The 143,021-nt window shown below is 45.0% G+C and overlaps 6 protein-coding genes and 2 non-coding genes across 15 annotated transcripts in view; 6 read left to right on the top strand and 2 right to left on the bottom strand.

Annotated features, from left to right (window-relative positions):
* The window catches only part of LOC124015183 (NEDD8-conjugating enzyme Ubc12), an 11,043-nt gene extending 10,932 nt beyond the window's left edge, over positions 1-111 (bottom strand). Inside the window, exon 1 of the mRNA XM_046330190.1 lies at positions 1-111. This exon is cut by the window's left edge and continues 287 nt beyond it. The gene's annotated coding sequence lies outside the window, so the exon portion shown is untranslated.
* An 8,911-nt stretch (positions 112-9,022) lies between these two features.
* On the top strand, positions 9,023-32,868 carry LOC124015182 (F-box/LRR-repeat protein 19-like). The gene is made up of 11 exons (XM_046330189.1): positions 9,023-9,723; positions 16,929-17,114; positions 23,934-24,077; positions 24,292-24,378; positions 26,346-26,528; positions 27,127-27,159; positions 27,491-28,713; positions 28,943-29,106; positions 29,263-29,424; positions 29,698-29,919; positions 30,252-32,868. Exons 2-11 carry the CDS (start codon positions 16,944-16,946, stop codon positions 30,407-30,409), a joined length of 2,547 nt encoding a protein of 848 aa, XP_046186145.1. The 5' UTR covers positions 9,023-9,723; positions 16,929-16,943; the 3' UTR covers positions 30,410-32,868.
* A 5,205-nt stretch (positions 32,869-38,073) lies between these two features.
* LOC124015330 (importin subunit beta-1) lies at positions 38,074-57,493 on the top strand. Of its 2 annotated transcripts, none has more exons than XM_046330506.1 (22): positions 38,074-38,419; positions 39,491-39,549; positions 42,673-42,855; positions 43,037-43,237; positions 43,471-43,623; positions 43,901-43,969; positions 44,082-44,171; positions 44,485-44,595; positions 44,996-45,097; positions 46,601-46,825; positions 49,730-49,921; positions 50,421-50,551; positions 51,057-51,204; positions 51,425-51,496; positions 51,899-52,043; positions 52,937-53,019; positions 53,358-53,465; positions 53,772-53,915; positions 54,286-54,391; positions 54,789-54,903; positions 55,411-55,572; positions 55,973-57,493. In XM_046330506.1, coding segments are annotated over exons 1-22 (2,640 nt in total). In that variant the 5' UTR covers positions 38,074-38,379; the 3' UTR covers positions 55,974-57,493. The 2 variants fall into 2 exon arrangements, with proteins under 2 accessions (XP_046186462.1, XP_046186464.1); XM_046330508.1 differs by having other exon boundaries at positions 43,901-43,960.
* LOC124016595 lies at positions 53,103-53,246 on the top strand. The gene has a single exon (XR_006835405.1). It is a non-coding gene; the product is annotated as a small nucleolar RNA SNORA79 (small nucleolar RNA).
* Positions 53,973-54,116, top strand: LOC124016596. The gene has a single exon (XR_006835406.1). It is a non-coding gene; the product is annotated as a small nucleolar RNA SNORA79 (small nucleolar RNA).
* A 1,834-nt stretch (positions 57,494-59,327) lies between the features above and the next one.
* LOC124015759 (suppressor of cytokine signaling 7-like) lies at positions 59,328-73,979 on the top strand. Of its 3 annotated transcripts, XM_046331212.1 has the most exons (9): positions 59,329-61,190; positions 64,220-64,284; positions 64,483-64,587; positions 67,807-67,952; positions 70,735-70,903; positions 71,924-72,052; positions 72,362-72,497; positions 72,830-72,982; positions 73,122-73,979. In XM_046331212.1, exons 1-8 carry the CDS (start codon positions 59,623-59,625, stop codon positions 72,957-72,959), a joined length of 2,448 nt encoding a protein of 815 aa, XP_046187168.1. In that variant the 5' UTR covers positions 59,329-59,622; the 3' UTR covers positions 72,960-72,982; positions 73,122-73,979. The 3 variants fall into 3 exon arrangements, with proteins under 3 accessions (XP_046187169.1, XP_046187168.1, XP_046187170.1); XM_046331213.1 differs by lacking the exon at positions 64,483-64,587 and having other exon boundaries at positions 59,328-61,190; positions 64,220-64,290; XM_046331214.1 differs by lacking the exon at positions 64,483-64,587 and having other exon boundaries at positions 59,331-61,190.
* Positions 73,980-76,417: 2,438 nt separating this feature from the next.
* LOC124015346 (sterile alpha motif domain-containing protein 14-like) lies at positions 76,418-105,180 on the top strand. Its single transcript, XM_046330527.1, has 11 exons — positions 76,418-76,857; positions 82,588-82,640; positions 88,643-88,800; positions 90,590-90,923; positions 91,214-91,313; positions 91,434-91,502; positions 91,649-91,805; positions 91,917-91,933; positions 95,173-95,260; positions 97,708-97,863; positions 103,348-105,180. Exons 2-11 carry the CDS (start codon positions 82,601-82,603, stop codon positions 103,510-103,512), a joined length of 1,284 nt encoding a protein of 427 aa, XP_046186483.1. The 5' UTR covers positions 76,418-76,857; positions 82,588-82,600; the 3' UTR covers positions 103,513-105,180.
* A 2,744-nt stretch (positions 105,181-107,924) lies between these two features.
* Positions 107,925-139,111, bottom strand: LOC124015148 (MAGUK p55 subfamily member 3-like). Of its 5 annotated transcripts, XM_046330127.1 has the most exons (20): positions 138,982-139,111; positions 130,713-130,770; positions 130,359-130,477; positions 126,195-126,272; positions 125,560-125,640; positions 123,222-123,359; positions 122,590-122,671; positions 121,287-121,372; positions 121,019-121,093; positions 118,470-118,666; positions 117,500-117,564; positions 116,022-116,042; positions 113,846-113,887; positions 112,506-112,571; positions 111,321-111,482; positions 110,436-110,516; positions 110,203-110,296; positions 109,981-110,089; positions 109,519-109,647; positions 107,925-108,674 (listed from the first exon to the last, which is right to left on the bottom strand). In XM_046330127.1, the coding sequence occupies exons 2-20, from the start codon at positions 130,747-130,749 to the stop codon at positions 108,495-108,497; spliced, it is 1,842 nt and encodes a 613-aa protein (XP_046186083.1). In that variant the 5' UTR covers positions 130,750-130,770; positions 138,982-139,111; the 3' UTR covers positions 107,925-108,494. The 5 variants fall into 5 exon arrangements, with proteins under 5 accessions (XP_046186083.1, XP_046186086.1, XP_046186085.1 ...); XM_046330130.1 differs by lacking the exon at positions 113,846-113,887; XM_046330129.1 differs by lacking the exon at positions 113,846-113,887 and having other exon boundaries at positions 112,506-112,577.
* Between the last annotated feature and the right edge of the window lie 3,910 nt (positions 139,112-143,021).

A 143,021-nucleotide genomic window follows, 5' to 3' on the forward strand; every position in this document is an offset into this window, starting at 1 on the left:
GCTGCGTGAGACAGTAACGTTACGATGCCAAGGTAGCGAATGAAGGAAGGGGGGAGTTCTGAAAGAACGGTGGAGGTACACAAACTGTACCAGTTTGTTTCTGTTGATATGAAATCATAGGATATTGCCAAGTTGGGCTACTCATATTCATAAGCTTTATTTAACTTACACTCATATTGGAGGGTTAGAGACTGCATATGTTCATATTTTCTGGTTGCGGAACAGCACCCTGAAGTATTCATGGACAAAACAAAACAGAAACGATTTGATTCAGATGTACAATGTTAAATCAGTGTTGTACATAGCTTACACAAAATAATAATGCACATATGTATTTGCAGCACCACACCAGACAGTATTTTGTCTCTCAGGCAAGAACAATATGCTTGGAAAATGATTGAAAAAAATATTTCTCACATTTAATTATGACAAGCTCACTATGAGTCATAAATGAATGGTGGAAAAGTTTTCCCACAGGGGAAACAATGGCTGTGTTTCGTGTAGGCTTACCCTGGAGTGACATTTTGATAACTGTAATTCACTTTAGGACAAGGAGACTTATCAATGTATTTACCTGCCAAAAAATGAAATGCTAATTAGCTGATATTGTGACTATCATAAAGAACTACAAATGCCATGATGATCTGGACGAGGTTGCCAATTCAACGCAAAGGTAAGAATCTCTGGATTAACTATCTAATGCTAAATTTAGCAATGAATAAATTGGCTACATTTCTTTAAATTGACAGCTCTGTGAACTGTCTTGTGCAAGGTTTAAGTTGACACAATACCTGTTACCAAAGGTGTCAGCTAGCGATGACATGCAGGGATTTGTAGTCTTGCATGATGTCTACTTTGATATTAATGAGCATTTTTTAATCTGAGTAATAGAGACAAATATTGTTGTCACCTTGTCCAAACAGAGATTTACATGCTAATCAAAATGTCATGCCAGGGTAAGCCTACACGAAACACAGCCCTTATTAAGTGTTTATAAAATTCCCTGTGGAAAATCAATTGGAGGTTTTATGGGTATTATGACACCTCTATAACTGATGTGTGTGTGTGTTCCTTCAATTAGATACAGCAAGGTCTGCGGTCATCTGCCTTTGGCCTAATGGGCTCCCGAGTGGCGCAGCGGTCTAAGGTACTGCATCTCAGTGTTTGAGGCATCACTAGAGACACTGGTTTGATTCCAGGCTGTATTACAACTGGCCGTGATTGGGAGTCCCATATGGCGGCACAGAATTGGCTCAGCGTCGTCCGTGTTAGGGTTTGGTTAAATAAAGGTTAAATAAATAAATAAATAAATAAATAAATAAATAAATAATAAAGAGGAGGAACCCAGACTTCATCAAAGAAATTGGAAACACAGACATTGTCATCCTGCCAGAAACATGGTATAGAGGAGACAGACTCATTGGTTGCCCTCTAGGTTACAGAGAGCTGGTAGTCCCATCCACCGAACTACCAGATGTGAAACAGAGAAGAGACTCAGGGGGTATGCTAATTGGTTATAGAGCAGACCTAACCCACTCTTAAAGTAGTCAAAACAGGAACATTTTACATCTGGCTAGAAATGTAATAAGGAAATGATCTCAACAGAGAAATGTGTCGTGTGTGAATTTAAGTATCTCTAATTTTCTCTTTCTTTCTCTCTCTCAGAGGATCTGAGCCCTAGGACCATGCCTCAGGACTATCTGACATGATGACTCCTTGCTGTCCCCAGTCCACCTGGCCATGCTGCTGCTCCAATTTCAACTGTTCTGCCTGTGATTATTATTATTTGACCATGCTGGTCATTTATGAACATTTGAACATCTTGGCCATGTTCTGTTATAATCTCCACCCGGCACAGCCAGAAGAGGACTGGCCACCCCACATAGCCTGGTTCCTCTCTATGTTTCTTCCAAGGTTTTGGCCTTTCTAGGGAGTTTTTCCTAGCCACCGTGCTTCTACACCTGCATTGCTTGCTGTTTGGGGTTTTAGGCTGGGTTTCTGTACAGCACTTTGAGATATCAGCTGATGTACGAAGGGCTATATAAATAAATTTGATTTGATTTGAAATGTCCTCATGTGTGCTACCTATATCCCACCAATAGAATCCCCATACTTTAATGATGACAGCTTCTCCATCCTAGATGGGGAGAACAACCATTTCCAGGCCAAGGGACATGTACTAGTCTGTGGCAAACCTAAATGCCAGAACTGGACAAGAACCTGACACTATCAGCACACAGGGAGACAAACACCTACCTGGAGAGAACAGTATTCCCTCCCAAATATGCCCCCCTAGACACAACTATGACAAAACAACCAAGAAAATGTGTCACAACTCCTGCAGCTTGGTCGCACGCTGGGTCTGTACATAGTCAATGTTAGGCTTCGAGGAGATTCCTATGGTAGGTACACCTACAGCACATCCATTGGCAGCAGTGCTGTAGTTGGGTGCTATAAAAAAGATAATCAACAACATCAACCACCGGAGCCACTGCCTGTTCACCCCGTTATCATCCAGAAGGCGAGGTCAGTACAGGTGCATCAAAGCTGGGACCGAGAGATAGAAGCTATTTTTCAATCTCAAGGCCATCAGACTGCTAAACAGCCATCACTAGCACTTCAGAGGCGGCTGCCTACAGACATAGATTAGGAATCACTGGCCACTTTTAGAAATGTATCTCTAGCCACTTTAATAATGTCTCCGTCTCTAGCATTACTCATCTCATCTGCATAAACTGCAATCCACACTATTCTACAGTATCTTAGTCACTTTTCAATTGTGTTTACATATTGCATCAGCCATTTCATATGTATGTACTGTATTGCATTCTATACTAAACCACTGACTGTTAAACAGCCATCTCCAGCACAGATTAGGAAGCACTGGCCACTTTAAGGAAATTGATCTCTAGCCACTTTAATATTGTCTCCGTATCTTGCATTACTCATCTCATATGTATAAACTGTACTCTATACTATTCTATGGTATCTTAGTCAATTTAATTGTGTGTAAATATTGCATCACCCATCTCGTATGTATATACTCTATTTTATACTATGCCACTGTGCTTAGTCCAATGCCACTCTGACATATACAGTTGAAGTCGGAAGTTTACATACACTTAGGTTGGAGTCATTAAAACTCGCTTTTCAAACACTCCACAAATGTCTTGTTAACAAACTATAGTTTTGGCAATCGGTTAGGACATCTACTTTGTGCATGTGTAGCCGATGTGAAATGGCTAGCTAGTTAGCGGTGGTGCGCGCTAGTGGCGTTTCAATCGGTGATGGTCACTTGCTCTGAGACCTTGAAGTAGTGGTTCCCCTTGCTCTGCAAGGGTCGCGTCTTTTGTGGAGCGATGGGTAACGATGCTTCGAGGGTGACTGTTGACGTGTGCAGAGCGTCCCTGGTTCGCGCCCAGGTCGGGGCGAGGGGACAGACGTAAAGTCTATACTGTTACACATGACACAAGTCATTTTTCCAACAATTGTTTACAGACAGATTATTTCACTTATAATTCACTATATCACAATTCCAGTGGGTCAGAGGTTTACATACACTAAGTTGACTATGCCTTTTTGTGTCATGGCTTTAGAAGATTCTGATAGATTGGAGGTGTACCTGTGGATGTATTTCAAGGTCTACCTTCAAACGCAGTGCCTGTTTGCTTGACATCATGGGAAAATCAAAAGAAATCAGCCAAGACCTCAGAAAAAAATTGTAGACCTCCACAAGTCCTCCACAAGTCTGGTTCATCCTTGGATGAAACGCCTGAAGGTACCACGTTCATCTGTACATCTGTACAACAATAGTACACAAGGAGAAACACCATGTGACCACGCAGACGTCATACCGCTCAGGAAGGAGACACGTTCTGTTTCCTAGAGATTAATGTACTTTGGTGCGAAAAGTTCAAATCAATCCCAGAACAACAGCAAAGGACCTTGTGAAGATGCTGGAGGAAACAGGTACAAAAGTATCTATCCACAGTAAAACAAGTCCTATATCGACATAACCTGATAGGCCACTCAGTAAGGCTGCTCCAAAACCACCATAGAAAAGTCAGACTACGGTTTGCAACTGCACACGGGGACAAAGATCGTATTTTTGGGAGAAATGTCCTCTGGTCTGATGAAAGAAAAATAGAACTGTTCGGCCATAATGACCATCGTTATGTTTGGAGGAAAAAGGGGGAGGCTTGCAAGCCGAAGAACACCATCACAACCGTGAAGCACAGGGTGGCAGCATCATGTTGTGGGGGTGCTTTGCTGCAGGAGGGACTGGTGCACTTCACAAAATAAATGACATCATGAGGAAGTAAAATCATGTGGATATATTGAAGCAACATCTCAAGATATCAGTCAGGAAGTTAAAGCTTGGTCGCAAATGGGTCTTCCAAATGGACAATGACCCCAATCATACTTCCAAAGTTGTGGCAAAATGGCTTAAGGACAACAAAGTCAAGGTATTGGAGTGGCCATCACAAAGCTCTGACCTCAATCCCATAGAAAATATGTGGGCAGAACTGAAAAATTGTGTGTGATTAACGAGGCCTACAAACCTGACTCAGTTACACCAGCTCTGACAGGAGGAATGGGCCAAAATTCACCCAAATTATTGTGGGAAGCTTGTGGAAGGCTACCCAAAACATTTGACCCAATTTAAACTATTTAAAGGCAATGCTACCAAATACTAATTGAGTGTATGTAAACTTCTGACCTAGTGGGAATGTGATGAAATAAAAAAAGCTGAAATAAATAATTCTCTCTACTATTATTCTGACATTTCACATTCTTAAAATAAAGTGGTGATCCTAACTGACCCAAGACAGGGAATTTTTACTAGGATTAATTGTAAGGAATTGTGAAAAACTGAGTTTAAATGTATTTGGCTAAGGTGTATGTAACCTTCCGACTTCAACTGTATGTATATATATTCTTAATCCATTCCTTACTTAGATTTATGTGTATGTTGTGAAACTGTTAGATATTACTTGTTAGATTTTACTGCCCTGTCGGAGCTAGAAGCACAAGTATTTCGCTGCCCCCCCAATAACATCTGCAAAACACGTATGTGACCAATAAATGTGATTTAACATTTCAAATGTCCTTCAGTGTAACTGTCCGGGTTAAAGATTGAATAACAAAAGTGTTTTTAAAATGTAGAAATTCATCCTAAAAATGTAAATTAACACCCATGGCATAATTGTGTTAGTGTTTGCAACAATATATAGGATAATGGGCAACATACTGTATCTAAAAAATATTTTAAAACTTGAATAACTTTTGTCTGGCTTTTGCTTTTTCATCAATGTCATTCAGTATATGGCAATGTAAACATATTTCCCATGCTAATAAAGCCCCTTGAATAGAGAGAGAGAGAGAGTCATATCAAAAGTCTTACTTCAGACAGCATTTTCAAGTTTAGGGACCTCATTCAGAAACACATTCTGTGTTGTCCCATACCTAATGTTGTCTCCAGGCTCAATTGCTACCGCATATAGACAGGTTGACAGAGAGCCGGGAGGTGGATGACATTATCCCATACCTATATATTGTCCCAAGGACATCATACCTATTTGTTCATATTTGTCCAAGGAACATTTTTATTTAAATGTTATTTCAACTTTATTTAACCAGGTAGGCCAGTTGAGAACAAGATCTCATTTACAACTGCGACCTGGCCAAGATAAAGCAAAGCAGTGCAACAAAAACAACAACACAGAGTTACACATGGGATAAACAAACGTACAGTCAATAACACAATAAAAACATATATGTACAGTATGTACAAAGTAGGAAGGTAAAGCAATAAATAGGACATAGATGTGAAATAATTACAATTTAGCATTAACACGAGTGATAGATGTGCAAATGATGATGTGCAAGTAGAGATACTGGGGTGCAAAAGAGCAAAGAGGATAAGTAACATTATGGGGATGAGGTAGATGGTTGTACCATTTACAGATTGGCTGTGTACAGGTACAGTGATCGGTAAGCTTCTCTGACAGCTGATACTTAAAGTTAGAGAGGGAGATATAAGACTCCAGCTTCAGCAATTTTTGCAATTCGTTCCAGTCATTGGCAGCAGAGAACTGTAAGGAAAGGTGGCCAAAGCAGGTGTTGGCTTTGGGGATGACCAGTGAGATATACCTGCGAGACCGCATTCTACGGGTGAGTGTTGTTATCGTGACCAGTGAGCTGAGATAAGGCGGAGCTTTACCTAGCAAAGACTTACAGATGACCTGGAGCCAGTGGGGCTGGCGACAAATATGTAGCAAGGGCCAGCCGACGAGAGCATACAGGTCGCAGTGGTGGGTGGTATATGGGGCTTTGGTGACAAACGGATGGCACTGTGATAGACTGCATCCAGTTTTCTGAGTAGAGTGTTGGAGGCTGTTTTGTAAATGACATCGCCAAAGTCGAGGATCGGTAGGATAGTCAGTTTTACGAGGGTATGTTTGGCAGCGAGTGTGAAGGAGGCTTTGTTGCGAAACAGAAAGCCGATTCTAGATGACATTTTTTTAATACCTTGAGTGTGGCTGAGGTGCAACCCGTGACCAGCTCGGAAACCAGATATCACAGCGGAGAAGGTACGGTGGAATTCGAAATGGTCAGTGATCTGTTTATTAACTTGGCTTTCAAATACTTTAGAAAGGCAGGGCAGGATAGATATAGGTCTGTAACAGCTTGGGTCTAGAGTGTCACCCCCTTGGAAGAGGGGGATGACCAGGGCAGTTTTCCAATCTTTAGGGATCTCGGTTGATACGAATGAGAGGTTGAACAGACTGGTAATAGGGGTTGCAACAATGGCGGTGGATAATTTTTAGAAAGAAAGGGTCCAGATTGTGTAGCCCAGCTAATTTGTATGGGTTCAGGTTTTGCAGCTGGGGAGGCTTGGGCAAGTCGCTGCGGGGGGTGTGGAGCTGTTGGCCGGGGTTGTGGTAGCCTTGGAGGAAAGCATGGCCAGCCATGGAGAAATACTTTTTGAAATTCTCGATTATCATGGATGTATCAGTGGGGACAGTGTTTCCTAGCCTCAGTGGGCAGCTGGGAGGAGGTGCTCTTATTCTCCATGGATTTTACAGTGTCCCAACACTTTTTGGAGTTAGAGCTACAGGATGCAAATTTCTATTTGAAAAAGCTAGCCTTAGCTTTCCAGACCGACTGCATGTATTGACTTCCCTGAAAAGTTGCATATCGCAGGGACTATTCGATGCTAGTGAAATCCGCCACATGATGTTTTTGTGCTGGTCGAGGTCAGTCAGGTCTAGAGTAAACCAAGGGTTATATCTGTTCTTAATTCTACATTTTTTAAAAGGGGCATGCTTATTTAAGATGGTGAGGAAATTACTTTTAAAGAATGACCAGGCATCCTCTACCGACAGGATGAGGTCAATATCCTTCCAGGATACCCGGGCCAGGTCGAATGGAAAGGCCTGCTCGCAGATGTGTTTTAGGGAGCGTTTGACAGTGATGAGGGGTGGTCGTTTGACCACGGACCCATAGCGGATGCAGGCAATGAATGAGGCAGTGATCTCAGAGGTGTATTTGGATGGCAAGTTGGTCAGGATAATATCTATGAGGGTGCCCATGTTTATGGATTTAGGGTTGTACCTGGTGGGTTCCTTGATAATTGGTGTGAGATTGAGGGCATCTAGCTTAGATTGTAGGACTGCCGGGGTGTTAAGCATATCCCAGTTTAGGTCACCTAACAGAACAAACTCTGAAGATAGATGAGGGGCAATCAATTCACATATGGTGTCCAATTTTTTTTTTTAAATTAGAAGCTTGAACTGTTTGGGCATAGACCTGGAAAGTATGACAGAACTTTGCAGGCTATATCTGCAGGAGATAACAACTCCTCCCCCTTTGGTAGTTCTATCTTGATGGAAAATGTTGTAGTTTCCTCCCCCTTTGGTAGTTCTATCTTGATGGAAAATGTTGTAGTTGGGGATGGAAATCTCAGAATTTTTGGTGGCCTTCCTAAGCCAGGATTCAGACATGGCAACGGCATCAGGGTTGGCCGGAGTGTGCTAAAGTAGTGAGTAAAACACCTTAGGGAGGAGGCTTCTGATGTTAACATGCATGAAACCAAGGCATTCACAGTTACAGAAATCAACAAATGAGAGTGCCTGGGGACATGCAGGGCCTGGGTTAACCTCCACATCACCCGAGGAACAGAGGAGGAGTAGGATGAGGGTACGGCTAAAGGCAATCAAAACTGTGTATGGCATTGAAGCTCGTTTGGAGGTTTGTTAGCACAGTGTCCAAAGAATGGCCAGATGTATAAAGACTGGTGTCGTCTGCATAGAGGTGGATCAGAGAATCACCAGCAACAAGAGCGACATCATTGATATATACAGAGAAAAGAGTCTGCCTGAGAACTGAACCCTGTGGTACCCCATAGAGACTGCCAGAGGTCCGGACAACAGGCCCTCCGATTTGACACACTGAACTCTATCTGAGAACCAGATGAGGCAGTCATTTGAGACGCCAAGGCTATTGAGTCTGCCGATAAGAATGCGGTGATCACCTGGTATAACATCAACCTGGTATAGGGTAACCAAGGGTTTCCCAAACTTTGTCAAGGGGCCCCCTCTGAGTGCACATTTTGTTTTTTTGCCGTAGCACTAGATTAGTTGGTTATTTTAATAGCTGTGTAGTGCTTGGGCAGGACTGAGTTTGGGAAACCCTGGGGTAATCTACCCTTCTGTCTCTTCACCTTTTTTTTATGTACAGTTTCATCACATACTTTTTGTTTGTGGATATTTTAGACACAAAAACAAAATGCCTACTGCTGTCCACAATCCTCCATAGAATAAATACAGATGTTTACTGACTATTTGAATCTCCAATAAGGCTTCCTTTACAGCCTTTTAGTGGTACAATTAGAACTTGGTTGGTTCTACACTCTTTATACTCCAAACCCCACAATTCCACGGGCTTCGCTCCTGACGTCTTGAAAGGGAGGCGCGGCAATATTTTTCCTCCCCATATTTTATTTACTATATTTATTTATTAATTATTTTTTTCTAGACAAAAATGGAGAACGATTGCCACATATCTTACCAATAGCATACGGACGATTAAACGTGTATTCGGATTAAAGTAGCAAGGTTGCTGACGAGCTAATAAAAAAAACACAAAACAAGAATCACACAATAGAAAACGAGAACAATAGCCACGCTCATCCGTCTATTCAGATTTTCTCTTTCAATTTGACTGGAATTTATAGGGAAACCCGCAGCAGACATTTAAGCTGCGAAATAAGATATTTTTTAAACAAAACATCTTCTCTCGAAATCACGTGCCATTTTGCATGTTTTGAAGACCTCAAGAACACGTTGGAAGACGTTTGAGAGACCAAGAAACAGGGATAGGGGTCAAAGAATGGAGTGAATGGCACAAAAAAAGCTATGTGTTGCGTCTTGAAATGTATTGTTACATACCCATTCGGCAACCCTTTACATCTCTGCCTAATCTAGAGTAGACCGGTAAGAAGGAAAAATCGAATTATCTTTCTGGCTCCATTATTACTGTAACAACATGGAACGCATATGAACGTGCCATACGGGACCCAGAATCGGCAAGAAAGGCTACAGGAGAAAGAAACAAGGAAGCGATCCCCTAACAGCTAATATCAAAGCTAGCTAGCTAACTGTTGGCTAATAATATTATTTCTAATGCGCGACCAAGGAGTATGCGACTCGATACAAAGAGGTTAGTAATTGTAACAGTTTACCACTAAACGCACATATTCAAAGTGATCAGGTATCTACTACAGTATTTTTGCAAGATACTGAGCAATATGAAAGAGGAAGAGCATTGCAGGGAAGCGAATGGAGGAGAGATGACGGAGGACTGTGTGTAATCAATTGATCATTTTATTCATTGATATAACAATGCATTTTTTTCAATGTTACTCGTGTACAGCATGTTCACTACACACCGTGCAGTGAACTAACTACGTACAGTAGCCAGTAAAGCAGCCACACTGGTTAGCTAGCTAACGTTAGCTGCTAAGTTATTGGCTGCGCATCTTCCTTGTAGCTAGCTAACGTTAGCTAGTCATCCAATTCAATCTTGCGCTACAGGCCATAATGTGGGCAGCCATGTATCCTTACAGAATGGACAAGTCCCTCCCAACAAACAACATTGCTATGAAAAATTACAAGCATGTTTTATCAATACGTGATGTGTGTGCAAAGTAAATGCTTGTTGTGGTTGTTAGGAAGCAGGCTAACAAGCTTGCTAGCAACACCAAGACTTGGTTGAATTATTTCTTGCCATCTCATTAATCAAACCCCAGTATTTACTTAATTATTTCATATAAAACAGGTCGCTGGATGTAAGTTTACTGCACTATAACACATCCATTTAATGACTTGGCTTAATTGGCAAAGGTTCCTCTGCTCTGGGGAGGCACACATTGAAATGACTGTTTTGATTTCACGAGTGCCTGGCTGGTACTGACATCTATCTCAGATCAGTTTCTGCAATATCACGCCTCTGTCCTTCCTTACCCTCTTTCCTTCCTTAGCCCCTCTCTTTGTGTGAGATTGAGAGAGACCGATACACTTGGTCCATGTTTGGCTCTAATTTATAACATCCTATATTATCCTCATCTCTGCTTTTCACCCCCCAAGCCAGCTAGCTGTCAGTGCATTACTCTGTCTCATTCCACACACATCTGTTTATCTACATTAGTTCATGCAAAGTATAGCCTACAAATTAGGCTTGGGCTGATATTTGATTATATCGTGGTATTTGACATTGATGATATATCGGGAAGTGCAAGACTATATATACTCTATTTGATCTTTACAAATCAAAACTGTGCAGTTTTATCAGTTAGGCTGTATCAATATGTAAAAAATAAATTCTAAATGAATTAAGAGATCATTTAATGAGAATGCGACTAATATTGTAAATAAGCACACAAACAGAGCAAAGAATTTTGGATATCACAATATTTAGAGTAGCATATTGTTGAAGAGGTCTTCTCAAATATGGCCCAACCCTACTCAAATATGGCCCAACCCTACTATACATCTGACATGATATCAAATATAGTCTTATTTGTCACATGCTTCGTAAACAACAGGTGTAGACTAACAGTGGCATTGCAGAGACATAGAAAGTATAGAAATAATAGATAAATAATGAGACTCAATAACTAATGATAACTTGGCTGTAAACATGTGGTACCAGTAACAAGTTGATGTGCAGGGGTACAAGGTAATTGAGGTGTATATATATGTTCTTATGACTAGAGATAGTGACTTGGCAACAGGATAGATAGTAAACAGTAGCAGATGCATATGTGATTAACTATTTAGCAGTCTTATGGCTTGGGGTAGAAGCTGTTCAGGGTTATGTTGGTTCCAGACTTGGTGCAGTGGTACCGCTTGCTGTGCCATAGCAGAGAGAACAGTCAAATACTTGGGTGGCTGGAGTCTTTGAGAATTTGTAGGGCCTTCCTCTGACACTGCCTGGTATAGAGGTCCTGGATGGCAGGGAGCTTGGCCCCAGTCATGTAATGGGCTGGATGCACCACTCTGTAGCGCCTTGCAGTCGGGTGCCAAGCAGTTGCCATACCAAGCGGTGATGCAGCCAGTCAAGATGCTCTCAATGGTGCAGTTGTATAACTGTTTCAGGATCTTAGCCCCCACGCCAAATCTTTTCAGCCTCCTGAGGGGGATGAGGCGTTGTCGTTCCCTCTTTGCGACTGTTGGTGTGTGTCGACCATGATAGATTCTTAGTGATGTGGAAACCGAAAAACTTGAAGCTTTCAACCTGTTCCACTACAGCCCTGTTGACATGAATGTAGATGAGCTCGGCCCTCCGTTTCCTGTAGTCCACAATCAGCTCCTTTATCTTGCTGAACTTGAGGGAGAGGTTGTTGTCCAGGCATCACACTGCCAGGTCTCAGACCTCCCTATAAGCTTTCTCATTATTGTCGGTGATCAGGCCTACCATCGTTGTGTCGTCAGCAAACTTAATGATGGTGCTGAAGTCGTGTGTGTGTGTGTGGCCACACAGTCATGGGTAAACAGGGAGTACAGAAGGGGACGAAGCATGCACCTCTGAGGGGCCCCCGTGGTGAGGGTCAGCTTGGCGGATATGTTGTTGCCTACCCTCACCACCTGAGGGTGGCCCATCAAGAATTCCAGGATCCAGTTGCAGAGGGAGGTGTTTAGTCCCAGGGTCCTTAGCTTAATAATGAGTTTGGTGGGCACTATGGTGTTGAATGCTGAGCTGCAGTCAATGAACAGCATTCTCACATATGTGTTCCTCTTGTCCAGGTGGGAGAGGGCAGTGTGCGTTGCTATAGAGATTGTGTCATCTGTGGATCTGGGGAGGCCTGCGAATTGAAATGGGTCCAGGGTGTCTGGGATGATGATGTTGATGTGAGGCATGACGAGCCTGTCAAAGCATTTTATTGCTACAGATGTGAGTACTATGGGGGATAGTCATTTAGAGAGGTTACCTTGGTGTTCTTGGCCACATGGACTATGGTAGTCTGCTTGAAACATGTAGTATATTTACAGACTGGGTCAGGGAGAGGTTGAACATTTCAGTAAAGACACTTGCCAGCTGGGCCTCGAATGTTAACCTGTTTTAAATGTCTTATGTTTTAAATGTCGTCCCCCTACTGTCACTGTGGGGACGATGTCGTCGATGGACTTATTCATGAAGCCGGTGACTGATGTGGTAAACTCCTCAATGACATCGGATGAATCCAGGAACATACTCCAGTCTGTGCTTGCGAAGGTCATGCTGGATGGGAGCAATGACTTGCACCCATTGAATGGCTGGTCTTTCAAATCCAGACACTGCATACCGCAATGCCCCCTGTCGGTAAAATCATTTTTTAAAATATCCACCGAAGTACAAAAAAATACTTTTGCATTATTTCTGAAAATAATCAGTTATCGATGTTTTGTACCTGTAACAGGCAAAATATGCCTAACCCTCATGTGATTGTGCAGTAGATAGGCCTGTACAGTTCTGTTTCTTAGAGGTTTTTAAATAAGCACTATGCCTTAAAGTACCATCCAGAGATTGTGGCACCAACATTAAACTTGGCCTCTTTTTTTAAAGGTTCTAAAAATAGGAGTAATGGTAGCCTAATGCAGTTCATGCACTGGCTGAAGGTCCACAGATACAGTTTGTGCCATTAGTGAGCACTTAATTTGAAACGCAGTTACTCAAAATCTCTGAGATTGTAAAAAAATGTCCACGATCGAATGATGAATCATGGGACCATTAGACATTTCAAAGCCTATTCTCTCAGGCTAAAATATCTGTTTAGTTGCCAGCGCAATGCAATTTGAATCTCCCAAAACCCCTCAACATCCTCAGTCACTCATGATGCAATAAGGATCTTCCTGACCAGTCTCTCGTTCTAGGCAGGAACCACATTATTGTTTTAACAGACGAGACAACCCAGGGCCTCAGTGCCTTAGCCACGGGCTCTTTGATCCTGGCTGTTTTGAGGAAATTTAAGATCACCTGTGTTAGTTGCTAGAGAGAAGGTGCGGTGTGAGATTGGTTGGTACAAGAAATAAGTTCCCAAGGCTTTGTGTTCCAAGTTATGCAACTTGCTTGGGGCCTGTCACATGGGCTTAGGCTAAGAGTAAACCAATCCTATTTTTATTAGAGGCCATGGAATGCGGAGATTCCATACGCTCCCAACAGTATTTGCCCTGTTGTATTTTATAACATGGGGGTAAGGAGCATGGAGCATATGCTATAGTTATAGCCTGTCAGCACTTATGGTGTATGTATGAGGAGTAGTCTAGAGAGTAGACTGGCCTCCTGTTGCTCACTAGTGTTTGCACTGTCAGTCTTTCTCTCTGTCTCTTAAATGTCTATGAATGCACTGGCATGCGTGTTCAGTATGTTCACTGAATAAGCTCTTGTCCCTTCTCTTTTTCCTTCTCTTTATCTATCCTCACTTTGGAGAACACCCCAGTTTGTGTATGTTCATGAACTGTTTGTCCTCCCTCCCATATGACATGAGGTGATGTTCAGATTGTGGTGCTTATCTGTATTTGCAGTGTATTTTTGTGCTAACCTGTCTAATTTTCTTCAATTACTGCAGAATGGATGTCCGAATGTTAACTTGTTTTCAAGTTGACTGTAGTGTATGGAAAGTTTGTGTTGACCTCTCTCCTCAGTTAACTGCAGAGGCGATGTCAGACAGTATGTGCATATGGTATAAGCTGTAGCTGTATATGTAGTGCATAGGACTATCTGTTATGTACAGTGCATTTGGAAAGTATTCAGACCCCTTCACGTTTTCTACATTTTGTTACATTAAAGCCTTATTCTAAAATGGATAAAGTCGTTTTCCCCTGTCAATCTACACACAATACCCTTAATGACAAAGCAAAAACAAGTTTTGGAAATCTTTGCTCATTTATTAAAAACTGAAATATTAAATTTTTCAGTACACTGTTGAAGCACTTTTGGCAGCGATTAAAGCCTGGAGTCTTCTTGGGTATGACTATACAAGATTGGCACACCTGTTTTTGAGGAGTTTCTCCCATTCCTCTCTGCAGATCCTCTCAAGCTCTGCCAGGTTGGATGGGGAGCGTCGCTGCACAGCTATTTTCAGGTCTCTTCAGAGATGTTGAATCGGGTTCAAGTCCGGGTTCTGGCTGGGCCACTCAAGGACATTCAGAAACTTGTCCCAAAGCCACTCCTGTGTATTCTTGGCTGTGCGCTTAGGGTCGTTGTCCTGTTGAAAGGTGAACCTTCGCCCCAGTCTCAAGGTCCTGAGCGCTCTGGAGCAGGTTTTCACCAAGGATCTCTCTGTACTTGGTTCTGTTCATCTTCCCCTCATTCCTGACTAGTCTCCCAGTCCCTGCCGCTGAGAAATATCCCCACAGCATAATGATACCACCACCATGCTTCACCATAGGGATGGTACCTGTTTTCCTCCAGAAATGACATTTGGCATTCAGATTTCAATCTTGGTTTCATCAGGCTAGAGAATATTGTTTCTCATGGTCCTAGAGTCCTTTAGGTACTCAAGGATGATCAAGGGAAACAGGATGCACCTGAGCTCAATTTCGAGTCTCATAGCAAAGGTCCTGAATATTTAAGTAAATAAAGTATTTCTGTTTTCTGTGACGATGTAACATTTTTTTAGAATGTTGTAACGTAATAAAATGGGGGTCTGAATATTTTCTGAATGCGCTGTGTACATTTGTGTTTACCTGTATCACTTTTTTTTCTCTCCAGAGGGGAGGTCTGGCTGTTGGCATCTAGTATATACAGTGGGCAAAAAAGTATTTAGTCAGCCAGCAATTGTGCAAGTTCTCCCACTTAAAAATATGAGAGAGGCCTGTCATTTTCATCATAGGTACACTTCAACTATGACAGACAAAATGAGAATTTTTTTCTCCTCCAGAAAATCACATTGTAGGATTTTTAAAATGAATTTATTATGCAAATTTATTTGCAAAGTATTTGGTCAATAACACAAGTTTCTCATTACTTTGTTATATACCCTTTGTTGGCAATGACAGAGGTCAAATGTTTTCTGTAAGTCTTCACAAGGTTTTCACACACTGTTGCTGGTATTTTGGCCCATTCCTCCATGTAGATCTCCTCTAGAGCAGTGATGTTTTGGTGCTGTTGCTGGGCAACACAGACTTTCAACTCCCTCCAAAGATTTTCTATGGGGTTGAGATCTGGAGGCTGGCTAGGCCACTCCAGGACCTTGAAATGCTTCTTACGAAGCCACTCCTTTGTTGCCCGGGCGGTGTGTTTGGGATCATTGTCATGCTGAAAGACCCAGCCACGTTTCATCTTCAATGCCCTTGCTGATGGAAGGAGGTTTTCACTCAATCTCACGATACATGGCCCCATTCATTATTTTCTTTACACGGATCGGTCGTCCTGGTCCCTTTGCAGAAAAACCCAAAGAAAAAAAGCCCCAAAGCATGATGTTTCCACCCCCATGTTTCACAGTAGGTATGGTGTTCTTTGGATGCAACTCAGCATTCTTTGTCCTCCAAACACGACGAGTTGAGTTTTTACCAAAAAGCTATATTTTGGTTTCATCTGACCATATGACATTCTCCCAATCTTCTTCTGGGTCATCCAAATGCTCTCTAGCAAACTTCAGACGGGCCTGGACATGTACTGTCTTAAGCAGGGGGACACGTCTGGCACTGCAGGATTTGAGTCCCTGGCGGCGTAGTGTGTTACTGATGGTAGGCTTTGGTCCCAGCTCTCTGCAGGTCATTCACTAGGTCCCCCCGTGTGGTTCTGGCATTTTTGCTCACCATTCTTGTGATCATTTTGACCCCACGGGGTGGGATCTTGCGTGGAGCCCTAGATCGAGGGAGATTATCAGTGGTCTTGTATGTTTTCCATTTCCTAATAATTGCTCCCACAGTTGATTTCTTCAAACCAAGCTGCTTACCTATTGCAGATTCAGTCTTCCCAGCCTAGTGCAGGTCTACAATTTTGTTTCTGGTGTCCTTTGACAGCTCTTTGGTCTTGGCCATAGTAGAGTTTGGAGTGTGACTGTTTGAGGTTGTGGAAAGGTGTCTTTTATACTGATAACAAGTTCAAACAGGTGCCATTAATACAGGTAACGAGTGGAGGACAGAGGAGCCTCTTAAAGAAGTTGTTACAGGTCTGTGAGAGCCAGAAATCTTGCTTGTTTGTAGGTGACCAAATACTTATTTTCCACCATAATTTGCAAATAAAATTCATTAAAAATTATACAATGTTAATTTATGGATTTTTTTTTCTCTCATTTTGTCTGTCATAGTTGAAGTGTACCTATGATGAAAATTACAGGCCTCTCTCATATTTTTAAGTGGGAGAACTTGCACAATTTGTGGCTGACTAAATACTTTTTTTGCCCCACTGTATTTGTATTGACCTGTTTCTCTCCTCAGTTGACTGCAGAGGGGATGTCAGGCAGTAAGGCTCTGGGAGGGGCACGGCGGCGGCGGACGCGGTGCCGGCGCTGTCAGGCCTGCATGCGGACCGAGTGCGGCGAGTGCCACTTCTGCAAGGACATGAAAAAATTTGGCGGGCCTGGAAGGATGAAGCAGTCCTGTCTGCTCCGACAGTGCACAGCGGTAAGTTAGAACACACACTAGTGATGGGGGTAGGACTCGATATAGTTACATATTAGGATATTATCTTTGAGGTTGTAGGGTTTTTACAATATTATTTTTGAGCTAGTTGGTTGTACCTGCACCAAAATTCCAGTACTTGTCCTTCATAGCTTGTTCTTTTTTAAATAGACAGCCAATTTGTTTTCAGCACATTTTTATTTCCATGACTGATCAAAACTTCCCATGGCTCTCTCGTCCCTCTGCCGTAGACATATGGTGAACAATATGTTTTAACATCGAATCGCAATAAAATCACAGTATCGAATTGCAAAACATATAGAATTGTGAATTAGAATTATAGAACATATCGTATGGTGAGGTCCCTTGCAATTCCCAGCCCTATTATTATACTCTCACTAGGAAAAGTGCCACTGCTCAATTGCATCCATTTGTAAATGTAGACTACCGTTTAAAAGTTTGGGGTCAGTTAGAAATGTCCTAGTTTTTGAAAGAAAACCATTTTTTTTTTTGTCCATTAAAATAACATCAAATTGATCAGAAATACAGTGTAGACATTGTTAATGTTGTAAATGACTATTTACGGCTGATAAAAATGGAGGAAAAAAAGTTATGTAATATTTTAATGGAATATCTACATAGGCATACAGAGGCCCATTATCAGCAACCATCACTTCTGTGTTCCAATGGCACGTTGTTAGCTAATCCAAGTTTTATCATTTTAAAAGACTAATTGATCATTAGAAAACCCTTTTGCAATTATGTTAGCACAGCTGAAAATTGTTGTGCTGATTTGAAGAAGCAACAAAACTGGCCTTATTTAGACGAGTTCAGTATCCGGAGCATCAGCATTTGTGGTTTTGATTACAGGCGCAAAATGGCCAGAAACAATTAACTTTCTTCTGAAACTCTTCAGTCTATTCTTGTTCTGAGAAATGAAGGTTATTCCATGTGGGAAATTGCCAAGAAACTGAAGATCTCGTACAACGCTGTGTACTACTCCCTTCACAGAACAGTGCAAATGGGCTCTAACCAGACAAGAGGACAAGTACATTATAGTCTAGTTTGAGAAACAGATGCCTCAGAAGTCCTCAACTGGCAGCTTCATTAAATAGTACCTGCGAAACACCAGTCTCAACAGTGAAGAGGCGACTCCAGGATACTGGCCTTCTTGGCAGAGTTGCAAAGGAAAAGCCATATCTCAGACTGGCCAATGAAAGGGTTAAGATCGGCAAAAGAACACAAACTGGGCAGAGGAAAATTGGGGGAAAAAGTGGTATGGACAGAGTTTGAGGTGTTCTGATCATAAAGAAGAACATTCGTGAGACGCAGACTAAATGAAAAGATGCTGGAGGCAATGTGATGGTCTGGGGGTGGTGGTAAAGTGGGATATTTGTAAAGGTTAAAAGGGATCTTGAAGAGGGAAGGCTACCACTCCACCTGGAACACGATGCCATACCCTGTGGACGGCGCTTAATTGGAGCCAATTTCCTCCTACCACAGGACAATGACTCAAAGCACAGCTCCAAACTATGCAAGAACTATTTGGGGAAGAAGCAGTCAGCTGGTATTCTGTTTATAATGGAGTAGCCAGCACAGTCACCGGATCTCAACCCTATTGAGCTGTTGTGGGAGCAGCTTGACTGTATGGTACGTAAGAAGTGCCCATTTTGCCAATCCATCTTGTGGGAGGTGCTTCAGTAAGCATGGGGTGAAATTTCTTCAGATTACCTCAAAAAAATTGACAACGAGAATGCCAAAGGTCTGCAAGGTCGTAACTGCTGCCAATGGACGAAAGGAAAGTTTGAAGGACACAATTATTTCAAAGTCTACTATTTCCTATTCATTTTGCAACTCATTTAATGTATGTTTTCATGGAAAACAAGGAACTTCTAAGTGACTCCAATCTTTTGAATGGTAGTGTATGAATTGTTCCAACTGATTGCATTTTCTAGATAGGCTGTAACATCTGACACTAATTTGTGGAACATGCACAGTACATACATAAGGAGAGTAGTCAGACCCCTTTTTCCACTTTTTGTTACGTTACTAAATTGGATGAAATAAATAAAAAATCGTTAATCTACACACAATACCTCATAATGACAAAACAAAAACAGGTCTTTAGAAATATTAATTAAAAACCAGATACCTTACTTACATGTTCAGACTCTATGCCATGAGACTTGAAATTGAACTTTGGTGTATTGTTTCAATTGATCATCCTTGATGTTTCGACAACATAATTGGAGTCCACCTGTCATAAATTAAATTGATTGGACATGATTTGGAAAGGTCACACAGTTGACAGTGCATGTCAGAGCAAAAACCAAGTCATGAGGTCGAAAGAATGGTCCATAAAGCTCAGAGATAGGATTGTGTCGAGGAACAGGTCTGGGAAGGGTACCAAAACATTTCTGGAGCATTGAAGGTCCCCAAGAACACAGTGGCCTCCATCATTCTTAAGTGGAAGAAGTTTGGAATCCCCAAGACTCTTAGAGCTGGCGGACCGGCCAAACTGAGTAATCGGGGGAGAAGGGCCATGGTCAGGTAGGTGACCAAGAACCCGACGGTTACTCTGACAGAGCTCCAGAGTTCCTATGTGGAGATGGGAGAACCTTCCAGAAGGACAACCATCTATGCAGCACTCCAGCAATCAGGCATTTATGGTAGAGTGGCCAGACTGAAGCCACTCCTCAGTAAAAGGCACATGAAAGCCCGCTTGGAGTTTGCTAAAAGGCCCCTAATGACTCTGACCATGAGAAACAAGATAAGACTCTTTGGCCTGAATGTCAAGCGTCACGTCTGGAGGAGACCTGGCACCATCCCTATGGTGAAGCATGGTGGTGGCAGCATCATGCTGTGGGGATGTTTTTCAGCAGGGACTGGGAGACTAGTCAGGATCGAGGGAAAGATGAACGGAGCAAAGTACAGAGAGATCCTTGATGAATGAGCTCCTGAGCGCTCTGGAGCAGGTTGACTGGGACGACGGTTCACCTTCCAACAGGACAATGACCATAAGCACACAGCCAAGACCACGCATTGTAATGATATTTGATTGGCATCTGTTATATAGAGCACATTACATAGCCTTATTAACCTCTGTAACACATTTGTAATTGATCCATGCAAGACTGAATTTAAGGTTGTTTTTCATGTTACACAAACCCTCCACCCTGCCAAACAATAAATATGTGAAGGGAGTCTCCACATACACTGGTAACATGTTTTGACCTGCATTTTTTCCCAAATGTGAAAGGACGAGCTTTTGGCATATCCCTCACACTCATTGAGATCCCATCTAAACAGAAACCGCTGTTTACACTGGAATATAAACTAATTTTGTTTATGATACACAAATGATTGACATATCCCATTGACGACTACAGTTACAGTGCCTTCAGAAAATATTCATACCCCTTGATTTACATAAATATGCACATCCATTTGACACTCCAAATTGAGCTCCGGTGCATCCAATTTCCTTTGATCATCCTTGATGTCACTACAACTTGATTGGACTCCACCTGTGGCCAATTAAATTGTTTGGACATGATTTAGGAAAACACCTGTCCTATATAAGTTCCCACAGTTTACAGGGCATGTCGGAGCAGAAACTACCATGAAATCTATCTGTAGATCTCAGAGAATTGTAATGAGGCATACAGTGGCAAGAAAACGTTTGTGAACCCTTGGATTTAATAACTGGTTGACCCTCCTTTTCGCAGCAATAACCTCAACCAAACATTTTCAGTAGTTGCGGTTGACAGTAGACCTGCACAAAGGTCCGGAAGAATTTTGGACCATTCCTCTTTACAGAACTGTTTCAGTTCAGCAATATTCTTGGATGTCTGGTGTGAACGAGGATTATTCTTAACCTCATTGAGCATTCAGCACTGTGCTCTTGCAGTCATCTTTGCAGGATGGGGAGAGTAGCAACGGTTCTGAACTTTCTCCATTTATAGACAATTTGTCCTACTTTGGACAGATGAAAATCAAGTCTTTTAGAGATACTTTTGTAACCCGTTTCAGCTTTATTCAAGTCAACAATTCTTCATCTTAGGTGTTCTGAGACCTCTTTTTGTTCGATGCATGGTTCATATCAGGCAATGCTTCTTGTGAATAGCAAACTCAGACTGGGTGGTTTTTATAGGGCTAGGCAGCTCTAACCAACATCTCTAATCTCGTCTCATTGATTGGACTCCAATTAGCTTTTGGAGAAGTCATTTGCCTAGGGGTTCAAATACATACATATTTTTTTTTTTACCTACACTGTGAATGTTTAAATGATGTATTCAATATAGACAAGAAAAATACAGTAATTTGTGTGTTATTAGTTTAAGCACACTGTCTATCGTTGTGACTTAAATGAAGATGGGGCGGCAGATAGCCTAGTGTTTAGAGCGTTGGGCCAGTAACCAAAAGGTTGCTAGATCAAATCCCAGAGCTGACAAGGGAAAAATCTGTCGTTCTGCCCCTGAACAAGGCAGTTAACAAGGCAGAACAAATTAGATGACCAATTTATGCGGAAATCCGTGTAATTACAAAGGGTTCACATACTTTTTCTTGCCACTGCGTATCTGGGGAAGGATATAAAACAATTTGTGTGTTGAATGTTTCCAAGCCCACATTGGTCTCAAAAATATGGAACTTCCCGGACTTTGCCTAGAGGTGGCTATCCAACCAAACTGAGCAACCAGGCAAGAAGGACCTTGGTCAGGGAGGTGACCGAAGAACCCAATGACCACTCTGACAGAACTAGAAAGTTCCTTGGCTGAGATGGGAGAACCTGCCAGAAGGAAAGCAGTCTTAGATGTGCTTTTGTATGTATGCCAGTGGGTATGCTGTATATATTTTTTTATTGGTTCAATGGAACCCAAGAATTCCTGGAAAACAGTGGCAATTGTTACTGAGTGTACAATCCTGGCTAAGTAAAAAATGAGTTTCTACAGCTCTTCACCAATCTGGGCTTTATGGGAGAGTGGCCAAATGGAAGCCACTCCTGAGAAATAGGAAGATGACGGCACACCTGGAATTTGCAAAAAGGCTCAGATCATGAGGCAAAAGATTCTGTTGTCTGATGAGACAAATATTTTACTCTTAGCGCTTTGCATTCAGGCCTATGTCGGGAGAAAACCAGGCACTGCTCATCACCTGTCTAAAGCCTTCCCTACCGTGAAGCATGGTGGTGGCAGCCTCATGGTATGTGGATGCTTTTCAGCGGCAGGGACTGGTAAGGGTGGGGAACAATAAGTGGAGCCATATACAGTAAAATAAACACAGCCAAATAAGCACTTGCTTCAGAGTACAAATTACCTTAACTGGGGCGAAGATAAACGTTCCAACAGGACAATAACCCCAAGCATACAACCAGGGCAACACTGGAATGGCTCGAGAACAAGAATGTGAAAGTCCTTGAGTGGACCAGCCAAAGCCCAGACTTGAGTCCCATTTGAAAGACTTGAAGATTGCTGTTTACCGCCAATATGTATCTAATTTCAAAGAGCTTGAGAAAATCTGAAAGGAAGAATGTGCAAAGGTCACAGACATACCCAAGACGACTCAAAGCTGTAATCGACGCCATATGTGCTCGGGTGTCAATACTTATGTAAATTAGATTTATGTAGAAGATGTTCTATAAATTAGCATCATTTTACTGAAAACATGTGTTCACTTTTTCATTATGTTGTATTGTGTGTAGATGGGTGAGCGAGAGATCACTAATCAGTTTTGAATTCAGGCTGTAACACAACAAATTGTGGAAGTCAAGGGGAATGAATACTTTCTGACTGCACTGTATGACATACAACATGTTAACTGTTCGCTGCTGCTTACGTTCTGCAAATCGGCCCCTCTGGTTTAGAAAAGCTGTTTCAGTATGCGATTGTCATCAAAATAGAGTAGACACCCCCTGCATGAAAATGGATAAGCTTGTTAGTACGCCTTCAGTGATTTAGGGTGTGATTTAAAAAAATAATAGATTGGTTTGCGAATGCCTCAAATGGCATAGATGACTGGTAGTTTTGATGTGGGAAATGTGATGCGTTTCCTTGGTAACTAAGCACATTGTTACTTGGGTGTTTGTTTTTTTGGAGGGTAGGAATTTGCTTTGATCAGTTAGTCTCCTGGCTATCTGTCTAGAAAACATATCTTGTGGGGAAGGAAAGAAATTAGGTTGGATGTCTACGGAGATACTAATCCACAGAATCTGTGCAGATTGAAGACCTACTCTCATATTAATGCATAATCATTTGTCAATGGATCTAGGCTAGATTCTGTTGGCCTCATATTTTTTGGGCTTGATAAGTGAATAATTTCCACCTCAGTTAATTTTTTTGATACTGTCAAATTTCCACTGTTGGCAGGTTAATGAAAATGTTGAGCTGGACAACTGGGGTAATGTGTCAAAGAAAATAAACCTAATAAAAATAGCGCTTTGTCCCTGTGCTTCTGAAAACACTCCAAAAACCGCTAAACTAAATTTAATGCATTTGCTTTCATCCACACACTCCCAATTAGCTAGGTTCTCATAAGAGCAGCAGGTGTCCAATATTTTTTTCTGAGCGTCAATTTGAATACTTAATAAACATACCATCCATAGTGGATGAATACATAGTTACAGCTCCAACTCTGAGCCCTCTATCCTGAATGGGCCCACGTACAATATTTGATTTATTTACATATACACATTATATTGGTTACGCACATACAATATTAGATTTATATTGAATAAATACAGGCCTACATTCCACACCAAATGTGTATATTATATTGTTTAACTTGGTTATATAACGTGTTATGTTTTTATTTTCTTCCTTGCAGCCTGTGTTGCCCCACACAGCGGTGTGCTTCTCGTGTGGGGAGGCGGGGAAGGAGGACACAGTGGACACAGAAGAAGAGAAGTTTAGCCTCTCTCTGATGGAGTGTACCATCTGCAACGAGATCATCCACCCCAGCTGCCTCAAGGTGGGGCCAGACCCTCCATGTGTATGGCCGGCTGTCATAGCTGGAGAAGTAGAGTGTGTCTCTCTCTCTCTCTCTCACACACACACATATACACACACACACAATCTTCCATTCATACTGTCCTAAGTCAAATGTCTGCTCTGTCTAGTATTGGTTACATACATTTATTGATTGAATGATTGTGATTTCATTGTTTATTTTCTCCAACCTACAGATGGGTAAAGCAGAAGGCATCATAAACGATGAAATCCCGAATTGTTGGGAGTGTCCAAAATGCCACAAGGAAGGCAAGACCAGTAAGGTGAGAACTGTGACAGGGAACACTGGTCTGTCAGGCTCTGCTGATAAAACTAAAACAGAGGGTGACGAAGGACATCTATGATTGTATGGATGAATCAATAATGGTTGATAAGGTAGGAGGATTGATTTGGAATGGAACACATTGTGTAAATAAGTTCTTAAATTGGAATAGAATTTTGTGTTTCATTGACCCTATCCCCATTTCATATACTGAAGTAGGCTATAGTAGGGGTGGCAGGTAGCCTAGTGGTTAGAGCGTTGGGCCAGTAACCGAAAGGTTGCTAGATCGAATCCCCGAGCTGCCATGGTCGTTCTACCCCTGAACAAGGCAGTTAACCCCCTGTTCTTAGGCCGTCATTGTAAATTAGAATTTCTTCTTAACTGACTTGCCAAGTTAAATAGGTAAAAAAATTAGAGTGCATTTGGAAGGTATTCAGAACCCTAGACTTTTCCCACATTTTGTTAGGCCTCATTCTAAAATAGATTACATTGTTTTTTTTCCCACACTCATCAATCTATACACAATACCCCGTAATAACAAAGCAAATACGGGTTTTTAGAAATCTTTGCAAATGTATTAAAAATTTAAAACGGAAATACCGCATTTACATAAGTATTCAGACACTTTACTCAGTACTTTGTTGACAGCGATTACAGCCTTGTCTTCTTAGGTATCAAGCTTGGCACAACTGTATTCGGGGCGTTTCTCACGTTTTTCTCTGCAGATCCTCTCAAGCTCTGCCAGGCTAGATGGGGAGTGTTGCTGCACAGCTATTTTCAGGTCTCTCCAGAAATGTTGAATCGGGTTCAAGTCCGGGTTCTGGCTGGGCCACTCAAGCACATTCAGAAACTTGTCCCGAAGCCACTCCTGTGTATTCTTGGCTGTGCGCTTAGGGTCGTTGTCCTGTTGAAAGGTGAACCTTCGCCCCAGTCTCAAGGTCCTGAATGCTCTGGAGCAGGTTTTCACCAAGGATCTCTCCGTACTTGGCTCTGTTCATCTTCCCCTCATTCCTGACTAGTCTCCCAGTCCCTGCCGCTGAAAAATATCCCCACAGCATGATGATGCCACCACCATACTTCACCATAGGGATGGTGCCAGGTTTCCTCCATACTTGACGCTTGGCATTCAGGCCAAATAGTTGAATCTTGGTTTCATCAGACAAGAGAATCTTGTTTCTCATGGTCTGAGAGTCTTTAGGTGCCTTTTGGCAAATTCCAAGCGGGCTGTCATGTGCCTTTTACTGAGGACTGGCTTCCGTCTGGCCACTGTATTATAAAGGCCTGATTGGTGGAGTGCTGCAGATGTGGTTGTCCTTCTGGAAGGTTCTCTCATCTCCATAGATGAGCTCTGTCAGAGTGACCATCAGGTTCTTGGTCACCTCTATGACCATGGCCCTTCTCCCCCCCGATTGCTCAGTTTGGCCGGGCGGCCAGCTGTAAGAAGATTCTTGGTGGTTCCACACGTCTTCGATTTAAGAATGATGGAGGCCAGTGTGTTCTTGGGGACCTTCAATGCTGCAGAATTTTTTATTTTTTTGGTCCCTTCCCCAGAGCTGTGCCTCGACACAATCCTGTCTCGAAGCTCTATGGACAATCCCTTCAACCTCATGGCTTGGTTTTTGCTCTGACATGCACTATCAACTGTGGGATCTTGTGTGCCTTTCCAAATCATGTTCAATTAATTTAATTTGTAGAAACATCTCAAGGATGATCAATGGAAACAGGATGCACCTGAGCTCAATTCTAAGTCTAAGTTATTTTCTTAATTTAAATTTGCTAAAATGTCTAAACCTGTTTTCTCTCTCATTATGGGATATTGTGTGTAGATTGAGGATTATTTTTTAAATATTTTTTTTTACATTCATTTTAAAAGAAGGCTGTAACGTAACAAAGTGGAAAGGGGTCTGAATACATTCCGAATGCACAGTACATATTCTTAAATCCTCTTCCCTTTTCTCCACACATCAGGACGGGGGTGATGGTTCAGGGAAGAGGCGGATGGACAACGGCGAGGTGGGCCGATGGAAGCTAACAGACGATCCTCCGCCCACCAAAAAGAAACCCCCCTCTTTAGAAGACGGGGGGCGGCAGGACGGTCACAAGAGGAAGAAGGAGAAGGAGCTTCCCCAGGACAGCGGCCCCAAAAAGAAGGTTGGATGATCTTTGCAGTGTTGCAGTATGCAAACATTTAGCAGCATGCACACTGAGTATACCAAACATTAGGAACACCTTAATATTGAGTTGCATACCCCCCTTTTGCCCTCAGAACAGCCTCAATTCATCAGGGCATGGACTCTAAAAGGGGCAGAAAGCATTCCACAGGGATGCTGGCCCATGTTGACCCCAATGCTTCCCACAGTTGTGTCAAGTTGGCTGGATGTCTTTTGGGTGGTGGACCATACTTGATACACATGGGAAACTGTGTGTATCAACGCTAATTGTGAAAAACCCAGAAGCACTGCGGTCTGAATGGCACACATACACTATTCATGTCTTAATTGTCTCAAGGCTTAAAAATACTTATTTAACCTGCCCCCCCCCCCTCCTCATCTACACTGATTTAACAAGTGACATCAATAAGGGATCATAGCTTTCACCTGGATTCTTCTGGTCAGTCTGTCATGGAAAGTGCAGGTGTCCTTAATGTTTTGTATGCTCAGTGTATCATTGCTTAGAGGCCCACTAGTTGTGACCAGTTGCTATGAATGCAGCTTGCCAACTCTTGTCTCTGTCTGACCTTCTCACTCAGATGAAAGGGGCACATGAAAAACGCTTGAAAAAGGTACATTTTCATATGAAGATCAAGTTTTAAGCTCTGTCATAAAGCATATGGTAACTAAGAGCGAGATTCAATCTGTATCGCAGTAGATCCCAGTACATAAAAAAAAGAAAAAGATTTCTGATTGAGCTGACATCTGCAGTGTTTACCATGAATGCAGTCTTCGCAAATGCGGGAACATTGCCTTAGAATTTCAATCAAGTGATAACGCGGTTCTTCCGAGATACGGACTGAATCCATCTCTTAGTTGACTTAGTTATATTTCTCAATGGTAAAGGTTACGGTTCATGCTCCTCTGTCACTCTCTTCACTAACATTATCCCTCCCATGACAGAAACAGAAGCCTAACGTGTCAGAGACTGCAGAGTCCAATGGGCCCAACTCCTCCACCGGAGGCAGCCAGGGTTCCGGAGGGGGTTCCAACTCCACGCAGTCCCCCACCTCCACGGCCAGCCAGGACCAGCGCTCGCACCACCGCGAGAAATTGGAGCGCTTCAAGCGAATGTGTCAACTCCTTGAGCGTGTCCGCGAGTCCAGCTCATCGAGCTCGTCTAGTTCCGAGTCTGACTCGGAGTCCGACTCTGACTCGCCTTCCGGTTCAGATGGCCGCCGCGGCTCTGAACCCTCCTCCCCCGTACCCGTCGCTTATAGCAACAATGCGAGGGAGCGCAACCGGGAACGGGACAGGGAGAGGGACAGGAGGCTGGCGGAGCTGGGCTTCAGTGCCAGTGAGGACTCTGAGGGAAGTGTTAAGGAGGAGGAAGAGGAGGATGCGGTGGAGGAGCAGGTTGTGGGAGACAAGCCTCGGCGTCGGGGGGAGGGACCTCCACGGGGCCGCAAGGGGCTCACGACGGACGGGAATGACGAGGAGAGTGGGGAGAGGAGTCGGAAGTCTACCCCATTGCCTCCACCCTCCCCTCTCTCCTCCACTCAGCCTCCACCTTCATCCGGCCACGGTCCCTCGCCAGGTTCCGAGGGCTTCTCCGGTAAGCGCAGCAATGGCTCCGAGACGCGCAATGGACGGACACGGGCAGGGGTGAGGGACCGGGAGACTCAGGAGAAGGAGAACGCCAACAATAGCGGCGGCTCGGTGGCCAACCACCGACATGGAACTGGCAAAGGCAACAAGGGCAACAAGATCCGTAACAACAAGCAAACAGGGTCCCAACCAACGTCGAGGAACAGTAGCAACTCTTCCGCTTCTACTGCCACTACCACATCCAACGGGGGAGGGGGGGGGCTGCTGGCCCCAGGCAGCAACTCCTCAGGGGGCATGTCAGCCCTCGCCGCCTCACCCCGGTCACAGCCTTCCCGGATGGCTCCACGCTCGCAGATGATGAAACGCAGCCCCCCTGCTGTGCCCTCACCTCCCCGGCCTGTTCAGATGGAGCGGCACTTGGTTCGGCCACCGCCCGCCTGCCCCGAGCCCCACTGCTTGCCCCTGGACAGCGGCTCCTCCCACGTGATGCCCCGCGACGTCTGGCTCCGCGTCTTCCAGCACCTCAGCCAGAGGGAGCTGTGCGTCTGCATGAGGGTCTGTCGGACATGGAGCCGGTGGTAAGTCTAGACAAAGGGTTCAGATGTGGTCAGCATCCGGTTGGGCTGGAAGAGGGTGGTTCAACACAGTTGTTTGGACTACTAAGAAATGCATCTTTGATGTTGAACAATAGAAAACCATCCCTGAAAGGATATTCATTGACTGCAGTGTCTCAAATTCTGTGGTGTACAGTAGACCAGACTTTCTTTTGTTCTCATCCCAGTCTTTTATTTTCTCTTGCTCTCTCAGGTGCTGTGATAAGAGATTGTGGACTCAGATTGACCTCAGCCGGCAGCGCTCCATCACCCCTCCTATGCTGAGTGGTATAATCCGCAGGCAACCAGTCTCCCTTAACCTGAGCTATACCAACATCTCGAAGAAGCAGCTCATGTGGCTCATCAACCGTCTACAAGGTATCTTGTGTTCATTCAACACCTCTGCCTCCCTGCTACGTCTTTTTTCCATCAATATAGCCTGATCATGTCCTATTGTAGTTGGGCTGTTGTCACCGTATTGCTCGTCTGCCTCAGAGATTACGCTAACTCCTGGCCTTCCTCTTTCTCTCCCAGGTCTATTGGAGCTGAATGTGTCGGGCTGTCCCTGGTCCTCTGTGTCGGCCCTGTGTCAGGCTGCTTGTCCCTGCCTGCGTCTGCTCGACCTCAGCCGGGTAGAAGACATGAAGGACTCGCACCTGAGGGAGCTACTGGCGCCCCCTACTGACACTCGGACAGGTTAGTGACAAGTCACTCACATTGATTGATCAGCAGTCCATAACCTGCAATACATTATGGAAGGGAAGATGCCATGTTGTGTTCATTGGATAGACTTGATATCACAAATACCAATCTGTGCTGTAATGTACTGTTTAATGTCACTGTACTGTCATGCTTATTTCCAGTGAATGTTGTTGCTTTGAACAACCACACCCTCTTCATAAGCATGATAAACACAGACGGAATCTTAAAAGTCCTGTAACATATTTTGCTTTGTTCTTGGTCAAAAAGCTCATGGAGAGAGCAGAGGGGGGAGGTTCCAGAACGTAACGGAGCTGCGATTGGCCGGGCTGGACTTGACAGATGTCACGTCCCGCCTCTTGGTGCGCTACCTGCCCCACTTGACCAAGCTGGACCTGAGTCAGTGTGGCAACATCACGGACCAGACTATCCACACACTGACCTCCCCCATGTCTCCACTGAAGGACAGCCTCACCCACCTCAACCTGGCAGGTAAAGACTACACGGTAGACTCACTAGCCCCAAATACACCAAGGTAGGTACCCTGTTTTTTTGTTTTTGTTTGTGTATTTGAGCATTGCCGGTTCAGACCACTAATGAGCAGGGATCTGCTCCAGATACTGACCTCTTCTTCTGTCTGAGATGTTTAATCATGCTAAAGTAGCAACATATAGAGGTACTTGTTCTCTTATTTCTGAACAATATCAACCTGGCTCCTGATTCAAATATTTAAACCAGGTATACTCAAGGAAGTGTTGCAGTCATTGTGGTTATGTAGGTTAACCGTTGGTTGTTAACGTCCTGTTGTTTCCTCCTGTCCGCAGGCTGTGTGAAGGTGACTGAGCAGTGCCTGCCCCTGTTGCGCCGCTGTGCCTCCCTACAGAGCGCTGACCTGCGCTCCTGCACCTTGCTCACCCCCGATGTCTGTCAGCTCCTCTCCTTCCCTTGCCCTGATGATAGAGTGCTGCTCAAGAACAGCTAAGGGCCTGCAACGCCCACCCCCCACATCAACCACCGCCACACTACAGAGAGATAAGCGAACGAGAGGGACCCTGTGATGTGGGCAGTGAGCTAGCCAGAGGGAAAAGGACATGCAGTGGGAGCCACGAAAGAGAAAGGGAGGATTAGAGAATGAGAAAACATAGACCTTTGCCTACATTTCTCTGGATTGACTTGTTTGTGAACGGACATCATTGAAAATGTTTCAGCATGTACATATTCAATATCTGTACAATGGGTGTGTGTATATAAATGTAGTTTACTGTAAATGATCCACTCTCCGCCCCTTACCTCCCTCCTACCCTCACACCAACCATGGCACACATTATCCAGCTGACATGTGTAAAGGCACTGCACTGCGCCGCCGTATTGAACTAGCATAATTTGCACTCCATAATTAAAAGCTCCTGATGAAGGAATCAATTTCCTATTTCGTGGCGTCAGACTACGAAGAATGTACCCAATGCCAGAGGCTGCGCCCCATCAGAAGCCGTTTAATGTACAGACGGATGCTGGGCTGGTGTTTGTGTGTGTGTGTGTCTTTAAGTATGTGTGAGATGTAAACAGTGTTAATGTGACAATTGGAGCGAGAAAGAGACGGAGATATGACCTGTCTGTTTCCTTCACCACTAAGCTCTCTGCTGCCCTCAATCTTTCAGGGGGGTAAGGACATTCAAGGTCCAACATATCCTGTTCAATGGCCGAGAGCCACTAGAGCCCAAAACTCCTAGCCCCGACCACAACCTCTTCCCGCCCAACGTGCCATTCTTATAGTCTGTCCATCCTTGTGAATCTCATTGTCCTACTCCGTACCCTGGACAACCCTTCCAATCATACTCTGTCTCTGCTCCCATTTCCCTTTTGCAGCTTATGCTGCCCACCGTCTGCGCTGTGTGCGTACATTATGCAGAGAGCTGGACCTTGCTGTGCCCGACTGCAATGAACCATGCTTACCGTACTGTTCCATACCAGACCTGGAATTGGTCAAGGCCCCTTTATTCCCTGCTTCACGATGCCTGGCTGATGTAACATTATCTTGTATATGTGCAGACTGGTTCAGTCTAGATCACGACCGCACGAACTTAGATGTGAATGACTGATACGTTTTGAGTATGAATTGGGAAAACTGTCAAAAGCCGAGACCGTCCGATGCAATGAGCTCGCTGCTCCACGTGGCAGGGGGGATTCAAATTAAGGCTGACCCTGGTTGGACTTCTGCCTCAGATGTGAGGTACTTTGGATATTTCCCCAGAATTGGGTTTTCATGTCAGTGTCCACATGCTGCTTATCTTCCAAAGCCAGGAACATCCCAGCCCATCCAACCTGCATCGCAATGCCATTACCTTAAGGTCTTGTAGGATGAGGGTTTGACTCAGTTGCAGCATTAACCCCCAAATTATTTATCCATTAGGGTTACCCCTGTGCATGCTGGGATTTGACTCTAATCACAAATCCAGTGCAGTATTTTTTTAAATTCAGTCTCAACTTTTTTAACCAATCCACTCTCAATCCAGTTCAGAGGCCAACGTCAACAGTCAGGGTGAGCAGGAAAAGGAACAACTATCATTATTAATAATGGATGTTATCGGTTGAAACCAGCATGTACAGGAGGTCATTCAGACCACAGCCCAAGCTGTATTGAATTTGGTTGAGATGAAATTGAAAATACTTTATAGCTGTATTGAATTAACATGAGCAGTATATGACATGGGTAAATGGTATTCAGCAGAGTCGGGCTGCATTGGACCAGTTCAAACAGCTATCGGACTGATAGGGCCAGTTCATTCAGTATTGGACTGGACAGCACTTTGTCCTGCAATGCTGGACTCAACCATGCCAGGTTGAGTCATGTGTTTCCCTTGTCTGTCTGTTTCTCCTCCTTCTATAGCGGTTGTCCACTTCCTGAGCCATATTGATCTGTATTTGTGTTTCAGTGCCACAGTGGATCTTGCTGCTGTGTGCTATCTGAAGCTAAACCCCACCAACTCTAGGCGGGGTGGTGGACAGTCTTGAGCCTCAATCTGTAATTCTCATCTAAATCATGTGTTTCCTTATCTTTTCAACTATTCTGTTAGACTTTCAGTGATTCCATCCTCATCGGTTCTGTTAAAATTCACAATACCATTATTAGAACTCAAATCAGCTTCTTTGGGGTATACATGTAGGGCTAGAGACCTGCCAAGTAACTATTGAGCCACTAGACAAATGGTAGTTGTCCCATTTGCATTGTTGTACAACTGACTAGGTATCCCCCTTTTCCTAAAAGGTTGGTTTCATCTTTACCCAGTGTATTCTAAATCGCTTCGTGTTCCTGTGTGAATTTATAGACTTGCGTACAAAGCATTGGTACCAAGATTGCACTAACTGATCGATCATAAGACAATTTTGGGGGGAACACTGAGCTATAGTGTGCTTTATTTCCCTGAAAGGGGTATACATATATGTTAAAACAGGTCAAATAAAAAAATACCAATCATGAACCTCAAGCTTGATTCAAAAATAGAACTAATTAGCTGTCCATGCTAGTTACCATTTAGCTGGGTAGTCCAGCGCGTTTCATTGTTAGCTCAGATTGGGTCCTACTTTAGATCATAGCTAAGTCATTGTTTGCCACTAAGCTATGCTGCTTACAGAGCTAAGCTTACCACGTAGTAATTGTGGTGGGCTGAGGCTTACAGCGAAGCAAATGTCCAATATATGGTGGAAAATTGCCTTCTGCCATACACTCATCTGAATCAATATTTAACTTTTCATAGACAATGGGTCAGTTTTCCAAAAATGTTGTTTACTTCCATCAGTAATGTGGAGTTGTTACTACTCCTTGTCACCCAGTATGTTCTAGCATGAGAAAGCATATCGAAAGTTAAACTGACAACCACTTTCAGAGAAAATAAATGGGTGGTGGTTCATCGGAATTGATCCGGTAGTCCGATAAGGAAATGATTCCAGACTCAAATCTGTCATTCTCACCCCCATCCTGATCCCAACATCCCAGCCAAGTCAAGTTGACTCAGACTTGGCCCCTAGATTGGACAGTTTTGTCTCTACCAAACTGTATTGCACCAGAGCGATGCACTGGATCAACATTGTCATCACTTCTTGCCAAAATTCCTGCTTTCTTTGAGAAGGGGCATTTTATCCATTTTCATTTTCCTCTTGTTTATTTGTTCATTATTTCTTCCATTGTGTTGATCAAAATGAGAAAGAAAAGCAGAACGATGTGAAAAAGAGAAACTCAAGGCAGCTACTTACGAGTGACTACTGTAAAATGACTAACTAAATAAAAGACAGTGGGGTGGTTTTTACACTGTGTGGCCTGATTTCTCAGATTTTACATTGTTATGTTGCCTACATAGCAGCTCACACTTTGTCCACGTTCAATGGAACGCCGTTTGGGTCTTCGCGTGTCAGACACGTCAAATAAGCTTGACCTGAATATGACTGCATATCACAACTTAACTCGTTCATTCATTTATGTAGTTATTACACATGGTGTAATCACTCATTTCATTTGTCACGATTCATCGATACGTATGCCATGATGCTGGTAAAGTTGTCTCGCGCACCCTACAATGCTAGATAACTATATAGCTGTTGTCATTTAAAATGACCCTAATTTACAAGAAAGTTCTTATTTGATTAATGGTGGTCAGACCCATCTGTGGCAGGGTAGCCTAGTGGTTAGAGCGTTGGACTAGTAACCGGAAGGTTGCAAGTTCATACCCCCAAGCTGACAAGGTACAAATCTGCCGTTCTGCTCCTGAACAAGGCAGTTAACCCACTGTTCCTAGGCCGTCATTGAAAGTAAGAATTTGTTCTTAACTGACTTGCCTAGTTAAATAAAGGTAAAATAAAACTACAAGAGTGGACTTTGCACTTAGCCTTAAATAAAAGTATGTCTGACAGTGATGCAAATGAATACAAATAGTAGAATTATACCATAATTGAATAGATCATGTTAAACGAGGTTGAAAAGTTATAAAATCAAAAGACAATTTGTTAATTTGACTAATCTGTTGAAATCACACTGGATGTATTGTACTTTAGAATTGCATTGGGGGCATACTTATTTCACGATGCAGACTTACATATGGATTGTGGATCAATGACATGGGGTATCAGTCTACTCCGCGACAAATCAAATGGTATTCGTCACGTGCCGAATACAACAGGTGTAGTAGACCTTAAGTGAAATGCTTACTTACAAGCCCATAACCAACAATGCAATTAAGAAAATACCAACAACAAAAATATAATAAAATGCTTATAGAGCAGCAGTAAATAACAATAGCGGGACTATATACAGGGGGTACCAGTACAGAGTCAATGTACGGAGGCACCGGTGTCGAGGTAATTGATGTAATATGTACATGTAGAGTTATTAAAGTGACTTTGCATAGAGAAGAGGGTCGGGGCAATGCAAATGGTCTGAACAGCCATTTAATTAGATGTTCAGGAGTCATGGCTTGGGGGAAGAAGCTGTTTAGAAGCCTCTTGGACTTAGACTTGGCGCTCCGGTACCGCTTGCCGTGCGGTAGCAGAGAGAACGGTCTATGACTAGGGTGGCTGGAGTCATTGACAATTTTTACGGCCTTCCTCTGACACCCCCTGGTATAGAGGTCCTGGATGGCAGGAAAATTGGCCCCAGTGATGTACTGGGACAAACGCACTACCCTCTGTAGTGCCTTGTGGTCGGAGGCAGAGCAGTTGCCATTCCAGGCAGTGATGCAACCCGTCAGGATGCTCTTGATGGTGCAGCTCTAAAACCTTTTGAGGATCTGAGGACCCATGACAAATCTTTTCAGTCTCCTGAGGGGAAATCGCTTTTGTCGTTTCCTCTTCATAACTGTCTTGGTGTGCTTGGACCATGTTAGTTTGTTGGTGATGTGGACGCTAAGGAACTTGAAGCTCTCAACCTGCTCCACCACAGCACCGTCAATGAGAATGGGGGCGAGCTCAGCCCTCCTTTTCCTGTAGTCCACAATCATCTCCTTTGTCTTGATCATGTTGAGAGGGGGTTGTCCTTGCATCACACGGTAAGGTCTCTAACCTCATTATAGGCTGTCTTGTCGGTGATCAGGCCTACCACTGTTCTGTCATCAGCAAACGTAATGATGGTGTTGGAGTCGTGCAGTCATGAGTGAACAGGGAGTACAGGAGGGGCCCCCGTGTTGAGGATCAGTGTGGCGGATGTGTTACCTACCCTTACCACCTGGGGGCGGCCTGTCAGGAAGTCCAGGATCCAGTGGCAGAGGGATGTGTTTAGTCCCAAGGTTCTTAGCTTAGTGATGAGCTTTGAGGGCACTATGGTGTTGAATGCTGAGCTGTAGTCAATGAATAGCATTCTCACATGGGTGTTCCTTTTGTCCGAGTGTGGAGTGCAATAGAGATTGCATCATCTGTGGATCTGTTGGTGTGGTATGCAACTTGGAGTGGGTCTAGGGTTCCTGGTATAATGGTGTTGATGTGAGCCATGACCAGCCTTTCAAAGCACTTCATGGCTATAGACGTGAATGCTACGGGTCAGTAGTCATTTAGGCAGGTTACCTTAGTGTTCTTAGGCACAGGGACTATGGTGGTCTGCTTGAAACATGTTGGTATTACTGACTCAGACAGGGAGAGGTTGAAAATGTCAGTGGAGACAATTGCCAGTTGGTCAGTGCATGCTGGGAGCACACGTCCTGGTAAAGGTCTTACATAGGCTGCGGAGAGCGTGATCACACAGTCGTCCGGAACAGCTGATGCTCTCATGTATGTTTCAGTGTTACTTGCCTCGAAATGAGCATAGAAGTAATTTAGCTCGTCTGGTAGGCGTGTGTCACTGGGCAGCATAGAAGTAATTTAGCTCGTCTGGTAGGCGTGTGTCACTGGGCAGCTTTTGGCTGTTCTTCCCTTTTTTAGTTTGTAATAGTTTGCAAGCCCTGCCACATCCAACGAGCGTTGGAGCCGGTGTAGTACGATTCGATCTTAGTCCTGTATTGATGCTTTGCCTGTTTGATGGTTCGTCGGAGGGCATAGCGGGATTTCTTATAAGCTTCCGGGTTAGAGTCTCACTCCTTGAAAGCGGCAGCTCTACCCTTTAGCTCAGTGTAACACCCAGAGAACATTAGTGTCTGTTCCTGAGAAGAAAAAATAATACTGCGTGGATGTTTAGGAGTTTGATAACTCGGAGGAGGACGTTAGGAAAAAAATATATTGAGTTGACTGATATCCCATTTCATTGATCCCCAATCATTGGGTAAAGCTGTACTGTGTAATATGAATGATACCCCATTTCACTGCTTCACATTCCAACCTTGTTTAACATGATCTAGACTAAATATGGCATGATTCCACCAATTGTGACGTTCTGCATCACTTTCAAATAGGTACTTTTATTTTTAAGACAACTCGCACATTCCACTATTGTGCCTAATCCTAATCCTTATTGTAGCTATCTTCACAACCCGGTCGAGCATCACTCGCCAGCTGCTTATAAAGTTGGCTTTGGGCAACAGGGTTAAGTAGCTTGCTAGCTATTTATTATAATAAGCGAACAACAAGTGGCTACCTAGATAATACTTACAATGATTCCTAGATAATACTTACAATGATTCCTAAATTATTACTAAGAATAATGAAAATGACTACAGTTTCTACTGGTCATTGTTTTCAGGCTGGTTAGCTAGCTTCCCCAGAAGTTGCGGTCGAACAAATAACGCTTTATTACTAAAGCGGTATTGTAAACACTTCGTTAATTGCAGTTGTTTGCAGACTTTTTTGTACAGATGTGACAGTGCTACTGATAGTAGTGGTGGCGCTTGGCTTGCACGTGTAAATTCAGAACACACAACATTCTATAATATAACTGTGTTATTTGACGTGTCAAATTAAAAGCGTATTTAACGGGTAAAATAGTGTTATTTGACGTGCATCTTTTTTGACACGCAAAGAGCCAAACGGCGTCCCATAAAATGTAGCTGCTATCAGTTAGTGTACAGGTGCACAAACCGACTGGCCAGCTCTGGAGAGCAGCTGTGACAGATCAACCAAGACTATCGCTGACCAAATCAAAAGTGCCCTGGATGGCAGGCTAAGGGACGATTTATTTGAACTTTGTACAATTATTATTATTAGTACACTCTTCCATGGCTTACTTCCATCACGTTCATTGGAAATAAATTAAAAGTTATCGGCAGTACATAAAGTATAGGGGGATTACTTACATACATACATACATACATACATACATACATACATACATACATACATACATACATACATACATACATACATACATACATACATACATACATACATACATACATACATACATACATACATACATACATACATACATACATACATACATGAGTTGTCCCAACTGAAATGACGGTTAAATGTCATTACATTAGGCTAGCCATTTTGTCCACTCAACATTTGGTTTAGAATTTATTGAGAAGTCAGATCATTTTATGGTTGATTTAAGTACAGGACAGCAAAGTTACAATTATACAACAGTTGGCTAATACTTTACCTATTTAAACAAGCGAACAAGTTTTGTTTAAAAAAAAAGAAGAATACGTTTAAGGTCCAGAAAAGGTGTGCGCACATGAAAACGCGCTCGCGCGGAAGATAGGGAGGAGTTTTTTTTCTTTTTTTTCATAGAAGCGGCGCGTGATATCCTTCCGCGGGAGTCGAGCAAGGCCCTTTCCCTCCCGACAACACAGAATGAACAAGCGGCATTGCTGCTTAAACAATTTTTTTCCAGGTTCCGCGTTTGGAAATAGCCCATATCCAGAGTAAACTCATCGTCTGGGGGATATTGGGCGTGTGTGTTTTTCTCACCGGCTTTCGTTGATTTATCCACGGTCTTGTTACTTTGGTTGAACACTGAAGAAATATAATCCGGGGTTGAGTTGTGCGCGGCAATCTAACTAGCTAGCGACTTCTGTGTAGAGTGGTTGGGACAGAATGGAGCTGATAACAATCCTCGAAAAAACTGTCTCTCCAGGTGATTATACAGCTCCATATACTTATCTTTAACATTTGCCATGTGAAGAGTTTAGGCCAAGCAACTTGACATATCTGTATTTGATAACGATAACGGGTGAAAGTTAAATCAGAAAAAGGGAGGAGGAAATGCCTAGCACTCGGCTAGCTAGGCTGCTAATGTTACGGCCTACTCACTCTGCGGATGCGGCTTCTGTGGTGAATTCGCTAACATGCTAACTTTTAGCACTGTTAATAGTTTAATCTGGGTGGCATTGGCCGAACTGCCAGTTGTCAAAATGTATTATCCGTTGGAAAAGTTATCACCCAGATAGTTGGTCATTTTGATGGGATATCTTTACTGGTTTGATACGTATAGTTACCTATCAATTAACTTGGCTAACTAGCCATTCATGTGCAACTAAATCGGCCCTGCCTTGCACGCCCGCTAACTTTAAAGATTAATATCTAAGTACTGTATCTAGCATGTGCATGATGTGCCGATGTGATTTTTATTTCTTTAAGAAAAGGCCTGGGCTCAATCATGTAAACCTTATTAGGTGGTATACGCTAGCTTGTGAAGTAAACACTTGTGCATTGCCCGTGGTGATGTAACATGTAGAGCGAACTACGTTAGCTGAATAGTTTGATACGAGTTGGTTAGCTGGATGGCTAACTTAATCGCTGGCCTCTAGTAGCTATCCGCTAGTGAGCATAGCATCCCCGGTAGCCAGCGTGTTTGCGTGACATGAGTCACATATCTAGCTAGTAGGGCTTGATAAATTGGCTATTTAATTCAACTAGTTAACGAACTAATCTCGCATCAGGAAATGTACACCCACAATTTCCCAAGTAGATTTCCCAATTATCGCAGAAGCGGTGAATGTGATCACTGGTGCGCACTGTACACACTAGCTAATGTTAGCTAGGTAATCGTGGTAGCCTAGCTAGCTAATCGTTCTAGCTAGCTAGGCAATGTAGGAATTGCAGATGCATGCTAACAGAACTTTGCTGCTTCATGTTGTAGCTAACTAGCAAGTGCACTAGCTATTCACATTGTATAACGCTCACATTTTCTCCCTCGCCCCCTCAGATCGAAATGAACTGGAGGCGGCACAGAAGTTTCTGGAGCAGGCGGCAATTGAGAATTTGGTTTGTATAACTACACATTTTATCAGTCAGACGGATAATATATTCCGGTCACATTCAGGTCTGGCGCCAGAAACACAGGGCATGAGCGCATTGAATTGAATTGAATTGCCGGCGTTTTCAACTGGGCCCTTTCTCCATCTCAACATTATGGCAGCAGCGTCACACAACTCAGCTTTCGCGAATGAATGGAGACCTAGCATTAACCCACGTTAGCTAGCTAGCACACCCGCCACACCATTGTTGGAATCCAGTGCCTTGGCATGATCATTTGAGCACTAACAACATTTCGACAAATGTCCGTTTTCAGTTATTAAAAAAAACGTTTATTCATTCAGATTAATTTCACTTGAGCAGTATAACCCCGGGATCGAACAACGAGTTCAATGATAGTGATGGATCACTAGCAGGGCGGATTACGCTGTTTTGATATGGACACATGTGGCTAACATGTTGTAATTTTATAGCTGCATTGGATTCCGTATGCTATTCATGTAACTAATAGTTAACCGGAAAACTGCCTGATAGGCTTTTACTAGTGAGCAAGAGCACTCCTCCCCCCTGACAGATGTCCATTGCATTTTTGGAGTAGAAAGCAAAAGAGGGTGTAGCTAGCTGGCTAGAGAAGAGGAAGTAAGGCGTGATCAAGGCATCTGTCATTGAACTACATTTTTGCATAGCTATTTAGCTTTGAAATTAGTCTCCTTGTGTGTATGCACTCTGCCTTTTGAGGAAACATTTATGTTATGATAACTATTTTGGGCAGTGGCAGATCCCCATAGAAAAAGCTAGTTTTTGCAAGGTGTGCAGGGCTCATTTGTGCATGTCACATACAAGTTATATATTCTGAAGAGTAGTCAAACGCAAAACATCGATTGTGTAATCTCCCATTTTATTTGGCCACATGTCTTTATGTAGCTTTTTTCAAGTCAAAATAATTATAAATCTATTTTGCATTTTATTCATTTAGCGGACACTATCATCCAGAGCAACATACAGGAGCAGTTAGTGTTACGCGCTTTGCTCAATGGCACATTTGTCGATTTTTTTTTTTACCTGGTCGCCGCAGGGATTCGAACCAGCGAACTTTCGGTTACTGGCCCAACACTCTTAACTGCAAGGCACCTCAAATGTCTATGGCTTGTTTGCTGGACTGTGCAGCTCTGTTAATGATCAGTCACATAATTGGCTAGGCAGATAAAAAACTAAGGGAGTTTGACCCAAATCAGTAATCAGAAGATGTCATGGTACAAGTGTTGCCAAATGGCCTTCTTTTGTGGTGCCCTCCTGTCCTTCAATATCATTAAAGACTGCATTATGATTAAACCCTATCTGTCTTTTAATCCATCAGCTAAAGGGACAAATCAACGTATTTGTACATACATTTTTGAATCTCCAGAAAGCCTAGATAGTGACACCAAGCTAGACACTTGATGCCTCATAGGCCCCACTAATGGGATGATCTTGAATAGGTGTCACAGGTGAACTCTTACATCTAAAATTGGTCACAAAGCAGAGTATATAGTTACTTCCGGAAAGTTCAAGTCTGGGCTCTGGCTGGGCCACTCAAGGACATTCAGAGACTTGTCCCAAAGCCACTCCTGCATTGTCTTGGCTGTGTACTTATGGTGGTTGTCCTGTTGGAAGGTGAACCTTCGCCCCAGTCTGAGCTCCTGAGTGTTCTGGAGCAGGTTTTCATCAATTCTCTAGAGCTCCATTCATCTTTCCCTCGATCCTGAGTAGCGTTCCTGCTGCTGAAAAACATCCCCACGGCATGATGCTGCCACCACCATGCTTCACTGTAGGGATGTTGCCCGGTTTCCTCCAGATGTGAGGCTTGGCATTCAGACCAAAGAGTTGAATCTTGTTTCTCATGGTCTTAGTCCTTTAGGTGCCTTTTGGCAAATCCAAGCGGGCTGTCATGTACCTTTGACTGAGGAGTGGCTTCCGTCTGGTCACTACCATAAAGGCCTGCTTGGTGGAGTGCTGCAGAGATGATTGTCCTTCTGGAAGGTTCTCCCATCTACACAGAGGAACTCTAGAGCTTGTCAGAGTGACCATCGGGTTCTTTGTCACCTCCCTGACCAAGGCCCTTCTCCAGCGATTGCTCGGTTTAGCTGGTCGGCCAGCTCTAGGAAGAGTCTTTGTTGTTCCAAACTTCTTACATTTTAAGATTGATGGAGGCCATTGTGTTCTTGGGGACCGTCAATGCTGCCGACATTTTATGGTACACTTCCCCAGATCTGTGCCTCGACACAATCCTGTCTCAGAGCTCGATGGACAATTCCTTCGACCTCATGGCTTGGTTTTTGGACTGACATGCACTGTCAACTGTGGGACCCTATATAGACAGGTGTGTGCCTTTCCAAATCATGTCCAAACAATTGAATTTACTACAGGTAGCATAGCCTAGTGGTTAGAGCGTTGGACTAGTAACCGGAAGGTTGCGAGTTCAAACCCCCCGAGCTGACAAGGTACAAATCTGTCGTTCTGCCCCTGAACAGGCAGTTAACCCACTGTTCCCAGGCCGTCATTGAAAATTAGAATATGTTCTTAACTGACTTGCCTGGTTAAATGAAGGTAAAAAAAAAAAAAAAAGGTGGACTCCATTGAAGTTGTAGACATCTCAAGGATGATTAATGGAAACAGGATGCACCTGAGCTAAATTTCAGGTCTTGTAGCAAAGGGTCTGAATACTTATGTAAAATAGGAACCTTAACAACTTACCAGGACCTGAATGAATTTAGCAGTTTGTTTTGGTTACACAAACGCATTACAGATCTGATTTAAAACAACCACACATGGATCAAAAGAGATTGTGGAGCCTGCTGCTGCCACTCACTGACTGCAGCATGAATGGAATTTAGTGTCCAAATTGTTTTGCTGTTGCATACAAACCTCTGTCATGTCTGATTGATTACTAGCCTCCTACATCCTTCAGTTGCTGAATGTAACTGTTGAACACTGTTCAGAATCACTGCAGTGAAATCTTAATCATGCCTGGGACTGAAGGACTGTGGTGATGACAGAAAAACATTCTTACCTGTGTTTTACTAAACCACTACCATCTTATGTCCTGATTGTGTAAAAAATACATTTGAAAAACTCTCCCCGCCCTTTCTCCAGCCCACGTTCCTGGTGGAGCTCTCAAAGGTGCTCGCCAACCCTGGCAATACCCAGGTGGCTCGCGTGGCCGCAGGGTTGCAGGTGAAGAACTCACTCACCTCCAAAGACCCGGACGTGAAGACACGCTACCAGCAGAGATGGCTTGCCATCGACGCCAACGCCCGGAGGGAGATCAAGAACTTTGTAAGGAGAAACTCCTCTTCTACCTCTTAGTGCAGATTTATTTATACTTTCTAGCTTTAGTTGGCTTTTATGTGGTCCCCCCAAAATAATACCAATGTTCTCCGTCCCACTTGGCTTATTCAGCCAAATGCACCAGTTGATTCACCTCTAACCCCTCCCCCCTCTTTTCACTCCCCTCCAGGTTCTGCAGACCCTCGGCACGGAGACTTACCGGCCCAGCTCGGCCTCCCAGTGTGTGGCTGGCATCGCCTGCGCAGAAATCCCCGTCACCCAGTGGCCCGAGCTCATTCCCCAGCTGGTGGCCAACGTGACGGACCCCAGCAGCACTGAGCACATGAAGGAGTCCACCCTGGAGGCCATTGGATACATCTGCCAGGACATAGTGAGTGCCCCTGGCAAACACATTTGCTCACATGAGGATACAGTGGTTATAACCTCAATCTATCTACTGTAATATGAAACTTGTGACATTGTGTCCTCAATAACAATTGCACAAAGACAATATTCCAAAATCGAACCTAGGCTAAATTGTTTTTTGTTTTCCAAAGCATGTTTCGCTGCAGAGCAGATGTAACTTCCATGAACAACTGTCTTCTCTCCTCCCCTGTACTGTAGGACCCTGAGCAGCTGCAGGACAACGCCAACCAGATCCTGACAGCCATCATCCAGGGCATGAGGAAGGAGGAGCCCAGCAACAACGTCAAGCTGGCTGCCACCAACGCGCTGCTCAACTCACTGGAGTTCACCAAAGCCAACTTCGACAAAGAGGTGTGTTTGTGTCTCCTGCCCTGCCTGTGTCCCACTATGTTAGTGTTTAAGTTCCTCCTTTGTCGCCTGCTGTGACCCCAAAAATGGAAAGATGAAATGGACAAATCTGAGCTTGTTTATAGACTTAACTACCTGGTCTGTGATGAGAAATCATGCACCACGCTGAATGTGTGATGGAAAACCCCTAACACAATATCTGAGACCTGCACACATGGTTGGGTTTTGAATGCTTTGTCTGTGGGCCTGTCATGACAGTGAATGGGTCTGTGTTTTCCAGACGGAGAGGCACTTTATCATGCAGGTCGTCTGCGAGGCCACGCAGTGCCCAGACACCAGAGTGAGTATCGTGAGTTTCTCTTTTCTATTTAAAACCTTTTTTTGGCACATTTATTCATGCATTCAGCCAATAATCATATTGTTAACCAATGTTGGTGAAATGCAATGTCTGTCTCCCAAAGGTACGAGTGGCTGCCTTACAGAACTTGGTGAAGATAATGTCTTTGTATTATCAGTACATGGAAACGTACATGGGTCCGGCACTGTTTGCGGTAAGCAACCCCCCATGCAGCAACTTGGGTCTTGCTCTGTGGTCTTTCGATGTGCTTCTATTTCTTTCTGAAGAACTTAAGTCAGAGAACTCCAAACAAGGTCTTGATGGACGTTATCAGTTATTGATATTATAGCGTTGCTTGTTGACCACTTGTGCATTATCTCTCTAGACCAGACAACGCTGTAAATGCCTGATGTGTAACTCCTACGACAATATCTGAGACCTGCACGGACACCAAGGCCAGTAGTCCAGGACGCTCCTTTAAAATTAACATCCTGACCCCCCCCCGGTCTCTGTCCTCCCCCAAACAGATCACAATAGAAGCCATGAAAAGTGACATTGATGAAGTTGCCTTACAAGGAATCGAGTTCTGGTCGAACGTGTGCGACGAGGAGATGGATTTGGCCATTGAAGCGACTGAGGTGAGCCCCACACACACACACACACGTGTTTTAACTCTATAAACTAAACACAAGGCAACACTACAGCCCACTAATGGAAATGTACACGTTTTATATATTATAACACCCGAAAGGGTCAGTTAGCCGTGTTTGCTGAGTGACGATCTAGCTCACCTGTCTGGTCCGATGAGAAATCATGCTCCATGCTGAACGCCTGATGGATAACCTCTACCACTAAATCGGAGACCTACACCTACCTTGTTATTTTGTTATCACACCATTAGTCGGCCATTAAGCTGACATCCCTTACCTCGAGGGTGTTTATTTTAGGCACAAAATGCATACAGTGGAGAGTTGCACAACAACAAAAAGGCAAATATTCCTCTAAGTTTGGTACATCTTTCTCTCTCTCTCTCCCCAGGCATCGGAGCAGGGCCGGCCCCCGGAGCACACCAGCAAGTTCTATGCCAAAGGAGCCTTGCAATACCTGGTGCCCATCCTCACCCAGACACTCACCAAACAGGTACCCAAGAGAAGAGCCCACGGCAGTCATTTTACACCTCGTTATCCTCTCCGTTACACATTAGGGCACAGATTTGATGGACACAATTCAAGTGAAGCGTCTGTAAGCACCACACAACATTTCAGTCTGACGTTTTTAGTGTTTATCACAAGGCAAGATTGCTTGCAGTTCACGGCCCAGCCTGGCTAGCACAACCCACACACAATTGTAAGTGAAACAATGTTAATGAGGTTGGAGGGAGAAATCACCAAACAGATTTGGATTAATGTGAAGCCTGTGAAAAATGCCAGCCACAGGGTGTTGGAAACCTTACCCGGACACGGTAAGCCAGCCCGTGGAAGTGAAGGCATCCCCAGCCAGTTTGTCCTTGGAGAGCAGGGCAGCGTTGGTGACGCTACACGGTTTAATGTCAGCCAGAGACACTAAAACGTCCATCCATAATACCTTTATAACCTAGAATGATCCTGTAGAGTGAGACATACTGATTGATAAGGATATGGGTGAATCATTTCCTTGTATTAAAATCTCTGTACAACACTAATGCCTCTAGCTGGCAGAATCCTTAATCTTAAAATTAAATTAAGATTCTGCCTCCTAGGAAAACCTGTCTGGTCTGTGATGAGAAATCATGCACCACGCTGAACATGTGATTGATAACCCCTACCACAATATCTGAGACCTGCAGACATGTATTTTTAATTTAACCTTTATTTAACTAGGCAAGTCAGTTGAGAACAAATTCCCATTTACAATCACGGCCAAAGCCGGACGACGCTGGGCCAATTGTGCGCTGCCCTATGGGACTCCCAATTTCGTCCGATTGTGATACAGCCTGGATTTGAACCAAGGTGTCTGTAGTGACGCGCCTAGCACTGAGATGCAGTGCCTTAGACCGCTGCGCCACTCAGGAGCCCGTATTAAGGGTAGGGGGGTGGCTCCTCACCCATCCAGGTGCCACCATTTTGTGTCTAATACCACATACAACATTGTTGATTGTCCCCTGGGAAGACTGTGTTCTACTGCTACCGCCCATTCTATAATAAGTACAGGTGTACCATGTGAAGTCTAGCAGGGAGGTGTGAGGGTTTCTGTACGTGCCACCCCACTCTTATCTATTAGGGGCTTTAATGAGACCCACTGTACTTGTCTAGCTGAATTTGTGTCACATTTGGTCTGTCCTGTTATTTTGTGTCCTTTTGTGTAGAATGTCCTTGTTGATATGCTATAGGTACCTGTTCATGTGAATGAATGCTTTTTCCTTTGGGTCTCCTTCCCCTCTACACGATCGAGTCATCTCTCCCGGCATACCTTTTTATGTAAATGTTTTTCCTCTCACCTCTCATGTGCAAGTCCAGTATAGATTCATTTCATACTTCTCCTTCCCTCCACCCCCCTTTGTTCCTCTGTCAATAGACATTTGGTTTTTATCCCTCCTTTTCTCGATGTCATAACGTGTCATGTAAATGCGTCTCCTCTCATTCACCCCTCTCGCTTCCTCCTCAGGACGAGAACGACGACGATGACGACTGGAACCCGTGCAAGGCGGCGGGCGTGTGCCTGATGCTGCTGGCCACGTGCTGCGAGGATGATGTGGTGCCTCACGTGCTGCCCTTCATCAAGGAGCACATCAAGCACCCCGACTGGCGCTACCGCGACGCCTCGGTCATGGCCTTCGGCTCCATCCTGGAGGGGCCCGAGCTCAACCAGCTCAAACCCCTCGTCATTCAGGTGACTAACTTCACCAAATGTAGACATGAAGACAAATTCAACATGCTGTAAGCCATTCTTGTAACGGCTTCGCTCAATTCATTCTAATTAACCTAACAATTATGACACACCATCACTATTGTCATTGGTTGCACTAATTGCAGTCTTTGTCTACATAACCTGGTTCAAGCATTCATGACATGACCCTGAAGAAGGCACAGTGATGCCGAAACGTTGGTTTACCCATAAATGACTGGCCGTTTTTATATATATAGTGTGTGACTATTTTTCTATCTTAGTTTATTCTTCGTTAGTCGGCATCTCTGCACAAAATACTTTTCTCTGGGTGTGCGCCAGGTCATTATTTTTATTAGACATGAAGACATGCCATAAATGGAATACCACCATGTTATGATCTCAACCTGCAGCTAACCTATCAGATCGAAGAGGAGTTTTGATTATCTGTTAGGAAATTCTTGGCATAGTAGGGATGGGATGTTTGGCTCTTTTGACTGCCTCGGATCTTGTCGACTCGTCCGGCTCCTTTTGTTCATTTGAGTCAGTAATGCCCAGAGTACGCAGGACCCCCGGCCGGCGAACGACGATCTGAAAACTCCAGTCATGATTCCACAAGCCTCTTGTTCACATCTCGTTCACCATAGGGGGCGTTATTGGAGCCGTCATTTGTGATTGAGACGTGTGAAACTGTGCTTTAAACCATGTACATTTGTTGATTGCTCGGCACACGAATAAGATTAATTATTTATTCATTTGAAATGGTAAGGTTGTGGCTCCGACCGGACGAGATTATGAACTTATCTTGGTGGAATTGCAATCCTTAAATGTCTCCCGTGAGGGTGGCGAGCACCATGTTCAAACTGCAGCCCCCAGAATGATTAATTGTAGAGTTTGAGTTTGCTTGAGCAGAGGCTCTGGTTCTAAATAAATGCTGCGCCAATGACATTCGATAATCAATTAATTGCAGTCATTCTTTTGCACCATGCGATCAATTATCAGTTGTAAACATGCATTTTTCTTAACGCTTATGATCTATTTCCCCGTGCGCGTATGACCGATGGTTGGTGGTCGGAGTGCGTCTCTGGAGCCGCTGAGCCGGAGGAGTGCGTATTGATCCCGCTGTAGGTAGGACTCACTGCGGCCAGTACTAGCAGGTCAAAACGAAAGACTATAAAATGAACCGGTCACTCAGGAGAAACAAATCACGCGTCTTGAGTCAGTAAAAAGAGTTGTTTATAAAGAACGCATCGTTCGCCCAACTGCACATCGCTAAGGCATGGCCCAACCAGCTCAAACCCCATGTCACGCAGGTCAGTACACCAGCTTCCGCTGCATTATGATACCTACTTACTGATACCACCGATTTTCCCCCAAGGGGAATTTTCGGTGGAGTTTCACAGCAGCATAGACTAACATGCATACTAACAATCCACCGTCTGATGGGTGTGTCGAGCAAGGAAGAGAATGGCTTGTGGCCAAGTAGAAATGTATCTGCTGTAAAGGTCATTATCTCTAGGCTGCAAGCATTTCTCAGTTTCCTTGTGTTGCACGCCCATCAGATAATGCATTGTCTTTTCTGTGTGTTTTTAAACTCCCTTACGGTTAATAATGAAGCAATCTGCAAATTTCAGTAAATCTTTAGATGAACCACAATCTACCCTAAATTGTTGCCAGGGTGATCGGGTATATCCAGACGTGTTCATTCACAAGTAGGGTGGACTAGGGAGGCTGAGGAGGCAGTATCGGCTGAACCACCATGTTCTTTCGTGGCTGTGTGTATGGCTGCATCTCAAATGGCTCCCTAAGTGGTGCACTGTTTTCTACCAGGACACAAGTAATGCGTTATGTAGGGACTAGGGTGCCATTTGGGATACAGACTGTGCGAAATCCTTGACCCCCAAGCCCTATTGAACTGTGAACTGAAAGTGGGTGCTTGTCTCAGAGTGAGCTGGTGATAAGCTTGTGTAACTGTCCATAATCCCAGATAAAAACCTGTCGTTCACTAGGTACCAAATTTAAAAGAACTGACCTGATATATTAAAATCATGTTTCCGTTGTAAAACGTGAATATGTGAACTAATAAGGCAGTATAGAACCTTGTATCTGGTCGGTGATGAAAAATATTGTAATCAAGACCCTTGACAACCCTGGTGTTTTAAATAGGATTTATCTGAGACCTGCACAGACAAGTTCAGTAAAGCTGGATTTAGACAAACTCTGTAGTAGTTATGGGGGGAAATCGACAGTTGCACATCGGAATATTGTTTTTGATGACTCGTATCGTTTTGACAATATCGCAATTTTTTTTTTTTTTGCGCAAGTTCGCTGTTCCTGCACAGCTTATTCATCTTTTTATGCAGGAAGCCAATTTGTTGTCATCAACAAATTTTTATTTCCATGACTGATAAACTCATTTTCTCATGACTCTCTTGTCTGTCTGCAGCAGACATGTATGTTTGGAACATCGAATCACAATAAAATCACACTAAAATCACACTATCGAATCGCAATACATTTAGAATCGTAATATGTAACGTATCTCGAGGTCCCTGGCAATTCCCAGCCCTACTCTGTAGAGGCTCTGTGACAATCCCTGGTGGCCCCTTTCCCTGTTTGTCACATTTGACAGACGCTACTGTTGTAAAATCATGTCCACTGCCCTCCCTCTCTCGCTACACTTAAATACTGCTGTTATATTAACAGTACCTTCCTTTCTCTGCCCATCCATGCCGATCTGTTTACTCTTGAACCCTGGTTAACAGTACTTAATAATTTAATAAGTTATTTATTACATTCCTATAGCGCTTTTCATAGGATCTCAACGCTCTTAAATGGGGAGACTTCATGTGTCGTCGTCCCCGGTCATTGACACTACCGGGGTTAATGCTGTTCTTTCTCCCTTCCCAGGCAATGCCCACGCTGATTGAGCTGATGAAGGACCCCAGCGTTGTGGTGAGGGACACTACGGCCTGGACAGTGGGCAGGATCTGTGAGCTGCTGCCGGAGGCGGCCATCAACGAGGTGTACCTGGCCCCTCTTCTGCAGTGCCTCATCGAGGGCCTGGGGGCCGAGCCGCGCGTCGCATCCAACGTCTGCTGGGTGAGACACAAGCTCGAGCCGCTTTTTGAGTTGATTAATTTGACCATTTTTAAAAACGCAACACGTGGATACAACTCATTTAAAATTGAGGGTCACGGAAAACGGTAAACAGCGTATTTCCATTGTGGGCCTCCACCACACATGCCGCGGTAGTACTTTGTTAATCCCACAGATAAGGATTTCATCACCACAAGCATCAACGATATACTGCACAGTACAAAGACACCACATGCTCATTTACAATTGATGCCGTAGATCTGTCCACCCCACTCGAGTGAAATATGTTGCATCAAAGTACCTGTAGTTGAGAGAGATACCTGTCAGGTCTGTGACGGGAGATCATGCACTACACTGAATATGTGATGGATAACCCCAACCACAGTATCTGAGACATGCTAAAGACAGTAAAAAAAATTTAAGGACCAAAAATAATGATTCATGATTTTCATATGGATGCCCTCGTAACTTCTCCCTCCATCCCTTTCTCTCCGTCCCTCAGGCCTTCTCCAGCCTGGCGGAAGCCGCGTACGAAGCCACAGATGCAGCGGAGGACCAGGAGGAGCCTGCCACGTACTGCCTCTCCTCCTCCTTCGAGCTCATCGTCCAGAAACTATTAGAAACTACAGACAGGTAGGCAGGACCGTCCAGAAACGGTAGACTGGTAAGCAGGACATGGGGATGGAACGTCGCCTTCTGTTGTCAGGACTGTAGAGGTTTAGAAACCTCAACTTTGCTAGTCAAACGACATTTTGTCTGGAGGATTTCTGGAGTTAGCTAGAGACTAACTCTCTGGTCTGTGATGAGAAATCATGCACCACGCTGAACATGTGATGGATAACCCCTACCACAATATCTGAGGCCTTCAACGACAAAAATGCATTTGGAGATGTAGAATGGCGTTAAAATCTACTTCCTCAGGAAATCCTTTGAAGCCCTTAGCTGTATATACCCTTTTGAAGGCTGTGAGTCTCTTATCCAGTCTCGCCATCATAGATCGATCAGGTTTATGTATTTAAATGCACCAATTTTTTTGCTAAGAATTGCACACATTTCTGTATAATATAAAATGCAAGTAATTTGTTTTCCTGATGCATAGTAATGATTGTAAGTTATGTTTTCCCTCTGTTTCCACCAGGCCGGACGGTCACCAGAACAACCTGCGTAGTGCGGCCTACGAGGCCCTGATGGAGATTGTGAAGAACAGCGCCAAGGACTGCTACCCAGCCGTGCAGAAGACCACCCTGGTCATCATGGAACGCCTGCAGCAGGTCCTGCAGATGGAGGTGGGTCCCAACAGAGAGAGCGGTGGATTGGTGGGGCAAACCTTTTTGGTCTGTGATGAGAAATCATGTACTCACTACTCTGAAGAGCTCTGATGTTTACTTAAGGATTTATCTGAGACCTACTCTAAACTATTAGACATTTTGCTTGGATTCTTTTCTGTATTGAATAAACTCCCATTGAAGGAACTGTTGCTTTCATGTGCGCTCTCTCTCGCCTCAGTCTCACATCCAGAGCACGTCGGACAGAATTCAGTTCAACGACCTCCAGTCTCTACTGTGTGCCACCCTGCAGGTGAGACGAGCTGACTTCATTCAGTTTGACCCTCAACTATTTCAACCTCCCCGAACTAGAGGTAGAAGAAGAATACCTAGGGGGTTCCATGAATATATTTAGCTGTCTTGAGTATTTTAAAGCCTAAGAAAAAAAGACAAAAGCGATATACATTTTTAGTACTTGTCTGATCTGTGACGAGAGATCGTGTACGGAAAACCCTGAGACCTGCACAGACATGATCTAAAATGTACTAGGAAAGGAGAAGGCTTTATGAGGAAAGGTACCGTAGACGGACACCCAGCAAGGAAACAACTTCTGGGTTGGAGTTCTCCTCTTTCCCACTTCTCACAGTAGCTAAACGACTTTCAAGTTGGCCTGTGCTATGTTAGGTTAACCCTTTCCCTCCCCACTTCTCTGTAGAATGTGCTGAGGAAGGTGCAGCACCAGGATGCGTTGCAGATCTCAGACGTGGTGATGGCCTCCCTGCTCAGAATGTTCCAGAACACCGCCGGCTCCGGGGGCGTACAGGAGGATGCGCTCATGGCCGTCTCAACCTTGGTGGAAGGTGAGCCATTTTAAAACTGTCACACTGGTGGATGGGTAAAAAACAACAACATTTAGATGGGTCACACACACAGGGTTTTCTACGCACACCCTCCGCCCACTTTAGTAGGATGAATTATGTTTGTGTGAATCTAAGCAGTTAAACCTCGTATCTGGTCTGTGATGAGAAGTCTTGTACTCAAAACCGTGATGTTTTAATAGGATTTATCTGAGACCTGTTTCTAGCCGCTTGGTCAATGTGAATCTGATTTCCAGTCTTCTAGCAGTATGTAAATGGTGTGTTGCATGTCCAGTGTCACATGCCTCACTGAGCATTTTTACAAGCACACTAAAATAAATCAGTGTTATGGCAGTGGGCAGAGTGTGGCATTAGTCATGTAATCGCGTTACTCTAACTGATCTTAATCGCTGTAAGGTCACAATCAAAGTAAACATAAGCCAATTAAAACAGCTCTGAAAACCAGGTATCTTTGGAAAGATTAGGATGTATATAAGCGGCTTAATCGGTGTTCCAGTGGCATATTCGATCGGTGCGTGTGCTAGCACCAGCAACAGCAACTATAGCCTCCATCTTTTGCGCAAGTAAAGTGAGTTTGGACCAAACTGCAAGTATATGAATCTTATAAATAGTTTTCAAACTTTTTATGTCTGAACTCAGAATCAAATAGGCTTCCCAAAAATGACATGGTCGCTATGGTAACGTTTATTTTGATTGAAGAATTTCTGCATTTATCAGTGCCTGATTTTTAGATATGTCCATATAAACAAAATTATTAGGGAAATCGTTAATTTTGCAAAGCATGTAAACATTTAAATCGAATTGTCATATTAATTTAGACTTCACAATAATTGTGTGCATGTAACCATACTCAATGTTCTGTAATGTTTCCTCAGTTTTGGGCGCTGACTTCCAGAAATACATGGATGCCTTTAAACCCTTCCTGGGAATTGGACTGAAGAATTATGCAGAATATCAAGTGGGTTCTTTTTTTTTTTTTTTCAGATTATATTCCTATTAATCTCTTAAAGTAAAAAAACAAACAAGATTTCTCCCTTCCACTGACGCCTGTTCCTCTCGCTGCTCTGAGCTGTGGCAGCTGGGATTTTGGGTGGTCACAGAGTAACGCAGGGTCTATTTCACCCAGTGTTCATGAGGTAGCAGGGCTGCCATTGTCTATACTGGACTTTGCGGGACCCCACACTTGAAATGCACTGACTTAGTAGCGAAGTACCTTCTAGTAATGCTTGCTGTGAGAGTCGACACTCAATTATTTCACCTAGCTACCCCGCTCGCCTTCCCTCCCTCCCTCGTCAGGTGTGTCTGGCCGCGGTGGGCCTGGTGTGTGACCTGTGCCGAGCCCTAATGTCCAACATCCTGCCTTACTGCGACGAGATCATGCAGCTCCTGCTGGAGAACCTGGGGGTGAGTTGCACTTTAGTTTCTGCCAGCTGTGTTGGTAATACTGGAATGTGCAGGACCATACATTTTGAGTCTTTTTTATTTTTATTGTAGATTTACAGCCTCCGTTTTATTGATCGGTTACTTTGTAGAAGCGTGTAAATGTCTTGGTGTCAAGCTGACCGTAGACACAGCAACAAAAAATTATCGGGAAGAAAAGGGGATATAATTCCAGCTGTCTTTGTTCATATGGGTTAGGTTAAGTCTTGTAGATATTCATAAAGTTTTTCACCTGTACTGACTAAGGGCGTGTGTGTGTTGCCCCTGCAGAATGAGAATGTGCACCGGTCGGTGAAGCCCCAGATCCTGTCAGCGTTCGGAGACATTGCCCTGGCCATCGGAGGAGAGTTCAAGAAGTACCTGGAGATCGTCCTGGACACCCTGCAGCAGGCGTCGCAGGCACAAGTCGACAAGGTAGAACAGATGGACACGCGCTGTACCACATTGGCATCCCTCTGTTTCTTTTGACCTTGACGCCTGTTCCTCTCGCTGCTCTGAGCTGTGGCATCTGGGATTTTGGGTGGTCACAGAGTAACGCAGGGTCTATTTCACCCAGTGTTCATGAGGTAGCAGGGCTGCCATTGTCTATACTGGACTTTGCGGGACCCCACAAGTTTCTTCCCTGAGCATTTTTTTTGTAGAACCTTGTTAAGCATGCCTCTTCTGGAGTTTGTTAGGGATATTAGTATTATAGTGATCAATACAATGACAGTTGCGCTCCTCGATGCGTTCTGTCCTCTATTCTGCTAACCTGCTGTGTGTTTTGGTCCCCCCCCCCCGGCAGACGGACTATGACATGGTGGACTATCTGAACGAGCTGCGGGAGGGCTGTCTGGAGGCCTACACTGGCATCATCCAGGGCCTGAAGGGGGACCAGGAGAACGTGCATCGTGAGTCCGCCATCCTCCCACTGTCATAACTAATCTACACATTTTGTGGATCTAGTATTTGTGTTTTGTGCGACTATGGTATTGATATTGTGTCTTGAGCTGCCAAATGTGTGATTTCACTGCACTAGTGTTTACAGTAGAGACTGAGGAGTCCTTCCACTGACGCCTGTTCCTCTCGCTGCTCTGAGCTGTGGCAGCTGGGATTTTAGGTGGTCACAGAGTAACACTGTCTATTTCACCCAGTGTTCTTGAGGTCCTTAATCGGTCCTTAACATCCTTAATCACCTCTTTGTCTGAATTATGGCAATTTTGAGTGACTTGGTCATCTGTCACCTGTCTTAATTCTCATGATTGCGCTGAACATTGTCTTCCTTGCATTGTTCTGTCCTACCTGTAGCTGACGTGATGCTGGTGCAGCCCAGAGTGGAGTTCATCCTGTCCTTCATCCATCACATCGCTGAAGACGAGGACCACTCTGACGGCGTGGTGGCAAACGCCGCCGGACTTATAGGGTAAGGCAACTGGGATTATCTCAGTGGTAGTGACGCTTGCTTTGTGGATCACAATAATACTGAAGATGCTTTTGGTACGACATAGCGTAAATATGTGAGGGGCAGCTTGGGCTAAGATGCGCGGAGGAGGGCAGGTGATCTCAAGGCATGAAAGATACTTCATGATGAATTCTGATTTTAAAAATTACAAAAATAATTATACATTTTTGTTGATCTGTCTGGTCTGTGAGATCTTGTACTCAAAACCCTGATGTTTTAATAGCGTTTATCTTAAACCTGCACAGATCCGGTCAGTAAGACTTGAAAATGAGTTGTTTGAGGTAGCAGGCCTCTAGATCGAAGTTGGGTTTCCAGCGACTTGATCAATGTAAAACGGTTTCCTCCGCTTCCCTTTGTAGTATGTAAATAGTAATGTTCCTGCCCGACGTGCTTTGTTTAACCCTTTCCCTCCCCTGTGACGTAAAATGTGCTGCATGTGGTCCGACTCTCCCTCTTTCCTCTCCTCAGAGACCTGTGCACGGCCTTTGGGAAGGACGTGATGAAGCTGGTGGAGCTGCGGCCCCTCATCAACGACCTGCTGACGGAGGGCCGGAGGTCCAAGACCACCAAGACCAAGACACTGGCCACCTGGGCCACCAAGGAGCTGCGCAAGCTCAAGAGCCAGGCCTGGTGAGTTATTGTCCTAATGCCCTACTGACTGACAGTCACCCCTACAGCACCTTTAGGGCCGTCACAAAACAGCAAGGGAATGGCTAAGGGATAAAAAAAAATGTACAGTTTGAAAGTTAATGTTGCGTTGGGATATACTTATTCAGGAAGTAAGAGTCTTGTCCATTTTTTATTTTATTTTTTCATTATGGAGATGGCGTGAAATTGTAACCTTTAGTGATTTCATGAAAGAGCATGTATAGAGTGTGTAACTTGGTGACCAATTCTTATATCTATAAAGTCACCAGAATTTCACTGGAGCAGCCTCATGAGAGGGATCACTATGTGCATGGAGCACGTGAACACAGGACTTTGGCTCCTTCAGCTAATAAGCTTTTCTTCCTCTTTTCCTCCTCTACAGATTTCATGCTAGTTGGGGATAAGATGGACAACAATGAAAACGCCCCACTGGAATTTCTTCTGTCTTTTGCGTCGTGTCCGAGTTAAAGCAGAAGTGAAGCGTGCGCTGAGATGAGTGTCTGAGAATGTGTGAGTGAGAGCGAGAGTGAGCGAGGATCGACGTCACACCACCTTCTGAGTACAATTCCAGCAGTTGCCGGCAGACCAGCAGCGCCCCACCCCTGAACCCCCACCACCACTTCCTTAGCCCCCCCCCCGCCACCTTCTTCTTCGGCCACCTGTGGACTGATTCTGACTTGACAAGGACTCCACACAAAAACGTGGATCGCTGTAGCCGGCTAGTTCTAGAACTCTTCTGAAAAAAAAAACTAATATTAGTCTACAACAGGATCACCAGAGCAGAGAAATTAAACTGCCAAAATGTGGTTTCTTTTGAGGGAAAATACAAACAAAACATGATACGAAAGAACGCAACTATTTTGCTCTTTGACCGATCTGTGGAAGATTTACTTTTTCCCTTGTCATTTTTGGGGGGGTTTCCTTCAAGCACTATATGGTTGTGGACTTGGTCAATTTTACGCAAACGTGAACTGAACCGGAATCCGAAAAATACAAACTTTTGGGGTGTTAGAAATGCGCCTAAAGGATCACTGCTGGAGTTGAAGGAAGATGAAACGAGGGGGACGAGCAGGCGGTCTCCACCCCCCTCGTCTCCTACTTCTAGCCTCTCTGATATCCCCCAGCCTGCCCCTGCAAGGAGCCCCCACAGCGATGCAGGGGTGGAGCTAGCTGACCAGCCTGGATGATGAAGTGTGTGTCTGTGAGGGAGGGTATTCACTGTCTCTACACCCCCCCCCTGGTTATTTCAATAAATAATAAAGCTTGACGCAAATTCAGTAAGATATATTTCTGATGCAGTTTGGGAGAGGGCAGTGGGGGCCCGGTAGATTACTTATTGGCAGCACTTGAGTGAATTGGCAAGAAGGTGTTTATTTCCTGCAAGAGAATCACTGACAAATGTTCACCGGTTCAAATTATTTTTTTTTTCAATGGTATCAGTAGTTTCTCTTCATCTTCAGTGTGGGCTTCTAGATAAACAGACCCTTTCTTGCCAGCCCCGTTAACAAGAATTGGTGAGGATTTATGCGTTGAGTGCATCAGGATCAATCAAGGCTAGGGGAACACTTCCAAAATAACTACATTTGACATGTAACACTATCTTCTTAGTGTTAAGATGAGCAAGGAGTAGAAAACGAGTGCCAAATTTAGACTACTCGTCATAGGGTAAAATACAACAAGCAAACACACTTGCCTAAAGCATGCAGTTCAGAAAGAAATCTATTGAACTACATGATGAACGAGTGAATTGGGCTTGTTTCAGTTCCCATTTGTTGGTTTCTCGCTGCACTTGGTTGGAAAAGGGTCACTCACCAAGCTGTTAAAATGAGAATCGACTACGTTTGTACAAGGTTATATTTTTCCATTGCTATGAAAAGAAACAATAAAATGATATCAAACATTCCCCAAGCAGTTCTGGTACTTTGGTCTGTATTTTCTTTTGTTTCTTGCAACTGTTTGTAATGCACTGTGATGACTTCGGTGTCCATGGCAATGCTAGGTTGGTCGAGATCCCCCCCCCCAGAAACTTCCAGAAAATGTATCTGTCTATATTGGCTTAATCAATCTGGTTCAATTTAACTTGTCATCACTGTTTTGTACTGTTTACGTTCTCCAATGCATACTTGTTGGATATGAGGCGTTTTCCATTTGATTTGAGATTGGACATTTTTTTGCGGTGACTTTGGTCCTCACACCACTTTGGATTGTGTAACATTGTCCTCATGGGCTTGGCTATTTACACCATGTCATGTGTTGAAATGATATTAAGAATTGCAACATGAATATAGAATTGTGAACATTATGACAACCTGCTTTTTTTTTCTTTTCTTAATTTCCAACCTAGTAAACTAATAAAAATCTATATTGTACTTAACACTGTAACCTTTCAATGTTCTTCTGTAAATGGCTGTCACTTGTGTCTGCTGACCCTTATACCCTTGCATTGAGTGTGTGTAGATCATTTATATCTTGCTTTAAAGGAAAGTCAGCTAAACATTACTCTTGTCCCTCCAGACATCAATGTGACCGGTTGATCAATTTTGGCATTTTTATTCACCATTATGGTGCACTACTTCTGAACAGGGACCATAGACAGAACTTTTCCAAATTCTGCTCAAATCAAATGTAATGTTAGAAGTTGACCCAAACCACGTGTGTTATTACCTGATGTCCAATCCTATGGATAATGGGAAAGAAACATGGAAGTGCAGTACACTCAACTCCCAAATACAATATATAGTCAGGTGTCGGCTTGCTGACTGAACAGCAAGTGTTGGTGTTATTTCTCACAACACAATTTAAAAGTTGAAATGGTATCGTGCTGTCTCATACACCTGCCATGCTGATTTGGACTTGGCTCATTGTGAAGGCTACATTTGCTAAGAGAGATACAATACATCTAAAATAGCACATAGTGAAATTAGAAATCGGGTGGTTAATGTATACTTGATCATGAAGAGTGGGATGATATCTGGAATGAGCAGAGCAGCAACTGATGACGTACACAGTCACCTAAAAGGCTCGAGGACCACGATCACAAAGAGCAGACACTAAAGTTTAAAAAATCTTATGAAATTTAGAATTTCATCTTGGAAGTAGTGCTTTGTTTCAAATAAGAGAGAGAGAGCAAGGCAAGCGTTTTACGGAAGTAGAAGAGCGAGGAGGAGAGTGGGGTTTATGTGTGACTGAACCAGAATCTAGGGGCTTTTGGGGTCCTTTCTACTTCAGGAAGCGTTCAGGGCATCGGCAGAGACACATGATCTATTATATTGACCAGATTACTCAAGTGGCCGCTCGAAAAATGAAAAGGAATGCCCTCAAAAATGAAAGGCAGGGGAGGCAAGCTCAGGTGGGACCATTCTAGCCAATGAGAGGGCAGATACGCGTGTGAACAACAGGCACAACTCAATATATAAAGTTTTCTCTCAAAGTTGCCGGGATGTAACGTGTCCTACTTATATCATTACGCTCGTTAACAACCGAAGCATTAAGAAACGTATATTCGAACAAATAAGCCTCACGTGGCAAATAAGCCATTACATTTTTGGTTGACCAAATTCGATACTTATTGACCGCAACCCCCAAAAAAACCTAGCTTGGTGAGCAAAACAAATAAAACGCCACCTGCTGGAGCATATATATTTCGGCCCCAGTTATCCCTCGCTTCGAGGAAAATCTGTATTTTCCAGCAGGTGGCGGTTTTTCGTTTTTGTGTGAGTATGGGCCTCCTTTATTACCAGAAGAAGTAGATTATTGATGTCGCCTCTGCGCAGCCGCCCATTACATCCATGTTGTTTCCGAAGATGGAATCGGCGTCAGCAATACTGAAGGAACGATTTAGATGTGTTTTTGTTTATTAGCATGCATTTATATATATATATTTTTCCCCCACGAGGAATATGGAACTTCAAATGGCGTTCGTTATGTAGAATGATGTGTTTGCAGTCAGCAACCGTGCTATTTATTTTCCTTAATATTATGTAAGAACAGAGTCGGTACGCGGCGCCTCTTGTACGGAATTGAGGCGTAATAATGAATAACGCACAAGATATGTCTCCCGATTTTGTCTTGATGCGCATGGTTTCTGCGGCTGAATATGACCGATTGGACGATGAGAATTTGACGTTGGGCGGTGGAGTGGTTTCCGGATTCGGGAAAGCTGTCTTGGGTAATCATGGCAACAATATCAACACTGGGTTTGAATTTGATCCGAACAACCCCACAGCAGGCCCGGCGATTCCGAGCAATCCCTCCCCGCACTATAGTTCACAGGTCGAGAGCCGGACGGGAGCACTTGACAGCGGCTTGATGCTGACTCGACCCTCCGCTTCTGATGCGCCTCAACCACCAGACTTCGCCGTGGCTCATCGTTTCGATTTCCCTCATGGCTCGGGCAGAGGGTCGCGAGCTCAGCTCATGGTGTTTCAGAACCTCCTTAGGACAAGCGACGGTGTTTTTGAATGCGGCCTCCAGCAACCTCCTGGCTTCCAAGTAAGTGAGGTTGATAAACAGGAAGCCAGTTCTGTCTGTGTCATGATGACCAGTGACCACAACATGGATGTGCAACACCAGAGGCTTCAGTGGCACCCCATTATGAAGCTGTCCAAGGTGGTCACAGATGCTGTTGACCTGGCTGGAGAGGGAGATGGGCTCTGCCACCGGCACCGCCTGGTCACTGATGCCATGGACTGGCCTCCGCTCCTGGACAAGTCTCTCTGCTTCGACATCCTGGACCCCCGGAAGACCTGTTCAACAGGGGACACCAACTACCACCACCAACTGGACGATACGGTGCTCAACCTGGCCCGGAGGCTGGGGGAGCTGGGCCAGGCCTCAGAGATGCTGCTGAAGGAGAGGGGAGAGATGAATCGCTGTTCCTGTCAGAGCATCCTGGCTTCGGCAACTGGGGGCATGGGCCCCGGAGAGGACCCTACTGAAACCAGTGATGCCCTCCTGGTGCTGGAGGGCCTGGACTCGGAGGAAGTGGGGGAGCTGGGGATGGGCGGGGAGGAGTTTAAATGTGGTGTCCCCGGGCAGGAGGGCGAGACTGACACGGGGCAGGGCGGGCGGGGGACTTTCTCCAGCAGTTCCCTCACGGGACTAATGAGGCAGGTACACAGGCTGGCCGGGGAGGCTCGTGCCTGTGGCCCCCAGGTGTGTCCCTCCCCGCTGGATTCCCTGGGCTCTGCTGTAGCCTTAACATCTTCCTCCCTGTCTCTGGCCTCTAACACCACAGGCCAGCAGGTGGTGGAAGCCTCCGCCACCCTATCTGGCACCTTACCCTCACAGGACCCTCCCAGCCAAACCTCCCAGTCCCAGCCCCAAAGCAGGGCCACAACGCCGAAGTTAGGGGTGATGTTGAGAGCCACCTCACCCTTAGTAGTAGAGGGGGCAGCAGGGGGCGAGAAGACGACCAGAGGGAAGTCCAGGAAAGGCTCTCTGAAGATCCGTCTGAGCAAACTATTCCGGACCAAGAGCAGCAGCGGCTCCAGTCGCCACCTGGACAAGAGGCCCTCGCTGGCCTCCTCCACCTCCTCCGGGGGCAGCCAGATGGATGTGTGGGGCTCCGGATCCACCAGCACAGACCAGGACACAGGGAGGTGAGGTTAAGGAGCGGGAAGGGGACAGCCCTGGGTCTCTGACTGGGTCTTTAAAGAGTGTTGGTCTAGCAGGGGGGACTGGGAGAGGACAGGGTGGTGAAGCTGAGGGTACGCCGGCAGCTCTGCGGTCTCGGCTAGTGTTGGTCTAGTACAGTTATAACCTATTAGTGGCTTTACAGGGGATTATTGTAGTGCTGGAGGCACTAAAACAATGTGGGCGTACTAGAGTTATTATTATGGAAGTTAAGCTGTTAGTAGCTGAAATGAAGGATGGTTATAGTGCCACAGGCAATAAAGGTAGACTAGTGGTTAATGGAACCGCAGTCAATTTTCCCAGTGAGAGACAAACATTTAGATATGAGAGCTTTTAGCTCACCTCGTCAACAAAATCACATGTTACTCTTATTCAGCTGTGTTATGATTAGCGCTGAAAACAGTACGAGAAAGATGATTTAACTTAACATGTTCTTGAAGAAGCTGGAACTCGGGCCTGTTGAGTAGAAGACCAAATGCTACAGTACAGTAACGGCTGAGAGGGCGATGACGCCACGTACGTTTGACTTTGATTACGAACTTAATCTCCCTTCTTAGGCATGATGTGTTCTGAACTCCCAATTCAGTGAAGATTCAAAACGTCAATCGACGTTGCCGCAGTTGTGCGTTTGTTCACACCTGCTTTTATTGTAGCCTTGACAGAATGCTCCGCAGTTACTGAGATATTCTGGCATCCAGAATGCAGTGTATGTTGTATTTCACCTCCTGGTATTATTTGGCATACCTCGGCACCATCCTGGTTCGACACTGTGTGTGCTGAAGCCAACTTTTCTACCGTTGTCAAGCCAAGGCCGTACAGCCTGGTATCATGACCATGAACAAACACCGAGACAAAGTTGCCTTAAAAGCACAAGCAGACCGTTGCAGCAGGCAAAGGCTATCTCGCCATTTTGTCGTTTACGAAACCTAGGTTATGAACTTCATATGGTTACTAACAGAAGCCTCTGGGGGGGGGGGCTTGCCATACGAATGCCATGTTTTCATCCTCATGCCGTTGGAGGCCTTTGTTTGTGTCGGAGGGATACTGGTACGATTAGGCCTAATGTATCTAATGTCAGAGAGTGGCCCGTGTTGGCTTATAGGCTTTAGTTTTGGCAGGAAACCACCACAGCGCAACTGTGCCTATTGGGTTGCCGGTTGCCACCTTCAGACATGTGGTTCCCTCTGTTTGCCATGTAGATTTGGCCTAGCAAATTTGTCGTGAATGCAGTGTGTTGTACGTGTACCTTTTTTTGAAAGCAAAGCAAGCAGCTGGCCCTGGCGAGGACATGAACGTAGTGTAGCAGTATAGCCCTTTTCATTTTGTAGATGCCCTCAGTGCATAGTTTTTGCTTAATGTTGTCAAAAGTCGGGGGAAACAGTCGGAGCTAGTTTTTAATGAGTTCAGCCCGCGGATGTTGGACCAACCTGCCAGTACAGTGTGTGTGTTCATTCAACATGTCCTTTGAGAAATGTTAATGTCAGGGATTTTCAGGGTGTATAAGGGAAAGGCCAAAACCCCCCCCAAATACTAGTGTCACCAAACCTAGTTCTTCTGAAATGCATACACTAGCACTTCCCTCTTTTAACAGCCCTGCTAATAGTAATGTCTCATTTCTGTCATGTTTTTATCTTAATATTATTATTATTTTTTTTTAACTGTCGGGACAGCTGGCATCTTATTTGACCCTTCAAACGCTCACTGGCTCACTGGCTGACTTGCTGTCGTCAAATCTAGGTCAGGTTCATGATCTAACCAAGCCAGTCATCATGTCTCTCTGTCTGAGCACGGCTCCCCTTAGCTCCCATATGTTTCCTTTTGATTCTCAATGCACAAACCTGAGATGTGTCGTTACTGAACATGATGGGAAATCAGTGTTCCTCTCCAGGCAGTTTATTTTTTTCCCCTGCTCTCGGCGAACATGGCTCCTCTTCTAAGCGAGGGGAAAGGGTGTGGGGAGGGAGGTAGGCTTGTGGGAAGGAATTTGTCGGTGGCGTGGGGGGGCTGAATATCAGCTGCTGTTTACCCTGCTGTGCATCAGGCTTAGCTCAAGCGGCATGCTGGGTGTTCCCCACTGGCACTGTCACTCACTAGCACTGTCACTCTCACACACACACACACACACACACACACACACACACACACACACACACACACACACACACACACACACACACACACACACACACACACACACACACACACACACACACACACACACACACACACACACACACACAGGTTGGCCCCCGCTGCACAGAGCAAAATAATCTGGCAGCCAGCAAGGCAAAGCTATCACCCTGGCAGGCCTTCCAGAAGCTTCCCAAAAAATCCCCAACTGTGGAGTGGTGCTTTGTTTTAGGGGGAAGAGTTAAGCTAAGGAGGGCTATCCAAACAAGAAGTTACATCACAGAAATGCTCCAGTCAACGAAGGCTTGTGTAATCAGAGGAGCTCTTAGTGCTGCTTCATATCAATTTAATAGCGTAAATCTTAAGCATGTCTTTTTGCTTCAGAAAATAGGCTATATATATCTATTTAAAAAAAACATGTATCAAACAAGTCTGTTGAAATAGACAACATCCTCAAGAACCTCAATGATAATTTTGCGTCGCTGGCTGCTGACTTCACAGGGTCAATGTAGGTGACTCTGCTTAAAAAAAAACGAGCTGATTCGAGGGCACTCTGTTAGATCATAGCTGGTCAGGTCCTCTAGCCAAAGGTAAGTGTCTGACCCACTACATCCTAGAGGGGTGCGTGGCAGAGATGGATCTCAGTCCTTGGTGTCGAGGCACAGTGTACCCTTGAGAAATAGGCCGCTGGTTTCCCCTGCACCAGCTACAGTAGCTCATACAGTTGAAAGGTCGAAAAGTCATGAGGCTGAGAGAGATGGTTAAAAAATGAACGGTGTGGGATTGAAGTGTTGCTGATGATGCTGGCTCTTAGGACGAGGTAAGGGCTTCTCTTATGTTTGACCCTCTCTCTGTCTCTCCACAGCAAACTCCAGCACTCCAGGCCCCAAAGTGCCTTCTCTCCGGTGGCCTTCGGTCCTGCCTTCACCGGTAATTGTGTGTACTTGAGTGTTTGTGCGCTTCTGTTTCCGAATGTGGCTTTCGCTTCATGTCGATGTATATGGGTCGGTAATGGGTGCTTGTTGTCCGGGAGAGTGTGCGACTCACATACGCATGTACACTTATGTGCCATATAGGATCTCTTCCCCCCCTGTTTCTCATTGTCTGTCCCTGGATCTCTCCCTCCAGGTGAGACTGTGTCCCTTGTAGACGTGGATATTTCTCGTAGAGGGGTGAACTCTCTGCAACCCCCGACACCTCCACCTCCGCCCAGGCGAAGCCTCAGTCTGCTGGGTACTTTCCTCTCTCTCTTGCTTACATTTCCTTGGTGTTTCTGTCACGTCACCCTCTTCTCCATATGTGACCCTGCTGCTGGGCTGCCCCTTTTCACATTTTTATTTTTTTCTGGGCCTTTTCTCCTTTTCCACAAAAACATTGGTGCAAATGCAAAAGCACATTGAGGATTTGTGTAAGGGCCAGATGTAAAAAAATAAATTATATATATATATATTATAATAGTATATATATATTTTTTTACATATCTATCTATCTTGGAGGGTTAGAAAAGGTGGTCAGGAGTTAAGCATGGTTAGTTTCTCCAATCTCAACAGCAATAGTTGCTGCCTCAATGTTTTATAGTTGGCATGTGCGTAACGGTTCACTGTGTAAACCAATTTCAGAAACTCAATAATATATGCCATTTAGCAGACGCTTTTATCCAAAGCGACTTAGTCATGTGTGCATACATTCTACGTATGGGTGGTCCCGGGAATCGAACCCACTACCCTGGCGTTACAAGCGCCATGCTCTACCAACTGAGCTACAGAAGGACCACAATAGTTCTATACGTGTTAGGACGGACACTAGCACATTTATGGTTCATTTATGGTTCAGTGCCATTTGGGTCTGAGTACAACAATGACTCATTGGTTTTCTGTGACTTCAAATGCATTAGGCCTTGTGACTTACGGTACAGGATCAGAATTGCAGAACTGAATTTGATTTGGTTGACGAAGCTCTCTCTCTGTCTATCACTGTGTGTGTGTGTGTGTGTGTGTTACTCCTAGCTTTCCTGTCTGCATTGCAACTGACTCATCACTCTGTTCCTCTTTCTGTGGGCTGTGTTGGCCTCAGACGAGGTGTGGGTTTCTTTCTTAAGACCATGTTCTAGTAGGTTGGCACTAATTAGCGTTAGTAATGTGGTCGACGCTAAGGCTGAGACCGTCATCAGCCTGAAGATACACACAAGTCGCGATGCAGTCAGGATCAGACAATGGTACGGAGAGCACTTGCGTTGCTGAGGCGCAGGTAGTTTTTTTTGTTTTTTTGTATGACTAAAGATCCCACATTTTCCTATTAGCCTACTTCATACCTATGCCTCTAGCTACTAAAGCCGTTCTGGTTCCTCTGACCTGGGCGTCCGGCCACACTTCCTCGACACACGACAATCATTAGGGGCTTAGCATCCAGGTTGCGATAGAGGTTTTGTCCATTTTAAATGTAGGATGACGATACTGGAGCTCCAGCAGCATTTTGGAGGACAAACGAGACTAAGGGAATGGGGATACAGATGGGTATTTCCTCGATGTCTTGCTATGCCAACGTCTGTCCGTCACTGCTTTCTTCATACGCTCTGCCTGGTGTCATTGTCGCTCTGTGGCTTCACTGTCACATCACTGTGTGTCGGGATCCCACTTCTGACACCAACAGTACCCAGTTTGGATGTGAGACACTCAATGAATATCCATCCTTGTGGTTTCTTTTGAGGCAAAATGTAAGCTTATGTAATGTTACCACCAAGAGTCCTTTCTCTTATGGTGTGACATTCAGCCATCACTAGGATCAACTTAAAAGGAAGCCAGAGGAAGCCCACATTTTGCCATTAGATCTTTGTAAAGTTCAGGGTGGTGGTGGGCCGCAGCCTGGGCCTTTCCTCGAGAGTGACGTGGGGGCCTCCATGCAGTCGCTGCCCCTGCGGCCGCTTCATCCCTCCCATGCCTTCATCCAGCATAGCCTCAGCCTCAATGGTAAGAGCAAAGCCGGGTCAAGGGGGGCTTACCAGTGGGGCACAGGGAGATACTCATAAAGACAGGCTGGAGAATTGAGTAATCAGAGGTGATTTTTTTTTTTAGAAGGGTACACGGTCCATTTTACTGTGACAAATCTATCTCATTTCAGTTGGTAGGCTGTTAAATCAACTCGATAGATGATGGCCAGTTTTCTCAAGTCATGAAGGGGTTAAGAATGAGTTGCGTTGATTCACCAGCAGTTCATTTGAACTCCTATTGTTTGAGACCCAACAAACACAGTAGGAGAGGAGAGCCAATACGACTCTAAATGGGAACAATTTATCATAGGTCATTTACTATGACACAAAGGTTGACATTTGAATGTCCCCCTCTTCTGTTTTTAACGTTGCTATAAAGTATGTGGTAATTGCATTGGTGCAAAGCCAGTATAGTTTCTGGACACTTAATGAGTTTAGAATAACAGATATTCTGACACAGTAGGGTTAATGTTTGGGCTATTATTGCTTTCGCTAACAAGGTTGTTTCCTCCTCCTCCTGTAATCATTTGCATATGCAAATACAGACTACTAGCATTGTTTTTTTTGTTGTCATCTATTGAGCTACGTTATATCGTCAGAAATTATAGTGTGTAGTTAGAGCTGACGCGTCTCCGGGTTTCTTCGCAATTCCGTGTTCTGACACAGAATCATATGTCCTTCCACATTGATATCCGAACACTGGAACAGTGCAACCTCCTGAATAAGCCCCTGCAGGTTTACCAGACCATTTCTCTTTCTTTAATAGGGCCGGCTCAGAGAAAGGCCTTGGAAAATTGGCGTGATCAGAGGCAGCAGGGAAGGAAAAGTAAAACGGGGGGTCCCTAATGAAGAACAAGATTTAGAAAGGGGCAGATAACGAGACTCGTTACCATTTTCAGGAAAAGGATAGCGTTGATCACCATCTCTGGAAAATGGCGACATTATAGTTTTATCGTAGGTGTCACGTTGTGCACACGGGACGTATGATTGTGCCCAGTTAAGCCTGGTCAATTTGCATGATGTTAAAACGGGTCTGGTTGAATGATTTGGTGATTATGTTCAGACAGACTGGTGAGATTGTCAGAGACCTGAGGCAGATGAAGTGACTATCCGTTTTGATGGCCGTCTGTACCCGAAATAGACATGAACTTATAGGCTACTCCTGTACATGCATGATATACAGACATATATTCGTTATATTATCACAGACGTGCCATTCCACACTATATTTGAACCTTTCGTTTGTTAGGTCACATAGTCAGGACAAATGACGCACAAGTGTTCTCCCTGAGGTACACACTTGCTCATGCTTCTTTTAAGCAGGGTGAATTTATGGCTAACTTTTTAACATTTCTGGAAATACCATGCGTTTCTAATGGCCATTTTACAGAATGTTCTCGTAGCCACAATTGCGAGTGAATGATGGACCCTGGATCTGAGTGTGTGTGTGTGGCCCTGTGTTTCAGATACGTTCCTGCGGGGCCTCCCCCGGCCCATTCCGCTGCCTGGCGACGGCCAGAACCCGTCTCGGGTGGACCAGCGCCCCATGCTGTGCCCACTGAGCCGCCCCGATGCCAGCAGCTTTGCCACCAGCCTCCGGGAACTGGAAAAAGTAGGACATGTCACGTGTACATGGGCACATTGACATTCTTACAGACACGGTGCTAGATTCAGACATAGTCAATGTTCCCTTAAGCTGCATGCGTGCACGGGTACGCAGCTCCCCCAGGGACTGCCGCACATGAGAAATATCAGCCTGCGCAGAGAAGCACAGGATTGAACTTGAATTGCCAATAATTAGCCACTTTCCATTCAACATACCGAAACAAAACAAACTATGCAAGAGATTTTCTTGTAGGCAGAACGCACCGGAGTAGGATTCTATTGCGTTAACAGGCACGACTCAGCCTGTCATCTGCAGACCAGTGCGGCAAAACCAATCCGAGCTGCAGTGTCCTAATGTGCAAATAAGACCATTGCCATATATGGATCTGTGTCATTCACTTTGAACTGGACTGTGTTTACAGCATGAGTGGTCGCGAGTAGATGCGCTTGTTTTGAGATCAAAGCAAGAGCTGCATGTCGCCACATTTGTTCAAATTATTTGATAGTGAGTTATTAGACCAGTTATAGCAAATGTTTTGTCAACAATGGGGGAGTGGTTGCTTCCGACAAGAGCGCAAAACGGGGATTTCTAGTCATCTTTGAAAAGCGAGTCAGGTAAAGAAAATGTTTCTGTCTTAAAGCGGCAGTGTTGTATTTTGAAACGGGCTTGAATAAGCCAAGTAGGCTTGATTCTGATTCTCTAATAATGGAATGGGAGTAATAATGAACTTTATTTTGTAAAGTGGTTTCTTGCATCGAACAACCTATTTTCAGTGGATAAACGGGTTAATGACAAGCCCTGCATTTTGTGCTCCAAAAGTCTCACGGAATGAAGGCCTACATTGAACACCACACATTGGCTGCTGCTGTTTCCATGTTAAAATCTAAAGGGATGAATTTTCTCCATTGTTTTTATGGAAGGCCACTCTGATAGGCCTACCTTATGAGCAAATAGCCACAGTAGGCTTCTTGGCCACTGTTAGAATTCTATCTTAAAATGGTTACAGCCTCAGTGTTCCCAATAAACGCTGGCCAAAAGTTGCACAGAATTTTCACAATATTCAAGTTTGCGCTCAGCAGACTTAAAAATGTGTACGTTGCCTAAAAAAACAAGAGGGAACATTTGACACGGTGCTAGATTCAGACACGGTGCTAGATTCAGACACGGTGCTAGATTCAGACACGGTGCTAGATTCAGACACGGTGCTAGATTCAGACACGGTGCTAGATTCAGACACGGTGCTAGATTCAGACACGGTGCTAGATTCAGACACGGTGCTAGATTCAGACACGGTGCTAGATTCAGACATGGTGCTAGATTCAGACACAGTGCTAGGATATCAAATGTATTTATAAAGCCATTTTACATCAGCAGAAACCCAGCCTAAAACCCTAAACGGCAAGCAATGCAGGTGTAGAGGCTAGGAAAAGCTCCCTAGAAAGGCAGGAACCTAGGAAGAAACCTGGAGAGGAACCAGGCTCTGAAGGGGTGGCCAGTCCTCTTCTGGCTGTGCCGGGTGAAGATTATAAGAATACATGACCATTAAGGCCAGTTAGTTCTTCAAGATGTTCAAACTTTCATAGCAGGGTCAAATAATAATCACAGTGGTTGTAGAGGGTGTAACAGGTCAGCACCTCAGGAGTAAATGTCAATCGGCTTTTCATAGCTGAGTATTCAGAGGTCGAGACAGCAGGTGTGGTATAGAGAGTGGAGGGGGAGATGAAAACAGCAGGTCTGGGACAAGGTAGCACGTCCGGTGAAAGGTCAGGGTTCTATGGCCGCAGGCAGAACAGTTGGAACTGAATCAGCAGCACGACCAGGTGGACTGGGGACAGCCAGGAGTCATCAGGCCAGGTACTCCTGAGCAAGGTCCTCTGAGAGAATTAGAGGGAGCATACTTAGTCACACAGGACACCAGATAAGACAGGAGAAATACACCAGAAGGACAGACTGACTCTAGCCCCCCGGCACATAGACTATTGCAGCATAGATACTGGAGGCTGAGACGGGGGGTCGGGGACACTGTGGCCCGTCCGACGATACCCCCGGACAGGATCAACCAGGCAGGATATAACCCCACCCACTTTGCCAAAGCACAGCCCCCACACCACTCGAGGGATATCAACAGACCACCAACTTACTACCTTGAGACAAGGCTGAGTATAGACACAGAGACACCGTGCTAGGCTCCGACACAGAGGGTGTGTTCGTAAATTCACCCTGAAGTGCCGGAGTGCGCTCTGGGCGTTTGTAAATTCAGAGCGTTGTCATATTGTCCGTTCTAAATTCAGAATGTTCAGAGCGCACACTGGACTCCCTGGCCCGAGGAGTAGGATTGATCCGAGAGTTCTCACCTCACAACGGCAATTAGCCTGCTAGCTACTTCCAGACACAAATATGAGAACACCTCAATCTGACCAGTTTACTGGCCCTAGCAGAGCTGGTTAGGCTGTTATGTTATCCGGTGCGTTGGTGACTGATGCGGGCAACAATTTAATAGTTTTTTTGCCAACGTTTACTGGTACCAGCCATATTTAACGGGTGTTGGGCGTTTGTAAATTCATCAGTTATTCTGCACTCTGGTGCTCTCAGACGAGAGTGCTCTGAAATCGGAGTAGATGGTCAGATTGAATTTACGAACGTGCCCAGAGCTAGGTTCAGTTAGACAAGACTAAGATGATGACAAACACATCCCAGAACACAGGCAAATACTTCTGACACTACTTGTCTATAGATGTGCGTTGCGTGTATATTTGATGTGAATTTGTCTGCATCTGTGTGATCATAGTGTGGCTGGTATTGGGGTCCTATGAACTGGGAGGATGCGGAGATGAAGCTGAAGGCCAAGCCAGACGGAGCGTTCTTGGTGAGGGACAGCTCTGACCCCCGGTACATCCTCAGCCTCAGCTTCCGCTCCCAGGGAGTCACCCACCACACACGCATGGAGCACTACAGAGGTGAGTTGCACACACACGCACGCGCGCGCGAGCAAGCATGCACACACACGCAAGCATGCACATTCACACACGCTACATGTACTCTACGTTAGGGGTGTTCCAATCTGGCTGATACTCGTAATCGTATCCGGAAATTGACAGTTGATAGTCGAATCGGATGATACTCGTGATCCGAAAACGTGGAAGTGTTTAATATGCCTAAATAGATGTCGGGAAAGTGCCCATCTCCCTGCACGTTTATAGACCAAAACTAGCTGCAGACGAGGAGCAGTGCGCGAAGGGGCGTCTTGTCTGTTTCTGTATGCAGCGAGTTTGCTGTCAGAATGCGCATCAGTGTTACATGTTTTTTAGACACTATGCACATTTTTATTTATTTTTTTGTAAAAAATGTTTTTAAACCTTTATTTAACTAGGCAAGTCAGTTAAGAACAAATTCTTATTTTCAATGACTGCCTAGGAACAGTGGGTTAACTGCCTGTTCAGGGGCAGAACGACAGATTTGTACCTTGTCAGCTCGGAGATTTGAACTTGCAACCTTTTGGCAAGACATTGATAGGAGGAGCCAAGCCAAAATAAATGATCAGACTGAAACATGCGTGGAGAAGTGACCGGGTGAAATTGTTAAGTAAAGCGGGTGGACGGAGAAATACAGCTTCACTCTATCCAATCAGAGAAGCAGGAAGTTTTCACGGCGCGTCTTGCCATTGGATGGTTTCACGGCGCGTCTTGCCATTGGATGGTTTCACGGCGCGTCTTGCCATTGGATGGTTTCACGGCGCGTCTTGCCATTGGATGGTTTCACGGCGCGTCTTGCCATTGGATGGTTTCACGGCGCGTCTTGCCATTGGATGGTTTCACGGCGCGTCTTGCCATTGGATGGTTTCACGGCGCGTCTTGCCATTGGAGTGGTTTCACGGCACGTCTTGCCATTGGAGTGGTTTCACGGCACGTCTTGCCATTGTGCTAACTACTGTCTTTAGGGTGTCTTATTGATTGGTCTTTTTCTCTCTTTGTTCACAGGAACCTTCAGCCTCTGGTGTCACCCAAAGTTTGAGGACCGCTGTCATTCTGTGGTGGAGTTTATCGAACGAGCCATCATGCACTCCAAGAACGGAAAATTCCTCTACTTCCTGCGCTCACGGGTCCCAGGTAAGAACCTACCAATCAGAGTGGGACACATCTAAATGACAGCTCCGTCACTGTGTATGGATCTGAATCATAGGTTACATACAGCACCATTTTAAAGTTGCTATTACTAACATATATATTTAGCACTGTATTGTCAATTAATTAAGGCATAGGTTTGTTTTGACTTTACTATATTTTTGAAATTAGTGTTGTATTTGTATATGGTGGAGGATATAGTTCACTATCTAGGGTAGAATTTAGTATGCTTATGATGTGTGTTCCTGCCAATGATGTACATTACTATGTGTATGGCTATGGTTCCTCCTCCAGGCCTCCCCCCGACCCCGGTCCAGCTACTCTACCCAGTGTCCCGTTTCAGCAGTGTCAAGTCCCTGCAGCACCTCTGTCGCTTCTGCATTCGCCAGCTGGTCCGCATAGACCACATCCAGGAGCTCCCCCTTCCCACGTACGTAGAAACACAACACCTAGATCTACACACATTATAGAAACAACATATAGACCACATTCAAGAGCTCCGGCTGCCTATCTACATGCACTGCCCTGCATAGACCAGTGACTCATGATATAGTGCCCTCTAGTGTACAAAGTGAAACATTTGAAGGCAGAGAAGATATTGGGATTTGTGTGCAATGGTGGGATTGTTTAGGATATTGACATAATGGAAGATTTTGATAGTGTGTATTGGGATGGTTATATTTTCTATCCATTGAATACACACAGGCAGATAGTTCTGTATTGGAAGGGCTTGTATAAAATGTACCCCGTCTCTTCCCGTAGGCCCCTCATAGTCTACCTGCGAAGGTTCTACTACTACGATCCTGAGGAGGAGATGTACATGTCAGTCAAGGAGATGGGGCGGGACACGACCACCCAACTGGCGACTGGCCAGCTGGAGTCTCAAACGTAGCATTTGGAGGATCATTGGATTAAGTGAGTGATGGACGCTTGGGCCACCAATTGAGCAGTGTTGTGAAATACATTTATACTGAAATACTGTATTCGGTACATTATACAATTGACTAGTGTGGCCACTGGTCAGTGCATATAATGTCCTTATCCTTTGTTGCAGGTTTTGTTTTTTTATACACGGGAACAGCTTACCTGAAGACTGATGGTGACTGTGCTTGGGGACAGTCTCGCTCAAATCCTCTTGTGCCAGACTGTGCACTAATCAGCGCTCTTGGTTGACTCGGTATCCGGACGTCTGGGGCAGGTTTTTGGATGATCCACCCTCCTCCCTTTTTGATTGGCTCACAGAAACTGGAGGAGGGGCAGGGGATGAGGAAACTGCACCCACCCGGCCAGTGAGGAAGATATCTGAACGCGGGGCTGAACTGGAAGACCTGACTACTTGCCATTGTGCTAACTACAGTAAGCCCCCCCTCCCCCAGCTAAGACTGGACTTCACTGCAACGTCGAAACGAGCGCACCCTTGCGCTGGAGGCTAAGACGATAGGTTGAGAGTCGAAGTATATGCACTCGTCCTTTTTTTTTTGTATCCCTGCACTGAAAAGGTCTGGGAAAAGGGACCCCTGGTTGTTTGGACCAGAGTATAACAAGCTGTCTATTGTATGTCAGCCAAGGCGGAGAAACTGTACCCGCCTTTCTGATGTGATGCATTCTCAACGACAGAGAAATATCATTTTTTCCTCTTAAAATATTTGGTTGCCAATGGTTTGATCGGCACCTTTTTTTGAATTGACTGCCTGAGCTGTGTGTGTCTGCGTGCCTGTATGTGTGTGTAAATACTGCGTGTCGGCGTTAACTCTGGTTATCCACCAACAGCTATTTGGTGGCGTAACATCACCGGAGGATATCGTGGTTGGCTCTCAACCCTGGAATCCAACTGGAGTTCTCTTGCTATACTGTCATTGAGCAAATGCGTTACCAGAACAAATAATAATAAAACTGTTGATGGAATTTAAAACATGAGAAAAGCGCCTTACTTTACGTCTATGGCCGAGAATTCAATCCAAGGACACCAACAGAAAAGGCACATTGTTGGCTGTTCAGTGCGTTGCTCTGTAACGTACTTTGGATTGAGTATTGACCTGTCTGTCTGTCTGTCTGTCTGTCTGCTTGTGATTGTCTCTCCAACCAAACACACCCTACCACAGAACTACGTTTTTCTTCTTCACCCCAGTCATGTTGGTAAGTAGACACTAGTTGGCGCCAGAACCCTGAGGAGGACCAAATTATACCATCCTGCAGTCGAACACTCCCAGCTCCTCCCCACACACCCCACAGTAGCTAACAATGTTAGGGTGGTTGCAGCATCTCATTTACATCTCGTCAGGATCTCCGCCGTGTCTAGGCCTACAAGGGCCTTCGGTAAGACTGGTTGGAAACAATGGGATGTGAAGAGGTACCAAATCCGTACGTTCTATATGATAAACCTTTACAACTTACTGAGATATACCTGGTATAAGTCAGAGGTAGCCAACCTTTTTATTTTCTAGATATTTTCAAGCTTATACTTCAGTGGTTGGTCTCTGTGTGTGTGTGTGGGCACTATATGCATGTGTGTGTGTGCTCTTTTGCTCCCCCATGTCCCTCTGATAAACTTTTATTCTCTGGCAATATCACCGCAGGGGAACAGTATGCTGATGTGTACATTGGCAAAGCAGTGAGGGTGTGCATGTATTTATTGTTGGTGTGTGTGCACTGAATTAGTCAATTCCTCTACCTGGTGGAGTGTGTACTCATACAGTATGCATGTCCTTTATTTAGGCTAATATGTGAGATACAGCACAAATGGCAGACGTGACTAAAATAATAGTTGATGGTTCGGGTGTGTGCAATGACTTGGTGTGAGGAGGACATTCGTTAAATGCAACAAGGCCCGAGCTGCGAAATGAGTGAGAGGAGGGGCCAGAGTTTGAATAGCGCTTTATGAGAGATCAGCAGCACCAGTGGAGGCTGCTGAGGGGAGGACGGCTCATAATAATGGCTGGAATGGAGTAAATGGAATGGTACGAAGCCCATTTGACACCATTCCATCAACGCCATTCCAGCCATTACACTACACTCATTATTATGAGCCGTCCTCCCCTCAGCAGCCTCCACTGATGCACACACAGCCAAGTGCTACACAGCGAGGCGGGTATTAGCGGCCCAGGAAATGCCTGAAGGATAGATGGGACTGTTGAAAATGGATGTTTTTAAAGCTTCACAGCACGTCATGGTACTGTGAGGAGACATCTGACTACCATGAGAAACAAGCATTTGTCAGAAGATCATGTATCGATGTACTTAGTTCTTGTATAATGGCCTTGGGCATACGAATATCTGCTGATGGTCATGTGGATGCAGCGTTGATGCATGTCTAAAGACAATTGAACTTTCTATGTTTTAGCTAAACTCTGCAACCAAGTGAGAGCACCAGTCACACTTCTTACGCAAAAACTTAAGAAGGTGATCAAGAAAATTCCTCAACAATATCTTCAGATTTAATGATTTTCTTTATGAAAATATCTTCTTACGAATTTAGCTTGCTATCTAGCTAGCAATGGCAATCATGTTAGCATATTTCCTACTGACATTACTGTTCTAAATGTTCTTGGGTTTAAAGTAGTCAATACTGAAACATTCAGATGATGTTTGTGAGTGAATTAAACATGTTCAATTGCTTTCATGAGTTTATTCTCTCACTGCCCTGAGTTTAAGACCAGGGTTTAACTATCTTGGAATTAAGAACAAACCCCCAAACTTTATTTTTTAAGATTTGATTTCTTCTGAACTTTTTGCTTAAGGAGAAACAAAATAAATAGTGCAAGACCATGTCCAATAACCTTTTTGAGGAATAGGAACTTTGCTTAACTTTCTTCATAAGTCTATAGCTAAGGAAAATATGTAATTTAAGAAGAATCTTGGGCCCTGGTCGTCTGGAGGAAAAAAGGAACGCTTGTTGCCGAACCCTGCCGTAATGTATCTCACCAGAGCTCCACCTTAATGGCCAGGTGCAGCTGACATCTCTATTGGAGGACCTTAACAGATGCACCTGCCTTGAGAAGTGCATCTCCTTTATCCTCCCTCCATCCCCTTTTAATCCTCTTCCTCCTTTTCAGTGTCTCCCCAGGCAGACGACAGACATCTCCTTGAGTGGCCTGATAATAAGCTGAGTGGAGTGCTGCTGACGGACACCCCCCTCCTTCCTTCCTACCCCTCCTCCATCACTTCTTCCTCCTACCCTTAGGCTCTTACCCCCCCCACACACACACACACACACACACACACACACACACACACACACACACACACACACACACACACACACACACACACACACACACACACACACACACACACACACACACACACACACCAGGGCTGAATCACCAGGACCTGCTTCAGAGCGATGCCGTCTCCATCATACCAGACAGCTGTGCTTGTGTGTGCCTACCTCAGCCTGCCTCTCTCTCTTCCTCTCTTGATTTTTCTCCTGTCCCTCTCGCTTTACCCCACCCCTCTCTCTTTCCTTTCTCTCTACCTTAGACACTCTCATCCACTCCCGCTTCTCTCACTCCCTTCCCTCTCTCACCCCCCCCCTCTCCTACCCACCCTCCCTCCTCCCTCTCTCTATCGGCTGTCCTTGACGGTGCTCTGTGGAGGAGCAGAGCACTGTTGTGCAGGAGGAAGCAGACAGCCAGCCTTTGCACAGTGGATACATACTGTTCTGTCTCTTCCAACGCTGCTGCTGTTACCCGGGATACGCAGTCGGCCTGCCGTGCTGCCAGGGGAGTCGAGGGCTGATGCCAGTCTGCCATGTCGGCTGAGTGCCAACCTAAGGGGAACGCGTTTTAAAGGTGAGCTGCACTGCCTTTACCTCCCGGACTGTTTACCTTGTTGTCTCGATTTAGATCTTGTTTCCTACTCTTTTTCTTTCTCCGCCCTTCTCTGCTCTCATCTCTGTTTCTGCCTCGCTCTTATCATCTCTGTTCTCCTCTCTTGTCCTCTCTCCATCTCTCCCTCTCTTTCTCCCTCTCGAAGCCAGCCAGCCCTATCCTCCGACATTGCTTTTATGTTGTTGGAAACAAACCCCCTCTTTTGGGAACAAGCTGTGCTTGCTTTGGGATGTGTTTGTCTCGTTTGGTGCGGTCATTTACGCCAAGCCATCCTCACCCTGACTGAATAGAGAGCTTCTTAGATATTCAGCTGCATTGACCCATGTAGTTCTGTCTGGGTTGTTGTCAGGCTATTAAAGCTACTGTTCACTGTTCTCCTTCACTCCCCTCGTTAGATTTCTCCTGAGGTATATACCCTCCTGAAGTCTGTTGCAACATTTGGCAATCCTCTGAAAGTGAGTTATTTTAACTCTAAAAAGTAGGAGAGGAATGTGTTCTATGCATTTATTTTTCTTCTGGGTATCTGTATCTTTCTAAATATCTGCCTCCATCTCCCCTCTCCTCCTTTTCTTTCTTTATCTCTCTTTCTCCATCTCTCCATCATCCTCTTCCGTCTTTCTCTCTCACGTGAGAGAGTGTCTGCCTTCCCCAGGGTTGTTTGTGTTGTTCCTAACACGTTAACACACAGATGGGACACGGCGTGTTCACACAGCGTGTTCACACAGCCTAATGAGCAAGCCCCCTCTCATCATGTCCAGTGATAAAATACTGCCACTAATGGGGAAAGACACACTGTCAGTCTGAAATGTCTTCCTTTCCTTAGTTTCCTTCATGGGCACTGACCTGTGAGGACTCAATTGGTTAGAGAAAAAAATAATGGAGTTATATCCTATTGTCTCACCTATCTGTTACCATGGGAAGGTTACAAGGAAGTGAAGCAATGTAAACATAGGGAGCCGGCTTGGACTCAACATAAGGTAGTGGTGTCGTAGTTGTGGACAGTGTAGAATGGTACATGCAGTTGTCAAGGACTGAGCTTTTGTAATAGGCCACGTTCCTCCAACTGTCTGGCCCCGTGGCCATCGCTCAACCCCTAAACCTGTCTCTGTCTGCGGGAAGTGATTAGGCTGTATTTCCTGCCCCTCCCTTCATCTATCATCCCTACCTTCTCTGACACCGTTGACTCCTCCTCAAGTGGGTAACTGGTTGTATGGCTTTATGGAACCTCTGAGAAGCTGGCTGTTCTCATTATTGTTATGACACACAATGTTAAAGTGTGTGTGTGTGTGTTTATAATGCCATTATCGTTGATATCTTGTCTTGTGATTTCTTTATCATCACGGTTTAGTGTGCGTGTTCACACTTGAAAACCCTATTTGTCATATATATTGAGTATGTGGCAATATATGTCCTGTCCACACCTCATGCATGTTTTAAGGAACCATGTTCTGGCGAAGAGGCCACCCCATAGATTTGTTGGAATAGGGGTCATGAGAGGGAAGTGGGGGTTGGGTTTAGGCGTGCGCTGCCTAAATTGCATCCCCTAGAATCGACTGTTAGCCCCCACTCCTTTTCCACATACCATCAGAGTGGGTCAATGTCTGCCCAGCGAGACTCAATTCTGCTGCTAATACGATGAGATTCCCTCCGACATCCCGCCAGGGAGGGAAGGCAATGACATTATTATTTTTCCCAAACAAACCACGCGACGTGAATGGTGAGAACCAAAATCACATATTTAAGCAGATTGCAGATGAAGTATATTTCAGGATTTTGGCAAATAAGCATTTATTTCCTTCCCTAGAGTCAGATGAACTTGTGAAGACATTTTTTTTATGTCTCTATGTGCAGTTTGCATCCCTTTACACCATCAGTACAGCACGTCCTACTATTCAATCATCTGTTGTCTGTGCCGCTACGGCTCACTAGCTAGTTGGTTTATGGAGGGTGATGCTCTGCTCGTCACTGTCTTTCTCCTCATCTCAGCCATCAGCTGCACTACACTACAGACAGGAAGTTTTTCTCGCTCTCTCTCTGTGTGTTTATGTGACTGTTGTATCTGCCACACACACACAGCTCTATCTCAGGGCGTTTCCTCTATGTGATGCACTGCAATACCCTGCACTGTCAGGAATCTCTGTTTGTGTCCCTCTCTGCTCCCCCTCTCCACAACAAGAGGATGGATTGATACACTAACTTTGATGCACAGCTCTTACTAGAAGAGGTTATGGAATGGATGACTCATACAATAAAAAGCTCTTAGGATGTACAGTATCAGTCAAAAGTTTGGACACCTACTCATTGCAGGGTTTTTCTTTAGTTTACTATTTTCTACATTGAAATAACACATTTGGAATCATATAGTAACCAAAAAAGTGTTTAACAAATCAAAATAGATTTTATATTTGAGATTATTCAATGTAGCCACCCTTTGCCTTGATGACACCTTTGCACACTTGGCATTCTCTCAACCAGCTTCACCTGGAATGCATTTCCAGCAGTCTTGAAGGAGTTCCCACGTATTCTGAGCACTGGTTGGCTGCTTTTCCTTCACTCTGCGACCCAACTCATCCCAAACCATCTCAATTGGGTCGATGTTGGGTAATTGTGTAGGCCAGGTCATCTGATGCAGCACTCCATCACTCTCCTTCTTTCAAATAGCCCTGACACTGCCTGGAGGTGTGTTGGGTCATTGTCCTTCTGAAAAACAAATGCTAGTCCCACTAAGCCCAAAACCAGATGGGATGACGTATCACTGCAGAATGTTGTGGTAGCCATGCTGGTTAAGTGCTTCACGGTGGAAACCACACATGCAAAGATCATCCGTTCACGGGGGTTGGAACCAATAATCTCAAATTTGGACTCATCAGACCAAGGACAGATTTCTCCCGGTCTAATGACCATTGCTCATGTTTCTTGGCCCAAGCAAGCCCTTTAGTAGTGGTTTCTTTGCAGCAATTCAACAATGAATGGGGCGGCAGGGTAGCCTAGTGGTAAGAGCGTTGGACTAGTAACCGGAAGATTGCAAGTTCAAACCCCCGAGCTGACAAGGTACAAATCTGTCATTCTGCCCCTGAACAAGGCAGTTAACCCACTGTTCCTAGGTCATTGAAAATAAGATTTTTTTCTTAACTGACTTGTCTAGTTAAATAAAGGTAAAATAAAATAAAAATGAAGACCTGAATCACAGAGTCTCCTCTGAACAGTTGATGTTGAGATGTGTTTGCTACTTGAACTCTGAAGCATTTATTTGGGCTGCAATTTCTGAGGCTGGTAACTCTAATGAACTTATCCACTGCAGCAGAGTTAACTCTCTCTTCCTTTCCTGTGCACTTGAAGAAACATTCAGTTCTTGACATTTTCCAGGTAGACTGACCTTCATGTCTTAAAGTAATGATGGACTGCTTTGATTATTCTAGCTGTTCTTGCCATAATATGGACTTGGTCTTTTACCAAATAGGGCTATCTTCTGTATACAACCCCTACCTTGTCACAATACAATTGACTGGCTCAAACTCACGAAGAAGGAAAGAAATTCCACAAATAAACTTTAAACAAGCCACACCTGTTGATTTGAAATGCATTCCAGGTGACTACCTCATGAAGCTGGTTGAGAGAATGCAAAGCTGTCATCAAGGCAAAGAGTGGCTACTTTGAAGAATCTCAAATATAAAATATATTTCATGGTGTTGATGTCTTCACTATTATTCTACAATGTAGAAAATAGTCAAACTAAAGAACAACCCTTGAATGAGTAGGTGTGTCCAAACTTTTCACTGGTAAATGATTCCTTCATTAAGCTAACATTGATGTTTTCATCCCACTTTTGTACATGTTTTTCTTGCCCTTTTTGTCTGTTTATTGATGTCTGTCTTTTCAAATACAGGACTTATCTTAGCATTCCATATGTTTTCTGTCTCTTACCCGGACTCACAGCTACATGCACGCACGCATGCACAGAGAGCATTCACCCCCCTCCCACACACACACACTCCCGTGTTGCGCTAACCATGCTGCTGTGTCCTGCCAGGGCTACAGGGCCACGGGCAGTAGGCAGCAGATGGCCTCTCTCTCATGGGTCCCCTGCCCACTCACCTCCCCTCTTCCCCTCTGGGCTGGTGCAGTCAGCACACTGTTCGTGGCTTCTCCATCTACAAACCAGGGGAGATTTAGGCGATTTAGTCCCATTTCTATCTCCTTTCCTCATCTCCTTCCTCTCTGATGATCATTGATTTAAATGACTGGCTGTCCATTACTATTAAATGGTCACCGTTTCTATCCATTTTGACCGTGGCTCTAAGACTGCGTAGGTGGAACCAAGGGGTTGCTTTGCTTTCATGTGGCAAGTGATGGGAGCATGGAGCTATCTGGTGTCATCATATTCTTGACGGTGTCGTAAAGGGGATGCTATGCTGCTTAGCACTCGCTGTATTAACGGATGAGTAGCTGAATGTCTAAAAAACAGAGGGTGCATCATTCATGATGAAGCTGCACTGTTGGATAATGCTTTCTTTGTCCGAAGTTGTGCAGAATTTTTTGAATGCGAAGAATGAAGTGTCTTGAGGCAGTTAATCACAGATGTGATTTTTTTGCAAACTCTAATGCAGTAATTGTATTATTGGCCGGATTTAACCCCCTGGTCAGTTCTGGTAGAAGTGGATTTAAAAGAAAATAATTGGCCAATTTTCTCAGACTGCAACAAACTACTCTGTCCAATGCTTTCAACAGTTATTGTAGCTACCAGTACTGTGTTCCCCAAGCATCTATTACAGCACAGAGCTACCATCCGTTAGAGTTTTCTGATAAGGTAGAATAGAGGATACTTTCCAGAGTGTCGATTGGAGTTCACAGATAAGATAGGGGGGTTAACGGGCACAAGATTGGGTGATTCGCAGGACAACCCAAGCTAGCTTGGGGCAACATGAATCATCTTCATTTGCTACAATCTTCCCACAACCTTATGCATCTTCATTTGATCCTGAATGTTCAATTTGTTTGGTTTGTGGAGTTAAGTCTAAGATATATTTCACATTTGATCCACTAAAATAGCCATACTTTATACCATAGTGTAACACCCTCCATTTGAGATGTAATGCATGAACCTCTTTCCAGCCCAAATACACACATCATCCATCTTTATCATGCAGCCATTCCTTAGGAAGGTGTGGAATCCCCTGTGTGTGTTTGTGCTTTCCTCTCATCTCTCCATCCCTCCATTCTCTCTTCTTTATCCGCTTGTTTAATTACCTGGGAAATGGGTCAGCAGTGTGATGATCAGCTGAGCACTCGTGATCAACCACCCTGATGACTATGCTCCCTGGCAGATGTGCCCATTAGCGCATGAGTGTGTTTCTAAGTGCGTGTGAGTGAGTAGAAATGGGGGGGGGTCGCTGCTCATTTTCTGGTAAATTCCTAATGTGATTTCCTTGAGGGTTCTCCCAGGGAGAACCAGCCACGGGGCTAACCATTGTAGCAGACAGACGAGACGAGGCGGCTTGTTAGATGATGGGGTGGTGAAGCTAAGCTAAGGGCTGCAGGCCGACTAAACTTGTCGATATACATAAATGCATCGACTCATTGCGCTCTGTCTCTCTCTCTCTCTGCACTGTAGTCTGTTATGTTTTTGTTTCTACAGTACCTAATCTAGAATTCTATCACTCTCGCCCTCTCCGTTTCTCTCCATCTTCACAGTGCCCATTGCGCCATGTCTGCCACACAGCTGGAGGAGACAGAACATGTTTTTGGTGAGTGTTTCTCTCTCTGTGTGTGTGTGTGTGTTTGTGTCTCGCACATTTAATGAGCGTTGTACATGTGACACACGAACGAAGATTTTGTGTGTGTGTGTGCATATCAAAGAAAGATACACACCATGTCTGTGTGCCTCATATTGTGTGTCTGACCTAAGCTGTGTGTGCGGTGCGCTGGTCCTATAACTTTCTGAATGCCGTGGGTCAGGGAAATCTGTGGAACATGAGGGGGTCTGTTCTTGTAATGATACGTGGAAAGACCTTATGCTATGAAATCTCATGACTGCCCTTCTCAGCCAAAAGGGCGGTCTAGTCAGGCTACACATTGCATGCAGACATACACACACACACACACACAAACACTCCATGTCCTATTTTAAGAAAATCAATTCCTAATGAGGCTATGACTCAGACTTCTACATCACAGCACCTTTTGTATATAACGTTGTAACCAGCAGTGACCAAGCTACCTCTGTCAGAGTCCTATAAATACTCCCTATTCCCCTTCAGAACAGCTCCCAGGTCACCTCTCTCTCCCTGAATAAGACACCCCAGCATTAATGTGGGACGTCACCCTTTGTGTGGACTCAGCCGTTTGGGTCTCAGCGGCGTCAGGTCCAATTCCCCAATGTGCCGACGAGTGCATACCCGCCCCCCTCTACCCCCCTGACACCGTCTTATTGCCCCAAATGCGCTCAACTCTTCTGAAAACCAGAAATTGCAGCGGTATTATGGATTCACTTGGCTAACATTGAAACATGCATCTACCTGCCTGTCATTCGCTGCCTCGGATGTGAGGTATATTTAGAGTCTGTTTGCATTTATGTGTGTGTGTGTCTCCACAGCACATCTTTCATATTATTCCGCCACTAAATTAGACAAAACAGCCAGTGGATTGGCCTGACAGTCTCGAAATGTTGGCAGTGGGCAACACTATAATCCTCATTTTTGAACTGACCATATCTTGTTTGCTTCGCCAGCTCTCTGCCGTTTTGTTAATATACTGTACACACCCACCCCCACTTTCCTCTAGTGTGAGATTTGACCTTCACACCTCTCCAGACAGGCCCACAGGGAAATATAGAGTCGGGGTTAGTGCGCTCTGTATACCTTTAGTGGGGGTGGGTTGTAGTATATCTTTCTCCCACCTACTCTGTGTACCGTATGGTCTGTGTAGAATCCAATAAGGGGTGGGAGGATGAGCGGGGGGGGGCTTGGTCTGGTCAATATTTAATGGTGCCTCTTAGCACAGAGACTAGATCTAATAAGAGCAGGGGGATAGTGTGCACTGCAGGGGGGTAACCGAAAGGAAACATTACATTACATTTAAGTCATTTAGCACACGCTCTTATCCAGAGCGACTAGAGAGGTGATTCTGGGCCTCTCAGTTCACCATCCTCCTTCACCCTGTTTTACTCCTCCTTGTAGTCTCGTATAAATGTTGTCAACAATGTGAACAGGAGGGTCGACATACTGGAGCCAAGAAATGTAGTCTTTTTTTAAAGGTGAGGGATTCATCCTGTAAAAAAGCTTGTTGCGGTTGTTGTCCTTTGGGGTCGCTGTGCTTGGTCCCCCTTGACTCGCTCAGTGGAAACGTGGTAGAGAATGTAGGCGGGGGCGAGCAGAACGGTTTCCCTCTGCGGCGGTTCGGCCTGTCTGCCTTCATTACTGGCTGTGTACATCCTAATAATGAACCACGGAGCCAGCCAATACACAGCTCATCCCAATGAACCACAAAGACAACGGCATACTGAACTAGCAGTCACAGTGCTATCGTAGCACACAGCCCATAACACACGGAACCCAACCGAACGCCATACAGTTTCAATCTTATAGGCTGGGAACTCCTATCCACTCAAACGTTGCGCTGACAATCTTTATATAAGGCTTGTTTAAGGCTTCAGTTACACTGAACCAAACCTTGCTTCCCGAGTTACAAAGCATGTATCATATAGTAAACCAGCCTTTACATTAACACTCGGGGAGCTAAACCAAACATGTACAACCCAAACAGAGCCCTTATCACACTCCAAACTAGCTCCGTTCCAACAGAGATGGAAAAGGACCTGCTTTAGGGCTGAATCAGGGGCCTGTAGTTATGGATGATTATCAGTGTTTGGTTGGCCTGCATCCCACAGCGAACTCACTCTGCTGTAGCCGTAGCATTGATTGCTAGCTTTACCTCAACCCACACCACCTAACCAGGTAGAGGAAGCAGCACCAATCTGAAATGGCAAAGCACTCAATTCCATTCACCCCCAGATTGCATGAAATGTAATTTAATGAACCTTCCACTCTACCACACTGAGTTGGAGTGTTGTGGTTTTGGACTCGATAGCACAAGCTAGACCCAGTGGTGTCTATCTAGACAAATTAGCTTTGAGTGCTGCTTGAGTTTTAGCCTGCTGTGCAAGGACATTACCACTCGACTACACCACTAGAGAAATTCACTTCTGTGCTCAATTCTATTTCTGGAGTGATGTTGTGACACGCAGAGGGGTTGGAACCGATTTATTTTCCCTTATCGTTCATAACAGAACTGTAACAATGTGCGCTGAGAGTCGGGAAGCAAGTTCAGGGAGTGAGTGTTTTAATCAAATAAACGGAACATAATCCAAAACAAGAATCTCGAACAACGCACAGACATGAAACGGAAACAATGACACCTGGGGAAGGAACCAAAGAGTGACATATGTAGGGAAGGTCATCGGGGAAGTGATGGAGTCCAGGTGTCTGACGACATGCAGGTGTGCGTAACGATGGTGACAGGTGTGCACCAGTCAACTCTGCAGAGGCGCAGGAAACCCGTCAATCCGGCTAAGACGCAGGGGCGTGGCGACCTAGAGCGCCGGAGAGGGAGCATAACTGACAGTACCCCCTCCCCGGTGCGTTCGGCACCAGCGGCAGGGCGCCAACCCAAGGGACGATCCCGGGGATCGGGAGCGGACCGCTCACCCCCGTTGATGCGCGGGAATCTGTCGCCGGCTGACTCATTCCGACTCAGAATATTTTAAAAAAACTGTTCTAAAACAATGTATTTAAATGAGTTGTAGATAAATCAGTCACATTTGTGTTGCTAAGGAGATTAAATAGATTTTGTTTTGTATACTTCATTGAACCTCATATCCTTGGTGTCTGAGTGTGTTCATCAACACTCCCTTCCTTATCATTATCCCTGTATCTCTGAACCCCACTGAGTGCCTGCATGGACAGTGTGCTGCCTGACTTGGCATTTCTACATGATTAAAGACCAATTACATTAGAGTGAGCACTCAGCCACGGGAGAGAGGGAATAAGATATGCACATCAAGAAATATGAGTCGGAACTTTAGATTTCCTCTTAATTCTCACACATCACAAAGACTTGAGTCATATTTTCTCTCTCTCTCCTTTGATTTATCTCGCTTACTCAACCCCCCCCGAGTTGTAATTACTTTTGGTGTCGGTGGTGGGATCCTTTGAAAATAGGTTCTCAGCTATTTAGCCTAATATTGTCCAGGACAAGATAATAATTACTATATACTAAATATTCCAAAAATCTGTCCCAAACCTGAATGGCTGCAGTGAGCATTCAGAGAAGAGAACTTCAGTGATATTGTGTCGTTCATAGCCGACGAAAGGTCTCACCACTTTCCTCTGTTGTGTCTTATTTTTAGTCTGTCTCGGCTGACTGGCTGGTGTTAGCTCCTCTGGTATAGGAGCAGTCCGGGCTGTTCTGTACAGTACAGTCTGTGATGAGATCTGAGCGTCAGCATGGTGAGAGGGGGGGGTATCAGATGAATCCTGTTAGTTGGCACTTTCACTGCAGCGTGGCCGGCAATGACTCATCACTGGCCTCCGTTCTGAAACAACAACAGTAACAAGAGCACTTAGCTGTTGACTCACTCAAATCTGGCCCCTCTGTGTCTCTCCATCACTGTACTGATGCACATGTTCCTGAAGAGGGAGATGGGAAGAATAAAAAAATAAAAAAACACTAATACAATTTAATGACGTGTTTAAAAAAGAAGTGAGAAATATATATTTCTCACAAGTAATAGTCGGAGGCTTTGACTTTCATACATGTTTGATTCGGTAATTGTAATACATGAATCCCTACCACAGTGTCAATGCTTCCCAAGTAAAAAGCTCATGTTTAGTAGAGGGTTAGAGGCCCTGTGTCTGTGGATCGATACAGGGCCTTCAGAAAGTATTCAAACCCCTTGACTTATTCCACATTTCCACATGTTACAGCTTGAATTTCTAAGAAACTCGCCCATCTACACTCAATGCCTCATAATGAAGTGAAAACATGTTTTTAGAAATCTATGCAAATTTATTAAACATGAAATTCAGAAATGTCTCATTATGGGTATGCTTGATACAGCCATGCTTGAAAATATGAAGAATGGTGTTGGATTTGCCCCCAGCATAACGGTTTGTATTCGGGACATAAAGTGAGTTTCTTTGCCACGTTTTTTTAATGCATGTTTTGGAATATTTTTTATTACTTACAGGCTTCCTTCTATTCACTTTGTCAATTAGGTTAATATTGTGGAATAACTACAATGTTGTTGATCCATCCTCAGTTTTCTCCTATCACAGACATTAAAAACTGTTTCAAAGTTACCATTGGCCTCATGGTGAAATCTCTGAGTGGTTTCCTTTCTTTCAGTCAACCGAGTTAGGAAGGACGCCTGTATCTTTGCAGTGACTGGGGGTGTATTGCTACACCATCCAAAGTGTAATGAATAACTTGCTCAAAGGGATATTCAATTTTTAAATTTTTTTAACCTATCTATTTTTTAAATTTATTTTACCTTTTATTTAGGCAAGATCAGTTAAGAACAAATTCTTATTTTCAATGATGGCCTAGGAACAGTGGGTTAACTGCCTGTTCAGGGGCAGAACGACAGATTTGTACCTTGTCAGCTCTGGGGTTTGAACTTGCAACCTTCCGGTTACTAGTCCAACGCTCTAACCACTAGGCTACCCTGCCGCCCTATACATCTATCAATGTGTGCCCTTCATTGCGAGCCGTCTGAAAATCTCCCTGGTCTTTGTGGTTGAATCTGTGTTTGAAATTCACTGCTCGACTGAGGGGCCTTACAGATAATTGTATGAGTCGGGTACAGAGATGAGGTAGTCATTCCAAAATCATGTTAAGCACTATTATTGCACACAGAGTGAGCAACATTTGACTCCAGAAGTAAAATGGCTTGCCATAACAAAGGGGTTGAATACTTATTGACTCATACATTTCACCTCATTATTTTTAATTAATTTGTCAACATTTCTAAAAACATAATTCCCCCTTGACATTATGGGGTATTGTGTGTAGGCGGGTGACACAAAATCTAAATGTAAACTATATTAAATTCAGGCTGTAAAATAAGAAAATGTGGAAAAAGTCAAGGGGTATGAATACTTTCTGAAGACAAGTATTCAGGTTAGATGTTCATCCCCCACAATCCTCTGCTGATTCAGTCACAGGAGAACGCCCAATGTGATTAAATAGATTCATTGTCATGTATTTGGGGGCTGGATGAATGGAGTGAAGGATGGAGGGATGAGGGGAGGGGCAGGAGAGATAATTGACGGAAACGCTGAAGGGCTCTCAGATTGGGGTCAAGAGGTTGAAGGCAAAAGGATCGTTCCTCTGGGTCCACCACAGATGGAGGATGTTTGAGCAGGAGGAGGATCTGAAACACATTTCACCTGATCAATTAAACTCCTCAGTGTGACATGGTGGTTGTAATCTCATCTTGAACCTTCTCGTAACACAGACATTAGAGGATTTTCTTTTGTATGCATGGATTTAGCTTTTGCCTTATAGTTTATCTTTCTAGGTCCCAGGTGAAAGGAATCTATTGAAATAGCTGTAGTCTAACGTTTAGGTCTGGGCTTTCCTTGTAAGCATTCTGCATGGATCTGTAAAAAGCACTTCTGAAATCGGTCTCCAGTACTTATTTGAGCTTTTCTCTGTGAATTTCGTAATTTTCTCTGTGTTCTACCTTCAGACCTGAACGAGGCCATCCCAGAGACAGAGCTGCTGGACAACAGCATACAGAAGGGGCGTGCCCAGCTGTCCGTCAAAGCCAGGAGGCACCGCCCCTCTCGCTCTCGCTTCCGAGACAGCGTCAGTTCCACAGAGGGAGATGACAGTCTGGAGAGGAAGGTGAGTGACAGGCATGAAAGCCAATCAATCGATGACATGGACTCTCAAAGGGACAGACACACCCACAAGACACATTCCTTTATAGTCTGATGATGATCTTGTAGCATGTGATAACTCTCTGTTCACCCATGACTGCATGGCCATGCGCGCCTCCAACTCAATCATCAAGTTTGCAGACGACACAACAGTAGTGGGCTTGATTACCAACAACGACAAGACAGTCTACATGGAGGAGGGAGGGCTCCGGGAGTGTGGTGTCAGGAAAACAACCTCTCACTCAACGTCAACAAAACAAAGGAGATGATCGTGGACTTGAAGAAACAGCAGAGGGAGCACCCCGCCCTATCCACATCGAAGGGACAGTAGTGGTGAAGGTAGAAAGTTTCAAGTTCCTCGGAGTACACATCCCAGACAAACTGAAATGGTCCACCCACACAGACGGTGTGGTCAAGAAGGCGCAACAGCGCCTATTCAACCTCAGGAGGCTGATGAAATATGGCTTGTCACCTAAAACCCTCACAAACTTTTACAGATGCACAATCAAGAGCATCCTGTCGGGCTGTATCACCGCCTGGTACAGCAACTGCACCTCCCTCAACCGCAAGGCTCTCCAGAGGGTGGTGCGGTCTGCACAGCGCATCACCGGGGGCAAACTACCTGCCAAGACACCTACAGCACCCGATGCCTAAAAATCAAGGACAACAACCACCCGAGTCACTGCCTGTTCACCCTGCTACCATCCAGAATGCGAGGTCAGTACAGGTGCATCAAAGCTGGGACCGAGAGACTGAAAAACAGCTTCTATCTCAAGGCCATCAGACTGCTAAAACAGCAATCACTAACTCAGAGAGGTTGCTGCCTACATAGAAACTCAAACCACTTTTTAATATATGGATCACTAGTCACTTTAATAATGTTAACATATCTTACATTACTCATCTCATGTGTATATACTGTATCTTATACCATCTATTGCACCTTGCCTATGCCGCTCGGCCATCACTCATCCATATATTTATATGTACATATTCTTATTCCATCCCTTTAGATTTGTGTGTATTAGGGGGTTGTTGGGAATTGTTAGATTACTTGTTAGATATTACTACCCTGTCGGAACTAGAAGCGCACGCATTTTGCTACACTTGCATTAACATCTGCTAACCATGTGTATGTGACCAATAAAATTTGATTTGTATAGATCGATATCTTTGTATAGACAGCACCAAGGGAGACTAGGTATTTATTAAGCATTTTATGTGGTCAATATACCATAATACTGCACACATGTAGCTAAGCAACTAGAGCTCTATAACTAACAGCGCTGTACATGCCTATACTCGTGAGTAGATCCTGATTGATTAAAAACAAAGCTCAACTCAATCAGCCATTGAATCATATTTCCCTGCTTCATTTGACAATCTGATTTTATTGTTGAATTCTTTAGATTCAAACCCATTTAGTTGTAGATGGTAGAAGACCGTGCAACCATCCATATGAAATCTGTTTCTTAGTCCTAGAACTCAGTTCAGATGACATGGAGATTATCAGAAGGGAGAATGTCTCAATGGCCTAGGCTTTTTTGGAGGGCATTGGAGAGTGTCTCGCTCTCTTCATCTGTTGTTTGGTCATTTTATGAGTCTTTTCTCTCACTAGAGTTATATATATATATGTAAGTGCATGCTTGTGTGCATGTATGCATGTATGTCTGTCTGTGTGGGTGTGCTTATTGTTTGTCTCAGTCAGTTCACATATAAACATGTTGTGGTGTTTTTGAATCTTTGTGCCATAGTGTCTGGACAGCCCTTTGCACTCCGTCCATTCCCCCCTCCACTCCACCCTGCGAGGAGGCTCCTCCCCATCACCTGATTCGCTCCTCTCCTCGTCCTCCCCTTGTCCCACCTTACGGAGCCCCGTCTTCTCCTTCGACACCTCCTCCTTAAGGCGCTCTCCGGAGGAGGGCGGGACCGGGTTGCTAGCCACTCGGGGGCGGTACCGCCAGCTGACAAATGCCACGTCTCAGGAGGCCCTGGTGACCACGCCCAACAGCTCTCCCTCCAAGTCGTGTCCCAGTTCGGACTGCTCGCCTGTTTACATTCGACGGGCACGACGCCCAGACAGTGAGGGTAAGAGAGGCAGCCATCCGCATTGGGCAAGAAAATCCTCATCCTAGTTATTACAGTCCAAATCCCCACACTAAGAATGAAATGCCCTGTGATATTAACTATGGTATATTAAGCCTAAAGAGGCAAAACACACACATAGCATTTAAGTGCATTATTGGCTAATCCATAAATGTATTGATACACAACCACCAATACTGCCATACCAAGGCCCCATCAACATGTTGGTAATGGTGAGTTAATGTATCAAAAAATGCTTTGTCTAATCATTTAATGTTTTCATTGTTTCTCAGTGTTAGTTTCAGAAAACAGTCGAGACACAAGCCCGGCCGACCCCGGCAACAACAGCCTTATCTTCGACAAGAAGACCAAGAGGAGGTTCTTGGACCTGGGGTAAGTGCTCAATATTGAGACATTTAAACTGGTTACATTGTAAACACATTGTAAATTGGTCAGTTTCAAAACTGGTGCTTTCTGTTGATTTTAACCCACTGTTTATTTGTTCTTCTGAAGGGTCACATTGAGACGCTCCTATGTGAGAGTCAGAAAAGACAAGTCAAACAGACTGTCAATGGGAAGCCGGTGAGTCCATGGGCAGCCATTTTGGCTCTGTCCCTCTGTTTCAGTACAGGAGGCAAAATGTTGGCTCTATTAGACCTACTTAGCACATGAGAGGCATAACTTTGTGTCTTTCAATTAGCATATTGAATCTCTTTTTCACTGCACAGGGAATCATCTGAGAGCCCGTCCAGGTCCTCTGGCTCGTTCGTGCCTTTCTCCTGGTTCACTGACAGCGCCAGGGGCTCTGTGTCCTCCGGGGCAACCCCGCCCTGCTCCCCCAAACTGGTCTCACAGGACTGCAGCCCCCGCAAGTCCAACTCTCAGGTAACTCACATCCACAATAAGATATAGACACATCCAGATACCATACTTAGGTCAGACTGCACTATTGTGTCACTACTACCATTGTCCACTTTGTGTTTTTATCATTGTCAGAGGCCTCATGTGTTTATGTTAGCATTAGCATATAGGCTAGTCTTCGGTCCATGTCTGTCATTGAGATTTCTGCCACGTCTGACAACGTCACGACGATGATGCGCAAACTTCAAGTGGACAGAAGGCCGTGTGTTGTTATGGTTCTGGAGGGCCAGAGAGTTAGCAACAATGACAAGAAACTGTCATGTGGTGGCTCGTTTCAACCAACCTGTCTATACTTTCCACAGTTTAAATGACCGAGAAAAGGATGCTGCTGTTACCCTTGGAGATATGCTAAATGCTTTTAACAAATCTTTTCAAATGAATGGCCAAGAAGGAGAGAACTTTCTCCCACTGGGTCTGAGCTTCAAATGCACATCAAATGAAAACAGTCAACAGTTTAGAGAAGCAGACACCAGAGATATAACACTGCTATAAACAGACTTGCGTAGATGCGACGAGCATCGTCAAGTTCGTCATCCTTCATAAGCCTCTCTCCCTCTTTCCCTCTCTTCTCTCTCTCCCACCCTCACTATCCATCCATCTCTCCCCCTCTGTCTCTGTCTTTTGCACACACACACACACACACACACACACACACACACACACACACACACACACACACACACACACACACACACACACACACACACACACACACACACACACACACACACACACACACACACATATACTCTCTCTCTCGCTCTCTCTCGCTCTCTCTCTCTGAAGAAGCCCATAGTGTGACAGTTCCTGTGGAGAGTCTGAGGGGATTTAAACCCAATTAGGAAACAAGGCGAGTTTTCCTCTGAGTCTAAGAGGGCGCTGCTATTCGACATTTATCGACAAGGATGGCTACATTTACACAGAGGGGAAATCGATGGCCTTTTGTGCGGCACAATGTCACAATCTCGTGTCAAACCCCGACAGATGACTTCGGGAGTTAAAACCAGAACATGGCTTCGATGCAGGAGACTTCAGTTGACAGATCCGATTGACCATTTTGAGGGATTTTGGTGTCGTCTTCCTCTTACATGGTTTGGTGCATGCGCATCTATCTATCTATTGGATGGAAAACAGAGCTTAATATACAGAATGAAAGAGGCTGAGGCACAGGGTTATGGTGGTTGTCCGTTCAATACCCAGGAAGGCAGACATATGCCTCCCACTGACTTTGCACCAGCTAATTAAAGCCTCTGCCAAAGGCCTAAGTATTTCTAAGGGAAATAGATAATGTTTCAGAAGCTTGTGGGGCCACTGGCTGTTTAGCTAAGAGGCACAGAAAGGACTGGTAACAAGGTGTGTTCCGTGTTACGTTTCTTAAATGTTATTTCACGGTCAAAAGTATAGTTAAGAGCAAGCCTGGCTCGTTGAGCTTCATAGTTTTTCTGCTTATGTGCACAAATTGCTTTACAAATCGAAGGTGTTATAAGCACAACAAATATGATATTTTACATATTGAGGTAAAACTCTTCCACAGAATGACCTTCTTTCTGCTAATATGTTCGTGTAGCCTGTTTAAAACATATAACCAGTAGGTACATGCACATGACACCTAACAATACATATATTTGTTGTTGGGTGGCTCTCTTTGCACACAATTGCAGTTTTATGCAGACATCCCATGATGCAATCGATGCTGTTGATTTATTCACTTTGGAGACTTGACCGCTGCGATGATTTTAGCTAACCCCAACGACAATGTCAAGACAACTAGATTACTGTTGAACAAAAGTAGGAAGGTAGCAGAACATATTTCCACTTAGTGGCTAAATAAATATTAAATATTAAATATTCTATAAATATAAATATAAATATTCTAATGCCCATGTTTACATATGCTTTAAAACATATTTTAACTTTTGAATCACTTTTTGAAGCAGTTCGGTGAGTTCATGAATATAGCCCTCTATGGGAGAAAACACCCATCCACCCCTCCTCAGCTTCACTTGGTTTGATCCATTCTGAGTCAAAACCCTCCCAATTATTGGGGCAGGGGGAGTGTTTACTCTCTAACACCTCCACCATGACACATCTAAAAGCCCCAGTAGCAACATATTCGGGATCATGGGCCCGTCCCAAATAGCACCTTTATTTCCCATGAAGTGCAATGCTTTTGACTACGGGTCAAAAGTTGTGAACTTTATAGGGACGAGAGTGCCATTTAGAACAGAGCTCTGTGGGGTTTAATAGTGAGGAGGAACTATGCAAAGCATCCCATATGCACTTAGTCATCAGCACGGAGGCTGGGGCCCTTCGCTCTGCATAGCAATTAAAGCTGCAGCTTTCCATTGAAAGCAGAGAGGGCCATTAAATGTTCTACCACTGTGTGCCTGTCCAGCTGGGATAATAGCTCTAGGGTGGATCCCAAATGGCAACCTATACCCTACATAGTCCACTACTTCTGAACAGAGCCCTGGTCAAAAGGCAGTGGTATAAAGTACTTAAGTAAAAATACTTGAAAGTACTACTTAAGTCGTTTTTGGGGTATCTGTACTGACTCACTAAACACAAATGCATTGTTTGTGAATGATGGCTGAGTGTTGGAGTGTGCCCCTGGCTAACCATAAATAAAAAAATATTTACATTCACTAATGAAACTTAAGTATATTTAAAAACCAAATACTTTTACACTTTTGCACAAGTAGTATTTTACTGAGTGACTTTTCCTTTTTTTTTACTCAAGTATGACATTTGGGTACTTTTTTTCACCACTGTCAAAAGTAGTGCACTATATAGGGAACAGAGTGCCATTTGGGACGTAGCCCTAATAAGCCTGGTGTCTGGAGAGGAGGCAGATACCCATGACTTTGCTTTCCTCCTCTGTACTGTGGCTCTCAAGGGGCCTGTCAAGGGCCATTATAGGGCTGTGTGTCTGTGACTTTCTTTTGCGCGTGTGTGTGTGCATTTATATGTGTTCGGAGGGGCATCATTTGAGAGGGAAATTAATCACAAATATTATGTTTCTGTATTTTTTTGAAAGTGTTACTGCTGTGACCAAACATTTATGTTTAAGCATAAACTGTTTGAAAGTAAGGTTTACAAACAATGCATTAATATCCTTCTAATGTCAGATGTAATTGATCTTGAAGTGGACAAATCAATCGATCCAATACTGTTTGACCACAGTGGTCACACTCCATGAAAATATCACTGTGCACAATGCAGACAAAACGGTATTCATTTATCATGGTTGGATCATTTCTCTCCTCTCCCTCTCTCTCCCCCCCTCCAGGAGTCTGCCCTGAGTGATGAGTTCTCTCCTCCCCCCCCGTAGTCCCCCCCACGCCTCCAGTGGGACCACAGCCGACTCGTCCTCCCGCTCCTCACAACGCTACCAGACCCTCTCCCAGTCCTCAGACGAGGTAAAGGGCTTCCTAATGCAGTGGTGGTGGTAGTGGGCATTCTCGGCCTCGGACTAAATGGATCTAAACTCGATTTCAGTTTGATACAGTATATGAGACTGAGGGAGACTGAGGCCCGGATCACTGTTTAGAGTGAGAATGCAAGAGACTATTTTTGATTTAAAGCAGCATTCCACTCAAATCTCCAATAGCGTACCAACAAAACTCTGAATTATTCTCTCGTAAAATGTGTACCATTACCTGAAATAACTACCTGATGTCCATTTGGGGTTATGTCGTCTTGGTTACCGGTGGCAACTAACTTACACTATACTATAGCACACACTGCATTCAATTTGAAGTTCCAAGCAGTTCACTTAAATCCAAAGCAGTAGGAGTGTAGAGTGTGGTCCTGGTGTTTTTAAAGCCTGAAGCTGTGTTCAAATACCCATACTAACATATTGTATACTACATACTTAATGAGTATATACTACATACTATAAGTTCATTTTAGTATACTGTAAACAAACAGTATGCGTTCAGTTGAGCATACTCGCTCTTTGCATGTATACCGGAAGTTGATGCTGTTGCTATGCAACCTCTTGCTAGCTAGTTATCATAACAAATTACTCGTTAGATATTTTATGACTTTGGGTGTGTTCTTAAATTCAGAGCGTTGTCAGGTTGTCCGTTTGTAAATTTTGAGCGTTTCGCTCACGGAGCGCACACTGGATGCTCGGGGCAAGGAGTAGGGTTGATTGGAGCGTTCTGACCTTAAAATGGCAGTCAAGCACCCCAGCTAACATTGGCTAGCTTGCTAGCTACTTGCACACACAAATGAGACCACTCTGACCAATTTACTCGCCTTAGCAGAGCTGGTTAGTCAGTTTTCATGTTATCCAGAGCGTTGGTGACTAACTGTGTTGCTGGCAACAATTTAATTAGGCTTTTTTGCCGACATTTACTAACACTGACCATATTCAACAGGTGTTGAGCCTCGTAGATTCATTATTCTGCACTCTGGAACGCTTAGACAAGAGTGCTCTGATATCGGAGCAGATAGCCAGAGCAAATTCACGAAAGCACCCGAATGTCCATTTAGTAATCAAGTCAACAAACTTTGGGTTGTTAGTTAGCCTATAGTTAATATACTGGCAAGTTTGATGTATAATTAGCCAACTGATGTTACTGCTGTAATAATACGCTATGTGAATTGTAAGGACAGCGTAGCTAACAAATTGTCAGCCAATCTAACGTGTAAGGTAACTTAAGTCATTACTTTATTACATTGCTCAACATTTTCTTAACATTTGTCATAATTAATTAAACCAATGAATATGTATCTGCTCTCGTTGTACTTCGACTGCATAATTTCTGTGATTTTTTTTTTTCCAAATCTGGAAACAATTTGAAGCCACGCCCATTTCATGAAGAATTGTATTATGGGCCCTAAAGTATAGTAATAGTGTCCTCTGCTTGTATACTTCATATTGTGGCGAATTTAGTATGACATCCGGGAACTTTTGGCATGCTAACTATAACCATACTATGACCAATAAGCATACTATATACTCAATTCAAGTCACAAATAGTGCTGTTAGTGTGAATATTTGAACACAACTCGAGTATGGTGAGTGCTCTGCGACATCAAAATACACTCCCTGGCCAGATGCTGTCAGACACGGCTGCACAGTGATTAGGGAATCAATTACCTCCGGTAAACTAGCTCTCTCTCCCGTCACATCTGATTTAGCTCAGCATGTTGGAGGGGATATTGAGGTTTCAGAGGGGCTTTATGACTCCTCTCCCTCTCATCTCCTTGAGCTGCCATTACAGAGGGATGCAGGAGGCACGTCAGACCTGGGTACAGAGAGTAGTTTGCTTTCGAGTACTTTAATTGCACTCGATTGTGTGGGCGCATGTTTGGCGCAAAGGAACCAATGGAATTGTCTCCAACGTGCGAAACCCTGCCCGTCTGGCACTCAGCCGGCTACAGCCTCTTCTATCACCCCGAGTTAATTTTTTAGCAGCGCCTCACTTGTTCCTGTGCTTCACCGCCGGCGGAGAGACACTCCGAGGACACCTCAGTGCCTGGCAGACAGAGAGTGCCAACCTGACAGGACCATGCTAGCCACCAGGCTTCCAACACCACTCAGACCAGGGGTTAGATTAAACAGTGTTTGTGCGCGTGTGTGTACATGGGTGTGACGCAAGGGGGGTCTAGACGATAGAGGCAGCTTTGTAATTGTCACTGCAACCCAAAGTCATATCAGTGGGTGTAATGAGTCTGTCACTGCACGGAGGAGAGAGATAAGGCTACATTGTTTTGTGCTATTCATGCCCACCAGGGGGCAGATTAACATGTTCTTCAGACTGCTACCCCACAAAAAAGCTATTTTTCCTATTAGGGAGCTGAAGCGGCACAATTGTACTGAATAACTGAATATCTTGGGCAACTTTCCTTTCAGCCTATTGACGAGCCACTGTGCCTCGTGTCGTCGTGGAGCACCCAGCAGGTGTGCCAGTGGCTGAAGGGGTTGAACATGGAGCAGTACATCTCAGAGTTCACTGCCAGGGACATCGACGGGGAGCAGCTCCTCCTGATGGACGGCACCAAGCTCAAGGTGAGAATGGTTCAGGGAAGGAGACGAGAGAGAGAGAGCGAGAGGAGTGGGGAGGATAGAAGGAAGGGGACTAAGTTCAAGGAGGAGAGGAAAGGAGGGAGAGCAGAGGAGATCCGGGTCAGGGAATGGAGAGGCGAGGAAGAAGGGCAGATTGAGGAGAGGAAGGATGGCAGATGGATGGAGAAAATGGTAGAGGAGGAGAGGAAAAAAAGAGGAAGGGCATATGGGTATGAGTGGGCTGACGAGAGCAGGTGGTGAAAGGGGAGAAGCGGAAGAGACAAGATTAGAGGAGAGGGATGAGAGGAGGTGAGTGCATATAGGATCAAAGTAAAACGCAGAGTATCTCTGACTGATTGATCCAGTCAAAAACAAACACTCACCGACAACAACTTACAGAGGGTCTCTTTAAGTATCATCTCACTGCTCTCTGCTGGTGAGAGTTACTACTTTCATGCCATCTGAACAAACATATAAACCCAACATGCAACAATTTCAAAGATTTTACTGAGTTACAGTTCATATAAGGAAATCAGTCAATTGAAAAAATAATAATTAGGCCCCGATCTATGGATTTCACATGACTGGGAATACAGATATGCATCGGTTGGTCACAGATACCTTAAAGGTGACAACGTGGATCAGAAAAACAGTCCGTATCTGGTGTGACCACCATTTACCTCATGTAGTGTGACACTTAGACACACAGAGTTGATCAGGCTGTTGATTTAGGCCTTTACGATTGTGTGTCCGACTTCTCTTCAATGGCTGTGAAAAGCCCCTGGATATCGGCGGGAACTGAAGCATGCTGTCGCACACGTTGATCCGGAGCATCCCAAACATGCTCAATGGGTGACATGTCTGGTGAGTATGCAGGTCGTGGAAGAACTCCAAAAATGATCAGCTTGCAGGAATTGTTTACAGATCCTTGCGATATGGGGCAGTTATCATCCTGAAACATGAGGTGATGGCGATGGATGAATGGCACGACAATGGGCCTCCAGGATTTCGTCACTGTATCTCTGTGCATTCAAATGACCAATCTATAAAATGCAATTGTGTTCGTTGTCTGTAGCTTATGCCTGCCCTTACCAAAACCCTACCGCCACCATGGGGCAGTGTGTTCACAACATTGACATCCACAAACTGCTCGCCCACACGATGCCGTACGCACTGTCGGCCATCTGTCCGGTACAGTTTAAACTGGTATTAATTTGTGACGAGCACACTTCTCCAGCGTGCCAGTGGCCATCATAGGTGAGCATTTGCTCACTGAAGTCAGTTACGATGCCGAACTGTGGTCAGGTCAAGACCCTGGTGAGGACGAAGAGCATGCACATGAGCTTCCCTGAGACGGTTTCTGACAGTTTGTGTAGAAATTCTTTGGTTGTGCAAACACACAGCTTCATCAGCTGTCCGGGTGGAAGAAGAAGAAGCCGGATGTGGAGGTCCTAGGCTGGCTTGGTTACACGTGATCTGGAGTTGTGAGGCTGGTTGGATGTACTGCCAAATTCTCTAAAACAACATTGGAAGTGGCTTATGGTAGAGAAATTAACATGCAATAGCTCTGGTAGACATTCCTGCAGTCAGCATGCCAATTGCACACTCCCTCAAAATTTGAAACATCTGTCATTGTGTTGTGACAAAACTGCTCATTTTAGTGGCCTTTTGTTTCTCCTAGCACAAGGTGCAGCTGTGTAATTATTATGCTGTTTACTCAGCTTCTTGGTATGCCACACCTGTCAGGTGTATGGTTTATCTTGCCGAATCAGAAATGCTCACTAATGTCAACAAATTTGAGCACAACATTTGAGAAAATAAGCTTTTAGTGCATATCGAAGATTTCTGTGATCTTTCGTTTCAGTTCATGAAACATGTTGCGTTTTATATTTTTGTTCAGTGTATGTACTAGGCCTAACTCCCAAACTACATGTCAAGGGTTGTGTGTCTGTTTCTCTAACGTCTGTTTACATGAATTGGGAGTTGAAGCCTAAGGCAAATCTGTGTGTCCATATAGTTATATTAATATAATAATAATATATGCCATTTAGCAGACGCTTTTATCCAAAGCGACTTACAGTCATGTGTGCATACATTCTATTCTATTCACACCACTGGAGGCAGCTGAGGGGAGGACGGCTCATGATAATGTATAGAATGAAGCAAACGGAAGGGCGTCAAATACATGGAAACCATGTATTTGATACATTTCACCTAATCCCGCTCCAGCCATTACCACAAGCCCATCGTCCCCAATTACGGTGCCACCAACCTCCTGTGATTCACACCCACACACCAGTGGAGGCTGCTCAGGGGAGGACGGCTCATAATAACGGCTGGAACGGAGAGAATGGAATGTCGTCAAACCATGTGTTCGATGTATTTGATACCATTCCACCAATTCCGCTCCAGCCATTACCACTTGCCCGTCCTTCCCAACTCAGGTGCCACCAACCTCCTGTGGCACACTTTCACATATGCTGTGCTACTCTGTTTATTATCTATCCTGATTGCCTAGCCACTTTTTTACCCTTACCTACATGCACTGGTGGAAAAAGTACCCAATTGTCATACTTGAGTGTAAGTATAGATACCTTAATAGAAAGTTACTCAAAGTGAAAGTCAGCCAGTAAAATACTACTTGAGTAAAAGTATAAAAGTATTTGGTTTTAAAAATACTTAAGTATCAAAAGTTAAAGTATAAATCATTTAAAATTCCTTATATTAATCAAAACAAAATGCATTTGGCACATGCACCGGTGCAGATAAAACTCGGTGCAGATCTTATTGTTAAATACTTACTTACAAACCCTTAAAACCAACAATGCAGTTAAGAAAAATAAGGTTAGAAAATATTTACTCAAGAAACTAAACTAACACACTAAAATAACAATAACGAGGCTACAGTGTGTTTAATATAGGGGGTACAGGTACCTAGTCAATGTGTTGGGGACAGGTTAGTCAGGGTAATCGAGGTAATATGTAGGATAGGGTAAAGGGGCAAAGCATGGATAAATGTATGGATAGCCAGTGCCACTCTCTAACACTCAGACATTATTTACAAAAGATGCTTTTGTGTTTTGTACGTCTGCCAGAGGCCGTAGGGATGACCACATGTTATCTTGAGTTCACGAATTTGACCATATCCCTGTCCTGTTAAGCATTCACAATGTAACAAGTACTTTAGGTTGTCAGGGAAAATGAGTGGAGTAAAAAGTACAATATTTTCTTTAGGAATGTAGTGGAGTAAAAGTAAATTGTCAAAAATATAAATAGTAAAGTACAGATACCCCCAAAAACTACATAAGTAGTACTTTAAAGTATTTTTTAATACTTTACACCAAAGCCTCAGCAAAGAAATAAATGTCCCTTTTTCAGAACCCTGTCTTTCAAAGATAATTTGTAAAAATCCAAATAACTTCAGATGTTCATTGAAAAGGGTTTAAACACTGTTTCCCATGCTTGTTCAATGAACCATAAACAATTAATGAGCATGCACCTGCAGCTTACAGATGGTAGGCAATTAAGGTCACGATTATGAAAACTTAAGACACTAAAGAGGCCTTTCTACTGACTCTGAAGAAGACCAAAAGAAAGATGCCCAGGGTCTCTGCTCATCTGCGTGAATGTGCCTTAGGCATGCTGCAAGGAGGCATGAGGACTGCAGATGTGGCCAGGGCAATAAATTGCAATGTCCATACAGTGAGATGCCTAAGACAGCGCTACAGGGAGACAGGGCGGCAACTGATCATCCTCGCAGTGGCAGACCACATGAAACACCTGCACAGGATTGGTACATCCGAACATCACACCTGCGGGACAGGTACAGGATGGCAACAACAACTGCCCGAGTTACACCAGGAATGCACAATCCCTTCGTCAGTGCTCAGACTGTCCACAATAGGCTGAGAGAGGCTGGACTGAGTGCTTGTCGGCCTGTTGTAAGGCAGGTCCTCACCAAACATCACCGGCAACAATGTTGCCTATGGGCACAAACCCACCCTCGCTGGACCAGACAGGACTGGCAAAAAGTGCCCTTCACTGACGAGTTGCAGTTTTGTCTCACCAGGGGTGATGGTCTGATTCGCGTTTATCGTCCAAGGAATAAGCGTTACACCGAGGCCTGTCCTCTGGAGCGGGATCGAGGTGGAGGGTCCGTCATGGTCTGGGGCGGTGTGTCACAGCATCATCGGACTGAGCTTGTTGTCATTGCAGGCAATCTCAACACTGTGCATTACAGGGAAGACATCCTCCTCCCTCATGTGGTACCCTTCCTTCAGGCTCATCCTGACATGACCCTCCAGCATGACAATGCCACCAGCCATACTGCTCGTTCTGTGCGTGATTTCCTGCAAGACAGGAATGTCAGTGTTCTGCCATTGCCAGCGAAGAGCCAGGATCTCAATCCCATTGAGCATGTCTGGGACCTGTTGGATCGGAGGGTGAGGACTAGGGTCATTCCCCCCAGAAATGTCAGGGAACTTGCAGGTGCCTTGGTGGAAGAGTGGGGTAACATCTCACAGCAAGAACGGGCAAATCTGGTGCAGTCCATGAGGAGGATATGCACTGCAGTACTTAATGCAGCTGGTGGCCACACCAGGTACTTACTTTTGATTTTGACCCTCCCCCTTTGTTCAGGGACACATTATTCCATTTCTGTTAGTCACATGTCTGTGGAACTTGTTCAGTTTGTCTGTTGTTGAATCTTGTTCTGTTCATACAAATATTTACACATGTTAAGTTTGCTAAAAATAAATGCAGTTAACAGTGAGAGGATGTTTATTTTTTACGCACCTCAATTACCTCAACTACCTCCTACCCAATTACCAGAGCATACCACCCTGCATCCCACTGCTGGCTTGCTTCTGGAGCTGAGCAAGGTTGGTCTTGGGTGGTCCCTGGATGGGAGACCAGATGCTGCTGGAAATAGTGTTGGATGGCCAGTAGGAGGCATCCTTTCCTTCTGGTCTGAAACAATATATCCCAATGCCGCAGGGCAGACATTGTCCTGTGTACTGTAGGGTGCTGTCTTTTGGATGGGACGTTAAAGGGGCGTCCTGACTCTGTGCTCACTAAAGATCCCATGGCACTTATCGTAAGAGTAGGGGTGTTAACCCTGGTGTCCTGGCTAAATTCCCAATCTGGCCCCCTTACCATCATGGTCACCTAATAATCCCCAGTTTACAGTTGGTTATTCCCCAGGTTTTTGTTGTAAATGAGAATGTGTTCTTAGTCAATTTACCTGGTAAAATAAATACACCTGCACATTGACTTGGTACCAGTGCACCTTGTACAGCCTTGTTATTTTATTGTGAACTATTATAGCTAACTACCTTTTTTTAAAATAATTTAACAAAATGTTCCTCCTTTTTTAACTCTGTTGTTTAAGGGCTTACGTACGTAAGCATTTCACGGTGAAGTCAACACCTGTTCTATTTGGCGCATGTGACAAAACAAATGTAATATTTTATTATACTTCATTCTCAGGGTCTGGGAGTGAACAGTTCGACGGACCGCAGTGCACTGAAAAGGCGGATCAGAGACATTCACGCAGCAGCGGAAAAGGAGCGCAAGGCCCTGGACAAACTGGATCGCCAGAAAGAGAAACAGCGCAAAAAGGAACAGGAACTACGCAAGCTAAACACAAGCTAGACATAACCACCAGATGGCGCTAAATTACCACCGAAATACTCCTGACTAGAAACTGGTGCTGGTGCACCATCTCCAACTTATCATGATAGCATTGATGCTAAGTGGAGTTTTGTGCAAAACATTGGAATTTGCGCATAGACTTTTGTACTGTACCTCTGATCTGGATGTGAGGCTTTGAACCCTGTGATGGGCGGGACAGTGTGTTGTCAATCACTGACACGTGATCAATAACAGAATGAAAGCTCCATTAACTTCTTGTCGAACGGCTTTATTTTAGACCAAGGTCGGAACCCAAAGTGGGCATGTGAGAGGTGGGTCGCGAGTTATGAGAATACATCTACACACTATTTATTCTTCATTTGGGTAGTTTGGGGACAATTTGGGTCACGGCAGGACTGTCAATTCCTAATTTGGGTCCAGAGGTGAAAAAGCCGAAGAACCCATGTTTGAGACCAATCAATCAGTGGTTGACGCAACATGATAGGTCCCGCCCATATTGGGGTTCAGATGTCTCATTCTTCCTGGCTATGACAAATGTGTTCTTCTTTGTCAATCAGTGAGGTTATCCACCCTTGCCGAAAATGACGAATATTTTGTTACTCGAAATTAATGTGTGTTATATCTGACTTCTACACGCATTCAATGCATTGACACAGTCATACTTTTCCCATAACTTTTGACTGTACTCACATACAGCACATTCTAGCAAATTACACACTATAAAACCTAACCCATGGTCTGAGTTATTATCGAAATAATAGAATTACAGAAATGTGCATTTATTTATTTTACGAAGAATATAATCACAGAATTTAGCTTTTTTTTAATATTTAAAATCTCATAACCAAAAGCACGTAACACCAAACCACATTCATATTGTAGTATGCATCAATACTCTGTAAGCCACTGTCAGTCAACTGGAGTTAAACTTGAAGTAACAATGGAGATTTGTCCAGGACATTGTCAAGATAAGATGCTGATGAGACCAATGTGATTTTTGAGCATATTTATAAATATTGTATGTTTGTGGTGTACGTGCATGTTTGTGACGTACGATATACTGTCTGTTTGTGTGTGTAAGTGTGCATATGTGCTATCTGAGGTCATTTCTTTGGTAACGACTGTATGGGGATGGGACTGGCTCTCCTGAAAAAGGTGTCTTCTGAGGTGGCCACTTTTAGAATTCGGGGTGTTGTCAATGTTCTGTCTCTACTCCCACGTTGCACCAATCATCATCTTCTACGTTTTTGTCTTGAAAGACTCAGTTTTTGAATCCTGCTGGAACAAGACAAGAAAACATATCGATCCTCTTTGGAGGATTCAGGGCCCCGTATACTATCCAAACCGTATTCCCACTTTGCCCAGTTTTCATACTGAATTCTTGGACTGGTTTGTGGTCAGAAGACATGGACATTAGCTCCAGGTTTTACACATACATGATCCTTAGGACTCGTTTCTTGATTTCCGTCCGCCCATTTATTTTCAACTCCTGTGTCAAATGGAAATATGTATTAAATATGTTTTAAAATGCAGAATGCATGTCAGCACTCCCAAACTTCTGCTGCTTCTGGTCTCTCATCTATGGTCTCTCAGTTCAACATGTGGGCTGATTCACACTCGCTTTGCACAACTGATATGCAACACATCTGATACATCGGGGGTGTGGTTAGAACCCGAACCCCAACTCAAAAATAACAATTTAGTCCAACTCAAAATAATAGGTTTATCCAATTCAAAATTGGTAAGATTTGACTATAACAAAGCATACACAAAGTAGCACTTGGTTCATCTGGTTTTACAATGGCACTTTATACACGTCACGTTACAAAGTCAACATTCTGGAGTTCTTGGTTTACACAGCACAGGAAAAGATCAAGAACACACTGCATGTTAAAAAAGAGAACAGGATGAGAAAAAGGAGGATCTGGAAGCTCCTGTTGATAGTGTATCAGTTCTCCACCATGAAACAAGACCTGAAGTCCATACATCCACCCAAAGTGAGAGAGAATGCAGAGCTTTGATGCCTCAAGTAAAAGATCACCAGAACGACAGAGCCAATATACCGACTGAGAACAGGTGGAGTTTCGCCAAACGGCTCTGATTGCTTTAGTCAAGTAACGACACTTTGACTGGCGCGAGTCATTGCTTTTTCTTGTGTAATTACCTTGTAACCTTGAAATGTCTTTTAACATCGTCTCTGTAAACACCAAGATAACGGAAAAGAAACACGTCACATCTGTGCGCATTTCTAATGAACCCGCAATCACACTTGGAGGTGTCCATATCCCAGAACAATTTAGGACCCTGATGATCAAGATGGACCATAGAACACCCCCCCCCCTCCTCAAAACCCTATTACCCACACTGCACCTGTGTCTTAAACATGTGTCTGATGTCAGCAATACAAAGTGCATTCCTATGAACACAAAAAGGAGCATAGCATATTTTTTTGTGTGTGTGTGTGTGTGTGTGTGTGTGTGTGTGTGTGTGTGTGTGTGTGTGTGTGTGTACATGACATCCACACATCCAGAGTCCCAGAACCGAAGTAATTCACACTGAGGATTAGACACTTAGGGTCAAAGTTCAACAGGTTGCATTGAAGTGCTACGAGATCGTTCGTTGGCACGGTACGGATTTGCATGTCGAATATTTACATCTGCGATTTAAATAATTAAGTTGTCGTGCGCGTCCTTATAACGCGTCCAAATAAAATAATTGATCAAATAAAGCATTATAAAATAATATATTTATTTTATCATTACATCTATCCTACTGTGCTATTGACAGAGTGTGTTGTTTACTTTTTGTACTATGTATGCATTTCTACTCATTCTCCAGGTATAATGGAAGCAGGTGGATTGGCTTTTGGATAACATTTCAACAACAAAACAATGACTAGGCCTCACTCAGAATGCATTGTATCAACGGGCCACGGAAATAGGTGAGGAAACCTTACAAAACAGTCATGTCTTTGAAGAAATTGTGTAGGATTCCCTGCAGGACTCCTGTATGAGTTTTTTGACTAAGTCGCTTTGGATAAAAGCGTGTGATAAATGGCATATACAGTATATCACAAAAGTGAGTACACCCCTCACATATTTGTAAATATTTGAATATCTTTTCATGAAGAAATTACACTTTGCTACACTGTAAAGTACTGAGTGTACAGCTTGTATAACAGTGTAAATTTGCTGTTCCCTCAATAACTCAACACACAGCCATTAATGTCTAAACTGCTGGCAACAAAAGTGAATACACCCCTAAGTGAAAATTGTCCAAATGTCCAAATTGGGCCCAAAGTGTCAATATTGTGTGTGGCCGCCACCATTTTCCAGCACTGCCTTAACCCTCTTGGGCATGGAGTTCACCAGAGCTTCACAGATTGCCACTGGAGTCCTCTTCCACTCCTCCTTGACGACATCACGGAGCTAGTGGATGTTATTGACCTTGCACTCCTCCACCTTCCGTTTGAGGATGCCCCACAGATGCTCAATAAGGTTTAGGTCTGGAGACATGCTTGGCCAATCCATCACCTTTACCCTCAGCTTCTTTAGCAAGGCAGTGGTCGTCTTGGAGGTGTGTTTGGGGTCGTTAACGTGTTGGAATACTGCCCTGTGGCCTAGTCTCCGAAGGGAGGGGATCATGCTCTGCTTCATTATGTCACAGTACATGTTGGCATTCATGGTTCCCTCAATGAACTGTAGCTCCCCAGTGCCGGCAGCACTCATGCAGCCCCAGACCATGACACTCCCACCACCATGCTTGACTGTAGGCAAGACACACTTGTCTTTGTACTCCTCACCTGGTTGCCGCCACACACGCTTGACACCATCTGAACCAAATAAGTTTATCTTGGTCTCATCAGACCACAGGACATGGTTCTTAGTTTGCTTGTCTTCGGCAAACTGTTTGCGGGCTTTCTTGTGCATCATCTTTAGAAGAGGCTTCCTTCTGGGACGATAGCCATGCAGACCAATTTGATGCAGTGTACGGCATATGGTCTGAGCACTGACAGGCTGACCCCAACCCACCCCTTCAACCTCTGCAGCAATGCTTGCAGCACTCATACGTCTATTTCCCAAAGACAACCTCTGGATATGACGCTGAGCACGTGCACTCAACTTCTTTGGTCGACCATGGCGAGGCCTGTTCTGAGTGGAACCTGTCCAGTTAAACCGCTGTATGGTCTTGGCCACCGTGCTGCAGCTCAGTTTCAGGGTCTTGGCAATCTTCTTATAGCCCAGGCCATCTTTATGTAGAGCAACAAAAAATAATTTCAGATCCTCAGACAGTTCTTTGCCATGAGGTGCCATGTTGAACTTCCAGTGACCAGTCAGTATGAGGGAGTGTGAGAGCGATGACACCAAATTTAACACACCTGCTCCCCATTCACACCTGAGACCTTGTAACACTAATGAGTCACATGACACCGGGGAGGGAAAATGGCTAATTGGGCCCAATTTGGACATTTTCACTTAGGGGTGTACTCATTTTTGAGGGGTGTACTCACTTTTGTGCTATACTGTATTATTATATTAATGGGAAACTCAAGTACTAGACACTGCGGGCCAAAGGAAGCTACGGATGGCATTTCACATGGATCCACAATAAAGATGTCTGTGTTTGTCTGTCTGACTGACTGACTGACATAAATAATAAAATTAAAAAACATGAATTTGTGTGTTTGTTGTTTGTTTGTTTTATAGCCAGAACAACAATCTTTCCCTTTGAACATCCCAAACACAGAAATGTTCCAAAGGGTTTTGCCGCATGCCCTTCTCCCCTAGTGCCAGTGTGTTGCTGGCCCGATATCAGGCCAGGGTTTGGGGCAGTATCTTCCACACCCTACAGGCTGGCCAAGGGGTCCAGGAGATCAGAAAAGGGATGGGGGGGGGGGGGGGGTAGGGTAGGGGTCCTGCTGGAGGAAGAGCTGGGGGGCTGTGATCCCCCTCTCTGGAGGGTGGTGGTTGGGGAGAGCGGGGTTAGGTCCGCACCCAGCAGAGGGGTACCCAGAAGATCTCACGCTCCAGCCTCTCCAGAATGCCTCGGAGTTCTGTGCAGGCGCTGGCTGAGTCCTCCTTGATTAGGACCCGGTCGACCAGGTGGCCATACCGCTGGTCCATCTGCTGGGCTGACTGACGCATTTCCTGCAGGTCCTCATCCTGACAGGTATGTATGGACGGACGGACGGACGGACAGACAGAGGAGAATCAGACAGACAGACAGACAGACAGACAGACAGACAGACAGACAGACAGACAGACAGACAGACAGACAGACAGACAGACAGACAGACAGACAGACAGACAGACAGACAGACAGACAGACAGACAGACAGACAGAGGAGAATCAGACAGACAGACAGACAGACAGAGGAGAATCAGACAGACAGACAGACAGACAGACAGACAGAGGAGAATCAGACAGACAGACAGACAGACACAGACAGACAGACGAGAATCAGACAGACAGACACAGACAGACAGACGAGAATCAGACAGACAGACAGACAGACAGAGGAGAATCAGACAGACAGACAGACAGACAGACAGAGGAGAATCAGACAGACAGACAGACAGACACAGACAGACAGACGAGAATCAGACAGACAGACACAGACAGACAGACAAGAATCAGACAGACAGACACAGACAGACAGACAAGAATCAGACAGACAGACAGACAGACAGACAGACAGACAGACAGACAGACAGACAGACAGACAGACAGACAGACAGACAGACAGACAGACAGACAGACAGACAGACAGACAGACAGACAGACAGACAGACAGACAGACAGACAGACAGACAGACAGACATGAAAATAAGGAAGCATAAGAGTGAGGAAGGCCGTAAAGGTGATATCAGATTAAGGAGAGGAGAAAGCATGCCGTGCAAAAATAAAAGATTGAGCAACAGAAAAAAGGTTAAACTCACTGACACATTCATATGAGCACATTTTCAGACTCTGCTCACTATCACAAAAAGAGACAGCAGGTCTCACCGTCACTCGCCCATGATCTCCCCCTGCTGGTGAAGTGGCAGCACTACGACGGCGTCTGCTCTCCGGGACACGCGGCTTGACGAAGATGACATAGGGCTTGAACTCAGATGTCCGCAGTGTCTTCAGAGCCTAAGGGGCCAGGTCACATTCAGATGCAATTTCACACAGTCTGCGTTGGGTTGTCACACAGCGTACACGGGGTTTAGAGAACAGATACCATCAGAGAAATGTCCTCTTGAGATGTCAGAGATGCTACGGGTAAACTGTGACACAAGCGAATACACTTCAGCCAGCCTGACTGAAACAGAAAGTACTCTCACCGAGAGGCCACAGGAGGAACGTCAGGGACCGTCATAGAATAGGGTGTGACACAGACTGCATGTGACAGCCGTGGTTATATTGTACAGTGCATTATGACAGAATGGGATATGCTTCACTGCAGAGCATGTGCCTTGGCCCTACCTCTGGTTGCACGTCCACTAGGCACATCTTGTTCTTGGCCTGTACAGAGCGGATAGCCTCTATGCTGGTGCCATACTGGTTCTCCTTGTACTCCCCATGCTCTATGAACCTGGACACACAGGACACAACTAAGCACGAAACAGACAAACCAAAGCAGAGTACTACAGAGACAGGGACAGTGTGGCTTCGCAGATCAGCCATATGGCATCAAAGAGAACTCACTTGTTGCTCAGAGCGTCTGCGTCAAACGCCTGTTTGGTGACAAAGTGGTACTCCACCCCCTCCTTCTCATGAGGCTTCTTGGGCCTGGTGGTATCTGGAGACACAAGTGATAGGGGGAAAAGGGAGAAGGCTGCGATTGTCTTACTGGCGTCGCAGTTCTTTACTAGGGTGTTAGAGGGCGTCGCCGTCAGTGTAGCAAGAAGAGGGTGTGCGGTTCAGAAGGTGTAACTCACGCGGTACGGCCACAGCATAGCGATGGGGGTTCTCTGCGATCACCTTCTGTTTCAGCTCATTGATACGAGCTCCTAGGGAGCCTTTGTGTGAGTGAGAGAGAGAGAGAGAGAGAGAGAGAGAGAGAGAGAGAGAGAGAGAGAGAGAGAGAGAGAGAGAGAGAGAGAGAGAAAAGAGGGAGAGACAGACAGACAAAAGAGAGAGAGAAAGAGAGACAGAAAAAGAGAGAGAGAGAGAGAGAGAGAGAGAGAGAGAGAGAGAGAGAGAGAGAGAAAGAGAAAAGAGAGAGAGAAAAAAGAGAGGGAGAGACAGACAGAAAAAGAGAGAGAGAAAGAGAGACAGAAAAAGAGAGAGAGAGAGAGAGAGAGAGAGAAAAGAGAGAGAGATAGACAGAAAAGAGAGAGAGAGAGACAGAAAAGAGAGAGAGAGCGAGAGAGACAGAAAAAGAGAGAGAGAGAGAGACAGAAAAGAGAGAGAGACAGAAAAGAGAGAGAGAGCGAGAGAGACAGAAAAAGAGAGAGAGACAGGAAAAGAGAAAGAGAGAGGGAGTGACAGAGTTATTTAAACAGAACTATCAGGGAAAATAATCAATATTTGCTGAAAAAAATCTGCATCAACATCAAGTTAAGTCCACTGATTAATTATTGGATGTGCCATTTTTTGTGCACTTTGATTAATTAAATAGCATTAGTTACTGTAGATAAGACCTCAAAGGCTTGGTCAAGCAGACTGACTGCTTAAAGTGAACGAGAATATGGGCTGGTTCTCACAAGGCTACCACACAACTAGAGGGAAGTTGCTGTTTGTAGTATTGGCCACTAGAAAGCAGTATCATCAAAGTAGAATGACTCCACACTGCCATAGTCATCCTGAAGCTGTCGTCTTACCGATCAGGACCACCAGGCGGGGTCTCTCGTTGGGCCGGTGCTGGTAGCGAGTCACCTCCTCGTAGGTGGCAAAGTCTGGGTCGGTGGGGTCGGAGGTGGCCCCTCCTCCGAGTGATCCTGACCGGTCCTTTCGGCTCAGACGGAAACTCCTCCTCAGACCCGCTACAGCAGGACAGGCAGGCGGGAGGAGCAGGGAAAGCAAAGTGAGGTAGGGGGGCACAGGGTCAAAAGGTCAGATATGATCATCAAGTGGTTTGATACACTGTCTAACGCATGCTCTTTCCACATAGTTAACTGTATTCTCCAAGGCAGTTTAGATAGCGCCTGTCGTTGTTCTCACTTGGCAATTAGTGTTGCCGACAAACATTTTAAATGCACAATACCAGTGTCCCGTCATATCAGGGCACCATATCAGGCTATCATGCAAATCAAACCCCAACGTAACCACAACATTATTTATTACGTGTTGGTTATCAGAGAACAAAGAAAGTGCAACCCTTGATAATCATGCATTAAAACCCCCAGTGAACCGTGGGACCATTACAGATACGAGTGGTCAGCTGTGATCCGTCATTAATCAGTGAGTGGTCCCACAGGTTTGACAGCCTGACCCGTGCTTATCTCTGAGGTAAACGGGCTGCCAGCGGCATTGTGAGATATTGACTGAACCTGCTCGTTTACAAGCGCGTGTCCAACGAATATCAATCGCATGCAGCTAATATCTGACCAAGGGGTTTGGCAGCTCCACTTTGACAGTGAGAAATAAGCTCTGGGACCGAGACTGAAGCAAACACTCTTCTGCTGTCAATATCAAGCTCATGCCTCTCCTTTCTCGTTTTTAAAAGGAGACGTGGCTTCTCTCAACGAACAACTAATAATGCCACAGTAAAGATAAAAGGAGCTTCTTGCCATGGAAGGATAATGATCTGGTCTGTAAACACATGTAAGAGTATACAGTACAACGGAGACATGCTGCTTGACAGAGAGCTACAGGGGTGGACCAGGAGGGATAGGGCAGCCTGACTCTGGAGACCACAGTGTAGTGGGAGTGACACACACACACACACACACGCACGCACGCACGCACGCAGTCCCGCACACACAGTCTCTCCAGGCCCAAGGGTGCCCATCCCCCCCTGCCTGCGGACAGTGGGAATACCTGAGGGAACAAGCCGGTAACAGTACCTGAATAAAATTCCCAGGAAAACACCTGGCCACAGGAGGGCGCCACTGCTTTACACTTAGGAGAGACTATAACTGGCATTAGAGCATCACACAACTCAGCCTCGCGCCTCAGTCTCCACACAGGGTGAAACAAGCAGCAAAACGTGCCTGGTTGGTTGAATGTGCAATTGCGTCCAACGCAGCAGGGCCCCCCCGTTGGGGGTGAGGATACGAGGGGTGCATCAGCCATGGCAGCAGAGGCAGAGGCAAGAGGGGAGTCTCAGGGGGATCCAAACACAGCTTTAGTTTGGGGCAAGGCAAGGATGCTGGGTTTAATCTCCATATATAAGGAGTAACCTGCTTGGATGATGTCAGTATTCTGTGTCATTACGAAGGTAAACAAACATGTTTACCTCCTTGATGACTGGCATCCAAATGAGGTGTGGAATAATACAGCTGGTCTTATTGCCATGGGAGGGCAGTGTTTGGGCTGTCAGCTGTGTTCAGATCACTCCGTGTGCCCTGCTTTTCATTCCAACAGTTTCTGGGGTATGGGGGAAGGGGAGGGGGCCTCAAGGTCATGTAAGGGTGAAGGAGGCGAGGGGAGGACAGTGGAAGGAGGGGAGGCCAGTGTGAGGGTAGCAGGGGGCCGAGGATTACGGGGAAACCGTTATGTTGTCGTGCCAATGCAATTTCAGTCTGGATGCAAACTGTATTTACCAACGTCGGTAGCTTGAGGGTTAAATCCAACAAGTAGTAGATAACAAGTAGTAAATATTTTTGAATGCCCCGAAATGACTGCTACTCTGGTGTCTGGGGAACTGATAATGAGCCCAAGACTTGTTAAAAGTCTGACAGAGATGCAATAGCAGCCATGTCTCAATATCTACTGGAGATAAAACTCTTTCAAGTCTGGCACTCGCACTCTATCACACCCTCTTCAGCACTTTTCTCATTACACTAATTAGGTCACGAGACCGATTTGTTAGCGCCACCTGAAGGAGTGATAAACTAAACTCCCCTCTTTCACATGAAGCTGGAAAATCTGGTGCTGGAGTGCACACTCTCTCCTTCAGTACTAGTCTTCCCTATCTAATGAACTGGGATCAGTTCCGTCTTCTCTCAGCATTGCCTCTCCCCACCACCCCTCTTTCTCCACCTCTCTCCTCCCTTCTCCATCACTCCCCACACAGACGCCCCAACTCCAGCCAGTCCCACCCTCAGGACACCCGCACATTCCCCGACCCAAACCGGCAGTTCAGTGAAGCCAGCAGCTCACAGCAAGGTCCTGGAGGACACACAGACATCGGACAGCAAAAGAGGTAAAGGCGGCAGAAGGAGGAAGACGTGCAGACTCTCACCTATGTACTGTCCATTGAAATAGCCCTCACAATCACAGTCCTCTGTAGGGAGGCAAGCAGGGAGAAGAGGGGGCGGGGGTGAGCGGAGGGTAAGTAACCTCGAGGAAGGATCAGGGGGGGGGTACAGAGGGGAGAGGGGGGCTGCGGGCCCCGAAGCAGGACAGGCAGGGTCGGGCAGGCGGGCGGCGGGCAGAGGGGTGGGCGCAGGGTAGGTCACTAAGCCAGCAGGTCAGGGCAGGGAGGTTTCAGCAGGACAGGCCCTCAGCCGGAGCCCGCAGCCACTGTGGCAGCCATGATGGGGGAGGTTTGACAGACACCACACAGACACACCGAGCACTTCTGGAGGCAGTCGACTGGAAAAGGGAACTGGGTGTCCCTGGTCCACACACATGGCTTTGTGAAATGGACAGCTCACAAAGCTATGGTAGCTAGCATACAAAAACCTTTGCAATTTACAACACCAGAACTACTGAATTCAATATTTAACTAAGCAAAAAATATCTGATGTCTCTGAAACTCTGGATATGCAACAAAAGTGCTGACAATGGTAGATTCACCAACTCAGAGATACCGATTAGAAAACAGCTGACAGAGAAAAATGGGGCAAGTAGAAAAGACGACAGCAGAGAAGGATAGAGGGTGAACGACAAATCCTCTGCAAGGAGAAGAACAGGCAGCCAAGACACAGTAGAGGAGTGAGGAGAAGAAGAGGACAGCAAACTGCAGTAGACAGAATAAGATGAATTGCAGAGGAAAAGAGGAAAAGAGAGAACAAAAGAATAGAAGCTGATGATGATGATGATGATGGAGAGGATGGTTCCTTGCTATCTTTAAGTGATTGGCCGTGCTTTCCAGTCTGCAGGCCTGCCTTAGCATCACACACATACAATAAGGTACGGGCTCTCAAAGTGTGGGCTCTTTAAGCATTGCCATAATATGCTTTACGTAATGTTCTTATAAGGTAGGGTAGGTGCTGGTCCACGACTTAGACAGTGAATATCTTACGAAGGCTGGGGCGCACACCGGAACATGAGTTAAGATGCTTAAAATAATCTTGAAAAGTATGATTTTTTCGGAGTGTGTCCAGTCCGTTATTTGAACGCACACACACACACACACACACACACACACACACACACACACACACACACACACACACACACACACACACACACACACACACACACACACACACACACACACACACACACACACACACACACACACACACACACACACACTGCAATCGCAGTGAATCTCTATTCTGGTCTCTTAGGCTGGCTATAGTGTGGGAGGATTTAAGCTGGAAGCAGAGCAGTACAGGGCCCATGGAGTCTCATCCACCCCCACAGCGCGCGCACACACACATACACATGGCGCACACACGCGCACCCACACACACACACGCACACGCACACACACGCACGCACGCACGCACGCACGCACGCACGCACGCACGCACGCACGCACGCACGCACGCACGCACGCACGCACGCACGCACGCACACACACACACACACACACACACACACACACACACACACACACACACACACACACACACACACACACACACACACACACACACCAAAAGAAAGAGAGACTCCTGAGAGCTTTGACGCCTCTACTAATATACCTTCTAGTAGGAGCCTGCAAGCAGACAGTAGCCATCTTCTCATAGTCATACCAAGCACTTTCAAAACACGGACCTCAAATTGTCAAATGGAAGTCAGGAGAAATAGAAGAGTAATAGAACATAAACTGTCACCACGTGTCCATGTATCTGATTATGTCTAATTGTGGATGGTTACTAGTATTCTCTGCATGTCCATGTGCAGTAATGTCCTGTTTAATCACTGACAGTGGCAATAAAACTAGTGGCACACTGTCCTCATTCCCTGATCATGGTTATGTGTGAGTGAGGGAGAGAGACAGAGAGACAGAGAGACAGAGAGAGAGAGAGAGAGAGAGAGAGAGAGAGAGAGAGAGAGAGAGAGAGAGAGAGAGAGAGAGAGAGAGAGAGAGAGAGAGAGACAGAAAAAAGAGAGGGAGAGACAGACAGAAAAAGAGAGAGAGAAAGAGAGACAGAAAAAGAGAGAGAGAGACAGAGAGAGAGAGAGAGAGAGAGAGAGAGAGAGAAGGAGGATTGCAGACATCTCTGTACCAGTATACCCACCTTTGTCACATCCTTGGTCATCTGCGGTAAGCAGTGAGGGAAAGGAGGATGATGAGAAATCTTTGACAAACAGTTGCACAAATTGGTCTCTAAAATATAAATTTTCTAGCAGGTGAGTAGTTGGAGAATGAGAGAAAATGTGTGTGTGAGAGAGAGAGAGAGAGAGAGAGAGACGGGAATTATAGATTTTAAAGTGCACAAACTGTCTCAGTCTCGGTTCTATAACGTATTTGAGAGGTCGAGCCTCTGACCCACATTAAAAAGGCAACCTCATGAGCTTCACTAGTGGCAAGGAAATGAATCAAAGTGAGAGGGAAAGAGAGAGAGAGAGAAAGAGAGAGAAAAGACAGGGGTAGAGACAGGTCGAGAGAGAGATAGAGAGTTAGAGAAAAGAGAGAGAAAAGAGAGAGAAAAGAGAGAGACAGGTCGAGAGAGAGAGGAGAGAAAAGAGAGAGGAAAGAGAGAGACAGGTCGAGAGAGAGAGAGAGGAGAGAGAAAAGAGAGAGAAAAGAGAGAGACAGGTCGAGAGAGAGAGAGAGGAGAGAGAAAAGAGAGAGAAAAGATAGAGATAGGGGTAGAGAGAGAATGGTAGAGAGAGAGAGTCCACACAGACATGGGCCTCCATGGTATAGCCGGCTAGCTGACATATTGCTAAGCTCTTGTTGTCTCCCTGGGGCTCAGACCTAATCGGATCGCCTGTGGATTATGGACCACGAAGCGCCACCGCTCTCATCAAACACTCACCTGGCCACTTCTATTCCGACATACCCAATACTATTACCCCACAACATAGAGCAGCAGGAGAGAGACAAAGTGGACAAAATGGACATTGTTACACACTCATCCTGTTAATTGGTTCTAGTCTGTTGTAGTCTCTCTCACTATAGAGATACACTTTGTGCTCACCGGCCAGATGGACCAGACATGAAAGATTAATTCATATCTTTGTGATCCCTCCCCCTCTTCTCCCCACTCCCAAAGGCCCCCCCCCCTCTCTCTTTCTCTCTCGTCCCTTTTCAAAAAACACATCCGAATGACAGCAGAGAATAAACAGTCAATACTAATTACTCCCGAGGACACCAATTACCACCAGTAAATAAATGTCAACATAAAGACATCTATCTGGGGGAGAAATCTACATCTTGTAAAAAAAAACCGAACATGAACCATCACTGACAAAGACGTTATACTTTCAGAAGGTATGCTTGAGCTTCAGTTTGATATTGAGTACAACAGCGAACACGTGTCTGTATATCTGTGCACTCTTAGAAAAAAAGGGTTCCAAAAGAGTTCTTTGGCCGTCCCTATAGGAAAAACCTTTTTGGTTCCAGGTAGAACCCTTTTTAGAAATGGCTCTTCATGGATCCCAACAGGGTTCTACCCGGAACCAAAAGGGTTCTACTTGCAACCATAAAAGGTTCTTCAAAGGGTTTATCCCTTTAAGGTTCTAGATAGCACCTTTTTTTGTGGACACTTACAGGTAGGATTTTTAGGGGATTTAGGGTTCGGAAGTGTGCCCGTTTTTATCCGGTAAGCCAGCCGTCTGAGAAAATGTACAGAAGGGTACAGAAAGAGAGGAGAAATAAGAGTGTGAGCATGGCAGTGTCAGGGAGATGAACAGAGATGGGAGGAAAAGAGGCAGTGAAGGAGGGAGGCAAAGAGATTGAAAGAGAAGATTAGGACATGAGAGAGACAGAGAGATACAACACATGTGACCCTTGCCTCGTATGTGTTATCAGTGAAAAGGAGCAAAGCTAGTATGAGAGATTAAACCCACGGCTTGGCTGAGGTTCCCTTCTCTGTATTTCAGGCACCATGATTAATCCAACACAGTGTGTGTGTGTGTGTGTGTGTGTGTGTGTGTGTGTGTGTGTGTGTGTGTGTGTGTGTGTGTGTGTGTGTGTGTGTGTGTGTGTGTGTGTGTGTGTGTGTGTGTGTGTGTGTGTGTGTGTGTGTGTGTGTGTCCGCAATCAGGCTGCAGCCGCTGGTATCACTCCCCCCTGCTTAGCTAAGATGAATACAGAGTGGGCAGTGGGTTGGAGCTTGGGTGTGTTTATACCCCCAATGCAGAGCAACCCAACACGTTTACATATCCATCCTATTGAGGGATTATGACACTGACATAATGGACTGTTCCCATTCCAGCCTATGTTTAGGTCCATGTGTTAAGATCCAAGCTGCTTTGATACTTGATTTAACTGAAAGTGGAGCACATGAGTATGGAACAGATAGAGACAGCTCTATGATGATACCTGCACTGTTTTGAAAACAATTCAGTCCACATACTGCGCCTAATATAAGAGTCCTACAGTATATGCATAAGAGGCATCATGTGACACAGTACAGTACAAAAACTAGGCTTGATCGGATTATTTTCATTTTGTACTTAAGACTCTTCTCTGAGCTATGAGCTAACACCTGTCCATGGGCCTCTCTGCCTAGTCTCACCTCTCCTGGAAGAGTTTGGAGGGTATGAGTCCAGCCCGGAGGTTGCTGTCGCCCACCCGTTTGGCCTGCCACCAGGTGGGGTCGTCCTGAGTTACCACCTGCAGGATGTCACCTCGCTTGAAGGGAAGTCCCGCCTCCTGACAGGGCGTGGCCTTGTCATCAGCAGGGATGTAGTCAAACAGAGCCCTCATGTAGACCTGAGAGACCACACACACACACACACACACACACACACACACACACACACACACACACACACACACACACACACACACACACACACACACACACACACACACACACACACACACACACACACACACACACACACACACACACACACCAAAAGAAAGAGAGACTCCTGAGAGCTTTGACGCCTCTACTAATATACCTTCTAGTAGGAGCCTGCAAGCAGACAGTAGCCGTCTTTTCATAGTCTGTTAAACCATCTCAGAAATACACAAGGTATGTAATAGAAAATAATTGACAGATCACCTCAACCTAGAGAGAGGGAAAGTGATGCTTTTGTAAATGGATTTCAGAGTCTATCTGTATATGTTCCTGTGTGTGTGCATGAAGAACATGTGCATACAACATACACTACATATCAGAGGTGTGGACTCGAGTTGCATGACTTGGACTCGAGTCAGGAATATGATGACTTGCAACTCGACTTTGACACCAATGTCTCGTGACTTGATTCTGTGACTTGATCCTTATGACTCGACCTGACTTGATACCCTCCCCAAGCCCAAATATTAAAATGATGCTATTTAAAAATGTGCGCAGCACATCAACTCTTCATTTAACGGATTAGAGTTTGAATCGGACAGCAGCCAATCAGATTGTGCGTGGCAGTGCAGAGGAACGTCGGCGGGGGAATTCAGATGGAGCCCTTGGAAAGATGATACCCACAATTATTATTTTCGGATTTAAAGACGACGCTGTATCAACAAAAAACGGATTTGCAATTTGCAAAACATGCGGGAAGATAATTGCAGACAGAGGTGCAACAATTTACAACTTTGTTCGACATTTGAAGCTGCACAAAGAACGGTAAGTCGTGGCTAATATAGCCGACAGCTATACATCACCCGAGGTTGTGTGTTTATTTGTTTCATGAGTGTGGAACTTGTTTCATGAGTTTCTTTTTGCTGGCTTGTGATGTCTGGAGCCTGTATTGTTATGTGCGCTCCTCACTGCTTGCCTAGATCAGACTTGCAGATCGACTCGCCACCACGCTGTTCGGAACTGGAAAAGATCAAATGAGCACATTTGTGGCAGAGTCCCTCCTAGAATGGCTGTGTACTCTTCCTAACCTGCTGATTAGGGCGAGTGCTTGAGCCTCTGATTGTGTTTATGCTTCACACAAATCCCACCATCCCCTCTCTCTGCCGTCCTCCACAGTTTTGAGCTTTTTCTCCATTGATAATGAAAAACTGCGGCTTATTTCATCCGAGGCACCGCATTCAGATACAGTTCTCCATTCTGTTACTGAAGAGCTCTGTGACTTTCAACGTGGCACTGTCATAGGATGCCACATAGGACGGCACCTTTCCAATGAGTCAGTTCGTCAAATTTTTGCTGTTTGTCGAGCGGGTCATGAAATGGGTTTCCATGGCCAAGCAGCCGCACACAAGCCTAAGATCACCAAGCGCAATGCCAAGAGACGGCTGGAGTGGTGTAAAGCTCACCGCCATCTGACTCTGGAGCAGTGGAAACGCGTTCTCTGGAGTGATGAACCTCGCTTCACCATCTGGCAGTCCGATGGACGAATCTGGGTTTTGGTGGATGTCAGGAGAACGCTTTATGCCCCAATGCATAGTGCCAACTGTAAAGTTTGGTGGAGGAGGAATAATGGTCTGGGGCTGTTTTTCATGGTTCAGACTAGGCCCCTTAGTTCCAGTTTAAGGAGATCTTAACACTACAGCATTCAATGACATCCTAGAAAATTCTGTACTTCCAATTTTTGTGGCAAAGATTTTGGGGAAGGCCGTTTCCTTTCAGCATGACAATGCCCCATGCAAAAAGCAAGGTCCATACAGAAATGGTTTGTCGAGATTGGTGTGGAAGAACTTGACTGTCCTGCACAGAGCCTTTAACTCAACCGCATCAAACACATTTAGGATGAAGTAGAACTGCGAGCCAGGCCCAATCGCCCAAAGTCAGTGCCCGACTTAACTAATGCTCTTGTGGCTGAATGGATGCAAGTCCTTGCAACAATGTTCCAACATCTACTGGAAAGCCTTCCCAGAAGAGTGGAGGTTGTTGAAGTGGCAAAGGGGGGACCAACTCCATGATTTTGAAATGAGATGTTCGACGAGCAGGTGTCCACATACTTTTGGGTCACGTAGTGTGTCTGAAACTCGTCTCAAATTACACCTACACATCTCAGTGCATTTGGCACCAACTGTTTTAATTCATCTGCCATTGACTCTCCAACTGTATGTGTGAGCCTGAGCCCAGGTCGTATTCTGACCCTTCCTCCATTCCAGAGCAGAGTCTGTGTTTGTCTGTACTGAGCGTGCCCAGACCGTTGTGTTCCTCACCTTGCTCTCCTTCAGGCGGTCCTCCTCCTTAACGGCTGGGATTATCTTCAGGGTGATGGAGCCCTGAGACTGGGACTGAACGGCAACACACAGAGAGGAGCAGGATGTTAGCTTCACAGAAATTCAATTTGAGCACAGTTTCAACTCCTGTATCTTCCCGACAGAGTTGATACGGCATGTATTGCCCACAGAAATCAAAGGAAAACAGCGCTGCAGGAGCTAGTGGTCTAAAATAATAGGAAGACAAAGTATTCTACTCTAGTCTCACCAGAAGCTGACTGATCTCATCAGGTCTCTTGTGAATGATGGAGATGCCGTTAACCTCCCGCAGCTCGTCTCCTACATGGACCAGTCCTGGATGGAGGAGAGGAGGTGGTGAGGGGAGACAACAGGCGAGCTGTAGTAGAGATCTATACCTATGTTCCAAATGGCACCCTATTCCCTAAATGGCACCCTATTCCCTAAATGGCACCCTATTCCCTATATAGGGCACTCCTTTTGACCAGGACCTATAGAATCTGGTCAAAAGTAGTGGACTGCATAGGGATTAGGGTGCCATTTGGGTTGCACACCAGAACGTGTATCGGGGAGATATTGCACAGCACTGTATCAGTAGCAGGTGTACTATATCAATCATACCACTATTAACTGGGATGAGATATGGACAATAGGGCTTGGGAGTGGTGGTATCACTCTCCTCAGTCATGATCTACTGCAGTCACAACAGTGAAACCTGACAAAGAGGGATGAGCGATAGGATCAATTCATCTCATTACCGGAGAGAGAAGGAGAGAGAAGGAGGGAGGGCAGAGAGGGAGGGCAGAGAGGGAGAAGGGGAGGGAGAAAGGGAGAGAGGGAGAAAGAGCAAGGGAGGGAGGGCAGAGAGGGAGAGAGGGATGCTATGAGGAAACAGACAGGCATGTAAGCACATAATGTACAGTACAGAGAAACAGAAAGATGGTAATGCCCCTTTTTCTATTGACACCGCCCCCCCCCCCCACACACAGACACCAAACATACTAAAGACACGCACGTCTGTAGATGGTATTTCCATGGTAACAGCAGTGGTCAGCTCATTGGAGAGAGTGTGCAATGTGTGATATGTGATTGGCTCTCAGACAGAACGCAGCTTCAAACAGCATGATAACGACGGAGGTCCTCATCTGTCTGTCTCTCTGTCTACCATTGTCTCACGCTACGCTGCTGCTTTCATCTCTGCAACATCTCGGGAATCTCCCAGCTGCAGTTTCTATACAGGATGTTACCATTAAAATGTATATCCACTGACATACTTTAGGCTACAGTATACTGCTGAATAGAAGGCCATTTATATCCAGACCTCTGATTATTTGTCTAAGTTACATTGTCTCGGTTTGCCATGCTTTCAGACATATTATGTCTGGCAATATTATCCGAGCAGTCCATAGATCTAATTTGACAGACCAACAAAAACGTACTTAGTGTCTTGTCTGTGCAAGTTACAGAGGAAGGGGATGATGAATCAGGATGTGTCAGACAGTATGGGTTGAGATCAGACACAGAGAGGGACAGCATGGGACTGAATCACTCACCACTCCGGTCTGCAGCCCCGCCCCTCATGATGCGTGCCACGATCACAGACCCTGTGGTCTCATCCCGTCTGATGGTGGCCCCCTGGAACAGAGAGAGATGGATGTTTCCTCCTCCCGGGATTGTATCCTCATTTGCCAGCAGACACTGCCCTGTGTAGGGTGCCGTCTTTCGGATGGGACGTTAAACGGGTTTCCTGACTATCTGACGTCATTAAAGATCCCATGGAACTTAACGTACGAGTAGGGGTGTTAACCCCGGTGTCCTGGCTAAATTCCCAATCTGGTCCTCAAACCATCACGGTCACCTAATAATCCCCAGTTTACAATTGGCTCTTTCATCCCCCTCCTTTTCCCTGTAACTATTCCCCAGGTCGTTGCTGCAAATGAGAACGTGTTCTCAGTCAACTTACCTGGTAAAATAACTGATAAATAAATAAATAAATTCTTCCCATCTATTCTTTCTGTTCCTTCCTTTTTTCTTGTATTCTTTTGTTTTCTTTACAATCAATCAATCAATCAAACACAGCCCCAGTCCCACTTCCCCCATCCCTATATCTCCTCATCCCCTCATCCTCCCATCCTCTACAATTTTATCTCTTCTCTCTGTCATCCTCTCTGTTACAATGACTCACCAGTGGTTCCTTGTTCTTGACCAGTCTGACAATCTTCACTGACTCCTCCTCCAGCTCGTCCTCGAAGTCGTCAGGCAGCGGTGGCAACACGGGGTCAAAGTTCTTCTGGGCAACCGTGTCATGAACTGACAAAACGGCCTGATGGGAGATGACAGAGAGAGAAGGATCAATGTTAGAATTGCAGAACTGCATTCTGAGCAGTGGTGTGAAGTACTTTAAGTAAAAATACTTTAAAGTACTACTTAAGTAGTTTTTTGGTCTATCTGTACTCGAGGTCGACCGATTATGATTTTTCAACGCCGATACCGATTATTCGAGGACCAAACAAAGGCGCTACCGATTACTTGGCCGATTGATTTTTTTTTGTAATAATGACAATTACAACAATACTGAATGAACACTTATTGTAACTTAATATAATACCTCAATAAAATCAATTTAACCTCAAGTAAATAATGAAACATGTTCAATTTGGTTTAAATAATGCAAAAACAAAGTGTTGGAGAAGAAAGTAAAAGTGCAATATGTGCTATGTAAGAAAGCTAACATTTCAGTTCCTTGCTCAGAACATGAGAACATATGAAAGCTGGTGGTTCCTTTTAACATGAGTCTTCCAGGTAAGAAGTTTTAGGTTGTAGTTATTATAGGAATTAAACGACTATTTCCCTCTATACCATTTGTATTTTATTAACCTTTGACTATTGGATGTTCTTGTAGGCACTTTAGTATTGCCAGTGTAACAGTATAGCTTCCGTCCCTCTCCTCGCTCCTCCCTGGGCTCGAACCAGCAACACAACGACAACAGCAACCCTCGAAGCAGCGTTACCCATGCAGAGCAAGGGGTACAACTACTGGAAGGCTCAGAGCGAGTGATGTTTGAAACGCTATTAGCTAGCCATTTCACTTCGGTTACACCAGCCTCATCTCAGGAGTTGATAGGCTTGAAGTCATAAACAGTGCAATGCTTGACGCACAACGAAGAGCTGCTGGCAAAACGCACGAAAGTGCTGTTTGAAAGAATGTTTACGGGCCTGCTTCTGCCTACCACCGCTCAGTCAGATACTTAGATACTAGTGATCATGATTGATTGTTTTTGATAAGACAAGTTTAATGCTAGCTAGCAACTTACCTTGGCTTACTGCATTCGAGTAACAGGCAGTCTCCTTGTGGAGTGCAACGAGAGAGGGGCAGGTCGTTATTGCGTTGGACTAGTTAACTGTAAGGTTGAAAGATTGGATCCCCTGAGCTGACAAGGTGAAACTCTGTCGTTCTGCCCTGAACGAGGCAGTTATCCCACCGTTTCTAGGCCGTCATTGAAAATAAGAATGTGTTCTTAACTGACTTGCCTAGTTAAATAAAGCTTAAAAAAATAGGCAAATCGGCGCCCAAAAATACCGATTTCTGATTATTATGAAAACTTGAAATCGGCCCTAATTAATCGGCCATTCTGATTAATCGGTCGACCTCTAATCTGTACTTTACTTTACTACATTCATAAAGAAAATGATGTACTTTTTAGTCCATACATGTTCCATGACATCCAAAAGTACTTATTACAGTTTGAATCCTTAGCAGGACAGGAAAAGGTTCACAGACTTATCAAGAGTGGTCATCCCTACTGCCTCTGTTCTAGGGGACTGTCACGTATATTCCCTCTCTGGCCTCTGGGTCACCAGACTGTAGATTATTACACGCACCAGCACTTATTGACACTCACCTGGACTCCATCACCTCCTTGATTACCTGCCCTATTTATGTCACTCCCTTTGGTTCCGTCCCCAGGCGTTATTGTGTCTGTGTCTGTTTCTTGTTTTGTTCATGTTTGTTTATTTATTAAATGTATTCACTCCCTGAACTTGCTCCTTCCGACTCTCGGCATACATCGTTACAGGGACTCACTAAACACATGCTGTGCTTGTAAATTATGTCTGAGTTGGAGCTTGCCCCTGGCTATCCATAAATACAATTGAAAATGTGGCCTTCTGCTTTGCTTAATATAAGGAATTTGAAATGATTTATACTGAAGTACATTTGAGCAATTAGATTTACTTTTGATACTTAAGTATATTTACCACTTTGTGACTTACTGAAGTAGTATTTTACTGGGTGACATTCACTTTTACTTGAGTCATTTTCTATTGAAGGTATCTTTACCTTTACTCAAGTATGACAACTGGGTACCTTTCCCACCACTGAGTGTACCAAACATTAGGAACACGTTTGTATACTTAGTGTCCATAGAGATTGACAGATTGAGCGATCCAATACAAATGGATACATGAATAGCCCCACCTTCCAGTACCAGGTCTCTCTGTGTGTATTGGGTGTTTTTGTTCACCTTGAGATGGGGGGACGTCAACAGCTGTAGGAGTTCCTTCTCCTCAACACTCATTGGTCCACTCTGCAGCTCCTCTGCCACCTGCCGCCAATCACAAGAGAGCTGTCAGTCAGACCATGACCTCTGACCTGGTATAAACCTGTGTGTCCAACAGTGTGGGCTTGGGATATAACTGAAATATGTAGCAGATATATACTGAAAGTGTAGCAGACTATTAGCAGTAATAGTCTGGAATAGAATCCACAAATATAGATATACTGTAGAGTTGCACGGCTGTTGCCTAAAGCAGCAATAAACAGAGTGTGCTTGCACACACAAATACACACACAGGAGAAAAAGCAGCCAGGAGCTACGGCTCAGCATTTTTCCACTTAACTGGCGTGAGTAGAGAGAGGAGAGGCAGGATGTGGAGAGAGTCTCATTAGTGTTTAGATGAATCAGCTATTTCAGACCACAACACATTACCGCACTGTAACCTTATAAATCTCCATACCTTACTACCTGCATCTACCGCTCCTCTGTCTCAGCAAACACACTGGGACTGACTCTATTGGACAGGTGCTTCACACTTTGGCATTGTGTGTGTTCCTTGTTTGTGTGTGTGTGTGTGTGTCTGTGTACGTTGTTGAACTTACATCCTCAGCCAAGGAGGCGGCACTGTGAAGGACAGGTGTAGGACTCTGGCGCTCGTACTGTCTCAGCCTCTCATGGATCTGCAACACGCAGCCAATCACAGGAGAGGTCAGGGAGGTCAAACACACACACGCACGCACACATACACAAATTAAACAACATAAGTGTACCATAACTTCCATTAACATTGGCAACATTGCCACACAGCAGGGGCGCAACTTTCACTGGGGACGTTGGGGACATGCCTCCCCCACATTCTGAATTTGTATTTTGGTTTTATAATTGGAATGTGATACAAACCGGGCAAAGATGTGCTTTAGGACCATGCGGACACCTCCGAGCGGTCAGGTAGGCTGTTTGGATTGTTTATCCAACTGGATAAAATAAATATATATATACCGGTACAGTACCAGTCAAAAGTTTGGACACAGTTTGGACCTACTCATTCAAGGGTTTTTCTTTATTTGTACTGTTTTCTACATTGTAGAATAATAGTGAAGACATCAAAACTATGAAATAACACATATGGAATCATGTAGTAACCAAAAAAGTGTTAAACAAATCAAAATACATTTTATATTTGAGATTCTTCAAAGTAGCCACCCTTTGCCTTGATAATAGCTTTGCACACTCTTGGCATTCGCTCAACAAACTTCATGAGCTGCTGCTCCAGTTTCAACTGTTCTGCGGCTATGGAACACTGACCTGTTCACCGGACGTGCTCCCTGGTCCCAGACCTGCTGTTTTCAACTCTCGAGAGACAGCAGGAGCGGTAGAGATACTCTGAATGATCGGCTATGAAAAGCAAATTGACATTTACTCCTGAGGTGCTGACCTGTTGCACCCTCTACAAGCACTGTGATTATTATTATTTGACCCTGCTGGTCATCTATGAACATTCGAACATCTTTGCAATGTTCTGTTATAATCTCCACCCGGCACATCCAGAAGAGGACTGGCCACCCCTCATAGCCTGGTTCCTCTCTAGGTTTCTTTCTAGGTTCCTGCCTTTCTAATGAGTTTTTCCTGGCCACCGTGCTTCTACACCTGCATTGCTTGCTGTTTGGGGTTTTAGACTGGGTTTCTGTACAGCACTTTGTGACATCAGCTGATGTAAAGAAGGGCTTTAGAAAAACATTTGATTGATTGATTGATAGTCACGTAGAATACATTTAAATTAAAATGTATTTCCTTCTTATTGCATTTGAGCTAATCAGTTGTGTTGTGACAAGCTAGAGGTGGTACAGTATACAGAAGATATATATGGCAAGAACAGCTCAAATAAGCAAAGCGAAACGACAGTCCATCATTACTTTAAGACATGAAGGTCAGTCAATGCAGAAAATGTCAAGAACATTGAAAGTTTCTTCAAATGCAGTTGCAAAAACCATCAAGCTCTATGATGAAACTGGCTCTCCTGAGTTACCTCTGCTGCAGAGGATAAGTTCATTGGAGTTACCAGCCTCAGAAATTGCAGGCCAAATAAATGCTTCACAGAGTTCAAGTAACAGACACATCTCAACATCAACTGTTCAGAGGAGACTGTGTGAATCAGGGCTTCATGGTCGAATTGCTGCAAAGAAACCACTACTAAAGAACACCAATAATAAGAAGAGACTTGCTTGGGCCAAGAAACATGAGCAATGGACATTAGACTGGAGGAACTTTGCCCTATGCTCCAGAGTCCAATTGGGAGATTTTTGGTTCCAACCGCCGTGTATTTGTGAGACGCGGTGTGGGTAAACGGATGATCTCCGCATGTGTGGTTCCCACCGTGAAGCATGGAGGAGGAGGTGTGATGGTGTGGAGGAGCTTTGCTGGTGACACTGTCTGTGATTTATTTAGAATTCAAGGCACACTTAACTAGCACGGCTACCACAGCATTCTGCAGCGATACACTATCCCATCTGGTTTGTGCTTAGTTTTTTTTCAACAGGACAATGACCCAAAACACACCTCCAGGCTGTGTAAGGGCTATTTGACCATGAGAGAGAATGATGGAGTGCTGCATCAGATGATCCGGCCTCCACAATCACCGACATCAACCCAATTGAGATGGTTTTGGATGAGTTGGACCGCAGAGTGAAGGAAAAGCAGCCAACAATTGCTCAGCATATGTGGGAACTCCTTCAAGACTGTTGGAAAAGCATTCCTCATGAAGCTGATTGAGAGAATGTGAAGAGTGTGCAAAGCTGTCATCAAGGGAAAGTGTTTAACACTTGTTGGGTTACTACATGATTCCATATGTGTTATTTCATAGTTTTGATGTATTCACTATTATTCTACAATGTAGAAAATAGTAAAAAATTAAGAAAAACTATTGAATGAGTAGGTGTGTCCAAACTTTTGACTGGTACTATATATATATATATATATACACACACACACACACACACACACACACACACACACACACACACACACACACACACACACACACACACACACACACACACACACACACACACACACACACACACACACACACACACACACACACACACACACACACACACACACTGGGGCAAAAAAGTTCACCCACACAAAGTTCTCAATTGTGCAAGTTCTCCCACTTAAAAAGATGAGAGAGGTAATTTTCATCAATGAGAAAAAAAAATCAGATTGTAGGATTTTTTATGAATTTATTTGCAAATTATGGTGGAAAATAAGTATTTGGTCAATAATAAAAGTTTATCTCAATACTTTGTTATATACCCTTTGTTGACAGAGGTCAAACGTTTTCTGTTTCACAAGGTTTTCACACACTGTTGCTGGTATTTTGGCCCATTCCTCCATGCAGATCTCCTCTAGAGCAGTGATGTTTTGGGGCTGTTGCTGGGCAAAACAGACTTTCAACTCCCTCCAAAGATTTTCTATGGGGTTGACATCTGGAGACTAGCTAGGCCACTCCAGGACCTTGAAATGCTTCTTACGAAGCCACTCCTTCGTTGCCCGGGTGGTGTGTTTGGGATCATTTTCATGCTGAAAAACCCAGCCACGTTTCATCTTCAATGTCCTTGCTGATGGAAGGAGGTTTTCACTCAAAATCTCACGATACATGGCCCCATTCATTCTTTCCTTTACACAGATCAGTCGTCCTGGTCCCTTTGCAGAAAAACAGCCCCAAAACATGATGTTTCCACCCCCATGCTTCACAGTAGGTATGGTGTTCTTTGGATGCAACTCGACGAGTTGAGTTTTTACCAAAAAGTTATATTTTGGTTTCATCTGACCATATGAAATTCTCCCAATCTTCTTCTGGGTCATCCAAATGCTCTCTAGCAAACTTCAGACGGGCCTGGACATGTACTGGCTTAAGCAGGGGGACACGTCTGGCACTGCAGGATTTGAGTCCCTGGCAGCATAGTGTGTTACTGATGGTAGGCTTTGTTACTTTGGTCCCAGCTCTCTGCAGGTCATTCACGAGGTCACCCTGTGTGGTTCTGGGATTTTTGCTCACCGTTCTTGCGTGGAGCCCCAGATCGAGGGAGATTTTCAGTGGTCTTGTATGTCTTCCATTTCCTAATAATTGCTCCCACAGTTGATTTCTTCAAACCAAGCTGCTTACCTATTGCAGATTCAGCCTTCCCAGCCTGGTGGAGGTCTACAATTTTGTTTCTGGTGTCCTTTGACAGCTCTTTGGTCTTGGCCATAGTGGAGTTTGGAGTGTGACTGTTTGAGGTTGTGGAAAGGTGTCTTTTATACTGATAAGAAGTTCAAACAGGTGCCATTAATACAGGTAATGAGTGGAGGACAGAGGAGCCTCTTAAATAAGAAGTTACAGGTCTGTGAGAGCCATAAATATTGCTTGTTTGTAGGTGACCAAATACTTATTTTCCACCATAATTTGCAGATAAATTCATAAAAAAATCCTACTATGTGATTTTATGGATTTTTAAAATTCATTTTGTCTGTCATAGTTGAAGTGTACCTATGATGAAAATTATAGTCCTCTCTCATCTTTTTAAGTGGGAGAACTAAGTGGGAGAACTGACTAAATACTTTTTTGCCCCACTGTATATATATATATATATATATATATATATATATATATATATATATATATATATATATATATATATATATATATATATATATATATATTAGTTATGTCCCCCCACTTCTAAAACAAAAGATGCGCCTTTGCTACCCAGTCTTATGTGTACCTTCATGAGGTAGCCCAGGCTCTTCTCACTGAAGACGTCTTTGAGGAAGACCATGTCCTCCTTGTGGTTGGCATCAGGACGCAGCTGGGACGTCAGAAGGGCCAGAGTCTCGTGCAGGCCTGTGGAGGAGGAGGAGAGGAGGGAGGATGAAGGAACTGGGATCCGTTTTTGTTTACATCCTCAGTTCGGACCGAGTAATGTGATATATAAGAACAAATCCCGTTTAGCAGACGCTTTTATCCAAAGAGATTTTCAGTCAAAACCCGCTACCCTGGCCAACTGAGCTACATAGTAAGCCTGGGATTCAATTTTGATCCATAAAGTTTGCAGCATGTGTGGTGTATTTCATTTTACCTGTGCCTGCTGAGAGGACCGGCATGGCTTCTTTCATGGGTCAGCAAAAAGGTGAGGCCTGGCAGAGAGAAGGAGAGAAAATGGATGCAAATGAGTCACATACTCATACTTTAGGTCTCTTCATCTCATACATGGGTGGCAGGGTTGCCTAGTGGTTAGCGTGTTGGACTAGTAACAGAAAGGTTGCAAGTTCAAATCCCCGAGCTGACAAGGTACAAATCTCGTTCTGCCCCTGAACAGGCATTTAACCCACTGTTCCTAGGCCGTCATTGAAAATAAGAATTTGTTCTTAAAACTGACTTGCCTGGTTAAATAAAGGTGAAATAGAAAAGAAATATACACACCGTGTTATTCCTAAAGAGAATGTCACTGGGTGAAAACTGTTTAAGGGCTTTGCAGACAAGTTTTAGGGGATCCTAAAAGTACTGCGTACTCTAATGATGTGTGTGTGGAACAGATGTGCTGGGATCTGGAGAGCGGTAGACTCTTAATGATCTCAGTACATCCTTTATAGACAGGTTCTAGCCTGCGTCTTAGACTTCTAGTAACCAGCCAACGCCTCACCTCAGTGTGTGTGTGTGTGTGTGTTAACAAGATAGAGACATAAAGTAGCGTGATACATTCTCAAAGCCGGGCATCATTCATCACATTGACTGCTAGCACCGTGTCCGCTGTGCTGTGCTGTGCTGTGGGCTCCAGGGCATGGCAAAGGAGGCTTTGTTTATGTGTGTGCGTGTGTGTGTGTGTGCATGTGCGTGAGTGTGTGTGTGTGAGTGAGTGAATGAGTGTGTGTGAGTGTGCGTGTCTGCTGAATCTGTCCTTTCTGCTTCGTCTGCCTACGAACACCAACAACATAACCACATCCTTTACACTCAAGTCTGCTGTCAACTGTGTGAGAATCATGACGATATACCCCTTTAAACAGCCATTCCTTCACTGTCAAACTGACAATGAATGCCCATAAAGCTCCCTAGTCTGTTGGCAGGGAGAATTACGGCATGTCCTGGATGAAGCAAAATGCTTATATAAAACGAAATATACCCCTCAAAATATAACAAATACTGCAAACTGGAATAATTCTCCCAAAACAGATGTTATATTGTGTTTACTTCTAAAGTACACTCTTAGAGAAAAAGGTGCTAAGTAGAACCATCTAGTTCTCCCTGGAAGCCTTCATGTCAGGTTTTTTAGAGAACGTCCTTTATATGGTTCTACCTAGAAACTTCTATGAAGGGATCTACCAATAACCATTTTATCGTCTAAAGGTTCTTCCTAGAACCCTCCATGAAGGGTTTTTACCAAGAACCCTTTTATCTTTGGAGGGTTCTCACCAGAACCCTCTGTGAAAGGAGCTTTAAATCTGCAAACGGTGATTGTGCCCATAGAAATTGATGTGGTGCACGCGCATGGAGGGCGCTGGATGTTCCCCAATGCTGGAAAGGGGGCCTGAGTGAAAAAGTTTGGGAACCCCTGACCTAATACAGGGGTGTTAGGAATCTCCAGGATTACAGGCTACATCAGTCCTACAAGTAACATTATGCTGGCTTGCAAAGTGATGTTTAATTCCTATTGGGATCCAGCCAGAGTTAGGATATCCAACAAGTGGAATTTTAAATCACCCGCAACCTCTATTCAGAATTGACTGCCATGGTAGAAAATATGAAATACTGAGCCTACCTCAGTCATCTAAACGGGGGAAAAAACATCTCAGTAACAGGTGCAATAAGTCCAACTAACAGATTGGACTAGTTTAGAAAAATGTATGCTCTTTATCTTTGTGTAGCATCAAATGGATCAATCAATCAATGTACATGCACAGTATGTACAGATATTTAATGTACAGACATTAAAGCAAACAATTCTGAAATTCACCCTGCAATAGAGCATGCTGGGTAAAGTAGAACCCTTCTTGCTTTCCAAAGAATTATCAAAGAACTCTTTCTTCCAAAAACGTGCCTTGGGATGTTCTTGTTAGAACCCTTGTCTTCCAAAACCGGTTCTTCATATCAAAACAGTTCTTGGTAGAACCCTATCCCTCCGCAAAGAACCCTTTTGGATAAAAAAAAAGAAGTGTACACACATACAAAAAAACACTGATTCCAATACAGCATCAGCATATTTCTCCCAGCTCCCCCAGCCCTCTCTCTTCCCCCTCTCCTCCTGGGGTAACCCAGGCATATGGTACAATAATGTACGGCAACGCAGAGGAATATTACACCAGGCCTACGGATCAATCCCCATCTTCACTCCTCCTTATGCACTCCATCTTTTATCCTGCCTTCACATCACAGACAGCCAGCCAGTATACTCCCTCTCAGACCTCGGTGTCCCAAACGGCACCCTATTCTCTATATAGTCCACTACTTTTGACCACAGCCCTATGGTCCCTGGTTGAAAGTAGTGTACTATTGGAATAGAGTGCCATTTGGAACGCATGTCTAGACTGTGGGCGGCATAGTGTCACTGTACTGTAGACTATATTCAGCCACTGTTGCCAGCAAGGCCAGTGTTAACACTGATGCCACCCCTATAGCCACAGCTGATTCAACACCATTGTAACGCTACTGAAAATCAACTAACAGTTTTACAGGCTTGATTAAACAACAACGACCACTTCTGCAAGTGCATCTTACGCATCTGAATTACCCCCATTACACCCATAAAAACACAGACACGCGCACACACACAGGCTCAGCAACAATGAAGACAGAGGCAGATCCACTCACAGGTCGCACTCACACTCACAGATGCCAGGCAGGCACTTCAAACAGTGAGGCCACAAAGGATCTGACTTGTTCAAGCTATACACAGAATCCTCAACATCAACTCAGCCAACCAGCTAGACAGACAGAGATAGAGAGGGAGAGAGAGAGTGTGTGTGAGGGAGACATTTAAAATAATAATTATTATTATTATTAGGGAGACATTTTAAATGAGATTTGAAATGTCTTTATTCCTTTGGAACTTTTGTGTAATGTTTATTGTTCATTTATTTATTTCACTCTTGTTTATTATCTATTTCACTTGCTATGGCAATGTTAACATATGGTTTCCATGCCAATAAAGCCCCTTAAATTGAATTGAGAGAGGGAGGGCGAGTGAGCGAGAGGGAGAGAGAGAGGGAGAGGGGTGAAAGAGAGAGAGAGAACACAAGTAACTGTAATAGATGGAGCTGGAGGGGAAGAGGGGAAAGGAGGAGGTAGGCGGCAGAGAAAGTAGATGGAGGTGTTTGTCACTCACCCGCGAGGGTGTTGATGCTAAACTTCCGCGTCAAACCAAAATAAAACATAGTATAGGTTTGGATAACGATGCATTGCCCTGTTCTCTCTCTCTCTCTCTCTCTCTCTCTCTCTCTCTCTCTCTCTCTCTCTCTCTCTCTCTCTCTCTCTCTCTCTCTCTCTCTCATGCAAAAGACTGACACATCCATGGCCCACATTCACATCTCTATTGGCAGAAACAGAGCTTCCACTCGTGGAAACGGTTATACAGCATAACATATGTGATATATAACAGCTGTATTTGATGTATTATAAGGACAAGCTGCATTCAGCTCTGCATGTACAATAACTGGCGAGGTGGAGAGCTCTTCGTGTACGGTTTAAGCAGGTGCAATAATGGCTCTTTACAGGTCCAGTGTTGTAACCTAGAGTGTATTCTCCTAGTGTGCTTCAGATCCTTCCTCACCGTGCTGGCTGCGATGCTACGTAATTACAGCAGGCTTAACTCCTACTGAGACAGCAACCAGCTCCTGAATTATGAACAGAGCGAATGAAACAGTGGGAGAGGGGGATGGAGAGATGAGAGGATGAGGAGGTAAGGAGGGGAGGGAGGATGGAATGCCTCTTTCTTGTTTAGTACCTACTGTGAGAATAGAACCTTCTATTCCCAAGTGCCAAAACCACAAGGGCGGCCATTTTTCACTAAGACTCTGAAGACAAAAAGAAGAGGCATGAACACAATTCTTTCTTGGAGACCAGAATTCTTTCTTGGACACCAAAATGACAGTTGGTAACAATCTAACCGAAGCAGGAGGCCCTATACTCTCTTGAAAAAGTCCAGCACGAGAGCATTCTTAGAAATATGACAGTTGGCAGCTGTCCTGCTGATGCAGCATACATAAGAAGTAAGGCCCGAGGAGGTGTGGTATATGGCCAATATACCACGGCTAAGGTCTGTCTTAAGCATGACGCAACGCGGAGCGCCTGGACATCCCTTAGCCGTGGTATATTGGCCATATACCACAACCCCCCTAGGTGCCTTACTGCTATTATAAACTGGTTACCAACGTAACTAGAGCGGTGAAAATGCATGTTTTGTCCTACCCGTTGTATACGGTCTCTAATACCACGGCTGTCAGCCAATCTGCATTCAGGGCTCGAACCACCCAGTTTATAATCAAGGACAACTCGTGACAAAACCCAGCATGAGAGCTACAACATCACCATTCACTTGCATGTTTTATACGTGCCTATGACCTACGATGGGTATGTTTCCTTTTTAAAAGTTCCCCTCCTCCCTCTATCCGCTCCTTTGAACAGCAGAGTCAGTGGATGGGGACCAGAGACAGAGAGATCCAATTTGAATGTCTCATTTCCCTATATGCGCAGAGACTGAGGTTAAGAAAGACGGGGTGTGAATGCCTATTAAATCGAAGCACAAAGACAGCCTAGAGAATTTTAAGCCGCAGGGAGAAGAGAGGAAAGACGGGCTCACTGTGCCTCAACACACCGCATCATTACTCTCAAAACCCCCCAAAAACAGGCAGTTACAAAGATACACCAAAATATGAGGTTAGAAAAAGAAAGGGCCTCTTAAGACATGCAGATAGAAAGACACCTGAGGACAGGGCAGGGAAACACGCACAAACGGAGAGACGTGCACACACACACACAGCGCTTCGCAGGCCCACACGGGGCCTGAGCAAGGTAGCAGAAGCATCAGTAACTTAGGTCGTAACCAGGCGATTAATGAGGGTGTTGATTAGAGGCCTGGGTATACCTGACAACCCACAGGAGGCTGCTGATGGGAGGACGGCTCATAATAATGGCTGGATTATAGTGAATGGAATCGTGTCATGAGTTCGACACCGTTCCATTTATTCCTTTCCAGCCATTACTATGAACTCGCCCTCCCCAATTAAGGTGCCACCAACCTCCTGTGCTGACAGCAAGGTTGTAACCTTGGCCTGGGTAGACCTGCCTCAGCCTCTCTCTTGGAACAGCAGGGGTCTCCTAGTCTGACAGGCACCATACTGTGTGACAGACACCATACTGTGTATCAGGCACCATACTGTCTGACAGGCACCATGCTGTTAGACGGGCACCATACTGTGTGACAGGCACCATACTGTGTGACAGGCACCATACTGTTTGACAGGCACCGTACTGTGTGACAGGCACCGTACTGTTTGACAGGCACCGTACTGTGTGACAGGCACCGTACGGTGTGACAGGCACCGTACTGTATGACAGGCACTGTACTGTTTGACAGGCACCGTACTGTGTGACAGGCACCGTACGGTGTGACAGGCACCGTACGGTGTGACAGGCACCACACTGCTCTACGATCCCATCGCCCCAGGCAACAAGATACAGGGGTCATAGGCTTCTACATCTGCATTGCTCGCTGTTTGGGATTTTAGGCTGACTTTCCCGTACAGCACTTCGTGACATCCGGCTGGTGTAAAAAGGTCTTTATAAATGCATTTGATTGATTGATAGGCTAGAGTATGCCCCGGAAGAAACACCAGCAGAACATTGTCATCGTCCTCATCATTTTAACCACCAACAACATCAAAGACGACCATCCATACTGTAGCAGAGATTATAATGACTCTACGAGATTTACCGGAATAGAACAGAAGCCAGCATACTGGATAGAAGCAGTGTTAGCAGAGGACAAATTAGCAGTGGACCATCCTAGGTGAATATGGATGTTTAACATCTTTACAGCAGTGAGAGGAGCTTGGTCCCCCGCTGCACATAACTGCACATACCATAATGTCTCTCTGTCTCTCTGCTAACAGACCCAGCACCATTTGTGCCTTCTCTATCAACACTGCACCCACAAGAGCCCCTCGGGCAGGCTCTTGTGTTACGTACTCCTCAACGTATGCTGTCGTTGTCGTTCCAGCGTCGTCACAGCAAACGACAGCGATTTCTGAGAGCAAAGATTTTGTGGCTGGGTTGATGATGTTGGGTGAGAATACAGCGTGAGGAGAGACTCAGAGGGCTGCTCCAGGGGACACACTGCACCGTAGACTAGACGCTCAGGGATCTATGGTTGTGGTCTGCGCCGCCAAATGACGAAACAAATCCGTTTGAACAGATTACCATTTGGAGAAGGACGAGTTCACGGTTTGGAGCAACACTGCCTGTCCCACTTTCAGGTTCAAATGCCTCCGTTCTGAGCCTGTGGGTTTACATTATGCATATGGCGGGAAGTGACGTTTACAAAGCAGGCACCAAATGTTACGCTGCAGGCACCGAACGTTAGGTTTGCAGGCACCAAAGTGTAATGTTGCAGGCACCAAAGTGTAATGTTGCAGGCACCAAAGTGTAATGTTGCAGGCACCAAAGTGTAATGTTGCAGGCACCAAAGTGTAATGTTGCAGGCACCAAAGTGTAATGTTGCAGGCACCAAATGCTGTAGAGAGTGGCCTGATGCCAATACCAAATAGCTTCCAACTAACTATGTCAGCACATCAACATGCTACACAACAGTCAGTGAGTGGGTGATGACACGAGGTGCATGCAAACTCTAAAATCAGTGAGTGATGATAAACCTACCCCTGCACCCACGTACCCCTGCCACCACACTGACTAAGTGATGAGCAGTTTCACACTGACAGCAATGATCAATAATGAGGCAGACTGTGTCTTGTCTAACACCTCTGCTCTACGATACTGGACAAACACTCAACTAATCCACTGCCACTAAACAGCGCGGACAGCAGCGGTTAGCATACTTGGGCAAGGTCCAAATGTGTCTTTCACATGCAACACACGTTACCCCTCACTACTAGCCTCTCAATCTTCCTCTCATCCACATGTATTTTACAGCAGCTGGGACATGGGCCTTGTCAAACAGCCAAAACCCCTGTTTCTTTTGAACAATCACACGCACGCACATGCGCACACACACACACACACACACACACACACACACACACACACACACACACACACACACACACACACACACACACACACACACACACACACACACACACACACACACACACACACACACACACACACACACACACACACACACACACACACACACACACACACACACACACACACACACACACACACACACAGGCACACACAGGCACACACACACACAGGCACGCACACACAGGCACGCACAGGCACGCACACACAGGCATGCATGCACACACATGCGCATAAACGCAAGCACACACACACACACAAAAGCACACACACACGCACACACACACACAGGCACTCACAGGCACACACACACAGGCATGCATGCACACACATGCGCATAAACGCAAGCGCACACACACACATACACACACACACACACAAGCACACACACAGGCATGCACAAACAGACAGACAGACAGACAGACAGACAGACAGACAGACAGACAGACAGACAGACAGACAGACAGACAGACAGACAGACAGACAGACAGACAGACAGACAGACAGACAGACAGACAGACAGACAGACAGACAGACAGACAGACAGACAGACAGACAGACAGACAGACAGACAGACAGACAGAGAGGTGACAACATCAGGGATCTCATGTTGAGAACACACAGGAGAAGTAGCAGTGTGGTCCAAGGAATCCAAATACCATTCATCATGTGTAATATGGAGGGAAACCTTCAGTTTTGACATTTCACATCCTGCTTGCTGCATGGTGTCAGTCAAACACACCCCGTCCCTCTCCTCTTCTCTATCACGCACTAAAACATCCACACCGTTCTAATGGCCAGGCAGGCTCACTTGCTTTTTCCTCTCTTCCTCTCCCTCTCTCCATTCCTACTTCCTCTGTCTGCGTAGCATCCTCTGCCTGATGCGCCCTCTCTCCCTCTTCCTCCCTCCTTCTGTCATCCTCCTCTCTCTCTCTGCAGTGCTACGATGCTCTGCGCTCCTCACATCGCCGGCCGGCCGGCCGAGATGAGCCACAGAGTATTTTCCTCTAGCTGACGCTTCACAGACAGACTAGAAACACAAAACATCAGGAGCCGACATGACAGTAATGTACACATAGACATTTCCTTACCGTTCTCTCTGTCTCTCTGTCCTCTCTCTGTATGTGTCTCTCCTTCCTCACTGCAGCCACACTGTTTCTCTCGCTCCGATTCCTTCTCCGGCTTCTGCGCTCACAAACCTGCTGCTACAGAATGTCCGCCTCCTCCCCTCTCCATCTCTCTCTCAACTCTCCCCTCCCCTCACGGTCCTCCCTCCCCTCCCCTTCCACCAGATCTCTCACTCTACCCCTCTCTCTCTCTCTCTCTCTCTCTCTCTCTCTCTCTCTCTCTCTCTCTCTCTCTCTCTCTCTCTCTCTCTCTCTCTCTCTCTCTCTCTCTCTCTCTCTCCCCTCTCTCTCTCATTCGCTCTCTCTCTCTCTCTCTCTCTTCTCTCTCTCTCTCTCTCTCTCTCTCTCTCTCTCTCTCTCTCTCTCTCTCTCTCTCTCTCTCTCTCTCTCTCTCTCTCTCTCTCTTCTTTCTCTCTCTCTCTCTCTCTCTCTCTCTCTACCCCCTCTCTCTCTATCTCTCTCTCTACCCCCCCTCTCTCTCTCATTCTCTCTGTCCACAGCATCAGACATCTTTGGAGCTGTATTGGAGCTGACAGCTGGGATCTTTATATTGCTATCTGTTATGACATATACAGGGCATTCTCCTCCATTAGCCCTCTCTCCCTCTGTTTTCTCAATCCCTCTCTCCTATCCTCTCCCCTTCTGCCCTCCTGGTTAATTGCCTTCACCCGGCTGTCTTTGATACCAGCGCATTCTCTCTCTCATTCACAATCAGTCTAGAGGATGAAAAAGAGACAGAGAGAGAGTGCTGTCCCCTCCCCCTCTCCTCCTGTTGTCGGTGCTGTGGCTGCTGGCTGGCTGAGGCTATGGACGATGGCTAGCTAGCGGCTGCTTCTCCTTTGTCCGCTAACGTGCAGCTCTCTCACAGAGACAGACAGCGTCTGAATAAGGGGTCCCCCCCTGTATTCTCATGGTAATAAGTGTTGTCTTTGTGCTTTTTTTTGTCATGTGAGGATTTCTCCCAGGGTCCTCGGAGTAACAAGTGACACAGCACAAGAGAAACACACCCACACACACACAAAGACAGTCATAATTCTAAAATAAATAAACTTTGTGCACTGACACTGGCGCAAGCACACACACACACACGCGCACGGACAAACACGCTGTTGCTGTCGTCATGTCCTGACGACGAGGGAGGCAGAGAGTCCAGCACAACCTGAGTCGCTACACGGTAGCATCCATAATACAGACATTTAGACTGGAGAACAGGTATGTCTTCAACGTTCTACACGAGACTGTACCCATGTAATTGTTGCACATCATCACCATACAATACAATGTAGTCCTACAATATTAAGTCTACGCTCCTCAGTGAACAGGAAAATAGGTATAGTGCTGTGAAGTACATGTAATACAGTTTTGATGTTACTGTGTACAGTATGACAGCCTGTAGCTTGTAGATTTGACTGAATGTGTCTGACCCAACCCACCCCCCACCCCCGTAGACGTTGTAGTTCTGTGTTTTGAGTTACACCATATTCACAGTACAATGTGTTTGCATTTTCTGTCTTCGACTTTGATGCAGCTGCACAACCTCATGGGTTCATTTCCATTGAGGAAGCTTGATTCAATCTAGCTAAAACCAGGCGTTGGGGCCGAAATGTTACAGGACAAAGAGCCGTTGTGAATGTCCCTGGGCAGCGCAGGGGGAATGTTACAGAGCCGTTGTGAATGTCCCTGGGCAGCGCAGGGGGAATGTTACAGAGCCGTTGTGAATGTCTCTGGGCCGCGCAGGGGGAATGTTACAGAGCCGTTGTGAATGTCTCTGGGCCGCGCAGGGGGAATGTTACAGAGCCGTTGTGAATGTCTCTGGGCCGCGCAGGGGGAATGTTACAGAGCCGTTGTGAATGTCTCTGGGCCGCGCAGGGGGAATGTTACAGAGCCGTTGTGAATGTCTCTGGGCCGCGCAGGGGGAATGTTACAGAGCCGTTGTGAATGTCTCTGGGCCGCGCAGGGGAATGTTACAGAGCCGTTGTGAATGTCTTTGGGCCGCGCAGGGGGAATGTTACAGAGCCGTTGTGAATGTCTCTGGGCAGCGCAGGGGGAATGTTACAGAGCCGTTGTGAATGTCTCTGGGCCGCGCAGGGGGAATGTTACAGAGCCGTTGTGAATGTCTCTGGGCAGCGCAGGGGGAATGTTACAGAGCCGTTGTGAATGTCCCTGGGCAGCGCAGGGGGAATGTTACAGAGCCGTTGTGAATGTCCCTGGGCAGCGCAGGGGGAATGTTACAGAGCCGTTGTGAATGTCTCTGGGCCGCGCAGGGGGAATGTTACAGAGCCGTTGTGAATGTCTCTGGGCCGCGCAGGGGGAATGTTACAGAGCCGTTGTGAATGTCTCTGGGCCGCGCAGGGGGAATGTTACAGAGCCGTTGTGAATGTCTCTGGGCCGCGCAGGGGGAATGTTACAGAGCCGTTGTGAATGTCTCTGGGCCGCGCAGGGGAATGTTACAGAGCCGTTGTGAATGTCTCTGGGCCGCGCAGGGGGAATGTTACAGAGCCGTTGTGAATGTCTCTGGGCAGCGCAGGGGGAATGTTACAGAGCCGTTGTGAATGTCTCTGGGCAGCGCAGGGGGAATGTTACAGAGCCGTTGTGAATGTCCCTGGGCAGCGCAGGTGGAATGTTACAGAGCCGTTGTGAATGTCTCTGGGCCGCGCAGGGGGAATGTTACAGAGCCGTTGTGAATGTCTCTGGGCAGCGCAGGGGGAATGTTACAGAGCCGTTGTGAATGTCTCTGGGCCGCGCAGGGGGAATGTTACAGAGCCGTTGTGAATGTCTCTGGGCAGCGCAGGGGGAATGTTACAGAGCCGTTGTGAATGTCCCTGGGCAGCGCAGGGGGAATGTTACAGAGCCGTTGTGAATGTCCCTGGGCAGCGCAGGGGGAATGTTACAGAGCCGTTGTGAATGTCTCTGGGCAGCGCAGGGGGAATGTTACAGAGCCGTTGTGAATGTCCCTGGGCAGCGCAGGTGGAATGTTACAGAGCCGTTGTGAATGTCTCTGGGCAGCGCAGGGGGAATGTTACAGAGCCGTTGTGAATGTCCCTGGGCAGCGCAGGGGGAATGTTACAGAGCCGTTGTGAATGTCTCTGGGCAGCGCAGGGGGAATGTTACAGAGCCGTTGTGAATGTCTCTGGGCAGCGCAGGGGGAATGTTACAGAGCCGTTGTGAATGTCTCTGGGCAGCGCAGGGGGAATGTTACAGAGCCGTTGTGAATGTCTCTGGGCCGCGCAGGGGGAATGTTACAGAGCCGTTGTGAATGTCTCTGGGCCGCGCAGGGGGAATGTTACAGAGCCGTTGTGAATGTCTCTGGGCCGCGCAGGGGGATATATCACCTTGTGCACCGCCATTAGTCTGCAAGGAGTTCTTCATCACCATGCCACCTTCGTTCTCTACAATACTGCAACACATAATCATATTTCTGGATGCATCACTATGCCACCCTCGGTCTCTACAATACTGCAACACATAATCATATTTCTGGATGCATCACTATGCCACCCTCGGTCTCTACAATACTGCAACACTCTGAATACAGTGGAATTCACTATTTGATGCAAGACTGACAACCCTTATAAGAAATGTGCTGAAGGCCATCTTTTACAGTCTAAATGTAATTTTAATGGTCAAATTCTTGAATGGAAAATTCTCTTAGCATTAATGAACAACTTAAAATAAATATAACTTAAATATACATTAACCTCTTCAATTAAAATAAATGAACACAATCATCTATTGAATGATATAACAAACAAAATAATCAAATCAGCAGCAGATTTTTGAACTAAGTGTACATAACCAACTGGAAAATAAGCAGCTGTAAAAGTGGAAATGGAAACGGCCTGATGGTGACGCTAGAGGAAAGGTCAAAGGAAAGGTCAAGTGGTCACCAAATCAATAGGTTTCTTCCACTTGGAGTGATGATTGTGCACAACAAATTCTATGGAAATCCAGCCATTACTTTGAGATATATCTGGTTCTCAGTCTGTTCTCAGTCTGTTCTCAAT

This window comes from Oncorhynchus gorbuscha, linkage group LG26 (assembly GCF_021184085.1).
Source record: "Oncorhynchus gorbuscha isolate QuinsamMale2020 ecotype Even-year linkage group LG26, OgorEven_v1.0, whole genome shotgun sequence".
Classification (NCBI taxonomy): domain Eukaryota; kingdom Metazoa; phylum Chordata; class Actinopteri; order Salmoniformes; family Salmonidae; genus Oncorhynchus; species Oncorhynchus gorbuscha.

What these genes read in the sequence shown, in the direction of transcription:
- LOC124015182 (XM_046330189.1), top strand. Translation starts at nt 16,944, where the DNA reads ATGTCAGGCAGTAAGGCTCTGGGAGGGGCACGGCGGCGGCGGACGCGG. An exon ending in TGCTCCGACAGTGCACAGCG is followed by an intron (nt 17,115 to 23,933) that starts GTAAGTTAGAAC and finishes TCTTCCTTGCAG; the next exon opens with CCTGTGTTGCCCCACACAGC. An exon ending in TGTCGGACATGGAGCCGGTG is followed by an intron (nt 28,714 to 28,942) that starts GTAAGTCTAGAC and finishes TTGCTCTCTCAG; the next exon opens with GTGCTGTGATAAGAGATTGT.
- LOC124015346 (XM_046330527.1), top strand. Translation starts at nt 82,601, where the DNA reads ATGTCTGCCACACAGCTGGAGGAGACAGAACATGTTTTTG. An exon ending in GGAGACAGAACATGTTTTTG is followed by an intron (nt 82,641 to 88,642) that starts GTGAGTGTTTCT and finishes TTCTACCTTCAG; the next exon opens with ACCTGAACGAGGCCATCCCA. An exon ending in AGGAGGTTCTTGGACCTGGG is followed by an intron (nt 91,314 to 91,433) that starts GTAAGTGCTCAA and finishes GTTCTTCTGAAG; the next exon opens with GGTCACATTGAGACGCTCCT.
- LOC124015148 (XM_046330127.1), bottom strand. Translation starts at nt 130,749, where the DNA reads ATGAAAGAAGCCATGCCGGTCCTCTCAGCAGGCACAG. An exon ending in CGGGGCTGCAGACCGGAGTG is followed by an intron (nt 121,373 to 122,589) that starts GTGAGTGATTCA and finishes TCCTCCATCCAG; the next exon opens with GACTGGTCCATGTAGGAGAC. An exon ending in TTCCTGGGAATTTTATTCAG is followed by an intron (nt 111,483 to 112,505) that starts GTACTGTTACCG and finishes GTCCTGCTGTAG; the next exon opens with CGGGTCTGAGGAGGAGTTTC.
- LOC124015759 (XM_046331212.1), top strand. Translation starts at nt 59,623, where the DNA reads ATGAATAACGCACAAGATATGTCTCCCGATTTTGTCTTGATGCGCATG. An exon ending in GCCTCCGGGAACTGGAAAAA is followed by an intron (nt 67,953 to 70,734) that starts GTAGGACATGTC and finishes GTGTGATCATAG; the next exon opens with TGTGGCTGGTATTGGGGTCC. An exon ending in CCTGCGCTCACGGGTCCCAG is followed by an intron (nt 72,053 to 72,361) that starts GTAAGAACCTAC and finishes TTCCTCCTCCAG; the next exon opens with GCCTCCCCCCGACCCCGGTC.
- LOC124015330 (XM_046330506.1), top strand. Translation starts at nt 38,380, where the DNA reads ATGGAGCTGATAACAATCCTCGAAAAAACTGTCTCTCCAG. An exon ending in AAGCCAACTTCGACAAAGAG is followed by an intron (nt 43,624 to 43,900) that starts GTGTGTTTGTGT and finishes TGTGTTTTCCAG; the next exon opens with ACGGAGAGGCACTTTATCAT. An exon ending in CGCAGGCACAAGTCGACAAG is followed by an intron (nt 53,916 to 54,285) that starts GTAGAACAGATG and finishes CCCCCCCGGCAG; the next exon opens with ACGGACTATGACATGGTGGA.